Source organism: Cryptomeria japonica, chromosome 8 (genome assembly GCF_030272615.1).
Source record: "Cryptomeria japonica chromosome 8, Sugi_1.0, whole genome shotgun sequence".
Classification (NCBI taxonomy): domain Eukaryota; kingdom Viridiplantae; phylum Streptophyta; class Pinopsida; order Cupressales; family Cupressaceae; genus Cryptomeria; species Cryptomeria japonica.
In genome coordinates, this window is record NC_081412.1 from 668,313,061 (window position 1) to 668,457,239 (window position 144,179).

The window sequence follows — 144,179 nt, forward strand, 5'->3', positions numbered from 1 at the left end:
CAACTTAACCAACTTATACACTCAATATCGGTAAACTAGTTTCTTATGTCGGTAGACAGTTTTATCAGTTAACTACAATACCGGTAAAGATTAATGCATGAAACTAAAAGGAAATAACATCCACAACACATAACACCAATATTTGTATGTGGAAACCCTGTAAGGGGAAAAACCACAGTGGGAAACGTTACCCACAATCAGATGATACTACTGCAGATAGTAAGTGTATACAAATGGGGTTTGCACATAGTAAGTGTATACAAATGGGGTTTGCACATGCAGAAAGGCCAAGCACCTAGAGCTCACTGCTCAAACACAAAATAGGAGTCACACTGACTACAATTGGATGGTTAAATCCAATAAGAATGTACTGCTTAAATTAGCATCTTCTATGTTGGATTCAGTACCAATGTAGTTTTGATTGTCTTCACAAAAACCTTCCTTCAACCTTCAAATAATGTCTGTGTGTATAGCTTTTCTTATTCTCGCATATACCTTCACACAATTTCTTCTTCACATTCCACATCTGATCTTACAAATAGGATCTTACATTTATATCATAACCTAGGACCAATTTTTGTAGGTCAGCTCTAAAGGATATTACAATAAAATTAATTTACAAATAAATTAATGCCTGATGCAATAACCAATTCAACATGTTGGCTTAATGCATTTACAACAATAATAGATCATCTCCATAGCGTGCCATGCTGATCTAGAAAAGATAAGCCTGTCGATGTATAACCTGGACCTATTTGCCAGTAACAACAAATATGCAAATATGAATATGCTAATGAATAAATCTCCAGGACAAAGTGTTTAAACGATGTCTTCAACATAACCAGGTATTTTCCATTCCATTCCAAGTGTCAATGATCATTATATTCTACCGGTGTACCAGATTCCAGTGACTGTGCATGAGTCATTTGCTTGCCGGTGAATGTTGCTGATTCTCCAAAGTGCCAGAGTTGATAAGTGTTAGTAGGTGTTGACATCAATGACAAAACCATACCAAAATACCAACAATCTCCCCCTTTGGCATTGATGGCAGCACAAGATGGAAAAACAATCAAAGTGCCAAAATAGAAATGCCAAATACCAAAAAGGATCATAACCAGGAATCAAAATACAGAGAGTAACAATCTCCCCTAAAATAACAATTTCTCCCCCTAGGAGTAACATGTGTTTCCTTGTGTTTATCCATTACCAATCTCTCCCCCTTTGACATCAAATGCCAAAGTAATATAAAACGCATTTTCAAATAAAAAATACCAACCAATTCAGTATACCAACTACTCCCTCTAAGAAGTAGCTTCCTCATCAAAGCCAGAGTAAAATATTTCTCTGTTAATTATGTCGGTTGATGACAAACATCAACTTTCTAAGTCTCTACCGGTGGGGGTATGACCCCAAGCTGGTCTCTGAGATATTCAAAGGTTTCCTTAGGCAGAGGTTTAGTGAAAATATCTACAATCTATTCTTTAGTATTCACATAAACTAGTTTTATTTCTTTTGCTTCAACATTTTCCCTTAGAAAATTCAATTTTATAGAAACATGTTTGTTTTTAGAATGTAATACCGGGTTCTTAGATATATCAATTGCTGTAGTGTTATCATAATAGATAGTTATAGGTTCCTTGCATTTTACCTTTATGTCTTTCAACATTTGCTTAAGACATAGTACATATGTACAGTTAGTTGTTGCTGCAACATATTCTAATTCTGCTGTTGATAAAGATGTACGACTTTATTTCTTACTCAACCAAGAAACTAGTCTGCTTCCAAGAAAGAATGCTCCACCAGTTGTTCTTTTCCTATCATCCACATCTCCTACCCAATTTGCATATGTGTATGCACATAATTCAAAGTTTTCATCTCTAAGATACCATAATCCAAGATTTGTAGTGCCTTGTAAGTACCAGAAAATCCTTTTTACTGCTGATTCATGATTTTTTCTAGGATTACTTTGAAATCTTGAAACAATACATACTGCATTCATGATATCAGGTCTGGTTTGTTTCAAATACAGTAAACCTCCTATCATATATTTGTACCTAGTTGGATTAATAGGTGTAGATTCATCTCTTAGTGATAATTTGTCCCTTGTAGTCATAGGTGTGCTTACAGGTTTAGAGTTCTCCATCCCAAATTTCTTTAGTAACTCCTTCAAGTACTTGGATTGACTCAAGAATATACCTTTATCAGTTTGTGAAATCTGCAATCCTAAAAAGAATTTTATTTCTCCAATCATAGACATTTCAAATTCTTGTTGCATTTCAATAGAAAAGTCTTCACATAATCCATCTTCTCCTCCAAAGATTATATCATCAACAAAAACTTCTATAACCAAGATGTCATCATTAGTCACTTTATAATATAAGTTGCTATTAACATTACCTTTAGAAAAACCAATCTTCAAAAGATACTTATCTAATCTTGCATACCAGGCTCTTGGATCTTGCTTCAACCCATACAAAAGCTTTCCTTAACCTACAAACCATATCTTTGTTATCTGTCAAGGAAAATCCATTAGGTTGCTCAATGTAAACTTCTTCTTCAAGATCTCCATTCAGAAATGCACATTTTATGTCCATTTGATATACTTTGTAGTTCTTGTGTGCTGCAAAGGCTAAGAATAATCTAACTACCTCAATTCTAGCTACTGGTGCAAAGGTTTCATTATAATCAATTCCTTCTTTTTGAGAATATCCCTTACACACTAGTCTTGCTTTATTTCTGATAACCTTACCATCTTCATTAAGTTTGTTTCTGAATACCCATTTTGTTCCAATCACATTTTTATCTTTAGGCCGGGGAACTAATGTCCAAGTGTTATTCTTCTCAATTTGTTCTAATTCTTCTTCCATAGCTTTAATCCAGTGTTTATCTTCACATGCCTCATTAACTAATGATGGTTCCATTTGAGAAATAAGACATACCTCTTCATTTTCCAGTCTTCCTCTTGTCATAACTCCTTTATACTTATTTCCAATTATCTGATCTTCAGAGTGATTCAATCTTACATACTGAGGTGTCTTTGTTTGTTGTTGTTCATCAGTTACAGTGGAATTTTCAAATGATACTAGTGTAACTGGATCTTCATTCTGTACCGGTGGGTTCAGTATAGGTTCATTTGTCAGTATTTTTGTTGCCAGTTCAGAGTCAGTATACCTTGAAGTTTCTTTGAATTGTTCATCAATCTTTACATTTGTACTCTCAACAATTTTCTGCAATCTTTTGTTAAAACATATATATGCCTTACTCTTAGATGAATAACTAAGAAATATTTCTTCATCACTTCTAGGATCAAATTTGCCAATATTCTCATCTCTTCTAATATAGCATTTACTTCGAAATATTCTGAAATATTTAAGAGTAGGATTAATACCAAACCATAGTTCATGAGGGGTCTTACCAGTTTCACCTTTGATGTGAACTTTGTTGAATGTATGGACTGTTGTACTTACTACTTCTCTCCAATATACATGTGGTAGATTTTCTTGTGATAACATACTTCTGGCTGCATCCAAGATAGTTCTGTTTTTCTTTTCTACAACTCCATTCTGTTGTGGTGTCCGAGGTGTTGATAGTTGTCTTCTGATTCCATTTACTTCACAGAATGCATTAAATTCCTTAGATGAGAATTCTCCTCCTTGATCTGATCTTAGACATTTGATTTTCTTACCAATTTCATTTTCTACCATTGCTTTGAACAATTTGAACTTCCCAAGTGCTTCTGATTTTTCTCGGAGAAAAGTAACCCAACACATTCTAGAATAGTCATCAATGATTAGCATGAAATATCTATCACCTTGTAAAATTTTGGTTCTAGCTAGACCACATAAATCAGTATGAATTAAGTCAAGAGCATTATTAGATTTTTTTGGAATACTTTTAAAAGTAGCTCTAACTTGTTTTCCAAATTGGCATTCCTTACATACCGGATTGTGAGGCTTAACAATCTTAGGTAAATCTCTAACTTCCTTAGTGGTACTGATTTTTACCATGCAATCAAAAATCATATGACAGAGTCTCTTATGCCATAGCCTACTTTCATCAATATGAGCAATCAAGCATGTCTTTTCACTATTATTCAAATGAAAGATATTACCTCTAGTTTGACTATCGGTTGCAATTTCCAAACCAATTCTGTTCATAATTTTGCATTTTCCATTCTTGAATTGTAACTAAAATCCTTTCTCAACTAATTGACCAACACTCAAGAGATTATGCTTTAAACCTTCAACATAGTAAACATTGTCAGTATTATGTTTACCATCAAGAGATATTGTACCTTTACCTTTGATCAAACAATCTTTATCATCACCAAATCTCACTAGACCTCCATTATACTCCTTAAAAGTTAGGAATTTACTTTTATCACCAGTCATATGATGTGAGCATCCTAAATCAATGATCCATTCATCCTTAACTTCAATTTTAGTTGCCAAGGCATGCTCTACCAATTGAATAGTAGGTGTCAGTTGATCTTTTATTATATCAACAAAAACACATCCATTGTTTGCCAGATCCTCATCAGAATCATCAATCACTCCATCAACAAGATAACAAGATTTGTCTTTATTCTTAAATTTTTATCTCTGATATTCAGGGTTAGGCTTGTATGTTATTCTAGCTTCTTCTCTTAGTCTAGCATGTCTATCAGGGCATCTTGAAGCCATATGACCAATATTATTATAGTTAAAACATTTAAAGGGTGCTTTACCTTCATACTTACTTCCAATTGGACCTTTAGGCATTTTTCTTGCAAATAGCGCTTCAAGTTCTTCAAGTTCTTCATTTTCTCTCCTACTTTCTTCAAGTTCTCTTGCATAAAAGGATTTCCAATCAGACTTGTCAGATGATGGTGCAGATGATGTTGATGCTTTGAAGGCTAAATCTGTCTTTACAGTAGCAACAGGACCAAATTCCTCAATTTCAAAGGCTAAAAGTTTTCCAATCAATGTATCTCTAGTTACTGATGTATTAGGCATTGCTCTTAACTCATTTATAGCAGTGACTTTCATTTTATATGCCGGTGGAAATCCTCTTAAAACTTTTGAAACAATTTAATCTTCACTTAAGGTTCCTCCACAACATTTAATACCCAAAACAATTTCATTAACTCTTTCCATAAAAGCAGAAATCCTTTCATCTTCTTCCATTTTTAGATTTTCATACCTGACCCAAAAGCTTTCAAGTTTTGCAATTTTGACTGTGGAAACTCCTTCATTCAGTGTTTCCAAATGATCCCAAATAGCTTTAGCCGTAGACCTATCTGATAATCCCATGATTTGCTGATCTGATAATGCGCTCAAAAGTGCTTCTCTTGCTTTGCAATCATTTTCCTCATCTTTAACCAAGGTAGGTGGATTAGGCTGGCCTTGAGTAGGAGCAATATAGCCATTCTTTGTGATTTCCCAGATGTCCTTACCAATGCAATTCAGATGTGTCTCCATTCTGATCTTCCATATGCCATAGTTGGTTCCATCAAGTTTAGGACTGTCCTTCCTAAAATAGTTAGTAGACATTGGATCTCCTCAAGCTGTTTAAACTTCTACAAAAAGATGACTAGGCTCTGATACCAATTGCTAGGTCCCAGAGACAACTAAGAAGGGGGGGGGGGTGAATCAAATGTCGAATAAATTCAAACCAAAAACAACTTAACCAGCTTATATACTCAATACCGGTAAACCAGTTTCTTATGTCGGTAGATAGTTTTTTAGTTAATTGCAATACCGTTAAAGATTAATGAATGAAACTAAAAGGCAATAACATCCACAACACATAACACCAATATTTGTATGTGGAAACCTTGTAAGGGGAAAAACCATGGTGGGAAACCTTACCCACAATCAGATGATACTACTGTAGATAGTAAGTGTATACAAATGGGGTCTGTACATGCAAAAAGGCCAAGCGCCTAGAGTTCACTGCTCAAACACAAAATAGGAGTCACACTGACTACAATTGGATGGTTAAATCCAATAAGAATGTACTGCTTAAATTAGCATCTTCTATGTTGGATTCAGTACCGGTGTAGTTTTAATTGTCTTCACAAAAACCTTCCTTCAACCTTCAAATGATGTCTATGTGTATAGCTCTGCTTATTCTCACATATACCTTCACACAATTTCTTCTTTGCATTCTACATCTGATCTTACAAATAAGATCTTACATTTATATCATAACCTAGGACCAATTTTAGTAGGTTGGCTCTAAAGGATATTACAATAAAATCAATTTATAAATAAATTAATGCCCGATGCAATAACTGATTCAACATGTCAGCTTATTGCATTTACAACAATAATAGATCATCTCCATAGTGTGCCATGCTGATCTGGAAAAGATAAGCCTATCAGTTTATAACCTGGACCTATTTGCCAGTAACAACAAATATGCAAATACGAATATGCTAATGAACAAATCTTTAGGATAAAGTGTTTAAATGATGTCTTCGACATAACCAGGTATTTTCCATGCCATTCCAAGTGTCGGTGATCATTATATTCTGCCGGTGTACCAGATACCAGTGACTGTGCATGAGTCATTTGCTTGCTGGTGAATGTTGCTGATTCTCCAAAGTGCCAGGGTTGATAAGTGTTAGTAGGTGTTGACATCAATGACAAAACCATACCAAAATACCAACACATTATTTACATCATTTATATTTTATATAAATCTTTATATCTTATCATACTAATATGCTAAATTTTATCTCCAAATTACCCGTTCATGGGTTCTCAAGGGTTAATCCTTCGTGCAGGGAACATAGGTGAAAGGAGGAAGTATGGTTTATCCTGGAGTAGGGGTTGATCAAAATAAATTTTTATGGGGCATCTAGAGGTAACCCTAGCATCTCAGGGGAAATATGTGTTGCTCGAGATGAGGGAGGGATAATTCTTTTCAAGGGAGCATGAAGGTTATATGATGAGACTAATAATGAAGCAGAGGTGTAGGCTGCCTTATTAGTAGTCAAATTGACTACTAATATGAATGTCCTGAATGTGCATTTGGAAGAAGATTCCAAGGTACTGGTGGACACAATTATGAAAGGTGAATCCCTAAGTTGGAAATTAAATAAATTCATAGCATTGATTTGTTCAAAATTAAATAACTTCCAAGACTTTCACATATCTCATATTAGAAGGGGTGTGAATGCAATAGCGGATGTGTTATCAAATGTCGCATGTGATTTGGACCAGTATGTGACGAGGTGGTGGGGAAGAGATGATGCCATAATTAAATGGAAGGTTTAAACAATCTATACCGGCTTGTACTTACGAGGATAGATGAAGTGTGTGAGAAGGATGTTTTTTCTATGCCTGAGACATTAGGCTAGCTTAGCTGATATTGGCAATTAATGTCGAATTTCTCTCTAGTGGCAGTGGAGGCTAGGATGATCCCATTAATAGTAGTAATAGGAATGAGTGTATGTTCAATGCGTCTGGAGGGAGTTTTTTGTGGCCTACGAAAATGGTTTTTTGATAGTGCAATGGAGGCCAACTTCACATTGAAAACCACCAAATTGTTGACGACATTCTTGGGGCTAGTCTTGGAGAGACGCTTGAAGATGATGTTCTGATTGAAGGATCCATTGTGATGAGCTGAAATAATATCTCTTTTTATGTCCATCTTTGTTATTTTTTTCATGACTTAAGTGGTGTAATCGGACAATGTTAAGGGTATAGGATGTGTTAGAGTTTTTTGATCCTATGCATGATGAACATTAACCGAACCCTTCAAACTTTGTATTGTTTTGGCTACATATATATTCCTACAGCTATGTGAATTACTATGATAATTTTATATGTGGATGAATGAATGTTATGGTTGACACAAAATGGATACGTATGTGTTTGTGTTCTTTAACTCTTGATGCAGGAATACTTCGATAGCTGCAGAAGCAGTCAAACCATGCCAGAAAGGAGGATCACGCCATTCAATTCGATTAAAAATTGAGTCAAGGTGGTTGTAATAATTAAAGTAATAAATGAGGTAGTAACCAAACAACTGAGGAATAGCAAAGCAATTCAAGACTTACTTATGGTTGTCTCTAGTAGGCGACAATCTAGTGGGAACCGTTGTGCTATATTCTTGGTTATGAATGATGAATGTCCCACAATCTTTGTGGTTGACTCTTTTGTTGTTGTAATAAAACTTCTGCCTATTCTCTTGAGCATGGTTAGATAGTTAGTAGTTTGTTATATTTTTCTTATAAATAAAGATCTGAACCTCCTCGTGGGGGTTAGACAGAGTTTTCAGAATTAGACAATATTCTCTCTGCTTTCATAGTATGTAACAACTTTTGGAATGATAAATAAAGTGATCATGTTTTTAACATATAAGACTATTTGAGTTCTAGACATGCTCATCCGAGGGGGCCCACTTGGTGAGAAATCTCGTGTCTTTGTTGTGTTAGTTTTATTTTTGTAAGGAAGTTAAGTAGCAGAACAACTTCCTACACTAACCTTGAGAGGAGAGTAATACAACAACTTTTATAGATTGTCGCAACAGTTATAGAAAACAGAAATAGATGTAATAACATTCAAACCATAACACAATGATTTACATGGGGAAAACCCTTTCGAGAAAAAAACCTCACACTCCAAAAGCCACCCAATATATTATTTCACAATAAAAAATAGATTACAATATACTTGCAGAGAAATCTCTTTGCGGGAGTACCAGTAATCAAAGATTCACAGGCAACTCAATAGTTATAAAACTCTTACACACAACCTCTATCTCACACACCTCATATATAAGAGATATAATACAAGAAACCGTCAAACCGTATTACAAAACCATGGGCTAAAAATACCTAATAAGGTGTAGCCAACCTTATCTCCCTTCTATATTCCCTATGACGTGTCCCTCCCTTTTCACAGCTCATTTATGTGTTCGATTTTTTTTATATTTCCTATTTTAGGAGTATAAACTTCTGGAGGCCATAACTTGAGAACCGTGTGTCCTATTGACGAACCGTTTGAAGCGCCAGAAAGCTCACAAAGTTCTCTATTACCTTGTAAGTGGATATTCTATTTATGCCCACTTTTCTGGGAATTTTGGGACCTCTAAAGTCATCAAAATCAAATTTAAACCTTTCATTAGACCCCTCCAAAATAGAAAATTTAATATCTTCAAAACCAGTTGTGATCTTGTGATGTAACTTTACCAGAATGCTTATCTAGCCAACCAAAAACTTTGGGGAGAATTTCACACTATTTTTTTCTCAAATAAAAAATTACTATAAATACTAACCTTATGTAAATGGTATCTTGTCGCTTACTCATCCAAATAATTGCACCATGAATTAAAGTAAACACATAAGCACTAGTGGATCTTTTGCTATCAATATCACCTATCTAGTTTGAATCCACATAACCATGAATATCAATGGAAATCACATCTCCAACTGAATTACCATGATAATACAAAGAATACTCTAAGGTACCCTTCTAATATCTGAAGACTCTTTTGACTGCATCCCAATGAACTCTACCAAGATTAGACATATATCTGGACAAAACTCCCACTACTTGGGCAATGTCTGGTCTAGTACAAACCATAGCATTTATCAAACTTCCAAATGCACTTTGGTAAGGCACTTTTCTCATGTCTTCCATCTCCAATGGGGATGTAGGACAACCTATAGTAGATAATTTTGTTCCAACTGTAAAAGGAAAACACAATGGTCAACAATCCTGCATGTTGAACATCTGTAACACTAAATTCACATACTTACTATGGTTTGGCCATAGCTTTGTGTTCACTCTATCTCTTTTAATTTCCATTCCAAGAATGTGTTTCGCTACACCAAGATCTTTCATTTCAAATTTAGCAACGAGCTGAGACTTTAGTTCTAAAATCATACCTTTCCCTTTACCATTGAATAACATATCATAAACATACAATGCAATGTACATGAAATCATCACCATCAGTTTTATAATAAACACAGTGATCTAATTTAGAATGCTCAAATTTTATACTCAACACAGATGAATAAAAAATTTGGTACCACATCCTAGGACTCTATTTGAGTCCATATAGGGATTTCTTTAATTTATAGACCAAATTACTTTTACCTTTCACCACATAGTGCTCCGCTTGTGTCATATAAATATGCTCCTCCAAATCACCATGAAGGAAAGAATTTTTCACATCCATTTGTTGTTAGGATTCCCACAATACTGAGAGGGGGGGTGAATCAGTATTGTTCCGGTTAGCTATAATTTTTAACTTAAAACATGCAAAACATATTAATACTGTGTACCAGTGAACAGAAAGTAATGCAATAAATAGAGATAACAACAACCACATGAAAAGCACACCATAACACAATATTTTAACAAGCAAACCTGGTGTGGGAAAAACCTTGGTGGAGTTTGTGACCCACAATATTCACTTATTGGCCAATAAGAGAATATTACTGCTACAATTGGGGCCTACACATGCAGGAAGGCCAAGTGCCTAGAGCTCACTGCTTAAATACAAAATAGGAAGTCTCACTGACTTACAAAATGGATTATATAAATCCAATGTCTTGTACTACTTCAAAATAGCATCTACTATGCCAGATCCAGTACCAGTTTTTGCTCTGCTTCTTACATAAACCCTTAACCTATAATTCGCATAATAGGTCTGCCTTATTTTGCCTAATTACATTCCTCTATCCATACTTAATTGTTCTATAATGATCTCTTATATATATGAGTCATTTTACAATTTTCCAAGTCAGCTTACAATGATTTTGCAATAATAAACAAAATAAATTATAAAAAAAATTCTTGTCGGCCTCTGTGCCAGTCTGCTTCCTTTCACTGTCGGTGCCGGTGGGCTAAGTGCTGGTGTAGAGTCTGATCTTGCTAGTGCCGGTGGAATGCCTTGTTAGTGTCATAGGATTATAAGGTTTCCATCAATGACAAAACCTTCAATCACCTACAATGTCTCATTGGAGTGTGCATATGCCAACAATCTCCCCCTTTGGCATTGATGGCAACACTCATGAGAAAATTTCAAAAGTGTATCCAAAATTTGTAATCCAAAACTTGTTTCCAAAAATGTGTACCAAAAATATATGAGCTCCCCCTAAGTAGATAAGTCTTTTGCTGATTATTTTCTCATACTACTACTGCTCCTTTGGCATCAATGACAAAGGTTGTCAAGGTGTCAATAGAGTTGTAGTTTTCTGTCTCAACCATGTAACTGGGTGGTTACCATTTGAAAAAGATCTGCCAAAACCAAATTTATGCTTTCCATAAACTTCTTACTATCTTTTATTGCTGCCTCTATTCTTTGAACTGTACTGGTGAGGTGCTCCATCTACTCTGCCAGTGTTTTCTGTTCTTGTACTAATGCCTCAGATATTTCGTTCCTCAAGGATGCTAGATAGTCCAGTCTTGGACTTAGTCTTAGTCTCAGATTCTTAGCCTTGTTTATTATTCTCTCCTTTTCTCTTTCTAACTTAAGTAATTCTTCCTTAAAACCTGTTATCTTTTGTTCAAAAACTGATAATGTATCAGGTGAGTTAACAAAATTGTTAGCAAGTTTATTGATTTCATCCTGTATCTTGCTCATTTTCTTATCTATGTCAACTGTTAGAAATTTTGTCTTGCAAATGTCTCTGTACAAAGTTTTGAACTCCTTAAGTGTTCTACATAGTTCCAGTAGAAGTGTGTCAAACTGCCTTGTACACTTCTTTATTTGATCCTCAAAGAATTTCTGTTTTTCATTTTCTAACTTCTCTTTGAATGCCTCTTCCTTTATTTACTCAACTGTCACTGTGTTGTCAGTAATGTACTTAGACAAGGTATCGAGTTGGCTCAAAGAATCCTTATTATCTATGTTACATTTTGGAGCTATCATCTTCAAAATTGGGATTGTGTCATCTATAGCTTTATAAGCTTGTGAACTACAATCAGTTATTTTCTTCAAAGAATCTAAGAGAACTTCAGTTACATTGGTTGATTTAAATGTTGTAGAAGAGGAACCAACATACTAAATTCCGCCGGTGGGAGCACTATCCTTTCTAGTAGTGACCTCTGGTAGGTCAATCTGTGTTTCCATTTCATTTACCAGTGGTTTTCCTTGTTCACTAGATGCTGGTGGCACTGATTCTGCATTTGCCTGTTGCTGTTCTGGAGCTTGTTGCTCAACTTGTGTCTCTGTCTGTTGATCTGTTTGTTGCCCTATGTTATCATCTTCTGCTTTTCCTTTAGTGTTATCAATGTTGGCAGTTACCGGTGGCTCACTAGCCATGTCTGTCTTACCGGTTGAGTCCTTATCTACCACAATGTTGACTTTCTGAATATCAACATTAACTGTGTATAGTACCTCAGAATTAGGATTAGTATCCTCTTGTGATACATGCATACTATTATCTGCCAGTTGGTCTTCAGTTGTTGTTATCGGTGGAGTAATCAGAGGCGGTGGGGATAAGTTATCTTTTATTTTGATGCTAGGAGGTCCACCAACCTTTCCTTTACCCTTATCTTTGTCCTTTTGATAGACTTTGATAGGCTTGGAGTTCCTGTACTCTTCCTGCTTTTCCTTCTCCACAAGAAATATATCCCATCCATTTTTTGTTTAGTCTATTACCTCATTTACTCTTCCTACCATTAGTGCAATATGTCAGTGTGCAGTGGAGAATACTAACCGGTTGGCCTTTGCAATTAGATCATCTATCTCCTTTGGTGAGTTTACTAGGTAAACAACAAGTAATTTTTCAATTTTGATTTTCTTATCAAGCTCTACCACAACTTGTCTTCTTGCTTCTAGTCTCTTGAGTAATTCATCTAGTAGTTCATCTACCACTTGCATTAAGAACTTCTTATAGATATCCAAGTGTAAAATGACACTATTTTCAACTTGCTCTTTCTCATCTGCTGATAGTGTATCATATAATTTTTCTATGTTCTTGAGTTTTCCTTCTTCTATGATCTCATCTAACAGTGTGTCAATTGGAGCAATATTTTGTTGAGTTATTTTCTTTGGTGTCAACTTCTTCTTAGGAGTTGTCTTCTTGACCAGGGGCCTCAGTGCCTGTTGTTTTCGCCTAGTTCTTCTAGGTGAAGGTGTGGATACGAGTGAAGGTTTCCTTTTTCTTTCAACTCTTTTAAATGTTGCAGGCATATCACTTTCTGAAGAAGTAGCTATAGGTGAAAGGTGAGTTTCAGGCTGTAGTGTTTCCAACTCACCTTCAGTGATACCGGTTTTCTTGAGTACATCTTCCTTTATAGCTTTAGCCTATCTTGAACCTCTCCTCATAGTTGCTTCTACTTTCTTCACTCTCTTCTTGGATTGAATTTGGTTTTCAATGGTTTCTGCACTGCCAAATACTTCTTCCTCAAGTTCATTGGGTGCTTCCATAAGGGCTTTTGCATAAGTTTCAACGATGTGGTCATCGGTCTCATAACCCATTTCAGTAATCCAAATTGTTCTTGGGATAACTGCTTCCATCCAGATCTCATCCTTTTTTATTACAAAGCATATGTCATCCTTGTATTTGTTAACAATTTTCTGTGACAGTCTGATTCTTTTGTTCATTCTGGCTTTTAGTGCTTGAAAATACTCATTGATATTCTTTTCCTTATTTTCACCCATGTTGTTGAATAGGTTTGATAACTATTTCCCTACCAGTATGTCAAAACCAAGGTTCTTGTTACCTATACCGGGCACCTATTTTGTTATATGTAACATTAAGCATACAAGTAAATTACCAAACCTAAAAGTCCCTTTCTTATCCTTCTTGATTTTTCCTAAATTATCAGTCAACTCATCCTTTAGCCATTCACATACATCAATTTTCACATTATCCTTAACCATATCATGTGCACTTTTTATGCATAAATTGGAAACTGAGTTCATTCTGTTTGCATGAGTTGCTTTGTATCCTAAAATCATGCTAACAAATCTCACATTTATGTCGGTCACATCATTAACCCTTAGAGACCTTCTGTCAGATGTTGCACCAGTTAAGTTCATTACCAGGTCATTGGAGACCTTCTTTGTTTTGTCTGGTCTGTTACCGGTGGAGGGTAACCCTGTTATAGCTTTCACAGCTTCCTTGGTAATTTTATTAACAGAATCTAGCCAAAAGAATTCACCATGTACCTTGCTCAATACTATCCTAATAACTTCCTTCGGAAAATCTGGAATACTGAGGATTTCAGTGAATCCTAGGGTTTCAATGATTTTATGTTCAGGTTTCACATTACCAAAATCATCACATATGATAGTCTTGTACATGTTTTTGATTTTTTCATCACCTAGTTCTTCTATGTGGTAATGGATATACATCCTAGGGTCTTCTGCAAAAACTACTCCTTTGGGAATTTGGGAGAATGCACCAACATTATCATCCTTCTTTGCTATCTCAGGAACTAACTGAAATATGGGCCTAGGGCACTTGATTACTTCCACTACAGTAGGGTTTGCTATGAATTTAGGTATAGAGGAGGATGCCATGATTATAAATACCTTTTTCTGCCTTAGGAATGATTGCTTGATGAGTTTCTTTGCTTCTTTGCTCGAAATGCCTTAGCTCTGGAAATTCACGCTCTTCAAAGATTTGAATGCTCAGTGAAATAAAATGGAGCCAAAAACATTGTTTTATAATGTTGAATTTGCCAACTACCACATTTAATGCTTGCTGGTTAAGTAGTCACTTAACTTTATTTACCAATATAGAAGTAATTTCTACTTCTCTCCATCAACCGAGGGAATAATAGCATATTTCACATTTGATTGCCAAACCCTCAAAGAAATTTTCTTCAATTAGATGAAGAACTTCCTACCGATGCAGTGCTACTCTATCCTTCCGGTAGAGTGTTATTGGGTTCTACTGGTGGAGGAGTATTCCCAACATTATTTAGATCCGACTTCCCAGTCCATTGTCTTGAAAATTCTTGCTTTACTTCTTCAACCTTTTCTTTTCCTTTCAAACTAGAACCTTTGTTGTCTACCGGTGATGCCTTACTTCTGTAGAATTTTGCAATATGTCCAATCTTGTTACAAGCATAACAAGTCACATTATTTTTTTGAATAGCTTTTCCATATCCTATGCTGGTTTGTGTTCTACATTGATTTGATAGATGTCCAAATCTTCCACAAATATAACATCTTACATTCATTATGTAATTTTCAGAGTTATGACCAATTTTGTTGCATTTTGAACATTGACCAGTGGGTGCATTGGTATTCTGATAATCTCTAGATCTATATTGATTTTCTCTATGACCATACTTGTTACAATTAAAGCATTTGCCATTGAATTTATAAGCATTTGGTTGTCTTACCAGTTTGCTATGATCCTGTGTATTTGCAGTACCGGAGCTTTCACCAACTTCAAAGCCTAAACCATTACTGTCACCATTTGGTTTCTGATTCTTTATCATGTCACTAAGTTATTCTAAGCTTTTCTTGATTTTCTCCTTGTGTTGATTTGTAGCAGCCAATTCTCTTTCCAAGATTTGTTTTTGTCTCATGAGTTCATTTGAGTCATTTTGTGTATGCAATAGATCTGTTTTCAACAAGTCATTTTCATAACTAAGTCTTGAATTTGTATTTTCAGCATCATTTAGTCTTCTAGTCATTTCCTCTTCATTCTTCTTCCTATCCTTAATTTCTTTACAAAATCTCATAGTCATATCCTGCATCTCATTCTTTGTTGCCATGTTTTCTTGTTTCAGCTTGCCTATTAGATCACTAACAGTTTCTTTTTCATCATTCTCATTCTGCATCTTTTCACAAAGTTCTCTTCTCTTGTTTCTTGCAATGGTAAGATTTTCTTGAAGTGCTTGAATAATATCCTGAGCTACCTTTAGATCATCTTCAAGTTTGATATTTTTCAATTTTTCTGTATCATAGTCTGAGAGAGCTCCTTCTAGTTGCTTCATCAGGTTTTCCATCTCTACTGGTGTCAAGATCTTCCTCAAGCTGTTAGGATTCTGAAAATAGAGGACTCTGATACCAATTGTTAGGATTCCCACAATATTGAGAGGGGGGGTGAATCAGTATTGTACCGGTTAGCTAGAATTTTTAACTTAAAACATGCAGAACATATTAATACTGTGTACCGGTGAACAGAAAGTAATGCAATAAACAAAGATAATAGCAACCATATGAAAAGCACACCATAACACAATCTTTTAACGAGGAAACCTAGTGTGGGAAAAACCTCAGTGGGATTTGTGACTCACAATATTCACTTACTAGCCAATAAGAGAATATTACTACTACAATAGGGGCCTGCACATGCAGGAAGGCCAAGTGCCTAGAGCTCACTACTCAAATACAAAATAGGAAGTCTCACTGACTTACAAAATGGATTATATAATCCAATTTCTTGTACTACTTCAAAATAGCATCTACTATGCCAGATCCAGTACCGGTTTTTGCTCTGCTTCTTACATAAACCCTTAACCTATAATTCACATAATAGGTCTGCCTTATTTCGCCTAATTATATTCCTCTATCCATACTTAATTGTTCTATAATGATCTCTTATATATATGAGTCATTTTACAATTTGCCAAGTTGGCTTACAATGATTTGGCAATAATAAACAAAATAAATTATAAACAAAATTCTTGTCGACCTTTGTGCCGGTATGCTTCCTTTCACTGCTGGTGTCAGTGGTCTGAGTGTCAGTGTAGAGTCTGATCTTGCTAGTGCCGGTGGAATGCCTTGCTAGTGTCATAGGATTGTAAGGTTGCCATCAATGACAAAACCTTCAATCACCTACAATGTCTTATTGGAGTGTGCATATGCCAACATTTGCTCAATCTCTAAATCATAAGTAGTAGCAATAAAAATAAAAAATCTAATGGATGGCATTTTGGCAACAGGAGAAAATATCTCACCATAATCAACACCCTCAATCTAAGAGTAGATTTTTGCAACCAACCTTGCTCTATACTTCTCAATGCTTCCATACGAACCAATATTTTTCCTGAACACCCATTTGCAATCAACTAACTTTTGTCCTTTAGTGAATGGTACAAGATCCCATGTATCATTCATTTTCAAATCTACCATTTCTTCTTCCATAATAATCTTCCAGGATTCTACATCATTCATACCTAATGTCTCTTCTACAAATTTTGGTTCATCCACATTAGTATTCAAAGAAAAACTACATCTCCAATCATCAAGTGAATACCTTTTAGGTGGTTGTCTGTCTTGTAGACCTTTGAACAAGATGAGTTGGAGGTTCTTCCCCCTCTTCTAAAGATTCAGAACTAGACGAGCTCTCCTCAACTTCTTGCCTATCTAAGGGTCTCGTTTCAAATCTTTCAAGTGTAAAAGGAAATTGAATCACATCTTTCTTTTTAGTCTATTCTGACTGTAATGTAATAGAAGGAGACTTAATTTCTCTAAAAATAATACTTCTACTATGAATTACCTTTTGTGCACTAGGGCCCCAAATCTTGTATCCTTTCACACCATAACTATACCTGATGAAGATACATTTTACAACCTTGGTCTTCAATTTTGTCTACTTCTCCTTTGGCGCATGTGCATATACCTCACAACCAAAAACTCTAAGATGTCTCAATGAAGGCTTGTTACCCGACCAATTTTCCATAGGAATTTTATCAACAAGGGTTGATGTAGGAGACCTATTAATCAGGTAGCAAGCAGTGGAAACAACTTCAGCCCAAAATTTTTGTTCTAGACCAGTACCACTCAACATACTCCTAGCCTTCTCCATCAGTGTCTTGTTCATTCTTTCTACAACTCCATTTTCTTGTGGAGAAAATGGAGTTGTCTTCTATTTGTTAATGCCATAGTCTTTACAGAATCTATCAAAATCATTAGAGCAAAATTCATCACCATTATTAGTCCTCAAACTTTTAATTTTCTTTCTAGTCTGCAACTCAACCATTGCTTTAAATTCTTTAAATGGACTGAAAAACTTTAGATTTACTCTTTATAAAATATACCCATGTCTTTCTGCTAAAATCATCAATAAATAAAACATAATATGTGGATTTTCCAACGGAAGGAACATCTACAGGTCCAAACACATCAAAATGAATAAGATCCAAAACACCACAAGTTTTATGAGATCTCGAATAAAACTGAACGTGGTTTTGTTTTCTATAAATACAATGCTCACAAAATAAAATTCAAGATTACAATCATTCAAACCTTCAACAAGGTTTTTATTTTTCAAGGTCCTTAGTCCCTCTTCTCCAATGTGGCCAAGCCTCTAGTGCCATAACATAGTCTTGTTTGCAAGTAACTTTGCTTTAGAAGAAAGATCACCCTTAGGTACCCAAAAGCCATTTCCATCTGCTAAAGGTGAAACCCTCAAATATTCTATAGATTTACTTTTTATAGAAGTGCTATTACACTCAACAGTGTATAGGTCTAGCTTATACAAAGTGTCAAACCTGACACCTCTAGAAATTACCATAGCACCCTTAATCATCTTACACTTTGCTTCAGAAAAGACTACTTGCCCACCTATTGACGAGTGTTTTGACACACCCACCAATAGTCAGGTAGTTTTATACAAACACTCACCACCTCTCCTAAAAAATTAACGAGTTTGGAAGAACTCACTACCCCAAGGTCTCTTTAGTTGAGTCTCGATGGTGATGGATAGCTCAATGGTTGATGTGGTTATACCTATAGAGGGGCCTACTGGTTAGAGCTAAATCTCGTTGGTTTACGGATAATTGCACTTCCTCTTTTTGTATTTTATGATTTAAGACTCTCTGGGGAAATAAAATGCGAAGCATAAGGGAAACAAGAAAAGACCAATATAATTACAACTTAATGAACTATTCAATTAGTTCCCTGCAATCCAAACAATTATCAAATATTATCCAAGTTAGCATTCAATAACGGACCTCCAGAAAACCTACAAAATCATCAATTTCACAAATCTGTGGACATAAAATCATCAACAATATGGCCTATCATAGTAATTCTCATACACCACTGACGTGTGCAATATGATTCATAATATGATAGACAAAAAGATTACCATGTTGCTAACTCAAAATAATAGACGTTACCCGATTACACGAAACAATTTGGTAGAACATAAATGTAGATCAAGCAATCTACAAGCTGCTTTTCATATTAACCTCCATGAATGTATTACAAAAATAACTCAAACTTCTTAATAATCTGCAAAAATACTCTAAAATCTCTAAGTAGGCCACAAATCATCAATTTGGGACCTCTACAAATGAATCCAACTTCTCAATTTATAGAAGCTCTTCACCCTACTATTTAGGAAATAACTCTACCCTAAATTAAGAACTAAAATCAGGAGTCGTAGTTAACTTGCAAGTTTCTGCCTGGACACTCCACTTAACAACTACAAAATGGACACTGCACGAGAACTACGAAGACTGTGCTGGGTGAGCCACGTTTTCATAATCATGCAGGATTTCTTTCAAAATTGGGACTTGAGTAGGAGGATCAGTTTTAAAACCAAGAAAAAGCTTTGCTATCTTTAGCCATTGTGTGCTTAACCTTTTATTTCTTGGCAAAAGCTTTATAATTTTCAATTATACATGCAACTGCTTGGACTGGAGGATTAGCTACATGTTTAATTCTATATTTATATTTCCTCAAAACCTCATCTGCATGTGCCCCTTGTTCCTCTAACTCCTTCACCATATCCACCACCTCTTGACACTGAGTAATTAGTTGTGTGTATCTATCCATAAGGGTGACATTGAACTAGGCGGCAGGTCCTAGGTTTTGTGCCTCATATGTATCCTATTGATTCAAAACTTGTTGTTGATCCATTATTCCAGTATCAGCTATTCTGAGGCCAAAATGCCCTAGTATATTCATCACAAAATTCTCATATGAAAAAATCTTCATGAGGAGAGGGTCCCGAATGTTAGTCATCTCCTTGATATACTGCTGATACATCTCTATTTTCAGCTCTAAAATGTATATGTAGGACTATAAATTCTCACAACTATCCCCTCCTAAGAGGTCTTCTTTTACTATCAACTCTTCTCCTAGCCGTAGTATCTTTTTTAAAACTTAGAGTTTTTTATTAAAGGTGTTCTCCTTCCACTCCCATTGTGTGGAGCAGGTTTCCAAAGCTCCACCCGTCTATATCACCTTATGGTATATTTCCATTGTATTCTACAAAAACAATCTAATCTTGGCCGTATTTACTTGAGTCCAAGATTTGGCGGCCACAACTACTCGTCTCACCTCTAGTAGTGCCTTTACCTCTCCCTCTAGTAGTGATGAGGTTGAAGGTAGGTCATCCATTCTACAAGAGTCCAAAGGTTTACACATTTCTATCAAGAGCTATTTATACTTCCCAAGCTACACCTTAAGCTCCATATTGAGGTGTGCTCCTTTTCCACATGCCCTTTGACAACGCTTATGGCTAGCTCCAAGGTATCTAGTTCTCCCCACTTGTTTTTCTTACCCAGGTTTATCTATGATATTTGGTATTTGGGAGAAGCTTGTCCCTTGGCCTGTGATGGAACCACCACATCTACAATCACTTCACCAGAACTAGTTTTTGATAGGTGATGAACCATCTTCAACTTCTTAACCTTTGGTGGTTCCTCGGTGATTGTTTGTTGTAGAGTAACCTTGGGGAGCTCTACTTTTCTCTTTTTCTTCCTGAAGGTAAACTCCAGCCATTGTGGTATATCTTCAGCTTTATCACCTTGATGTGATACAATATCTGCAGTTATGACATGAACCTTTGCTTTCTCTTCTGCTTCATCTCTTGCTTCAGCTCCCATTTGCCCAGGATCTTGGAATGATGAAATCTGGTGGGCTAGGTTAGCTTGGAGAGCTTGTTGTTTGTGAAATTCTCCTAGCTTACCACTAACCTCCTCATTGAATTCCATTTCTTCATCACCTACCTCCGTCTCTGCTTGCCTAGCTGTTATATCCTTAAGAAGGTCCTCTTGATCTTAAGGAATTAGAATCAACCTTTCATTGAAGATATCTTCTGCCTCACCCACTTGTTGTTCACTCCCTAGTAGCTATTGTTTCTCGAGATCCTCTTCCTCCTGATCAGAGTTAGACTCGATGTTTCTAATTTTTACTTCTTTAGTGGTAGATGTGAGGCCTTGCCCTGCGGGCTGCCCTGCAAATATATTGACTATTGGTGGTGTAGGAGCAGTGGTACTTGGGACACTTGTTGTAGCTATTGAAGGTGGCTGAATGGGTACCTTCTCAGTGGCTTCTACATTCTCTTCTTGTTCTTGGGTATCCTCTCCTTCAGTGTGGCCTATAGCAGTCCTTGGTGGGAGAACTTTGGCAAGTGGCATTGTGCCTAGCCCAGTAGTCGCCCCTAGGTCTATAGCCTTCTTTAATAGTTCAGACTCCCTCATCTTTTCTTAAAGTTTCTTTAATAAGTCCACAGTGCTTCCTTGGGGCTGGTCCTCCTCACTTGGGTCAGTGGAGGTGTTTTTCCTTGAGGCTGACCTTGTCTTTTGAGCATACTCCCTATGCCCCCTTGACTGAGGAACCCCTGAGGTGGACTCCTTTTGTTTTTCTTTTGATACGCTAGGCCTTACCCTCTGGCTTAACCATTGATTAGTCCTATTGATGACTACTTGGGAGACCTTATCTATATTTGTATCCTTGCTTGCAAACCATTTTACAGGGGAGAGGGGCCTCTTTTCTATCCCTAATTCTCTATAAATTGGATCAAGTAACTCTCCATCATCCCTCAGGTCTATAGGGAGGTTAGTCTCAATACCAAAATCTCTCACCTGCGACATAGACAACCTATTATAGCTCTTCTCCCTGACCTCAAAACTATCCTGCAAGTTGGCCCAAAAGTCTTCCAAGCTGGGCTTATGCCCCTCATATGCCTTAGGCATAGCTTGTTTAAGTTTCCTATAGGGATCATAAAATTCCCTAGCATGTTCGTATTCCTTCAAGTTTAGATCTTGAAGCTCTTGTTCTGCCAACTTTGCCACTTGTATCTTGGAAAAGGCAAAGTACCCAATGGACACCAAGAAATCAATTCCTTCCTTATGCTTTGATGACATCAGTGATTGGAGGCCTACAAGCTACCTTATATATTCTAGCAGGATCACCCTATCATTGCAATAACGAGGCAGCAGCATTGGGTTCCCTATGAATCCACTAACCCTGGTATAAGTGGATCATGGGTTTTGGATAAACCAACATGCCCACTCCCGGATGATGGCGATAGCCTCAGGGCTAATCCGGTATCTTGTATCCCTTGTTAATTTGATGATTATTGGGAAAATAAAGGCATCATTAACCCTATTGAAATGCACCTTAGAATTGGCTAGAGTGAGTTGGGAATAATACTCCCATATCTTCTTCTGTCCTTCCTTCTCTCTTAATTGTCCTTCCACTTGTAGGCTTGGGAATTTTCTAGCTCTGACAGCTACCTAGATGACATATGATGTGAATAATAATTTTTGTGTGTGTTGCACCTCTTTCATCTACTTACAGATATTATCAGAGAGGATCTGCGGCTAGTCAAAGTATTGTTTCCCTATCAAAATGGTGGTCATGAACTGGAACATCCAGGGATGGAAGTGCTTGCAGTTTGGCTTTCCAAAGGCCCTACTGAGCATGATGATTAAATCTTTTTGAGGCTCTTTGAAGTCCACACTTAGGATATCTGTTGCCTTGAGCCATGTCTTTCTTTCTTCTTCTAACTAGTTCGCATTCATATGCCTTTTGCTGGCTGATGTCTTGTCATTCCATGCCTTCAAGGCCTCTTCTTCAGTCAACAGAAATGCTTCCTCTCTGGTTGGAATTCCAAAGATGAAACCAAGCATATCTGGAGACAAGTCTATGACTATCTGTATCTGTGCATCTATGCATTTTCTAGTTTCTGGATTGTAAAATGGTGCAATGGACATTATGAGTTCTGGTGCCTATACTGACTATGGGAAAATAGTGGCTTCAACCAAGCCAAACCTCTTAATTCTTCGGTGGAGGGCCTCTAGAGTAGGTTTATCCAATTGAGCCCTGATATCTTCAATTTCAATGTGGCTGATTTCAGTATTGGTAACCCATCTGATTTGGTCCTCTAGCTTTGAAACATATACCTATCCCTGGTAATGATACTTCATGGTGGCCGGGAGTCTATCAATTTCTTTGCCTCTTCTGCTAGAGGATGAGTCCATCTAACCACTTGAACCTATAGGCAAAAGACAAATCTTCAGTCCTCAATACTAAACATAAATTTTGATTCACTTCGGGACTTTGGGGTCTCAAGGTCCTAGGGTAAGCACAAAGGGGAGAAGGGTCAGAACTCCAAGGATCCAAGGTTCTGAGGTTAGGTCAATACAAACTTCCCAAAACTCCAGAGTTTTAGGGTTCCAAGGTTTCGGGCTCATGGCTTGGGGCGATCTGCAACTCCGAGGAGTTGGGGTTCCAGGGTGGAATGGAAGCGACACCCGGAACTCCAGGGATCCATGGTTCCGGGGATGGAATGGAGGGACACCCGAAACTCTGGGGATCCGGGTTGGAATGGAATGGACACCTAGAACTCTGAGAATTCAGGGTTAAAATGGAGGTCACTCGGAACTCCAGGGATCCGGGTTTCCGAGTGAGAAAACTAGGGCACGCCAAAAACAAATCATGAAAAACAAACAACAAGAAAAAGAAATCTAACCTAGAAAAACATCATGAGGGGAGAAAATTCACCAACCTAGTGAATTGAAGACCCAAAAAAATGCCAAGAGAGAGCTTGGAGGTCCAGAGGTTCACAACTTGGGGCTAGGGAGGAGAAGCTCTGAATGCACAAATGAACTCAAAAAAAATCCCATCATCTCTTATATATAGCCTCCTGAATCCTTCCATATGAAAACCATAAACACGATCTCGGGACTCCGGGGTCCCGGGGTTCCGAGGTCGATAGAAAGCACCAGAACAAAACCACCTCAGGACTTTAGAGTTCCGAGGCCAAAAAGACCCAAGACCTCGAGACTCTGAGACTCTGGAGTTCCGAGGTTGGAACAACAGCAAGAGCTCGGGACTTTGGAGTTCCGAGGTCAGAACAACAAGGGACCTTGGGACTTCGGGAATCCGGAGTTCCAAGGTAAAAACAAAAAGAGAGACCTCGGGATTCTAGGACTCTGGACTTCTGAGGTAAAACCAAAAAGAAGAAAAAGGGGGTCCATACTTTGACTCAAGGAGACTAAATGGGGAAACAGATATGCTAGGCACAACAAATGGCGACTGTCTGGGAAAAATGACTATAAGCAATTTAGAATTTTAGAATCTCTGGTTAACCTGACACTTAAGGCTATTATCATTTAAAAGGATGTATAAGATTAGAAGATGAGTAAGTGATGAACAAACAACCAAGATGAGGAATAGACATGATCAACCCTTAAGTGTGTGCGTATGATTTGTTACTCCATCATTTCAATAATGTAGATAGTAAGAGGAAACTAGGCACAAGCTACATAGGTGAAGTCATTAATCGTGTTTCGTGCAAGGTTATCCTGGGCATAGCTCTACTGCTAGATAGGCATCTATAGCCCTGACAGAGATACCTCTGGCTTCCGTCAAGTAGTGCTCCACTACTAGCCAGGCGTCCATAGCCCTGGTGGAGGTTACTTGAAACACCCATTCGAGTTGCTTAAGAGGATCTTTTTTTTTTTTTTCTTTCTTTTTTTTTTGAAAACATTATAGGATATAGAGAATGACTTCTTTCTTCAATAATCTTTTAAGCAACTTTCAAACGTTGAAGTTCGATAACTAGGTTGGGAGCCATGATGGATAACATGAAACACCTTGACTTCGGATTTTTCACTTGATACCCAGTTTATCTGCTATCTCACAAAACCTTTATGATGTATCTTAATGTGACGTTAGTGCTAAGTTTATCAAGCTAGCGTATTCCAAATTGAAAGTCAAAACTCACATCATATTTAAATGATTATATACCACTTTGAACGAGTATAGACAAAGGTTTCGAAATTAACCAAATGATAATAAAATCATAAATAGAAGAGAGTCAAAGTCTCTCAGAATTTGGCAAGGTGTTATACAAAGGATACCTGCTTCCTTTTAGAAACTTCAAGAACAAAACATATACCCCGACCCAACAAACAAAAGAACAAACAAGAAAAGAAAACAAAAACAAAAGGGAAAACACACGACAAGGCCCCCCCCCAAAAAATGAAGCACAACCAAAAAAACAAACAACTAACTACTATATACAACAGGTCAAGCTTTACTAAGGATTTAATCAAAGTGGTTCTTGAGGAACTGACCATTGACGGGCAATGGTACTAGTTCTCCAGTCAATGAGCTCAACCTAAAAGTGTTCTCACCTAGAATTTCAGCTATTTGGTAAGGACCTAGCCACAACCTTTCAAACTTGTGATGATCACCTTTCTTTTCCTTGGCCTTGTCCCATAACAGGACCAGGTCAGAGATTCAAAAAGCTTTCACCTTGGCTCTTTTATCAAACCATCACTTAACAATGGCTTGATGCTTGGAAAAGTCTTGTAGCGTATTAATTCTTTTTTCATCAAGTCTTAATAAGTTTAAGAGGTGAATCTCTACCTAATCCTCAATGTCAAGTTCTTTCATTAATTGGAGGACTGATATTTGTAAGTTAATTGGGAAAACAAGGGTCTGGCCATAGACAAGGTAGTATGGAGAAGTTCCTAGGGCAGCTTTTATTCTGTTCAATCAGCCCATAGAGCATATCTCAGTTGATTATGCCAATCCCTAGGATTTTTCTCGAGTAGCTTCTTGATGACATCTAGGATGTTCTTGTTTGTGGATTTAGCTACCCCATTACCTTGTGGGTAATAGTTGGATGAAAATTTAAATATAACTTTATATTGGTATGACCATTGCATCAACTATGCAGAAGTAAAAGGACCTTTATCACATACTAGAGTAAATGGCATACCAAACCTGGTGAGGATATGTTCTTCAATAAATTTCATGACTACCTCAGCAGTAGCATTGCGGCATGCAATGGCTTCTGTCCACCAGGTACAATAATATGTTGCTATAAGAATAAACTTATGTCCTATAGATGAATTAGGGTTAATAACACCTATGAAATCTAGAGCCCATTGAGCAAAAGATCTTACCTCAAACACTGGTTGGAGAGGCATAGCAAGATTTCTTTCTTTGGAGGGTATAGTTTGGCACGTATGGAAATGTCAAACGTGTTCATGAGTATCTTTAAATATGCTAGGACAATAATACCCAACCTTCAAAATTTGATGTACAATGGCATCTGCTGACCCATGACAAGAACATATTTCCTGTGAAATTCCTAAAACATATTATGAGCTTCTTGATGATCAAGGCATTGAAGGTAGATACCCTCATAATTTTTTCTGTAGAGTGTTGAATCCTTGATCATATAATTAGCACTCTTGACCCTTAATGCTTGTCTTTGCATAGTTGTCAATCCCTTAGGACACCTATTATTCAACAATACAAATACCAAATCCGTGTACCAAGGGTCCTGAGTGAATGACTTCAATGTATACAGTTGGCACTGGATTTGAGGGATGTCGGTCACCATGGCCTGAGACAATCCTTGGCCTTGAACTAATTTCATTGGATGCATCTCTAAGTCAAATTCTTGCAATATTGCCATCCATTTCCCTCATCGTTCTCCCAGTTCAAACTACATGAGTAGTGACTTTACTGCTTGGTCAGGAATGATCGCATAAATCTTACTCCTCAGGATGTAATGTCTAAACTTCTTGACTGCTCTTACTAATGCAAAGGCCTGTTTTTCAAGGGCAGAATATCTAACCTTAGCACTTTTGAAAGGAGAACTCATAAATGCAATAGGTTTCTCATCTCCTTCTTGCCTCTTGATCAAAATAACTGCTCTTGAGTGTAGTGAAGCAAAAGAATATATGTAAAATGACAATGTGTAATCAGGGCTAGTTAGTACAGGAGCTTTAGCGATGGATTTCTTGATCTGGGCAAAAGCCTCTTTTGCTTCAGTTGTCCACTTGACCTTAGCATCCTTCTTCATCATTTCATTCAAGGGCTTGACTATCTCTGCAAACCCAGTAATGAATTTTCTGACAAAATTGATCTTCCTGAAGAAAGATCTCATCTCTTTTTTACTATCAGGCATTTGTAATTTTAATAATGCTTCTACCCGATCTGGGTCTATAGAGATCCCCCTCTCAGAGATTACGTGGCCAAGTAGCTTTCCTTCAACCACTCCAAACACACATTTCTTGGGATTAAGGGAAATCCCATATCTCTGACACCTCTCTAATACCTTTATGAGGTGGTCTGGGTGCTCTTCTATGATCTTGGAAAATATCATCAAATCATCCATATAAATAATAATGTATTTTCCAATCAGTTCTTTAAATGTTGAATCCATCGCTCGCTAGAAGGTTGCCCCAACATTAATCAATCCAAATGGCATTCTTTTATACACATATATTCCCCACCTCATTGTAAATGTTGTCTTCATATGATCTTCATAATTTACCAACACCTGGTTATATCCTGAATAACCGTCTAAAAATGACATCATTTGTGAACCATTCACAATTTGTAATACTTCATCCAAAGAAGGGAGTGGGTAATTATCTTTCTTAGAGGCTTTGTTGAGATTGTGAAAAATCCACGCAAAGTCATATTTCTCCATTCTTTTTCCACACTGGTACCAAATTAGCAACCCAAGTAGAATGTCATACTGGAAAAATTATCTTAGCGGAAAGTAACTTTTGCACTTCCTTGAAGATCAAGGGTTCTATTAGTGCATTGACCGGATGTTGTTTTTGCGTGAATAGTTTTATGTTAGGTTTTAGAGGAATCACATGGGTGATAATTGTTGTATTGAATGTCTTTAAATCTTCATACCCCCATGCTATTACATCAATGAATTCTTTCAAGATCTGTATCAGTTTTTCTCTTTCATTTTGAGTGCAAATCTTCCCAATATAGACAATTCTCTCTTGTCCTTCCAGACCAATATTATGAGGCTCGTATTTTCCGACATCTGAATCAGTTGTTAATCTCTCTTTTACTCTAGGATCCAAATCAAAAAGTCTCTCCAAGGTGACCATCCCTTTGGGAATAGAATTGGTTGGTAAATCCAAAATATCCACATTACCTTCATTATTAAAATCATCCGATTTGTCTTCCTCATCAATAATTTGATCTTCAAAAGCCCCTGAATTGGCGAGAAAGGATAAGATATGGGAATCATCTTGGAAGACTTGGAAATGTTTGATATTGTCAGGCACAACAGGTGCAGCGATTAATTCCACCGAGAACCTCTTTAAAGGGGACTGGCTTACTAGTTCTAATGTACTGGCAGCTATAGCCAAGGCATCAGGTATTCTGTTTACTTTCCTAGATACCAGTTGAATGTCAAAAGCCTCACAATCTTCAATCAGATCCCACACTCTATTTCGATATGCTGCTAACCTTTTGTCATGGCACGCATATTGGCTTCGCACTTGTTTAACCACCAACTCTGAATCTCCTTGTACCTTCAAACACTTTGCTCCTTTCTTATGAGTGAAAAGTAATTCTCTAATTAAGGCTTTGTACTCTGTCACGTTATTAGTACAAGGAAATTGAAGTTAGTAAGAAGCTAAAAGGGTTTTCCCATTTGGGTTGGTTAACTCTACGCCTACTCCACTGCCTTGTTTGGATCTTGACCCATCAGACTTTAAACACCATATCTCATCTTTTGGCCTCTTCATATTCTTCACCTTTGGGTCAATGTTGAGGTTAGTGTTAAGAGTGGATTATTTCTTCTCAAGCTTGAGACCTTGTGATAATTGAGTTTGTTCAATTTCTAATTGTATAAACATTTCAGTAGTACTTGGAACAACATCTTCTGATTGGGGTTGAAGCTTGGATTGTGTTTCTTCCTTCTTAGGCTCCAGAGAAACATCTCCCTCTTCATTTTTAACAACCTTAACCAGAAGAACCTTGTGGTTGTATTCTTTAGGTAAGGTAATCTTGTCTACAGGCTCGATTGTCTGGGGCTCTAATTTGAAACCTTGAACTTCCTCCATATTGTTGGTATGATCATCCTCTTCGAATGGAACTAGACTCATCAACTTCATAATCTCATTCTGACATGGGATACATGAAACTTCTAAGTGCTCCTCATGGTGTATCCAACACCACTTTGGAAGCAACAACTCTTGTATCTTCATACTGTTTCCCAATAAGAACATTCCTTATTGTACTGTTGTAGTGAACTCTTTGACCCAACTTCTATATGCAGTCTTGTCAGCTTGAAATAATTGAACAAGGGCTAGTGCAGAGAAAGTAAGAATCTCAATACCTTGTAAACCCCTGGGCTGACCTCAGCAAATGCCACTTCATTAAGAGAACCATAATATGTGACCAATTTCTTCAATTTAGGCCCATTATCAATTCGGATCTGGTTACTGACCCCCTTCCAGGGAAGCCATAAGTATGTAAAACAAGTTGAGAAATATCCTCCCAATGTCTTGGACCAATCCCTACTGAGGAGCATCCCATATACTTCTGGAATATCCACCACTTGAATGTCAAGATAGCGAGATATTTGAGGATCAATGCCTAACTAGATGTATACATCTTTCAATTCTCCAATGACATTAACCTCTATTTTGTCTAATTGCACTACCTTACTATTTGCACGTAGTGGTTGAAGTCCAATTTGTTGGCATATAGAGTAGGGCATTATGTTTCCTGAAGCTCTTGAGTCTACCAAACAGCTATGTAAATTCTTCCCACATATCTTCAAACTCAGTAAAAATGGTGGATTTTCTATTGCATCATTATTGATGTTAGCATTGACTTCATTAAAGTCTGCCATCTTAACCTCATTACTCTGTGATTCTAACATTTCCAACTTTCTAAGGAGAGCCCTCTTCTGTTCAGGGCAATATCTCAATACTTCCATTAAGGACATAGTAGTGGCAATCCTTTCCATATCCTTAGTAACATCGAATGATCCTTTTGAAACATAATCTTTCCCCTGAGCTTGTCTAGGGCGTGTTCCTTGGAATTCTTGAGGTGGACGAGGATTGTTGCTCACATTAGCATCCGGAAGTACAAACCCGCTCATCGGGGGAGGTGGCTCTATTAATGGAGCCTTGCCTTGACTCCTAAGATTATAATTGTTCCTGGTCTGGAAGGACTGAGAATCGTATACACATGGTTCACCATCAACTTCGGCCTGAAATTCCTTACACATGAAAGTATCAACCAGCATGGCAGTATTAACCTTATCAGGTTCATCATTAGAACAATCTTTAGGCTGAGAGTCAGCTTGAGCAATTCTTATGATTTTCTTGAACTGTGCACAATTAACCTCAGAATGGGAAGCTGTGTCATGCAACCTACACCAATTTGTTAGTAGATTCATATCAACAAGGTTAACACTTTGTGTGTGGTTTGGGTTATCCTGTGCATCCAGGTGGTCGTGGTTCACCCCACCATTATTCGGACCTGTATTCCACTGCCTATTATAAGGTTTGTTATTGTACCTTTGATTTTGGTTCTGGTTATTGTAGTTTCGCTGATTATTATATGGTTGGGATTGATTATACCCTCCTGGAGGATTCATCTTTAGCTGGCTCAAGTCTGAAGTAACCTGCGAGATCATTTTCTTCAAGGCCTCTACTTCAGCGGATATATGGGATCCTTGATTCTCAAGTGCCATAGTTGGAAGTTGGTTTTCCAAATTCATACTATCAAATTGTTGATTTTCAGCTTGTGGCTAACCAGCATACTATGTTTGAGTGGGGATGGTATTGGCACTATTTTGCCAAGTTAACGCTTGAGCTGCAAACTATTGACTTGCCTGAGGTTGGGGTGCATAAATTGGCACGGGGTTCATCATTGGGGCACCTATAGGTAGAGACGAGGGTACACCTGGGAGTTGATTGTAATTTCCTTGATTCACCCCTATGGGTAAATTATATTCGATCCCTCCTAAGGTTTGATTCAGCTCATGATTCATGCTAATTGCTAATGTGAAGACTTTTGCTAAGGTATCCCTTCGATCTTGAGGAACACTTTTTTTAATGAACATAGCAGTCCAAGGGTCAATAGATTTCGGATATGAATTGATGGCTATGTTAGGCATGACTTGGTAAGGGGATTGCAGCCTCTTGAATGCCCTTTGGAAGCTGGTATTAAAAGTCGTTAATGGCTCATTCGACAATTTGTTAAGAGAAGCAAACTGATGGTATAGTGTCCCAGGGTCTACGTATACTCGGAATTGATCAATGAAGGCCTTCTCCAAGAGATCCCAACCTATGATGGAGTTTGCAGGTAAGGTTAAGTACCAATTGTATTCATTCTCCCCAAGTGAATATGGGAAGAGTCTACATACTACATCTTGGTGTTCAATATGATTACGAACAACCGCATCTTTGAATGCTTCAATATGTTCATCTGTCGTTCGTCCCCCTAGATAGTAAAATTTGCTGCAAAATTTGTCCAGGTTTCTAGGTAGGTCATGTATACCCCCTGGTATGGTTCCTAGTGGTGTGGTGTCTTGGTTGAAGTAGTTGTTAAGTGGAGTGTCCAGACAGAAACTTGCAAGTTAACTGCGACTCCTAATTTTAGTTCTTAATTTAGGGTAGAGTTATTTCCTAAATAATAGGGTGAAGAGCTTCTATAAATTGAGAAGTTGGATTCATTTGTAGAGGTCCCAAATTGATGATTTGTGGCCTACTTAGAGATTTTAGAGTATTTTTGTAGATTGTTAAGAAGTTTGAGTTATTTTTGTTATACATTCATGGAGATTAATATGAAAAGCAGCTTGTAGATTACCTGATCTACATTTATGTTCTACCAAATTGTTATGTGTAATCGGGTAACGTCTATTATTTTGAGTTAGCAATGTGGTAATCTTTTTGTCTATCATATTATGAATCATATTGTGCATGTCAGTGGTGTATGAGAATTAATGTGATAGGCCATATTGTTGATGATTTTATGTCCACAGATTTGTGAAATTGATGATTTTGCAGGTTTTCTGGAGGTCCGTTGTTGAATGCTAACTTGGATAATATTTGATAATTGTTTGGATTGCAGGGAACTAATTGAATAGTTCATTAAGTTGTAATTATATTGGTCTTTTCTTGTTTCCCTTACGCTTTACATTTTATTTCCCCAGAGAGTCTTAAATCATAAAATACAAAAAGAGGAAGTGCAATTATCTATAAACCAGCAAGATTTAGCTCTAACCAGCAGGCCCCTTTATAGGTATAACCACATCAACCATTGAGCTATCCATCACCATTGAGACCCAACTACAAAGACCTTAGGGTAGTGAGTTCTTCCAAACTCGTTACTTTTTAGGAGAGGTGGTGAGTGTTTGTATAAAACTACCTAATTGTTGGTGGGTGTCTCAGAAGCATTATTAAAATTAAAAATTCCTGGTAGTAAAAAAGAGATGAGAACTTTCTTCGAGAAGATCAATTTTGTCAGAAAATTCATTACTGGGTTTGTAGAGATAGTCAAGCCCTTGAATGAAATGATGAAGAAGGATGCTAAGGTAGAGTTGACAACTGAAGCAAAAGAGGCTTTCACCTAGATCAAGAAATCCATCGCCAAAGCTCTTGTACTAACTAGCCCTGATTACACTCTGTCATTTTACATATATTCTTTTGCTTCACTACACTCAGGAGCAGCTATTTTGATGTAGAGGCAAGCAAGAGATGAGAAACCTATTGCATTTATGATTTCTCCTTTCAAAAGTGCTGAGGTTACATATTTTGCTCTTGAAAAATAGGCCTTTACATTAGTAAGAGCAGTCAAGAAGTTTAGACATTACATCCTGAGGAGTAAGATTTATGCGATCATTCCTGACCAAGCAGTAAAGTCACTACTCATGCAGTCTGAACTGGGAGAACGACGAGGGAAATGGATGGAAATATTGCAATAATTTGACTTAGAGATGCATCCAATGAAATTAGTCTGAGGCCAAGGATTGTCTCATGCCATGGCGACCGACATCCCTCAAATCCAGTGTCAATAGTATACATTGAAGTCGTTCACTCAGGACCCTTGGTACATGGATTTGGTATTTGTATTGTTGAATAATAGGTGTCCTGAGGGATTGACAACTATGCAAAGACGAGCATTAAGGCTCAAGAGTGCTAATTATATGATCAAGGATTTGGCACTCTATAGAAAAAATTATGAGGGTATCTACCTTCGGTGCCTTGATCATCAAGAAGCTCATAATATGATTGAGGAATTTCACGGGAAATATGGTACTGGTCATGGGTCAGCAGATGCCACTGCACATCAAATCTTGAAGGTTGGGTATTATTGGCCTAGAGTATTTAAAGATACTCAGGAACATGTCTAACATTGCCATACGTACCAAACTATAGCCTCCAGAGAAAGAAATCCCGCTATGCCTCTCCAACTAGTGTTTGAGGTAAGACCTTTTGCTCAATGGGCTCTGGATTTCATAGGTGTTATTAACCCTAATTCATTTATAGGACATAAGTTTATTCTTACAACAACAAATTATTGTACCCAGTGGACAGAAGCCATTGCACGCCACAATGCTACTACTAAGGTAGTCCTAAAATTTATTGAAGAACATATCATCACCAGGTTTGGTATGTCGTTCGCTCTAGTATGTGATAATGGTCCTGCTTTTACTTCTACACAGTTGATGCAATGGTCATACCAATATAAAGTAATATTGAAATTTTCATCCAACTATTACCCGCAAGGTAATGGGGTAGCTGAATCCACAAACAAGAACATTATAGATGTCATCAAGAAGCTACTCGAGAAAAATCCCAGGGATTGGCATAATCAACTAAGATATGCCCTATGGGCTGATCAAACCAGAATAAAAGCCACCCTAGGAACTTCTCCATACTACCTTGTCTATGGCCAGACCCCTATTTTCCCAATTAACTTACAAATACCAGTCCTCCAATTAATGAAAGAACTTGACATTGAGGATTAGGTAGAGGTTCACCTCTTTAACTTATTAAGACTTGATGAAAAAAGAATTAATATGCTACAACACTTTGCCAAGCATCAAGCCATTTTTAAGCGATGGTTTGATAAAAGAGCCAAGGTGAAAGCTTTTCAGATCTCTGACCTGGTCCTATTATGGCACAAGGCCAAGAAAAAGAAAGGTAATTATCACAAGTTTGAAAGGTTGTGGCTAGGTCCTTACCAAATAGCTGAAATTCTAGGCGAGAACACTTTTAGGTTGAGCTCATTGATTGGAGAACTAGTACCATTGCCCGTCAATGGTCAGTTCCTCAAGCACTACTTCGATTAAATCCTTAGTAAAGCTTAACCTGTTGTATATAGTAGTTAGTTGTTTTCTTTTTGGTTGTGCTTCATTTTTTGGGGGGGGCCTTGTCATGTGTTTTCCCTTTTGTTTTTATTTTCTTTGCTTGTTTGTTCTTTTGTTTGTTGGGTCGGGGTATATGTTTTGTTCTTGAAGTTTCTAAAAGGAAGTAGGTATCCTTTGTATAACACCTTGCCAAATTCTGAGAGACTTTGACTCTCTGCTATGTATGATTTCATTGTCATTTGGTTAATTTTGAAACCTTTGTCTATACTCATTCAAAGTGGTATATAATCATTTAAATATGATGCGAGTTTTGAATTTCAATTTTGAAAAGGATAGCTTGATAAACTCAGCACTAACGTCACATTAAGATACATTAGAAAGGTTTTGTGAGATAGCAGATAAACTGGGTATCAAGTGAAAAATCTGAAGTCAAGGCATTTCATGTTATCCATCGTGGCTCCCAACCCAGTTATCAAACTTCAATGTTTGAAAGTTGCTTAAAAGATTATTGAAGAAAGAAGTCATTCTCTATATCCTATAATGTTTTCAAAAAAAAAAGAAAGAAAAAAAAAGAAAAATGATCCTGTTAAGAAACTCAAATGGGTGTTTCAAGTAACCTCCATCGAGGCTATGGACACCTAGCTGGCAGTGGAGCACTACTTGATGGAAGCCAGAGGTATCTCTGTCAGGGCTATAGACACCTGACTGGTAGTAGAGCTATGCCCAGGATAACCTTGCACGAAACATTATTAATGACTTCACCTATGTAGCTTGCACCTAATTTCCTCAGACTATCTACATTATTGAAATGATGGAGTAACAAATCATACAGACACACTTAAGGGTTGGTAATGTCTATTTCTCGTCTTGGTTGTTTGTTCATCACTTACTCATCTTCTACTCTTATACATCCTTTTGAGTGATAATAGCCTTAAGTGTCGGGTTAACCAGAGATTCTGAAATTCTAAATTGCCTATAGTCATTTTTCCCAGACAGCCGCCATTTGTTATGCCTAGCATATCTGTTTCCCCATTTAGTCTCCTTGATTCAAAGTATGGACCCCCTTTTTCTTCTTTTTGGTTTTACCTCGGAACTCCAGAGTCTTGGAATCCTGAGGTCTCTCTTTTTTTTTTTACCTTAGAACTCCGGATTCTTGGAGTCCCGAGGTCCCTTGTTGTTCTGACCTCAGAACTCCAGAGTCCCGGAGTCCTGAGGTCTTGCTATTGTTCCAACCTTAGAACTTTGGAGTCCTGAAGTGCCGAGGTCTTTGTTGTTCTGACCTCAAAACTCTGGAGTCCCAGAGTCTTGAGGTCTTGGGTCTTTTTGGCCTTGGAACTCTAGAGTCTTGGAGTCTCGAGGTGGTTTTGTTCAGGTGCATTTTTGTCGACCTCGGAACCCCGGGACCGTGGAGTCCCGAGATCGTGTTTATGGTTTTCATACAGAAGGATTCAGGAGGCTATATATAAGAGATGATGGGCTTTTTTTTGAGTTTATTTGTGCATTCAAAGCTTCTCCTCCCTAGCCCCAAGTCACGAACCTCCGAACCTTCGAGCTCTCTCTTGGCATTTTTTTTGGGTCTTCAATTCACCAGGTTGGTGAATTTTCTCCCCTCGTGATGTTTTTCTAGGTTAGATTTCTTTTTCTTGTTGTTTATTTTTCAGGTTTTGTTTTTGGCGTGCCCTAGTTTTCCCACTCGAAACCCCAGATCCTCGGAGTTCTAGGTGACCTCCATTTTCACCCCAGAACCATGGATCTTCGGAGTTCCGGGTGTCTGTTCCATTCCACCCCGGAACCCCGAATCCACAGATTTTCGGGTGTCCCTCCATTCCATCCCCGGAACTCCGTGGATCCAGAGTTCTGAGTGTCACTTCCATTCCACCCCGGAACCTCGAGTCCCCGGAGTTTCGAATCGCCCCAAGCCATGAGCTCGGAACCCCGAAACTCTGGAGTTCTGAGAAGTTTGTATAGACCTAACCTTGGAACCCCAGATCCTTAGAGTTCCAAGCCTTCTCCCCTTTGTGCTTACCCTAGGACTCCAAAGTCTTGAAGTGATTCAAAATTTATGTTTAGTATTGAGGACTGAAGATTTGTGTTTTGCCTACAGGTTCAAGTGGTTAGATGAACTCATCCTCCAGCAAAAGAGGCAAAGAAATTGATAGACTCCTGGCCACCAGGAAGTATCATTACTAGGGACAGGTATATGTTTCAAAGCTAGAGGATCAAATCAGATGGGTTACCGATACTGAAATCGGCCACATCAAAATTGAAGATATCAGGGCTCAATTGGATAAACCTACTCTGGAGGCCCTCCTTCAAAGAATTATAAGGTCTGGCTTAGTTGAAGCCATTGTTTTCCCACAGTCAGTACAGGCACTAGAATTCATAATGTCCATTACACCATTTTACAATCCAGAAACTAGAAAATGCACAGATGCATAGGGAAAGATAGTCATAGACTTGTCTCTAGATATGCTTGGTTTTGTCTTTGGAATTCTAACCATAGAGGAAGCATTTTTGTTGACCAAAGAAGAGGCCTTGAAGACATGGAATGACAAGACATTAGTCAACAAAAGGCATATGAATGTGAACTGGTTAGAAGAAGAAAGAAATACAGGGCTCAAGCCAACAAAGATCCTAAGGGTGGACTTCAAAGAGCCTCAAAAAGATTTAATCATCATGCTCAGTAGGGCCTTTGGCAAGCCAGACTACAAGCACTTCCATCCCTAGACTTTCTAGTTCATGACCACCATTTTGATAGGGAAACAATACTTTGACTTGCCGCAGATCCTCTTTGACAATATCTGTAAGCAGATGAAAGAGGTGTAGCACACACAAAAATTCATCTTCACATCATATGTCATCTGGGTAGCTGCCAGAGCTGGAAAATTCCCAGGCCTAGAAGTGGAAGGACAATTAGGAGAGAAGGAAGGACATAAGAAGATATGGGAGTATTATTCTCAACTCACTCTAGCCAATTCTAAGGTGCATTTCAGGAGGGTTAATGATGCCTTTATTTTCCCAATAATAATCAAATTAACAGGGGATGCAGGATACCAAATTAGCCCCGAGGCTATGGCCATCATCCGAGAGTGGGCATGTTGGTTTATCCAAAACCTACGATCCACTTATATCAAGGTTAGTGGATTCACAGGGAACCCAATGTTGCTGCCTCGTTATTGCAATGATAGGGTGATCTTGCTAGAATATGTAAGGCATCTTGTTGTCCTCCAATCACTATTGTCATCAAATCATAAGGCAAGAATTGATTTCTCGGTGTCCATTGGGTACTTTGCCTGTTCTAAGATACAAGTGGAAAAGTTGGCAGAACAAGAGCTTCAAGATCTAAACTTGAAGGAATACGAGCATGCTAGGGAATTTTATGATCCCTATGGGAAACTTAAACAAGCTATGCCTAAGGCATATGAGGGGCATAAGCCCAGCTTGGAAGACTTTTAGGCCAACTTGCAGGACAGTTTTGAGGTCAGGGAGAAGAGCTACAATAGGTTGTCCGTGCCGCAGGTGAGAGATTTTAGTATTGAGACTAACCTCCCTAAAGACCCGAGGGGTGGTGGAGAGTTACTTGATCCAATTTATAGAGAATTAGGGATAGACAAGAGGCCCCTCTCCCCAGTAAAATGGTCTACAAGTGAGGATACAAATATGGAGAAGGTCTCCCAGGTAGTCATCAATAGGACTAATCAATGGTTAAGCTAGAGGGTAAGGCCTAGTGTATCAAAAGAAAAATAGAAGGAGTCCACCTCAGGGGTTCCTCAGTCAAGGGGGCATAAGGAGTATGATTGAAAGACAAGGTCAGCCTCAAGGCAAAATACCTCCACTGACCCAAGTGAGGAGGACCAGCCCCAAGGAAGCACTGTTGACTTATTAAAGAAACTTCAAGAAAATATGTGGGAGTATAAACTATTAAAGAAGGCTGCAGACCTAGGAGTGACTAATGGGTTGGGCGTGGTGCCACTCGCCAAAGTTCTCCCACCAAGGACCGCTATAGGCCACACTAAAGGAGAGGATACCCAGGAACAAGAAGAGAATGTACAAGCCACTAAGAAGGTACCCGTTCAACCACCTTCAATAGCTACAACAAGTGTCCCAAGTACCACTACTCCTACACCACTAATAGTCAATATATCTGCAGGGCAAGGCCTCACATCTACCACTGAAGAAGTTAAAATTATAGATGTCGAGTTTGACTCTGATTAGGAGGAAGATGATCTTGAGAAACAACAGCTGCTAGGGAGCGAACAAGAAGTGGGTGAGGTAGAAGATATCTTGAATGAAAGGTTGATTCTAACTCCTCAAGATCAAGAGGACCTTCTTAAGGATATAGTAGCTGAGCAAGCAAAGACAAAGCTAGGTGATGAAGAAATGGCATTCAATGAGGAGGTAAGTGGTAAGCTATGAGAATTACACAAACAACAAGCTCTCCAAGCTAACCTAGCTTGCCAGATTTCATCATTCCAAGATCCTAGGCAAATGAGAGCCGAAGCAAGAGATGAAGCCGAAGAGCAGGTAGAGGTTCATGTCATAACTATAGATATTGCATCACATCAGGGTGATAAAGCTGAAGATATACCACAATGGTTGGAGTTTACATTCAGGAAGAAAAAGAGAAAAGCAAAGCTCCTCGATTTTACTCTACAACAAGCAATCACCAAGGAACCACCGAAGGTTAAGAAGTTGAAGATGGTTCATCACCTATCAAAAACTAGTTCTGGTGAAGTGATTGTAGATGTGGCGATTCCATCACAGGCCGAGGGACAAGCTTATCCCAGATACCAAATATCACAGATAAACCTAGGTAAGCAAAACAAGTGGGGAGAACTAGATACCTTGGAGCTAGCCACAAGCATTGTCAGAGGGCGCATGGAAAATGTGCACACCTCAAATATGGAGCTTAAGGCATAGCTTGGGTAGTATAAATAGCTCTTGATAGAAATGTGTAAACCTTTGGACTCTTGTAGAATGGATGACCTACCTTCAACCTCATCACTGCTAGAGGGAGAGGTAAAGGCACTACTGGAGGTGAGAGGAGTAGCTACGGTAGCCAAATCTTGGACTCAGGTAAATGGGGCCAAGATTAGATTGTTTCTATAGAATATAATAGAAATATACCATTAGGTGGTATAGGTGAGTGGAGCTTTGGCAACCTGCTCCACACAATAGGAGCAGAAGGAGAATGCCTTTAATAAACAACTCCAAGTTTTAAAAAAGATACTACTGCTAGGAGAAGAGCTGATAGTAAAAGAAGACCTCTTAGGAGGGGATAGTTGTGAGAATTTACAGTCCTACATATACATTTTGGAGCTGAAAATAGAGATGTATCACCAGTATATCAAGGAGATGACTAACATTCGGGACCCTCTCCTCAGGGAGATTTTGTCATATGATAATTTTGTGACGAATATACTAGGGCCTTTTGGCCTCATAATAGCTGATACTGGAATAATGGATCAGCAACAAGTTTTGATTCAATGGGATGCATATGAGGCACAAAACCTAGGACCTGCCACCGAGTTCGATGTCACTCTTATGGATAGATACACACAGCTGATTACTTAGTGTCAAGATGTGGCGGATATGGTGAAGGAGTTAGAGGAACAAGGGGCACATGCAGATGAGGTTTTGAGGAAATATAAATTCAGAATTAAACATGTAGCTAATCCTCCAGTCCAAGCAGTTGCATGTATAATTGAAAATTATAAAGCTTTTGCCAAGAAATAAAAGGTTAAGCACATAATGGCTAAAGATAGCAAAGCTTTTTCTTGGTTTTAAAACTGCTCCTCTTGCTCAAGTCCCAATTTTGAAAGAAATCCTACATAATTACGAAAATGTGGCTCACCCAACATGGTCTTCATAGTGCTCGTGCAGTGTCCGTTTTGTAGTTTTTAAGTGTGATGGCATATGGACACTCCAATGAGACATTGTGTGTGATTGAAGGTTTTGTCGTTGATGGCAACCTTGCAATCCTATGGCACTAGCAAGACATTCTATTGGCAAAGCATTACACAGGCAACCTTGCAATCCTATCGCACCGACAAGACATTATACCAACAAAACATTATTCAAGCAAGATAGTGCACTAGCATCAGCAAGATCAATCTACACCGACACTGGCACAGAAGAAAATATGTATACCGGCACAGAGGCCGACAGGATTTTTGATATGTAATATTCTGTTTATTATTGTAAGCCGACTTGGCAAATTGTAAAATGACTCTTGTATATAAAAGAGATCATTGTAGACATTTGTAGGATATGGATAGGAAGCAAAAGAAAAAAAGAAAATTATCAGGCAAACCTAATATGTGAATTGTAGGTCAAGGGTATATGTAAAGAACAGAGCAACAACCGGTATTGAATCTGGCATTGAAGATGCTATTGTAAAGCAGTATAGATCATTGGATTTGCATAATCGTTATTGTAAGTTAGTGTGACTTCTTATTGAGTAGTGTGCTCTAGGCAGTTGGCCTTCCTGCATGTGCAAGCCCCTATTGTAAGTAATATTCTCTTATTGGCCAGTAAGTGAATATTGTGGGTCACAAATCCCATCGAGGTTTTTCCCACATCGGGTTTCCTCATTAAACATCTTGTGTTATGGTGTTCCTTTCATGTGGATGTTTTTTATTCTATTATTTACATTAATTCTTGCATACCGGTATATTGTTACTTTATGTTTTGCATATTCTATTTTAAGAAAATTTCATTACTGGTCAGATACAGATTCAGCCCCCCCCCTCTCAGTATCTATGGTAACCCTAACAATTGGTATCAAAGCTTGGTCCTCTATTTTTAGAAGCCTAATAGCTTGAGGAAGATCTTGACATCGGTAAAGATGGAAAATCTAATGAAGCAACTTGAAGGAGCTCTTACTGACTATGATGCAGAAAAATTGAAAAATATCAAATTAGAAGATGATTTAAAAGCAGCTCAGGACATTATTCAGGCACTTTAAGAAAATCTTATTGTTACAAGAAATAAGAGAAGATAACTTTGTGAAAAATTGCAAAATGAGAATGATGAAAAGGAATCACTAAATGATATGATAAGCAAATTGAAACAAGAGATCATGACAACAAAAAATGAAATGTAGGATATGACTATGAGATTTTGCAAAGAGATTGAGGATAGAAAGAAGAATGAAGAAGAATTGACTAGAAGACTAAGTGATGTAGCAAATGAGAACACAAGACTTAGCTATGAAAATGACATGTTGAAGACAGATCTGATGCATACTCAGAATGACTCAAATGAACTAATGAGACAAAAAGAAATCTTGGAAAGGTAATTGGAAACTACAAATCAACTCAAAGAAAAATTCAAGAAAAGCTCAGAAGAACTTGGTACCTTATTGAAGAATCAAAAACCCAAAGGTGACACTTCTGGAATTGGATTTGAAGTTGGAGAAAGCTCCGGTACTGCAAATACCTAGGATCACAGCAAATCGGTAAGACCTTCTAATACTTACAAATTCAATGGAAAATGCTTTAACTACAATAAATATGGTCATAGGGCAAATGAATGTAGATCTAGGAATTATCAGAATATCAATCCTCCCACTGGTCAATGCTCCAAATGCAACAAAATTGGTCATAACTCTGAAAACTGCAGAATGAATGTAAGATGTTATGTATGTGGAAGATTTGGACATTTATCAAATCAATGCAGAACACAAACCGGCATAGGTTATGGGAAAGCTATTCAGAAAAATAATGTAACTTGTTATGCATGTAACAAGATTGGTCATATTGCTAAATTTTGTAGAAGTAAAGATACACCAGTAGACAACAAAAGTACTAGTTTGAAAGGTAATGAAAAGGTTGAAGAGGTTAAGCAAGAATTCTCAAAGCAATGGATTAGAAAAGGTGATCTAAATATTGATACTCCTCCATCGGTAGAACCAACAAATGCTCCACCGGCAGGACAATATGATGCTCCACCGGCAGGACAGAGCAATGCTCCACCGGCAAGATGTTCTTCATCAAATTGAAGAAAATTATCTTGAGGGTTTGGCAATATAATGACACATGTGCTATTATTCTCTCGGTTAGAGAAAAGAAGTTGAAAATCATTCATTACCGGTAAATAAAGTTAAGCTAATACATTACCAGCAAACAATTAATGTGGTAGGTAGCAGAAAAGGCTTTATAAAATAAGGTTTTGGCTCCATTTCACTTCACCAAGCATTCAAACTTTTAGAGAGCGCAAAGATTTCCGAGCTAAGGCATTTTCGAGCAAAGAGGCAAAGAACTTCAGCAATCAATCCATTCAAAGGCAGAAAAAGGTATTTATCATCATGGCATCCTCCTCTACACCTGAATTCATAGCAAACCCTACAGTAGTCGAAGTTATAAAATGACCTAGGCCCATGTTTGAGCTAGTTCCCGAGGTAGCTAAGAAAGATGACAACACAGGTGCTTTTTCAAAAATTCCAAAAGGTGTTGTTTATGCAAAAGGCCCTAGAATGTATATTCATTGCAACCTAGAGGAATTAGGTGATGAAGAAATTAAAAACATGTATAAGTCTATTATATGTGACAACTCCAGAAATGTGAAACCTGAGCATAAAAATTGTTGAAACCCTAGGATTCACTGAAATCCTCTGCATTCCTGAATTTCCCAAGGAAGTGGTTAGGATAGTTCTGAGTAGGGTACATGGTTCATTGTTTTGGCTTGACTCAGTGCATAAAATTACAAAGGAAGCTGTGAAAGTAGTAACAGGGTTACCCTCCACTGGTAGCAGACCCGACAAAACTAAGAAGGTCTCCAATGACTTAGTAACAAACTTAACTGGTGCAACATCCGGCAAGAGATCATTGAGGGTTAATGATGTGACCGATACAAATGTTAGATTTGTTAGTATGATTTTAGGTTACAAAGAAACTCATGCTAATAGGCTTAACTCAGTTTCCAGTTTATGCATAAAGAGTGCTTATGACATGGTTAAGGACAATGTAAAAATTGATATCTATGAATGGTTAAAGGATGAGTTAATTGACAATTTAGCAAATATCAAGAAGGACAAGAAAGGAACCTTTAGATTTGGAAATTTACTTGTATGCTTAATGCTACATATAACCAAATAGGCTCCCAGTATAGGCAACAAGGATTTTGGATTTGACATACCAATAGGAAAACAATTATCTGACTTATTCAACAACATGGGTGAAAACAAAGAAAAGAATATCAATGAGTATTTTCAAGCACTAAAGGTTAGAATGAATAAAAGAATCAAACTATCACAGGAAATTGTCAACAAATATAGGGATGATATATGTTTTGTAATAAAAAAGGATGAGATATGGATGGAAGAAGTCATCCCAAGGACAATCTGGGTAACAGAGATGGGATATGAAATAGATGACCACATAGTGGAAACTTATTCCAAAGCACTTCTGGAAGCCCCCAATGAACCAAAGGAAGAAGTATTTGGTAGTGCTAAGACCATAGAAAGTCAAATTCAATCTAAGAAGAGAGTGAAAAAGGTTGAGGCATTTGTGAGAAAAGGATCCAGACAAGCAAAAGCCATAAAGGAAGATGTATTAAAGAAAATCAACATAATTGAAGATGAGTTGGCAGCCCAACAACCTAAAACTCATCTATCACTGGTAGGTACCTCCTCAGAAGGAGATATGCCAACAACCTTCAAAAGAGTTGTCAGGAAAAGAGACCCCTCACCAGCAACCACTCCTTCACCTAGAAGGACAAGACAGAAGCAACAAGCCGTGAGATCTCTGGTCAAGAAAGTCACATCTAAGAAGAAGCTGACCCCCAAAAAGAAGAAGAAGACAAACATTGACTTGGCCCTTCTTGACATATTACTGAATGACATCACAGAGGAAGGTAAATTGAAAAACATAGAAAAAATATATGACACTTTAACAGATGATGAGAAAGGACAAGTTGAGGATAGTGTTATATTACACATGGACATGTATAAAAAGTTTTTGATGCAAGTCCTAAATGAAATTCCTGATGATCTATACAAAAGACTTGAGGCTAGAAGGCAAGGAATAATTGAGTTGGATAAGAAAATTAAAGTAGAAAAATTACTTGCAGTATACCCGGTTAACTCACCTAAGGAAATTGATGATCTAATAGCTCAGGCCAACCGAACAGTTTTTTCCACTGCACACGAGCAAATTTCACTAATGGCAGGTAGAGTTACAGAAGTTGCAAAAGACACAGAAAATGGTTGGGATATATTCTTGGTTGAAAAAGAAAAACAAGAAGAATATAGGAATCCCAAGCCCATTCTGGTATATCAGAAGGATAAGGACAAAGGGAAAGGTAAAATTGGTGGACCACCAAGTATCAAGATTAGAGACAATTTACCCCCACCTCCTTTAAATACTCCATCGGTAAAAACAACAACAACAGATACAGAGAAAAAGATGGAATCTGGAACACAAACAGAGAAACCAACAGAGCTAAAGGCTTCAGAACAGATGCCACCGGTAAGAAATAAAGCAGGAAAACTAGTGCTTAAAGAGATGGAGACACAAACAGACCTACTAGAGGTCAATACTAGCATGGTCACTTCCACCGCCACTCAGTTTGTTGGGTGACCATCAAATGTGACTGAGGTATTACTTGAATCTATCAAGAAAATAACTGATTATAGCTCACAAGCTTATAAAGCGATAGATGATTCAATTCCATTTTTGAAATCAATAGCTCCTAATTGTAATATAGACAATAAAGAATCTTTAGGCCAGTTGGATACACTTTGTAAATATATTTTTGGAAATTTTGAACAAACAAAGGTAGAATCTGTAAAGGAAATTGTAGAAAAAGAGAAATAGAAATTCTTTGAGGAAGGAATAAAGAAGTGTAATAGGGAATTTGACACACTTCTACCGGAACTGTGTAATTTATTGAAAGAGTACAAAACTCTATACAAAGACGCCTATAAGATAAACTTTTTGACCATAGATGTAGACAAAAAGATGAGCAAGGTATAGGAAGAGATCAATAAACTAGCAGATAATTTTGTTAACTCATCCGATACATTATCAGTTTTTGAGGAAAAGATAACAAATTTTGAGGAAGAATTGCTCAAATTAGAAAGAGAGAAAGAGAAAATAATAAACAAGGCAAAATTCTTGAGATCTAAACTAAGTCCAAGATTGGACTATTTAGCATCTCTGTGGAAGGAAATCTCAGAGGCACTAACATAGGGAAGCAAAACACTGGCAAAGCACTTGCAGCATCTCATCGGTATAGTATACAGAATTGAGATAGCAATAAAAGATAGTAAGAAGTTTATGGATGGTATAAACTTAATTTTGGGAGATATTCTTTAGATAATAACTACCCAAATACAAGGTTGAGGTTATGGATTGGTACAACTACAAAATCTACTAACCTTTGTCATTGATGCCAAAGGGGGAGTAGTTGGATGAGAAAATTCAAAACACAGGGATCACATGCTCAGGGGGAGCTCTCACATTTTTGGTAACATTTTTGGTCTACACATTTTTGGATATCTTTTTGAAATTTCTCATGAGTGTTGCCATCAATGCCAAAGGGGGAGATTGTTGGCATATGGACACTCCAATGAGACATTGTGTGTGATTCAAGGTTTTGTCATTGATGGAGACATTGCAATCCTATGGCACCGACAAGACATTATACCGGCAAAGCATTACATAGGCAACCTTGCAATCCTATGGCACCGGCAAGACATTATACCAGCAAAACATTATTCAAGCAAGACAGTGCACCGACATTAGCAAGATCAATCTATACCGGCACCGGCATAGAAGATGTACACCGACACAGAAGAAAATATGTATACCGGCACAGAGGCCGACAGGATTTTTGATATGTAATATTATGTTTATTATTGTAAGCCGACTTGGCAAATTGTAAAATGACTCTTGTATATAAAAGAGATCATTGTAGACATTTGTAGGATATGGATAGGAAGCAAAAGAAAAAAAGAAAATTATAAGGCAGACCTAATATGCGAATTGTAGGTCAAGGGTATATGTAAAGAATAGAGCAAGAACTGGTACTGAATCTGGCATTGAAGATGCTATTGTAAAGTAGTACAGATCATTGGATTTGCATAATCCTCATTGTAAGTCAGTGTGACTTCTTATTGAGCAGTGTGCTCTAGGCAGTTGGCCTTCCTGCATGTGCAGGCCCCTATTGTAAGTAATATTCTCTTATTGGCCAGTAAGTGAATATTGTGGGTCACAAATCCCACCGAGGTTTTTCCCACACCAGGTTTCCTCGTTAAACATCTTGTGTTATGGTGTTCCTTTCATGTGGATGTTTTTGATTCTATTATTTACATTAATTCTTGCATACCGGTATACTGTTACTTTATGTTCTGCATATTCTATTTTAAGAAAATTTCATTACCGGCCAGATACTGATTCACCCCCCCCTCTCAGTATCTATGGGAACCCTAACAAAGTGGAGTGTCCAAGCAGAAACTTGCAAGTTAGCTACGACTCCTAATTTTAGTTCTTAATTTAGGGTAGAGTTATTTGCTAAATAATAGGGTGAAGAGCTTCTATAAATTGAGAAGTTGGATTCATTTGTAGAGGTCCCAAATTGATGATTTGTGGCCTACTTAGACATTTAGAGTATTTTTGCAGACTGTTAAGAAGTTTGAGTTATTTTTGTTATACATTCATGGAGGTTAATATGAAAAGCAGCTTGTAGATTGCCTGATCTACATTTATGCTCTACCAAATTGTTCCATGTAATCGGGTAACGTCTATTATTTTGATTTAGCAATGTGGTAATCTTTTTGTCTATCATATTATGAATCATATTGTGCATGTCAGTGGTGTATGAGAATTACTGTGATAGGCCATATTGTTGATGATTTTATGTCCATAGATTTGTGAAATTGATGATTTTGTAGGTTTTCTGGAGGTCTGTTGTTGAATGCTAACTTGGATAATATTTGATAATTGTTCAGATTGCAGGGAACTAATTGAATAGTTTATTAAGTTGTAATTATATTGGTCTTTTCTTATTTCCCTTATGCTTTGCATTTTATTTCCCTAGAGAGTCTTAAATCATAAAATACAAAAAGAGGAAGTGTAATTATCCATAAACTAGTGAGATTTAGCTCTAACCAGCAAGCCCCTTTATAGGTATAACCACATCAACCATTGAGCTATCCATCACCATCGAGAGCCGACTACAAAGACCTTGGGGTAGTGAGTTCTTCCAAACTCGTTACTTTTCAGGAGAGGTGGTGAGTGTTTGTATAAAACTACCTGACTGTTGGTGGGTGTGTCAAAACACTCGTCAATAGAAACTAGCGCTAGAAGGAGGGCCTATACTAATCCCCTCATAGGTGAACCACATATGCTACTTCCAAGAGATGGATTGATGCCCTTTACCCAACCTAACCTCAACAACCAGCAAGATGACATTCTTATTCAACTATACAACTTTTCTTAGGACAGTACAAGAAATTACAACCATTGGTTACAAGTACGACAAGTCTTAGATAAGGAGAGACAAAAGGCTATACGTATAGAAGTAGAGGCACAAAGACAACTCAATCCTCAGGTGAACCCATGAGAAAATCTACAACCACCTCCTCAACCAGAAAATAGAGGTACTAAGTTGGATCGTATATCATCTTTTTCACTCGAGAGATTCCACTGAGTCCTTAGGAGTGGTTCTTCACCATCTGACTTAGTTGAATTAGGGCCTACCACCAGGAGGGAGAATAACAAAGCTAAGAAACAACCCTCAACATCCTCACCAGTACAGTCATCCATACCCAATGTAAGAGATCAACTGATCCCTAGTCCTCAGCCTATTACTGCACCTTTTGTGACTCAATGTTCACCATCACTACCTTTGATGGCCTACATCAACCATTGAGCTATCCATCACCATCGAGAGCCAACTACAGAGACCTTGGGGTAGTGAGTTCTTCCAAACTCATTACTTTTCAAGAGAGGTGGTGAGTGTTTGTATAAAACTACCTGACTGTTGGTGGGTGTGTCAAAACACTTGTCAACACCACCTGCATCTATCAATTTACTCACAAATAATAAATTTCATTTTAAACCTAGGATATGCAGCACACCATTAATCCTTTTTATTCTACCATCAGAAAACCTGATTCTAACTTTACCTTGATCAATAATCTCTAAATGTGAATCATCATCCAAGTACACCTTCCCTCCATTAAATTCTTCATATTCTAAAAACTAATCTCTATTGACAATCATATGAAAAGATACACCTGAGTCAAATAACTAGGCATCATTACCTGCATGAGTCGAGACAAAAATGTAATAAATGTATCACCATCTTCCTTCTCAAACTCAAGATCAAAATCAGAATCAATCTTCTAATTTTTATTTTTATTCTTTGCGGTCCTTATGGATGTGACATGGTTTACCACAATTCCAGCAAATGACTTTGGATTTTTTAAGATATTTTGATCTCCCTCTTGATTTGGACTTATCATGCTTCTCATTCTTCTTTCCTTTCTCCTTAGGTCTTCTACAAATAGTTAGGGCTTCCTTCAAACTTTGGGATACCTTCCTTTGCATCTCTTCACCAAGTAGGGCACCACCACATCTTCAGACTTAAAAATAGCAGAAGTACTACCGATAGACATAATAAGAGAATCCCACAAATCAAGCCAAGAACAAAGCAAGATATGGCATTTCTCCTCTTCGTTCATCTTAACACCAACAGATACTAACTGAGCCACCAACATATTGAATGCTTCCATGTGGTCTGCAACTCGTCCACCCTCTTCCATGTTCATACAATTTCTTCCTCAATAAAATCTTATTTAATAAAGATTTCACTTGATAAATTTGATCAAGCTTAGTCTATAGCTTCTTTACAGTGTTTTCTTCCTGGACATTGATCATAACAGAGTCTGTTAGGTACAATCTGATTAGACCCTTGGCTTTTCGGTCCATAATATCATATTGAGATGCCACAGTAGGATCTAAGGGCCTTTGGACATTTGCATCAACAACATCCCATAGATCTTGATCTATTAGCAGATCTTCCATCTTCAGCTTCCACATCTTAAAAAAAATTCCATTAAATTTCTCCACCTCTATTTTCTCTAACGAACTTGCAATCTGAAAATTCCCATAACAAGATCAAAAAGTGTCTTCTACAAAAGCTCCCACTCAAATCTAGATTAGTTAAAAAAACCCAACAAACCCACAACTAAAACCAAAGGTGATCAAGCTCTGATATCACTTGTAAGGAAGTTAAGTAGTGGAATAACTTCCTACACTAACCTTGAGTGGAGAGTAATGCAAATTTTTTTACAGATCATCATAACAGTTGTAGAAAATAGAAATATATATAATAACATTCAAACCATAACACACTGATTTACATGGGGAAAACCCTTTCGTGAGAAAAACCCTACACTCCAAAATCCGCCCAATATATTATTCTACAATAAAAACTAGATTAAAATATACTTTCATAGAAATCTCTTCACATGAGTACCACTAATCAGAGATTCAGAGGTAACTCAATAGTTATAAGACTCTTATAGAACCTCTATCTCACACACCTCATATATAAGAGATACAATATAAGAAACCGTCAAACGGTATTAAAAAACCATGGGCTAAAACCACCTAATAAGGTGTAGCTGACCTTATCTCCCTTATAGATGCCCTATGACATGCCCCTCCCTTTTTACAGGTCATTTATGTGTCCGATGTATTTTATATTTCCTATTTCAGGAGTACAAACTTTCTGATGCCATAACTTGAGAACCATGTGTCCTATTGACAAACCGTTTGAAGCGTCATATAGCTGGCAAAGTGCTCTATTACCTTGTAAATGGATATGTCATTTATGAACACTTTTAAGGATGTTTCAGGGATTCTAAATTCCTCAGAATCAAATTTAAACCTTTCATTGGATCCCTCCAAAACAAAAAAATTAATATCTTCAAAACTAATTGTGATCTTGCGATGTAAGTTTACCAGAATTCTTATCTAGCCAACCAGAAGTTTTGGGGAAAATTTAGCACCATTTTGTTCTCAAATAAAAACTTACTATAAATAATAACCTTATGTAAATGCAAGGTTGAGACACTATTTTCCCAACAATTTTCCTATAGTTGTTGTTCTAGCATTTGACGATTCCTATAGCCACTAGAACCAGAACCTATGACTGTTCTTGCAGCCAAAGGTGAACAAAGTAGTTCATGTTTGTCAGCATTAGAATATCAATGGTAGTTAGTTGTTTGAATACCCTTCAACATTAAGGTTTCCTCTAGAATTTTATTCATTACATTTATGTGTGTTAATTTCAGTAATTTCCTTTGCTGCAGTAGAATAGAATGGCTTTTGTTGGAACTTAGTGCACAAACTATGCTAGACCATTTCAAGTAATACATCCCTAGTTGACATTTAAATGAAACCTCCACCATAGAATGATAACTATTTAGGATAGATATCTAATTCCTGAGTTTAGTTTTTAAGCCAAGTTATTGTTCCAATTGGGAAGACAAACTTTTTTGGCGCCGTTGTCGGGGATGGTGCCAAACTAAGAACCTGTCATAGCCATGAGCTTTTAGTTTTTAGTAATTTACTATTTTAGTAGTTTAAGATAAGTTGTTAAATTATTTTTCTAAATATGCATGCATAGAAGAAGAAGAGATGTCCATAGTAGATTTCATCCTAATCACCCTAATAATAGAAGCCTTAATCTTGATGAAGCACCAGATATAAATCCTTTTGCTGCACTTTATCAAGCCCTAGATAATTTAGACTATCCTACATTTGAACTTCCAAAAAATTGCCTTCATTTTCTTTTTGGACTACCTGAAGAGGATCACCACCCTTTATTTGTTAACCAAGGACCAATGGCAGGACATGGAGGTGGAGCTAATCCACTAAGAGATGGGGGTAATCCTCCACCTCTAGGAGGCGGCAATCCACATGTTAACCCAACATTTGAATTTCCCATTTCTGATCTGCATGATAATGCTAACCTCAAAAACATTTTGGCTTCTTCTTTGCCTAAGTTCTATGGGATAGTTACAGAAGACCTAGACACTTTCCTATTTGAATTTGATGTCCTTTGTAGGAGCTATGATTACACTATAGATGCTCATAGACTTAAAATATTCCTAGCCACTTTGAAAGAATCTGCCCTGAGATCGTTTATGAGCTTAAGGAGTAACTCAATAGACACATGGGAGGAGATGTAATGATTATTTCTTGAGAAATATAAGGATTATTGTAGGGGAACTGACCGCCATGGAGATGATATCTTTAGGATGACACAGAAGGAGGATGAGAGTCTAGAAGACTATCTTGAGAGATTTCTATTTTGTGTCAAGAAGTCTAAACACAGCACTTTAAATGATCTCTCAAGTTGATATTTCTGAGGGGTATTAGTGAAGAATACACAAATGCTCTAGACCTTATGGGAGGTGGAGATATAACTCAATCATCATGGAATGAAATCAGCCAAATTTGTCAAAAGTATTCTAGGGCCACTACCAAGAAGAATAGGCATTATAAGCCTATAATGTCCTCTTCGACAACAAGCTATGGAGTTTCCTGAATAGAGTTAAGCCATCTTCTGAAGGATTTTAAGGAAGATATTATAAACAATATGGCCACTCCATTAGACACACTTCAATCCAAGAAGAAGCATGAAGAAGTTGAAGCAATGCTTGTAGAATTTTGTCCATACTGTAGGAAAAAGAAGAAGGATTGCAGAAGTAAGTTAGTTGCTAATCTTGATAATCATCATGTTCTTGAGTTTAAGCTAGTACATGGAGATGATGAACAACTCTTCTATTTTTCTCAAAGAAGGCCATAGGCCCCAAGACAAGAAATACCTCTCGATCCATTATCTTTTGTTGGTTCTTATGGGAATTCTTATGCACAAAATAATTAGTGGCAACCTCCATATGCTCAAAACTTTGGAAATTTTCCACCTCAATCTTGGTATAACCCCCAAAGTTTGTGGTCAAATTATTCCAATCCTTCATCCCAATGGTAGCAACCACAAGGAAACTAGTCTCAACCTCAAGGGTCATGGCAACTTCCACAAGGAAATTGGATACCAAATTCTCAATGGAGAGGGGGGAAGAAATGGTCAAATCAACCTTCTACTTATTTATAGCCACCTCAACAACCACAATAGCTTGCTATAATGCCACCCCTTGCTCGTAATGCCACTCCACCTAAATCTACTCAATTTCCATCTTAGCCTGTACCAAATACAAATAGTAAGACCCAACCACAAAAACAAGTATATTCTGTTGATCCTAAATAGTATCCTATATATTCTCTTAATATAAGTAATATTCATCTTAGGTCAGGGACTACTTTGTCTAATCCATCTTCTCTAGTCATTATTGAAGTACCATCAGAGAAATTCGTATTAGATAACCCTTTAGATCAGCCATCTCAATCTACCCAATCCTAGTAGCCTAGAAGTTCACCTCTAGTGACCAGAATACCTCTATTTCCTTAGAGGTTACAAGCTAAGGAGACTGAGCAAATTGAAGATGTAAATTTTGTTCTCATTGATCAGTTGAAACACATATGTATTAAGATTCCATTGCTTCAAGCTTTCAAGGATGTTCCCATCTATAGTAAGGTCATTAAGGAAGCATGTTTGAAGAAACTTGGTAGGAAAAAGAAGGATCTACAAATAGTCCACGTGATGGGACAACTAGCTGATATTATGTTGGGAAAGGCTACAATACCTAAGTACTCTAACCCAGGTAGCCCTATTGTGGGAATAGTCATTAATGGTACTAAAATTAAGAATGCTCTAATAGATCTAGGAACTACTATTAATGTCATGACTAAGGACATTGGCAACAACTTAACATCACCAGTTTTAGACCTACTCCCATGGTCCTGTAGCTTGTTGATAACTATACTGCCTGATCTGATGGTATGCTAAAATATGTTGTAGTTAGTTTGGATTCCTAGGAATATCCGATACATTTGATGATATTGTCTCTAAGGCCACATTGGGAGGATATCCAGTCATCTTAGGAAGGCCTTGGCTAGCTATAGCTAATGCATACATTGGATGTTGGTCAAGAGATATGACTATTTCAGATGGGAATTCCACTAAGAAATTAGCTCTTTATTCACATGTACAACCTTAGCTTAATCAAGAATAGGTCATGTGGCCTAATGTAGGGGAAGAGATAGAAGAATAAGTTAACTCTATTCATCACCTCATGATGATAAATAGAGAGCCATTCATACAGCTTCAAGGTGAAGATCAAGTGCTTTCCAATATTATAGAAAATCATTATGGCTTAGAACACCAGCTGCAAGAGTTAACTTCGTGTCTTGCACTCAATTTTCTTGCCTTCCTCCTCATCTGAACTTCCTGCAATCACAAATATATTGCACACCTTATTACCATAGGAGGTCCACACTTCTTCTCTCACTGAAGTAACTTAGATCAACCTAACCACCAAGGTAGAAGTTGCTTCGAACAAGTATTTAAATATTAATAATCAGCTCCCGGAGGCACAAAATAAAGCCTTGGTTGATCTACTTCAGTGTCATAAGTAGGCTTTTGCATGGGACTACTAAGACATGAGGGGGTTAGATCCTAAAGTGTGTACCCATAGGATATTATCAAGGAAGAATGCAGACTAGTTAGACAGCCACAAAGGAGGATTAATCCAACCTTAAGAGAAATAGTGAAGGAGGAATTGCAAAAACTGTTAAATTTTGGATTTATTTATCCTATATTAGATAGCCAGTGGGTGTCACCTCTAGTTATAGTTCTAAGAAGGGAGGTAAATGGCAAGTTTGTGTTGATTATAGGGAACTTAACTTAGAAACAATGAAGGATCATTTTCCATTACCCTTTGTAGATCAAGTGTTAGATTCCTTGGTAGGAAAGAAGTACTTTTCATTCTTGGATAGATTCAGTGGTTACAATCAAATTAGAATAGCTCCAAAGATTAGGAAAAGACCAAATTCACATGCCCTTGGGGAAGATATGCTTACTTTGTTCTTCCCTTTGGGTTATGCAATGCTCCAGCTACTTTCCAAAGAGTTGTCATTAGCATATTCTCAGACATTTCAAATGACTGCATGGAGATATACATGGATTATTTTACTACTTATGGTTCATAATTTGATGAAGAATTGGAGAATATACTACAGAGATGTGAAGATTAAAATATGTCCATGTATAGTCAGAAATGTTTCATGATGATGCAAGAAGGAATAGTCTTGGGACATCATATTTCTAAGGTTGGTATCCAAGTTGATCTAGCAAAGATAGGGGTCATTCCTAACCTTCCTATTCCAACCAAGCAAAAGGATGTAAGAAGTTTTCTTGGACATGTTGGGTATTATAGAAGGTTTATTAAAGACTTTAGTAAAATAGTAGGGCCTTTGTATTATCTCTCATCTAAAGATGCTGAATTTGATTGGACCCCAGAATGTGATGAAGGAAGCTTAAAAAAGCATTGACTTAGGCACCAGTCCTCAAGGGCCCAAATTGGTCATTTCCCTTCCATATTCACATGGATGCATCTAAATATGCTATAAGTGCAGTTCTAGGATAGAAAGAAAGAAATTTGGAAAGTGCAATTTATTTCATCAGCAAGAACTTACAAGGACCAGAATTCAACTACATTGTTACACAAAAAGAGATGTTGTTGGTAATATATGTAATTAATAAATGTAGGAATTATATAACAGGACATCAAATATTTGTTCACACAGATCATAAACCAATACGATATCTCATGAACAAGTCTTCCATCACAGGAATTTTGGCCAGATGGTTGTTGTTGATGTAGGAGTTTGATATCACAGTTGTTGATAAACCACAAAAAGCCAATGTGGTAGCAGATTATTTTTCTAGGCTTCAACTACAAGAAATTCCCGTAGCAATAGATGATTCCTTCCCAAATGAACACTTATTCTTGATAAATGTATAGACTCCCTGGTATGCAGATATAGCAAATCATATGGCTGCTAACAGGATTCCTTATCACTTTTCTTCAAAAGAGAAAAGACTATTAGTTGAGAAAAAACTTCATTTTTTCTTGGATTACAGAATGTCTATTTTACATAGGACCAGATCAGATCCTAAGAAGATGTGTTAGAGGATGAAACCTTTGATATTATTCATGCTTGCCATGATGAGCCATGTGGAGGAAATTTTTTTTCCAAGAGGACAGCAATCAAAATTCTTAATGAAGGGTACTATTGGCCAAATTTACATAAAGATGCAGCCAAATACACTAGAAAATGTGACAGGTGTCAGAGGATGGGGAGGCCTACTAAATCTGATGAGATGCCATTGCATCCACAAGTGGTGGTTACACCAATTGACAAATGAGGATTAGATTTTATTGGACCAATTGATCCTCCTTCCAATGGAAGATCCTATATCCTAGTATGCAATGATTATATCAAAAAATGGGTGGAAGCAAAAGCAATGAAGCGTGCTATAAATAACAAGGTAGTTGAATTCCTTTATGAAGAGATCTTTACAAGATATGGAGTTCTTAGAGAACTTGTTATAGATCAAGGGCCACAATTTACCTCCACCTTAATCACAACTTTGGTCAATGAGTATAATATCAACCATAGGAAGTCTACCCCATACTATCCTTAAGTGAATGATCGGGTAGAAGTCACCAATAGCACGTTGGAAGCTATTTTAACAAAGACAATATCTCTCCATAAGAAAGAATGGTCAAGAAGACTAGCAGAAGTTATTTGGGAATATAGAACTACATGGAAAACAAGTATTGGTTTTACTCCTTTTGAAATGGTATATGAGAAACTAGCAATAATGCCCATTGATTTTGAGCATAAAACTCTTAGGACAGCTCTGTAGCTGAATATGAATCTATTTGAGGCACAAAGAGCTCAAATCATGTTGTTGAATACTATTGATGAAGTGAGAAAAATGGCTCTCCAGCACATGGAAGTTGTTTAGAATTAGCGTACAAGATGGCATGACAAATACATTACAGAAAGAAAATTCAAATATGGAGACTGGGCACTTTTATATGACTCTAGGTATAAAGATTCTCTAGACAAGTTGTAGACACGTTGGCTGGGTCCATATGAAGTTGTTGAAGTTTTTTAGAATGGAGTCGTACAATTAGAACCTATAGATCTTTTTAAGTTTAAACTTCTAGTCAACGGCCATAGACTACACTTGTATCACAAACTTGTCACTAAAGAGGAATTCCTACAACAGTTTGACATGCAACCACATGTCATTATTCCTAAAGCTTATGCAAGGGGACTCTTTGTCCCACAATCTTAAACCTCTTTCTATGCAACCATAATAAATATTTCCGCAACTCATGGGAATACCTTTCTCCACAATAAATCATCCATCATCATGTCATCTCATATCCTTTCTTTGTCATTTCATTCCATTCCACTTCACTCCACCACACTTTATGATTAAGTGACCATTCGATTACTGCATTAATTCACATGATTTTAGGTACACATATTATCTATTTTTCTTAAATGATGTATTTATTTATCCATAATAATTATTATCATGAGTGATTTGCATCATACTTTTGCCAAATCAAGGTCCTTTTCCACATGTATCATCTTAGGTTGACGGTGAGTTATTAGTGAATTTGTAGTTTTTAATGATTGCATGTCTTCTCCATGCCATGTAAGCCTATCACTCGAGTTTATGATGTGAATTTTAAACTTTTTGAAATCATTTTGAAGAGAGAATAGGATTGATATGATGACTTATAGAAAGTGCAAGTATAGTATAGGATTGATGTGATGACTTATAGAAAGTGCAAGTATACTTCTCTTGTTGCCATTCTCTTTATGCGATACTATGGGATAAGCTACAATAAATGATAACCTGCAATAAAGTTGTTAATGAATAATAGAGAGGCCACAAAATATAGTTCCTAGTTCATTTTTTGTGCAGTTTTTTTTAGTTTCACAAAACTCCAACATTATGTCTATGTTGTACCATTTTAGTAGAAACTTTATTTGCTTGAGTAGCCATGGGAGGTGTGCCTATACTCTATGAACCTATTATTCATGATTCTCTGATGAATGATCAATTGTGTGAACCTTATTTTTGGATTTATGGATGGATAGATTATTTCTTGAAGTTAATGGATTTTAATGAAGAAATTGTGCAAGAGTTCACACAGGCATTCAGTAATGGTGAAGCTATAGTTAAGGGGCTATGAGTTGTGGCCAAGGAAGAGAGAATATCAGAGGTTTCAAGGTTTCCAAGAGAAGGGGAATTGTTTCCTGAAACTAAATATGTCTAAAGGCTCACGCAGGATTTACTCGCCCAGAGGATGGACCTCTCAGTATGGATAAGCAAGGGGCAAGGAGAACATCTCTTCTAGAGACATGACAACTATCAACACTGTATTTGATGAAATATCTAACATGTGAAAGTAGGTATTCCAATTTGCACTCCATTCATTTAAGTTGTTGATCCATTTACAACATGGGCAGAGAATGAATGTGCCAAATATTTTGTACAACCTTCTTTCCATCAATGCTAAAGAAACATGGAGAGGTAGCTCATAGTTTGTAAATCATCATGGCTTGATTAAATTTTTGGTTGAATGCTCTCTAAGGGATGTTTCTCAAATGACCTAGGGAGAATTTGAGGATATTAGAAGATTTGGGGAAAGTGATGTCCTTGTTACAAGAGAAATTCTAGCTCAAGAAGGTGTCATTGAGGTATCCTCTGTTAGATAGCTCAGATAATTGGTCAACAACTCAGAGGAGGGGTGAATCAGTTGTTAACAAATTAAAGAAATTTAAGCATTAGAACCTTATTACCAGAATACATAAACCAAATAATGAAATAGTAGATATAATAGTTAAGCACAAATATAAACCACAAAACATTTACCAACCATCCATAAAATATAACACCAAGATGTGTAAGTGGAAAACCCGGTAAAGGGAAAAACCATGGTGGGAAGCCTACCCATAGTCAGATAATACTTTTACAATAAGTATATGATTACATAAAGAGGGGCCTACATGTACAGGAAGGCCAATATCCTAGAGTGTACTGCTCATCATAAAAGGAGCCTCACTGACTACAAAATAAATCCAAACTATAATCCAGAAAGAACAGTGAACGGCAAGAATAGCATCTCCTATGCTTGAATATAGTTCCAATTAAGCTCAATACTAGAGGTCTTAAACCTCTTTCACAAACCCAATTCGATCACCTATGATCAGCCAAAATCTCTACATATGATTACAACCTTATTCGCACACAGATAATCCCATATCCCCAAAACCAATGAATATACTCATGATCTACAAAGAGATCCTACATCATTATTATACCGACCCAGGACCTAAACAATTAGGTTGGCCACCTAAAAGATAATACAATAAATTAATAACATAAACCCACAATCCAATGATCAACCAAGTCAGCCTAAGACCAAAATAATATAATCCAATCAATAGATCCAACCGGAAATGCATCGGGATCATCCACCAACATGTTACATAAACCGATCCATAACCTAGCTGAAAAAGATAGCATTAGGTTCAAACCCAAATCCAACACCACTGATCAATAGGAACACAAAAAAGATAACCAACAATATTGTGAAAGCCATCTAGAAGCTATGCCAACACCACTTATCACATGCATCAAAATATCTTCAACAAAGTTGTGTCAATAGAACCCTTACTAGTGACCAAAAGACTTACTAGAATAAATGATAGCTCCTAAGTCATCAAATACTGGGCCAACTAATCATGATACACATCTGAATAGCATGAATGATAGATCCAAACCAATTCCACAAACTAAAACATACCAGATCAATATCATAATCCAACCGCTCTATCAGAAAATGGTAAACAACCAAAACAGTTGGTGTTGCCATCAATGCAACACATAATCAAATCCTCTAATGTGCCAACAATCTCTCCCTTTAGCATTGATGGCAACACTAGATGTGAAAAACATCCAAGTACCAAGAAATGCCAAACAAGTCTCCCCCAAAGGAAGACAACCAACAATCTCCCATAAGATGATATTACAATGAATTTAACAAACTCTCCTTGTGAATGATATCCCTGTTAAGCTTTGTTTTTCGCATATATCTCTCCCCCTTTCACATCAATGCTAAAAATATGACATAAATATCAAAGAAAAATCATAAATCCACTTAACCATATATCTGACTACTCCCCCTGAGTAGTAGCACCAACACATCAATCCAGATTGAATAGTAGCTCTATAAATGCATACCAGACTAATGCCAATCAACATCACTCGGGTCTCTACCAGAGGGGCAGAAACCCCAAATATGTCTCTGAAGTACTCAAATGATTCCATAGGAAAAGGTTTAGTGAAGGTAATTGCAATCTGCTCTTTAGTGTTCACATAAACTAGTCTGACTTCATTTGCTTCCACCTTCTCCTTCAAAAAGTTGTACTTGATAGATATGTGCTTTGTCTTAGAATGAAATATCAGATATTTTGATATGTCAATAGCAAAAAAGTTATCATAGTGAATAACGATCGGTTCATTACAATCCACCCTTATATCCTTCAACATTTGCTTCATCCATAGAACTTGTGTATAGTTAGTAGCAACAACAACATACTCGGCTTCAACAATAGATAAAGAGGTACATGATTGCTTCTTGTTGATCCATGAAACAAGTTTGTTTCCAAGAAAGAAAGATCCACCGGATTTGCTCTTCTAGTCATCAACATCTCCAGCCCAATCTGCATCTATATATGCACATAGTGTAAAATCATCATTTTTAAGATACCACAAACTATATTCAGTTGTTCCTTGAAAATACCTGAAAATCCTTTTCACTACATTCTCATGATTATCTAGGATCACTCTGATACCTTGATACAATACAAACTGAATTCATTATATTCGATCTAGTCTGAGTTAGATATAACAAACCTCCAATCATAGACTTGTACCTTGTAGGATTTACTGGTGTTGATGCATCTATCTTAGTAAATTTCTCACTTGCAACCATAGGAGTACCAATCAGTTTAGAATTTTCTATACCAAATTTCTTCAACAACTCCCTAGCATACTTAGTTTGACATATGAAAATACCTTTATCAGTCTAAAAGAAAGTAATTTGCAAACCTAAGAAAAATTTCATCTCCCCAATCATATACATCTCAAATTCATTCTTCATATTATCAGAAAATTCCATACATAAGTTATCCTCACCTCCAAAAATGATATCATCAACAAAGACTTCAACAATAAATATGTCATCATCAATGATCTTATAATATAAATTACCATTAGCATTACCCTTAGTAAAACCAAGCTTCAAAAGATATTTATCCAATCTTGCATACCAAGCTCTAGGGGCTTGTTTCAAACCATATAAATCTTTCCTTAACCTGAAAACCATGTTTTTATCATCTGAAAGTGAAAATACATAGGCTTCTCAATGTAAACTTCCTCTTCAAGATCTCCATTCAGAAATGCACACTTAACATCCATCTGAGAAACCTTGTAGTTCTTATGGGCAACATAAGCAAGAAATAATCTCATAGCTTCAATCCTAGAGACTGGAGCAAAATTCTCATCATAATCAATTCCTTCCTTCTGAGAATATCCTTTACAAACCAATCTAGTCTTATTCCTCACAACTTGTCCATCTTCATTCAATTTATTCCTAAAAACCCATTTACTCCCAATAACATTCTTATTTTTAGGCCGAGGAACTAAAGTCCATGTATTATTCTTTTCTATCTGATCTAATTCCTCTTCCATAGCTTTTATACAACATTCATCTTTACCATTTGACAAATTAAACATACCTCATTAGTTGCCAATCTTCTTCTTGTCATCACTCCTTTATTCTTGTCTCCAATAATCTGATCTTCTGAATGATTTAACCTAACATACTTAGGAGTCTTCAAATTTTTTGTTCCTTTGCTATGATCTTCAGTTACTGTTGAATTTTTTGACACTGCTAGAGTAACTAGTTCAACATTCTATTTCGGTGTAGGTGCTACCAATTTTGTTATGATTATTTCCACTATCAGTTCTCTCTCATAAGTTTTGATTTGACTTCTGTTCAACTCATCCACCTTGACATTAGTGCTCTCCACAATTCTCTGCAATCTTTTGTTATAAAATCTATATGCTTTTCTTTCATTAGAATAACCAAGAAATATCCATTCATCACATCTTGTTGGCAATTGACACTCATTGGATTCATATGTTGTCATTGATGGCAACAAGATTCCATTAGAGACATATACTAGCAGACACCGGCATTAGAAGCATATACTGATAGATACTAGCATTAGAGTTATTAGGGTCATCACCGGCATTGACACCAACAGTGGCAATGACATCCAACACTTTAGTGAAGGTGACATCGGTTTGGGATCTGAAAGGCTTTATTTGTAAAATCATTTTGTAATTATTGTATAGGGCCGACATTGAATATCTTTTGTAATGCATTGTAAGCTGACATAAGGCATATTGTTTGTAAACGATATATAAGTCAGTTTGTTAGGACATTTTGAGATGAGATATATGACATGGTAGTGGACAACACTGAAGAATATTATGATGCGAAGGATATGTATGTAGGTTATTTGTATGCAAAAGTTATAACAATTAATAATCAGTAGATGGTTTGTAAAGAATTCTTGGAGGAAAGGAGATACCGATAAAAGGGTTTGAGGTTTATGAACCGGTACAGAACAGAGCTATAACCGGAACTCTTTTTGGCATTACAGATGCATTTTGTGAGTTCATTGTTACTATTTTATCTCAGCAGAAGGTTGTAGTCAGTGAGACTCTTTTGTGTTGAGTAGTGTGCTCTAGGAAGTGTGCCTTCCTGCATGTGCAAGCCCCCCATGCTATGCAATATCTTTCATATGGCCAATGAGTTGATATTATGGATCACAAATCCCACCATGGTTTTTCCTCTTTGAGGTTTTCCACGTATAAATTCTATGTGTTATGGTGTTTATCATGTGGTTGGTTTATTTACTTCATGTTATGTGTTTCTTCATTTACTAGTTTATATGTGTATGTTGCAATAAGATAAAATCTTATATTACCGGTAGAACACCAATTCACCCCCCCCCCCCTCCTAATGTTCCTGGGTTCATTGTATTCCAACAATTGGTATCAAAGCTTGGTGCCTCGGTGGAAGTTTAACAGCTTGAGGAAGATCCTGAAACCGGAATCATTGAACATGGCTATGGAGAAGCAACTTGAGATGGCACTTGAGGATTATGATGCTGAAAGGTTGAAGAACTTAAAGCTGGAAGATGAATTGAATTCTACTAATGAATTCATTCTTATTCTACAAGAAAGGTTATCATCAACATAAGCTAGGAGAAAGGAACTTTTGCAAAACCAGGATGATGAGGAGAAAAATACACTTAAGGAACAATGTCAGAAGCTAAGTCAACAAAACATGCTCATGAAGAATAAAGACCTGGAGCAGCTGAAAACAGTTGGGGCAACCTATGATGAGCTGGTGACAAAGGTAGAGGATCTGCTAAAGAAAATTACTATGTAGTGTCTCCTTGGTTTCTTTGCTATTTTTTGTTGTTTAGCTATTCTTTCTGTTCGCTGGTCTTTTGACCAGTCGCTCTGTATGTGGACTCTTATTTTCTCATCTTCCTTTCTAACTATGTTGTAATGGTTTTGGGTCCTTAAAACCTATTTTTCAATCAATCAGAACATGCTCATGAAGAATGAAATGAAAGACCTGGCTATGAGGATGTCTAAAGAAATTGAGGACAGAAAGAAGAAGGAAGACAATATTGCTGTATCTCTGAAAAACAAATTTGAAGAATGTGGCAGATTGACTCATGAGAATGATATGTTGAGAAATGAGTTGGTACAATCTCAGAATAATGAACAAGAGGTGGAGAGACAAATAATAACTCTGAGAGATGATCTGACTACTACAAGTGAGTATAAAGAAAAATTCAGGATTAGTGTTGCACAGTTGGATGACTTATTGAAAAGACAAAGGCATATTGAAGATTCTAGAGGACTTGGATTTATACAAGGTGAAAGCTCTGGTACTACAAATGAAGATTAGACAACCGGTATGCAAAACTCATCAGACCAGAGGAAACTGGTAAGGCAATCTAATGCTTACAAATTCAATGGTAGATGCTTTATGTGTAATAAATTTGGGCATATGGCTAGATAATGTAGAAATAGAGAAAATCAAAATTATCATTCAGTTCCTGGTCAATGCACAAATTGCAAGAAATATGGTCATAAATTTGAAGATTGCAAAATGAATGTTAAGTGTCATGCATGTGGAAAATTTGGACATTTGGCTAATCAATGTAGGTCAAAAAATAACATAGGATATGACAAAGTAATTCAAAAGAACAATTTTACATATTATGCATGCAATAAAATAGGTCATATTGCTAATTATTGCAGAAGAAAAACTAAACTAGCTAACAATGATAACGAAAATGAGAAAGGAAAGAAGAAGGTAGATGAATTAAAATAGGATCACACCAAGAGATGGGTTAGAAAGTCTAAAGAACCAAGTGGAGATGCTACTACATTGGTAATTGCACCAGTTACTCCATCTGTAAAATAGAGCATTCCTACACCGACAGGTAATTCAAATGATAACTGAGGCATACATCTTAGGGGTTGGAAAATTCATTGCAAATCTTGCTTATTCCCTGGAAGAGATCTAGAGATTTGTATTAATCATTGATGGAAGTTTATTTGGTATAAACTGTGAAACCAACATCTGGTAGGGCACATCACTAAGAATTTATGAAAGTGAAGGATTAGGGTTTACTTGCTAATAAAAAGGGGAAATGAACTCATTTTCACTCACCCAACACTCAAGAAAACTAGAGTGAAGCAAAGACGAATCATAGGTGATCAAGAGCGAGCAAAGACATTCTAAAAGATTTCCAGCAGTTATTTGAGAAGTGATCAAGATCTTTCATCCGACAACTATTATTCAGGTATTTATTTGAAATGGCATCTAGATCATCATCTTCTCCTACTTTCATTATGAATCCTGCTATTGTTAAGGTTAATAATAGGCTCAGACTTGTTTTCAAGGAAGTTTCTCAAATTGCAATGAAGGAAGATTCTACTGGCGCATTTTCAAGTGTTCGTGGTGGCGTAGTTTATGTAGAAGATGTCATGGCTTACATTCACTACACCTTGGAGGATTTAGGCATTGAGGAAATCAAGGGAATGTATCGATCTATGATACTTGTCAGCTCTGGAATAATCAAGCTGGAATATCAAATCATTGATGACCTAGGGTTAACTGGAATCATGTACATACCAGAATTCAAGGATGAAGTGATCAGATATGTTATGAGTAGGGTTCATAATGAATTCATCTAGTTGGACCAGCCTCACATGATCACCAAAGAAGCAATTTAGGTGGTCAGTGGATTACCCAAAGTTGGATAGGAACCAGGGAAGAAGATCTCCAACACCAAGGTTGAAAATCTCACCGGCGCAACTCATGATGGAAGGTCTATGAGGGTCAGCACCATTAATGATACTGATGTGAAATTTTCCAGCATGATCATTGGCTATGAGGTAACATAATATAGTCGATTGAACTCTCTTTCCAATTCCTGTATCCATGTTGCATATCAGATGTTAAAGAATAATGGGAAGTATGATTTGTGTGAATGGATAAGAAGTGAATTAATGATAAATCTTGTGAAAATCAAAGGTGTTAATAAAGGAACATTTCAGTTTGGAAACCTTATTGTCTATTTGATGTTGTACTTCATGAATGAGATATAGGGTTTGGGAAAGAAACATTTGGCTCATGACATACTGGTAGGAATGCAGATAAAAAATGCAATCAACGGTCCTGGCAGTAACAAATATTGCACCAAGTGGCAAAGCCACCAGTGCAAAAGAGGCTGAGATAAGGGATACACCAGGAGAGGGTAAGCAGAAGAAATATAAGGAACAGGAGTCTATTAAAACACCCAGTACTGAATCAACAATTGATTCATTAGCAAAAGTTTTGGCAATTGACACTTCTCAGGTTGAGAAGAAATCGGTCACAGAGATGAGTCCCACAAAGCTAATGATGATGGCTACTCAAAAGCTAATAACAGAGGGATCTGTAGACAAAGGAATAATAGATCAATCAATAACTATTTTACATAGACTAATTCCAGACTATATAATTGAGAATGAAGCAAGCCCTTTGACAAGCTTAAGGCATTGACAAAGTACATATCTAAAAAATTTCAATCATTACAACAAATTTCCAATTGGAAAGCACTTGAAAGTTTTACTTTGGCTAAGAGAGCCATTTTTTACCAGATTATTGAGACAGAGAAGAGGAAGATTGAAGGGAAATTGATACTAATTGAAAATTCTTTGAAACAGTGTACTAACATCTACAAGGTTTTTTGTAACATAGGAACTCTTACAACAAATGTAGATCAGATGATAAAGGAGTTACAAGAAAAGATGGCTAATATTTCTAACTCTTTTGATGGGCTAACTTCACGTACTACATCCATTGATGGACAAATTTTGACATTGGAGAACTAAATTTTTTCTTTCGAAAAGGAAAGAGACAAGATCATTTTGAGAGCAAGGAGTCTCAAAGGTTTGGTGAGTCCAAGATTGGATTCACTTGGTGTACACAAGAGGGAATGCATGGATATGCTTGCGAAGCCTACATCGGCAGAAGTCACTAAGAAAGAAAAAATTGCACATTTACTAAGTGGACTTGTATCCATATACGAAACATTCAAAAGCGGCTGGGATACCTATATATAGCTTCTGGAGAAAGCTTATCCAAAAATTTTGAAATTGTCAAGCTCCAGTAAAGTAATCTGTAATTATTCTTTCAATTCTTTCACTGGCCTTTGGAATTGATGCCAAACGGGGAGTGTTTTTATGTGAAAAATATAATCCTAGGGGGAGGATATCAGAAAAAGAGTATATTGCTCAAGGGGAGCATATTTTAGTTTCAGTTGAACCAGTAGGAAAGCCATTTTTCACATGAGTGTTGCCATTAATGCCAAAGGGGGAGATTGTTGGCAATTGATACTCATTGGATTCATATGTTGTCATTGATGGAAACAAGATTTCGTTAGAGGCATATATTGGAAAACACCAGCATTAGAAGAATATACCAACAGATACCAGCATTGGACTTATCAGGGTCATCACTGAAACCGACACTGACACCACCACCGGCACTAGCATCCAACACTTCAGTGAAGATGACATCAATTTGGGGTCCGAAAGGATTTATTTGTACAATAATTTTGTAGTATAGGACCAACATTGAATATCTTTTGTAATGCATTGTAAGCTGACATAACGCATATTGTTTGTAAAGGGTATGTAAGTTAGTTTGTTAGGACATTTTGAGATAAGATATATGGCATGGTAGCAGACAAGGCAAAAGAATATTATGTTGCAAAGGATATGTATGTAGGTCATTTGTATGTGAAATTTATATCATGCAATAATCAGTAGATGGTTTGTAAAGCATTCTTGGAGGAAAGGAGATACCGGTAAAGGGTTTGAGGTTTATGAACTGGTATAGAATAGAGCTATAACCAGAACTCTTTTTGGCATTGTAGATGCATTTTGTGAGTTCATTGTTACCGTTTTATCTCAGCAAAAGCTTGTAGTTAGTGAGACTCTTTTGTGTTGAGCAGTGTGCTCTAGGAAGTGTGCCTTCCTGCATGTGTAGGCCCCCCATGCTATGTAATATCTTTCATATGGCCAGTGAATTCATATTGTGGGTCACAAATCCCATCATGGTTTTTCCTCTTTGAGGTTTTCCATGTATAAATTTTGTGTGTTATGGTGTTTATTCATGTGGCTAGTTTATTTACTTCATGTTATATGTTTCTTCATTTAGCGGTTTATATGTGTATGTTGCAATAAGGTAAAATCTTATATTACCAGTAGATCACTGATTCACCCCCCCTCTTAGTGTGTTGGTATTTTGGATATGTTGTATCAATTTTGTCATTGATGTCAACACTTATCAACAATTATCCTTCTAGAGATCTTTGGTTATGTTCACTGGCAAGTTCAATGACTTATGCACAATCACCGGTATTTGGTTCACCGGTAGGTTATATCATTCACCGGCACTGAGGATGACTTGGTATCATGTGGAGATCACTTGGTTATGTTGAAGACATGGTTTGAACACTTGTTTTTGGAGATTTGGTTATTGGTCTAATCAGGTTGACATATTTGTTGTTACCAGCAAATTGGTCTAGGTTATGGACCAACAAGCGTTATTTATTCCAGATCAGCAAAACACGTTATAGAGATGGTTTAATCAATTAATATTATTGTTGAGACAACATGATGCATCACATCTTGACTTGTTGTAATTGATTTTATTGTAATATTCTTAGTGAACCGACCTACACATTTGGTCTTAGGTTTTGGTATATATGTAAGATCTCAATTATGAGATTAATATGGTATGATATGTAATAAGGTATTGTAATACTATGATATTTAGTATATGAGAATATAAGTAGAGCTACTCATGCAGACATCATTTAAAGATTCAAGGAAGGTTTGAAGAAGACAATTAGAGCTTAACCGGTACTGAATCCAACATAGAAGATGGTACTTTGAGCAATACATTATCATTGGATTTAATCATCCAATTGTAGTCAGTGTGACTCCCATCTTGTGATTGAGCAGTGAGCTCTAGACAGCTGGCCTTTCTGCATGTGTAGACACCATTTGTATACACATACTATCTACAGTAGCATCATTTGATTATGGGTAAGGTTTCCCACCATGGTTTTTCCCCTTACAGGGTTTCCATGTACAAATCTGTGTGTTATGTGTTGTGGATATTGTTTCTCTTTTTGTTTCATGCATTAAGTTTTACCGGTACTGATATTAACTATTAATCTGTTTACTGGCATTAAGTTTGGTTTACCGGTATTAAGTATAAAGTTTGGTTAAGTTATATTTGGGATGAAATTATTAGACAATGGATTCACCCCCCCTCACAGTTGCCTCTGGGTCCTAACACAGTGTTCTTGGGTTCATTGTATTCCAACACATCTAGGATAAAACTTTCCAATGGAATCATCTCTTTTGATATAGAATTTACTACCAAAGATTCTGAAATACTTAAATGTAGGTGTATGACCAAACCATAACTCATAAGGTGTATTATCGATGTCTCCTTTGATATGAACTCTGTTGGATGTGTATATCTCATCGTGCCCACAACTTCTCTCTAGTAGATATGAGGTAGATTAGCTTCCATCACCATAGTTCTAGCCACATCCAAGATAGTTTTGTTCTTCCTTTCCACAACTCCATTCTGCCGAGGTGTACGGGGTGTAGATAACTATCTCCTTATCCCATTCTTTTCACAATAACTGTTAAATTCACCGGATGTGAATTCTCTGCACTGATCAAGCCTTAAACATTTAATCTTCAATCCTGTCTTTGTCTCAACTTTAGGTTTAAATATTTCAAACTTTTTGAATGCTTCATATTTCTCCCTTAGAAAAGTAACACACAACATTCTAGAATAAACATCAATGACTAGCATAAAATATCTATCACCTTGAATTCTCTTAATTCTAGTAGGACCACACAAATTAGCATGAATAAGATCAAAAACATCATTAGATTTATCTTGTATACTCTAAAAAGTAGTTCTGACTGTTAGGATAACCGGTGAACAACTAAGAGGGGGGCGGTGAATCAGCTGTTAACAAATTATAACTTTTAATCCACAATACAACCTTAAACAAATCAAGTACCGGTAAAGTACAAACAGATGCTAGTAGGAACAGATATTGGTAAACAATACAACTAAATAATTAACCAGAAAATCAATGAAAAGAAACCATACCACATAACACCATGATTTGTATGTGGAAAACCCAGAAAGGGAAAAACCACGATGGGAAGCCTACCCACAGTTAGATGATACTTCTGCAGAAAGTATGTGTTACAATGAGGGGTCGGCACTTGTAGGAAGGTACATTGCCTAGAGCATAATGCTCATTACAAAAGAGTCTCACTAACTACAGAGAGGCTACAACCTTCTCAAGATAAATGGACAATAATCTAATAGAATGAACTGCTAGAAATAACTGCCTGATTATAGTCCCAGTTAAGCTCAATGTTGGAGGACTAAATCCTCTTCTAAATCCAATTTGATCACTAATGATCAATCAACTCCTCTGTGTGAATGATATTACAATATTTGCATATTACATTTCTTGACCATGACCTTTCCAATAACCATGATACTTTACAAAGAGTTTCTACCTCTTATTTATACAAACCCTAAGGCCTAAATGGATTAGGTTAGCCACCTAAATAATTACAATAAGATCATTACATAATTCCTCATTACAATGATATGCCATGTTGGCTTAAGAACAAAACAATAATAACAAATCCATAAATCATCTCGAATCATCCCGGTAATGTGTAGAGTACACACTAGCATGATACCGGTCCATAACCTAGATAGGTACTAGACCTATTCTGGGTCCACCGCGCCAAAGCAATGTCTTCAATAAATTGAAGCACAATCAACAAACATCTTCAGCATCTTGAAATCCTCGAAGAAGCTACACCAACACCAATTATGCATCCTGTCATGATTCCTCAATGAAAGCTTTGTCGGTAAAGCCTTAAACCAGTATCAGTAAGGGTTTACTAGAGTGTATGATAACATCCAATTACCAAGAAAATACAAACTGACTAAAACATGCTCATGGAGCATATAACACATGAAATCCAATATACTTCACTGATCCACACATGTTGGAAGTGTTAACAGATAATCTCTTTTGCTAGTAACACTAGATCTTCTATCGTAACCTGAACTTGTCTGCAATAACCATCCATATTAGCTAGTGTTGTCATTAATGACAAAACATCAATTTAACACATAATCAATTCATCCATAATTCCAACACTAAGTTTCTTTCCCATTTGACACTCCTTACATGCCAGATTATAGGGCTTCACAATCTTAGGTATATCTCTAACTCCCTTAGTAGAACTGATCTTTACAATGCAATCAAAATTCACATGACATAATGTCTTTTCACTATAGTTCAAGTGAAAGATGTTACCTTTAGTCTGAGTACTGGTTGCAATCTCCAATCCAGATCTCTTGATAATCTTGAATTTTTTGTCTTTGAACTGTAACTAAAATCTCTTATCTGCCAACTCTCCTAGACTCAAAATATTATGCCTTAAACCTTCACTGTATCATTCTTACCATCATATGATATAGTTCCTCTTCCCTTGATCATGCATGCTTTGCAATCTCCAAATCTAACCAGATCACCATCAAATTCTTGCAAAGATAGAAACTTCCTTTTATCTCTAGTCATATGATGTGAACATCCATTGTCTATCACCCATTAATCCTTGTCTTCAACTTTAGTAGCAAGGGCCTTTCTTCAGGTACCAGATCATCTTCCATAATAGCCAAGAATACCCATTCCTTTCAATTGCCGGATCCACTAGCTGAATCTTGTGTCGATTCATCATCAGAATTAGTCACACCTTCCTCATCCGCATAGTAGCATGATTTGTCTTTGTTCCTCTTGTACTTATGCTTGTTCTGATAATCATTGTTAGGCCTAAAATATCCTCTAGATCTTTCCTCAAATCTTGAATTCCTTTTAGGACATCTAGATGCAAAATGACCTATCTTATAGCATGCAAAACATTTAAAAGGTGATTTTCCTTCATACTTACTTCCTATCAGACCTTTAGGTACTCTTCTAGAAAATAGGGCTTCACATTACTCAAAATCTTCATCTTATTTATTCATTTTTTCCAGTTCCTTAGCATATAAGGCTTACCAATCACTCTTGTTGGTAGATGATGTAGATGCATGAAAAGAAAGTTCAAATTTCACAACTCCAAAAGAACCAAAGTCCTCAAGCTCAAAAATAGATAACTTCCCAACCAAGGTATCTCTATTAACAGAGTTGTTTTCCATTGTTCTCAACTCATTAATTATAGTAGCCTTCATCTTATAAGTCGATGGTAAAGCTCTCAATACTTTAGAAACTATTTCATCTTCGCTTAGAGATCCACCACAACACTGAATTCCCAGAACAATTTCATTAACTCTCTCCATAAAAGTAGTAATCCTTTCATCTTCTTCCATCTTCAAGTTGTCATATCTCACTCGGTAACCATCAATTTTAGCAATTTTAATAGTAGGGTCACATTCATTCAAAATCTCTAATTTATCCCATATAGCCTTTGCAGTTGATTTGTTGATTAGTCCCATAACTTGCTGATCAAAAGGTGCACACAAAAGAGCTTCTCTAGCTTTACAATCATTTGCAATGTCCTTATCCAAGCCTATTGGAGGAGGATTTCTAGATGTTGGATTATGAGCTATATATCCTTTCTTAGTGATCTCCCAAATCTCCTTACCAAGACATCTCAGATGAGTCTCCATCTGAATCTTCCATACTTTGTAATTTGTTCCATCAAGCCTAGGAATTTCTCTCTGGAAAATAGTTGTAGATGAACTTGATGAACTTGAACTACTAGATGCCATAGGATCTTCCTCAAGTGGTTAAGCTTCTGTAGAGAGGAATAGGCTCTAATACCAATTGTTAGACAACTTAGATAACCGGTAAACAACTGAGAGGGGGGGTGAATTAGTTATTAACATATTATAGAACTTTAAGCATGAAAACCTTATTATCAGAATACATAAACAAAATATCAGAAAAATAGATATAATAGTTAAGCACAAATATAAACCAAAAAACATTTACCAACCATCCACAAAAGATAACACCAAGATTTATACATGGAAAATCTGGTAAAGGGAAAAACCATGGTGGGAAGCCTACCCATAGTCAAATAATACTTCTACAGTAAGTATGTGATTACATAAAGAGGGGTCTACACATGTAGGAAGGCCAACATCCTAGAGCACACTGCTCATCACAAAAGGAGCCTCACTAACTACAAAATAAATCCAGACTACAATCTGAAAAGAAGAGTGAACTACAAGAATAGCATCTCCTATGCCTGAATATAGTTCTGGTTAAGTTCACTACTAGAGGTCTTAAACCTCTTTCACAAACCTCTGCATATGATTACAACCTTATTCGTACACACATATTCCTATATCCCAAAAACCCATGAATATTCCCATGATCTACATAAGAGACCTTACATCATATTTATAGTAACCTAGGACTTAAACAATTAGGTCAGCCACCTAAAAGATAATACAATAAATTCATAACATAAACCCACAATCCAATGATCAACCAAGTTGGCCTAAGACTAAAACAACATAATCCAATCAATAGATCCAATCGAAAATGCATCAGGATCATCCACCAATATGTTATATAAAATGGTGCACAACCTAGCCGAATAAGATAGCATTAGGTCCGGACCCAAATCCAACACCACCGATCAATAGGAACACAAACAAGATAACCACTAGTACCCCAAAATCCATCTAAAAGCCATGCAAACACCACTTATCATGTGCATCAAAATACCTTCAACAAAGCTCTATCAGTAGAACCCTTAGCGGTGACCAAAAGGCTTACTAGAACAAATAATAGATTATGTGTCATCAAATCCTGAACCAACTGATCATGATACACATCTGAATAGCATGAATTATAGATCCAAACCAATTCCACAAACCAAAGCATAGCAGATCAATATCATAATCCAACCGCTCTACCAGAACCTATCGGAAACTGGTAAACAACCAAAACAGTCATTGTTTCCATCAATGACAAAACATCAATGCAACACATAATCAATTCCTACAATTTTCCAACGACCTCATCATCTAGAGCTTCTACAACTACAGACCCTCCTGCTACCAAAGACATTCCACCAATTGTTGGCGAAGCCTCGGCTAAACCAAGTTTTGAGCCCTCATCAACCCCAATTCAAACTAGGGCTACTGTCCGTAAAAAGAAGGGAAAAGAGGAAAACTATAGTGGGAGAAATTTTCGAGCAACCAAATGTTGTGCAAGTTGCTCCTGTAGCCAAGAAGAGGAAAATAGAGAAAGATAAATCACCTACAGCTGACTCTCTTGCAGTTGATGCTCCTATAGCCACACAAGAACTATCATTCTGGAGAAGTCATAGGGTTAGACAAAGGTTACTAGCGAAGAAGAGTATAGAGGAGGCTATTTTTGTTGAGCCAACTAAGCGAGAACATGGTGGCCCATAGGAAACTTAGCCACAGAGGAGTGAAGGTGTTGAAGGATTGACAAACCTAGCCAGAATTGCAGAACAATTAACAGAGACAAGCGATAAGGTTATGAAACCCTAGGTAATTGTTAATCTTAGAGAATTCGGTTAATACTTAGAGGGAGGGTTGAATCAGTATTAACAACACTTTGAAAAATTGAAACTTAAACTTATCAAATATTCACCAAATTAAACATAAACCAATAACAAATCCATTTACTGATACCGATATCTGTTGATAATTATCTGTTAAACTAATATATGAGTGTTTCTCACTTCGTATTCACTAACCATGCATAAACTAAAAGTAAATCATAACATCACATCAAAACATTCACCATATGAGCACCATAATTTTCACATGGTAACCCAAAATAGGGAAAAACCACAGTGGGAATTGGTACCCACAAGAATTGTGCACTCTTTCAAAATGTGCCCTATTAGGAGCCTAGCCTGGTTAGGAGCTTACAAAGATGCCCTATTAGGAGAAGACCCTGTTAGGAGTCACCCGATTAAGGTATTTAGATGATGAGCCTTGTTAGGAGCTTTGACCTGTTAGGATCAACATCGCAAGCGAATTTAGAACTCAAATGTTGAGTCACCCTATTAGGGGATTTACAATATAAGGCCTATTAGGACCTACCTAGTTAAGGGATTTTATCTGTTGTAACTGTTAGGGAACAATAGTGAATGATCTAGGTATAGCTTGCTTGATCAGATCCAATTATGCTCTAAGTTTGCAACACTCTAGCAGATCTTCTCACACCCTAGTTTGGCTACACACTCTTCTCAAGACCACCAACTGACCCAAACAAACATCAACAATACCAACATAAATAATTTTACAACTAGGTCGACAACTAAAATTCTAGATACATCAAGATTTTACAATACAAATCATATCAGATCATCAAAAAAATCATTACAAGATTTTTCAAGACAATATCAACTGTTGAGTGATTGTAACTCATCACAACAACTCGATCTGATATAAAGTCAAACCCTTAGAACACTCTTCTAAGCATTTTGTTGTTTCCCAAGAAATTCCATCGTCAAACGCGCCAAAACAATAATTCAATAATTTACGTAGGATATCCCATGTTACCTCCAATATTTGAACTTGATGTAGATCATCACCAAATTAAAAATCATCACCGGTTAAGAGAATTATTTACCGGTCCTTAAACCCTAGCAAAAGCTCAACAAAAATTATAAACATAACTTTCGGTTGTCACAACATGATGCGGTTCCAGACAGATACATGTTACTATGATACAAACTGACATTCCAAACCATAATGCCTTAATCATCATAAATCATCAAATACAATCAAAATATTTTCTCGTTAACCAGTTAAGGTCTTAATTCCCATTTTCTTGATTCTTTATTGGTAAGCCCTCTCTGGTAGACCAAAATGACTTAGATAAAAAAATACGACATAAATAAACATCAAAAGTCATGAATAAACATCAATTACCATCAATAACAACACAAATAACTGATCAAAGCCATCCAATCATGCAAGCTCAATCTCTTCATCATAATATCATCAACCGTCTTTTATCGGTTCAGTCATCATTATCAATCTGCATCAGTTATACCAACATTCTCCCCCTTTGGCATTGATGGCAACACTAAACATCAACATAATCAACTTAAATAGCCCTGCTCTATTTTGGACCTTCTCTGCAACTCTTCTCTTCAAAAACCCAAAGGTGACACTTCTGGAGTTGGATTTGAAGTTGGAGAAAGCTTCGATACTGCAAATACCCAGGATCAAAGCAAACCGGTAAGGCCCTCTAATACTTACAAATTCAATGGAAAATGCTTTAACTATAATAAATATGGTCATAGGGCGAATGAATGTAGATCTAGGAATTATCAAAACATCAATCCTCCCACCGGTCAATGTACCAAATGCAACAAAATTGGTCATAACTCTAAAAATTGCAAAATGAATGTAAGATGTTATGTTTGTGGAAGATTTGGTCATTTATCAAATAAATGCAGAACACAAACCGGCATAGGTTATGGGAAAGCTATTTAGAAAAATAATGTAACTTGTTATGCATGTAACAAGATTGGTCATATTGCTAAATTCTGTAGAAGTAAAGGTACACTGGTAGATAACAAAAGTACTAGCTTGAAAGGTAAAGAAAAGGTTGAAGAGGTTAAGCAAGAATTTTCAAATCAATGGATTAGAAAAGGTGATCTAAATATTGGGGTTACTCCTCCACCAGTAGAACCAACAAATGCTTCACCGGTAGGACAATATGATGCTCCACCGGTAGGATAGAGCAATGCTCCACCGACAGGATGTTCTTCATCAAATTGAAGAAAATTATCTTGAGGGTTTGGCAATCAAATGACACATGTGCTATTACTCCCTCGGTTAGAGAAAAGAAGTTGAAAATCCTTCATTACTGGCAAATAAAGTTAAGCTAATACATTGCCAACAAGCAATTAATGTCGTAGGTAGCAGAAAAGACTTTATAAATTAAGATTTTTGGCTCCATTTCATTTCACCGTGAATTCAAGCCTTCAGAGAGCGCGAAGATTTCTGAGCTAAGGCATTCCGAGCAAAGAGGCAAAGCACTTCAGCAATCAATCTGTCCAAAGGTAGAAAAAGGTATTTATCATCATGGCATCCTCCTCTGCACCTGAATTCTTAGAAAACCCTACAGTAGTCGAGGTTATAAAATGACCTAGGCCCATGTTTCAGCTAGTTCCTGAGGTAGCTAAGAAAGATGACAACACATGTGCTTTTTCCCAAATTCCAAAGGGTGTTGTTTATGTAGAAGACCCTAGAATGTATATTCATTGCAACATAGAGGAATTAGGTGATGAGGAAATCAAAAACATGTATAAATCTGTTATATGTGATAATGCCGGAAATGTGAAACCTGAACATAAAATTGTTGAAACCCTAGAATTCACTGAAATCCTCTGCATTCCTGAATTTAGCAAGGAAGTGGTTAGGATAGTTCTTAGCAGGGTACATGGCTCATTCTTTTGGCTTGACTCAGTGCATAAAATTACAAAGGTAGTTGTGAAAGCAGTAATAGGGTTACCTTCCACCGGTACTAGACCTGACAAAACCAAGAAGGTCTCCAATGACCTAGTAATGAAATTAACTAGTGCAACATTTGACAAAAGATCATTGAGGGTTAATGATGTGACCGATACAAATGTGAGATTCATTAGCATGATTCTAGGTTACAAAGCAACTCATGCTAATAGGCTTAACTCTGTTTCTAGTTTATGTATAAAAAGTGCTTATGACATGGTTAAGGACAATGTGAAAATTGATATCTGTGAATGGTTAAAAGATGAGTTAATTGACAATTTGGCAAAAATCAAGAAGGATAAGAAAGGAACCTTTAGATTTGGAAATTTGCTTGTATGCTTAATGTTACATATAACCAAATAGGCTCCCGGTATAGGCTATAAGGATTTTGGATTTGACATACCGGTAGGAAGACAATTGTCTGACTTATTCAACAACATGGGTGAAAACAGAGAAAAGAATATCAATGAGTATTTTCAAGCACTAAAGGTCAGAATGAATAAAAGAATCAGACTATCACAAGAAATTGTCAACAAATACAAGGATGACATATGTTTTGTAATCAAAAAGGATGAGATCTGGATGGAAGCAGTCATCCCAAGAACAATCTAGGTTACAGAGATGGGGTATGAAATAGATGACCACATAGTGGAAACTTATGCCAAAGCACTTCTGGAAGCCCCCAATGAACCAAAGGAAGAAGTATTTGGTAGTGCTGAGACCATCGAAAGTAAAATTCAATCTAAAAAGAGAGTAAAGAAAGTTGAGGCATTTGTGAGGAAAGGAACTAGGCAAGCAAAAGCCATAAAAGAAGATGTATTAAAGAAAACTGGCATAACAGAAGAAGAGTTGGCAGCCCAACAGCCTGAAACTCATCTATCACCGGTAGATACCTCCTTAGAAGGAGATATGCCAGCAACTTTCAAAAAAGTTGTTAGGAAAAGAGACCCCTCACTAGTATCCACTCCTTCACCTAGAAGGACAACACAGAAGCAACAAGTTGTGAGGTCTTCGGTCAAGAAAGCCACACCTAAGAAAAAGCTGACCCCCAAAAAGAAGAAGAAGACAAACACTGACTTGGCCCCTTTTGACATATTACTAAATGAGATCATAGAGGAAGGTAAATTGAAAAATATAGGGAAAATCTATGACACCCTATCAGATGATGAGAAAGGACAAGTCGAGGAAAATGTTATATTACACATGGACATGTATAAAAAGTTTTTGATGCAAGTCCTAAATGAAATTCCTAATGAATCATATAGAAAAGAAAATTACACATGGACATATATAAAAGAAAATTACACATGGAATAGTTGAGTTGGATAAGAAAATTAAAATAGAAAAATTACTTGCAGTATACCCAGTCAACTCACCTAAGGAAATTGATGATTTGATAGCTCAGGCAACCAGACAGTTTTTTCCACTGCACACTAGCAAATATCACTAATGGTAGGTAGAATAACTGAAGTTTCAAATGAAACAGAAGATGGTTGGGATACATTCTTGGTTGAAAAATAAAAGCAAGAAGAATATAGGAATCCTAAGCCCATTTTGGTATATCAAAAGGACAAAGGGAAAGGTAAAGTTGGTGGGCCACCAAGTATCAAAATTAGAGACAACTTACCCCCACCTCCTTTAAATACTCCACCGGTAAAAACAACAACTATAGAAGATCAACCGGCAGCTGAGAGCATGGACATAGAGGATAATAATCCTAATCCTGAAGTCCTATATACTGTGAATGTTGATACTCAAAAAATCAACATAGTAGTAGATAAGGATACCACAGATAAATCTGATAACAAAGAGCAACTGACAACAGGAAACAAAGAGCAACTGGCAACAGGAAACAAAGAGCAACTGGCAGCAGATTCAGAGAAAAAGATGGAATCTAGAACACAAACAGAGCAACCAACAGAGCTAAAGGCTCCAGAACAGATGCCACCGGTAAGAAATGATGCAAGAAAAACTATGCTTACAGAGATGGAGACACAAATAGACCTACCAGAGGTCAATACCAGCATGGTCACTTCCACCGACACTCAATTTATTGGGTCACCATCAAATATAATAGAGGTATTGCTCGAATCTATCAAGAAAATAACTGATTATAGCTCACAAGCCTATAAAGCGATAGATGATTCAATTCTAGTTTTGAAATCAATAGCTCCCAATTGTAATATAGCCAACAAAGATTCTTTAGGCCAGTTGGATACACTTTGTAAATATATTTCTGGAAATTTTGAGCAAACAAAGGTAGAAACTGTAAAGGAAAGTGTAGAAAAAGAGAAATAGAAATTCTTTGAGGAAGGAATAAAGAAGTGTAACAGGGAATTTGACACACTTCTATCGGAACTGTGCAATTTATTGAAAGAGTACAAAACTCTGTACAAAGACACCTGTAAGATAAACTTTTTGACCATGGATGTAGACAAAAAGATGAGCAAGGTACAGGAAGAGATCAATAAACTTGCTGATAATTTTGTCAACTCACCTGATACATTATCAGTTTTTGAGGAAAAGATAACAAATTTTGAGGAAGAATTGCTCAAATTAGAAAGAGAGAGAAAAAATAATAAACAAGGCAAAATTCTTGAGATCTAAACTAAGTCTAAGATTGGACTATTTAGCATCTCTGTGAAAGGAAATCTCAGAGGCACTAACATAGGGTAGCAAAACACCGACAGAGCACTTGCAGCATCTCACCGGTATAGTATACAGAACTGAGATAGCAATAAAGGAGAGCAAGAAGTTTATGGATGGCATAAACTTAATTTTGGGAGATATTCTTTAGATAATAACCACCCAACTACAAGGTTGAGGTTATGAATCTATACAACTACAAAATCCACTAACCTTTGTCATTGATGCCAAAGGGGGAGTAGTAGATGAGAAAATTCAAAACATAGGGATCACATGCTCAGGGGGAGCTCTCACATTTTTGGTAACATTTTTGGTCTACACATTTTTGGATATCTTTTTGAAATTTCTCATGAGTGTTGCCATCAATGCCAAAGGGGGAGATTGTTGGCATATGGACACTCCAATGAGACATTGTGTGTGATTGAAGGTTTTGTCATTCATGGTAACCTTGCAATCCTATGGCACTGGCAAAGCATTACTCAGGCAACCTTGCAATCCTATGACACCGGCAAGACATTATACCGGCAAAGCATTACTCAGGAAACCTTGCAATCCTATGACACTGGCAAGACATTATACTGGCAAAGCATTACTCAGACAAGACAGTGCACTGGCATCAACAAAATCAATCTACACCGGCACCGACACAGAAGATGTACAATGGCACAGAAGGAAATATGTATACCGACACAGAGGCCGACAGGATTTTTGATATGTAATATTTTGTTTATCATTATAAGCTGACTTATTAAATTGTAAAATGACTCTTGTATATAAAAGAGATCATTGTAGGCATTTGTAGGATATGGATAAAAAGCAAAAATAAATTATAAGGCAGACCTAATGTATGAATTGTAGGTCAAGGGTATATGTAAAGAATAGAGCAAGAATCGGTACTGAATCTAGTATTGAAGATGCTATTGTAAAGCAGTACAGAATATTGGATTTGTGTAAATCCTCATTGTAAGTCAGTGTGACTTCTTATTGAGCAGTGAGCTCTAGGCAGTTGGCCTTCCTGCATGTGTAGGCCCCTATTGTAAGTAATATTCTCTTATTGGCCAGTAAGTGATCATTGTGGGTCACAAATCCCACTGAGGTTTTTCCCACACCGGGTTTCCTCATTAAACATCTTGTGTTATGGTGTTCTTTTCATGTGGATGCTTTTGATTCTATTATTTGCATTAATTCTTGCATACCAGTATACTATTACTTTATATTCTGCATATTCAGTTTTAAGAAAATTTCGTTACCGGTCAGATACTGATTCACCCCCCCTCTTAGTATCTGTAGAAACCCTAACACTCCCATGTATGATAGTTTTCTTCTCCCCCTTTTTGATAGTTTCCTTTTCCTCCTTAAGCTAGTATAAGTATATTTTTTCTCCCCCTTTGACAACAATGCCAAAGGTGCATACGTATCACTAGTCATCAAATCTACTATTGTTTCTTCCATCATCATCTCTATTAACCATATCTAAGTTGCTCCCCTTGTGGATTAGCCTATTTGATAGCTCAGATAACCAGAGGACAACTAAGAGGGGGGGGGAGGTGAATCAGTTGTCACCGAATTACATTACTTTAAGCATTTAAATCCTTATTACTGGAACACATAAACTCAATACCAGAATGCATAAACCAAATACTGAAATAGCAGATGTAGCAATTAAACATAAACATAAATCACAGAATAGTTACCATCCATCCATAACACATGACACCAAGATGTGTACGTGAAAAACCCGGTAAAGGGAAAAACCATCGTGGGAAGCCTACCCACAGTCAGATAATACTTCTAGAGTAAGTATGTGATTACAATATGAAGGGGCCTACACATGCAGGAAGGCCAATAACCTAGAGTGCACTGCTCATCACAAAAGGAGCCTCATTAACTACATAAAACATTCAACTACAATCTGGAATGAAGATTGAATTGCAAGTATAGCATCTCCTATGCCTAAGTACAGTTTCGGTTAAGCTCAATACTAGAGGCCTTAAACCTCTCTTACAAATCCAATTTGATCACCTATGATTGACTAAAACCTCTTCATATAATTACAACATTATTCACACACAGATAATCCTATAACCCACATACCATGCATACACATGATCTACAAAGAGATCTTACATCATATTTATACCAACCTGGGACCTAAACAATTAGGTTGGCCACCTAAAAGATAATTAAATAAATTCATAACATAAACTCACAATCCAATGATCAACCAAGTTGGCTCAGGCCAAAAATAATGTAAACAAGTCATTAAATCTCAATTAGGAACATCCTCCAACACGTTACATAAACTGGTCCATAACCTAGATAACACTAGACCCAAAATAGGTTGCCATAAACCAAATCCAACATCATCAATCAATAGGAACATGAACAAGATAACCAAAAACATCCTGATAGCCATCTAGAAGCCACACCAACACCACTTATCATGTGCATCAAAAGATCTTCAACAAATCTTTGCCGGTAAAACCCTTATCGGTGACCAAAAGGCTTACTAGAACAAATGATAGCACTAAGTCATCAAATCCCAAACCAACTAATCATGATACAAATCTGAATAGCATGAATGACAAATAAAAATGAACTCCATAAACCAAAGCATACTGGATCAATACCATAAACCAACCACTCTACCAAAACCAAACGGAAACCGGTAAACAACCAAAATTGTCGGTGTTGCCATCAATGACAAAACACAAATGCAATACATAATCAATTCCTCCAAATTTCCAACAATCTCCCCCTTTGGCATTGATGGCAACACTAGATGTGAAAAATATACAAGTTCCAAGAAATGCCAAACAAGTCTCCCCCAAAGGAAGACAACCAACAATCTCCCATAGGATGATATTACAATGAAGCTCTAAACCAAACTCTCCCTTTGACTAATATTATGTTAAGCTCTATTTTTCACATATATTTCTCCCCTTTTACATCAATGCAAAAGATCTAGCATAAATATCAAACAAAGATCATAAATCCACTGAACTACACAGCTGACTACTTCCCCTGAGTAATAGCACCACCACATCAATCCCAAATGAATATTAGCTCTATAAATGCATGCCGAACTAATTCCAATCAACATCATTTAGGTCTCTATTGGAGGGGAAAAAACCCCCAATATATCTCTGAAGTACTCAAATGATTCTTTAGGCAAAGGTTTAGTAAAAATATCTTCAATCTACTCTTTAGTGTTCACATAAACTAGTTTGACTTCATTTGCTTCCACCTTTTCCTTGAAAAAGTTATACTTGATAGATATGTGCTTTGTCTTAGAATGAAATACAAGATTCTTTGATATATCAATAGCAATAGAGTTTCATAGTGAATAGCTACCGGTTCATTACAATCCACCTTTATATCCTTCAACATTTGCTTCATCCATAGAACTTGTGTACAGTTAGTAGCAGTAGCAACGTGCTCAACTTCAGTAGTAGATAAAGATGTACATGATTGCTTTTTGCTGATCCATGAAACAAGTTTCTTTCCAAGAAATAAATCTCCACCAGATGTTCTCTTTCGGTCATCAACATCTCCAGCCCAATCTACATTTGTATATGCACTTAATGTAAAGTCATTATTTTTAGGATACCACAAACCATATTCAGTTGTTCCCTACAAATACCTGAAAATCCTTTTCACCGCACTCACATGATTTTCTCTAAGATCACTCTGATATCTTGATACAATACAAACTACATTCATTATATTCGGTCTAGTCTAAGTCAGATATAACAAACCTCCAATCATAGACTTGTACCTTTTAGGATTTATCGGTGTAGATCCATCATTTTTTGTCAATTTCTCACTTGTAACCATAGGTGTACCAACTGGTTTAGAATTTTACAAACCAAATTTCTTCAACAACTGTCTAGCATACTTAGTTTGACAGATGAAAATACCTTTATCAGTTTGAGTAATCTGCAAACCTAAGAAAAATATCATCTCCCCAATCATAGACATCTCAAATTTATTATTCATATTGTTAGATAATTCCATACACAACTTATCTTCACCTCCAAAAATGATATCATCAACAAAGACTTCAATAATCAATATGTTATCATTAGTGATCTTATGATATAAATTACTGTCAGCATTACCTTTAGTAAAACCAAGCTTCAAAAGATATTTATCTAGTGTTGCATACAAAGCTCTAGGGGCTTGTTTCAATCCATATAAAGCTTTCTTTAACCTACAAACCATGTTTTTATCACCTGAAAGTAAAAATCCATCAAGTTTATCAATATAAACTTCCTCTTCAAGATCTCCATTCAGAAATCCACACTTGACATCCATCTAATAAGCCTTCTAGTTCTTATGTGCTGCATAAGCAAGATATACTCTCATAACTTTAATCCTATCTACAGGTGCAAAGGTTTCATCATAATCAATTCCTTCCTTCCGAGAATATCCTTTACAAACCAATCTAGCTTTATTCCTCACCACTTGACCATCTTCATTCAGTTTATTCCTAAAAACCCATTTAGTTCCAATAACATTCTTATTTTTTGGTCGGAGAACTAAAATCCATGTGTTATTCTTTTCTATCTCATCTAATTCTTCTTCCATGGCTTCCATCCAACATTCATCTTTACAAGCTTCAATTAATGATGCCGATTCAACTTGAGAAATTAAACATACCTCATTAGCTGCCAACCTTCTTCTTGTCATCACTCCTTTATTTTTGTCTCCAATGATCTGATCTTCTAAATGATTCAACCTTACATACCTAGGAGTCTTCTGACTTTATGTTCCTCTATATTGATCTTCAGTTACTATTGAATTTTTTGATACTGTTGGCATAACTGGTTCAACATTTTTTTCTAGTGCAGGTGCTACCGATTCAATTACAATCATTTCCATTGCCGGTTCCTTCTCATAAGTTTTGATTTGACTTTTGTTTTTCTCATCGACCTTGACATTTGTACTCTCCACAATTCTCTGCAATATTTTGTTATAACATCTATATGCTTTACTTTCATTAGAATACCTAAGAAATATTCCTTCATCACATCTAGGATCAAATTTTCCAATGGAATCATCTCTTTTGATATAGCATTTATTACCAAAGATTTTGAAATACTTAACTATCGGTGTATGACCAAACCATAACTCATAAGGTGTCTTACCGATGTCTCCTTTGATATGAACTTTTTTGAAAGTGTATACCATCGTGCTTACAACTTCTCTACAGTAGACATGAGGTAGATTAGCTTCCATCATCATAGTTCTAGCTGCATCCAAGATAAAATTGTTCTTCCATTCCACAACTCCATTCTGCTGAGGTGCTCAGGGTGCATAGAACTGTCTCCTTATCCTATTCTTCTCATAATAGTTGTTAAATTCACCAGATGTGAATTCTCCACCCTAATCTAATGTTAAGCATTTAATCTTAAATCATGTCTCTGTCTCAACCTTAGCTTTAAATATTTTAAACTTTTCAAATGCTTCAAACTTCTCCCTTAGAAAAGTAACCCACATCATTCTTGAATAGTCATCAATGATTAACATGAAATATCTACCACCTTGAAAACTTTTGATTCTAGCAGGATCACACAAATCAATATGAATGAGATCAAGAACATCATTAGATTTATCTTGTATACTTTTAAAAGTATTTCGGAATTGTTTTCCCATTTGACATTCCTTACATACTGGATTATAGGGCTTTACAATCTTAGGTATATCTCTAACTGCCTTAGAAGAACTAATCTTCACAATGCAATCAAAATTCACATGACACAACCTCTTATGCCATAGCCAAATCTCATCAATTTGTGCAATCAAACATGTCTTCTCACTGGAGTTTAAATGAAAGATATTAACTTTAGTTTGTGTACCGGTTGCTATCTCCAATCTAGATCTATTGATAATCTTGCATTTTCCATCCTTGAACTGTAACTAAAATCCCCTATCCACCAACTTTCCTACACTCAAAAGATTATGTCTTAAACCTTCAACATTATAAACATTATTAGTGTTATGCTTACTATTCAATAATAGTATTCCTTTTCCCTTGATCATACATGCTTTGTCATCTTGAAATATAATCAGACCACCATGAAATTCTTCCAAAGATAAGAACTTCCTTTTATCTCCAGTCATATGATGTGAACATCCACTATCAATTACCCATTCATCTTTGTCTTCAATTTTAGCAGCAAGGGCCTTCTCTTCAGGTATGGGATCATTTTATTTGATAGCCAAAAATACCCATTCCTTTCCATTGCCAGATCCACTAGCTGAATCTCATGCTAGTTCATCATCAGAATCAGTCATACCTTCCTCATTAGCATAGTAGCATGATTTGTCTTTGTTTCTCCTATACTTATGCTTATTTTGATAATCATGGTTAGGCCTAAAATATATTCTAGCTCTTTCCTCAAATCTTGAATTTCTTTCAAGACATCTAGATGCAAAATGACCTATCTTATTACATGCAAAGAATTTAAAAGGTGTTTGTCCTTCATTCGTACTTCCTGCTGGTCCTTTAGTTACTCTTATAGAAAATAAAGCTTCAATTTGCTCAAAATCTTCATCTTCTTTCTTCATATCCTCTAGTTCCTTCACATATAAAGCTTTCCAATCCCTCTTGCCAGTAGATGATGTAGATGCATGAAAAGCAGGTTCAGATTTGATAGCTCCAGATGGTCCAAATTCCTCAAGCTCAAAAGTAGATAACTTCCCAACCAAGGTATCCTTATTAGCACAAGTTTTTTCCATAGTTATAAATTCATTAATTGTAGTAGCCTTCATGTTATAAGTCAGTGGAAAAGTTATCAGTACTTTAGAAACTATTTCACCTTCACTCAGAGTTCCACCACAACATTGAATTCCTAGAACAATCTCATTAACTCTCTCCATAAAAGCAGTAATCCTTTCATCTTCTTCCATATTCAGGTTCTCATACCTCACCCAATAACCATCAAGTTTAGCAATTTTAATAGTAGGGTCACCTTCATTCAAAGTCTCCAATTTGACCCATATAGCCTTTGTAGTTAATTTGTCAGTTAGTCCCATTATTTATTGATCAGAGAATGCACACAAAAGGGCTTCTATAGCTCTACAATCATTATCAAGCTCTTTATCCAAACCTACCAGAGGAGGATTGTCAGATGGCAGATTAAAAAGTCTAACACCATTCTCAATGACCTCCCAAATATCTTTTCCAAGACATCTCAGATGAGTCTCCATCTGAATCTTCCATACCCTGTAATTTGTTCCATCAAGCCTAGGAATTTCTCTCTGAAAAATAGTTGTAGATGAACTTGATGAACTTGCACTACTAGATGCCATAGGATCTCCTTCAAGTGGTTAAGCTTCTACAGAGAGGACAAAGCTTTGATACCAATTGTTAGACAACTTAGATAACCAGAGGACAACTAAGAGGGGGGGGATGAATTAGTTGTTACCTGATTACAAAAATTTAAGCATTTAAATCCTTATTATCGGAACATATAAACTCAATACCAGAATGCATAAACCAAATACCGGAATAGCAGATGTAGAAATTAAACATAAACATAAATCATGTAATAGTTACCATCCATCCATAAGACATGACACCAATATTTGTACATGGAAAACCCGGTAAAGGGAAAAACCATGATGGGAAGCCTACCCATAGTTAGATAATACTTCTACAGTAAGTATGTGATTACAATATGAAGGGCCCTGCACATATAGGAAGGCCAACAACCTAGAGTGCACTTCTCATCACAAAAGGAGCCTCACTGACTGCATAAAACATCAAACTACAATCCGGAATGAAGATTGAACTGCAAGTATAGCATCTCCTATGCCTAAATATAGTTCTGGTTAAGCTCAATACCATAGGCCTTAAACCTCCCCTACAAACCCAATTCGATCACCTATGATTGACCAAAACCTCAGCATATGATTACAACATTATTTACACCTACATAATCCTATAACCCACATACTATACATACACATGATCTACTAAGAGATCTTACATCATATTTATAGCAACCCGAGACCTAAACAATTAGGTCGACCACCTAAAAGGTAATATAGTAAATTAATAACATAAACCCATAATCCAATGATCAACCAAGTTGGCTCAGGCTGGAAACAATTTAAACCAATCATTAAATCTCATTGGTAACACATCAGGAACATCCTCCAACATGTTATATAAACCGGTCCATAACCTAAATAACATTAGACCAAAAATAGGTCACCATAAACCAAATCCAACACTGCCAATCAACAGGAACATAGACAAGATAACCAACAACATCCTGATAGCTATCTAGAAGCCACACCAATACCACTTATCATGTGCATCAAAAAATCTTCAACAAAGCTCTTCCTGCAAAATCCTTATCGATGACCAAAAGGCTTACTAGAACAAATGATAGCTCCAAGTCATCAAATCTTGAACCAACTAATCATGATACACATCTGAATAGCATGAATGATAGATCCAAACCAAATCCACAAACCAAAGCATACTGAAGCATACCGGATCAATACCATAAACCAACCACTCTACCCGAACCAACTGAAAATTGGTAAACAACCAAAATTGTCGGTGTTTCCATCAATGACAAAACATCAATGGAACACACAATCAATTCCTCCAAATTGCAACATAACCTGTATCTCATTAATCCATAGTGAAAAATAGTTATTAAGCCTGCTTGATTGATGCACCTCCTGCATTGTAGTTTTTCTTGTGTAGGGGTCTGACCCCTAATTTACCTCTGAGGTATTCAAAGGTTGTCTTTGGCATTGGTTTTTTGAAAATGTCTACTAGTTGTTGTTTTCTTGTTACATACTCCTGATGAACTTATAAGGCACTGAGAGGGGGGGGTGAATAAGTGATAGTAAAAACAATAGAAATTTGAATATCAATTTCACCAACTTAAAACTCAATAGACATGTAAGAAATAACACCAAGCTGTATGAAATCACCACACAAACAATAAACCACATGAAACAAGAGTTTATACATGGAAAACCCAAATGGGAAAAACCACAGTGGGAGTTAGTACCCGCAAGATCCACTATATGTAGTATAGAGATCTGACTGTTTAAGGTCTACAACACTTAGTTAGGGGCACACCCTGTTAGAAGTCTCTAAGCCCGGTTAAGAGCTATACAATAAGGCATGTGAGGACCATCCCTGTTAGGAGCTACCCAAGCTACTAGGATTTGCAAACACAAGTTAATGTGTCACCTAGTAAGAGAATTTAACGATCATAACTATTAGGATCTGACTACACCCTATTAGGTGTGACCTTGTAAGAGGATTTTCTTGTTGCAACTGTTAGGGAGTTAAAAAGTACAAATGATCTCAGTATAACACCTTCTATGTGTTGGTATTTTGGATATGTTGATATGGTTTTGTCGTTGATTTCAACACTTATCAACTCTAGCACTTGGAGAATTGGCAATGTTCAGTGGCAAGCAAGTGACTTATGCACAATCACCGGTATCTGATTCACCCGCAGGATATATTGTTCACCAACACTTGGAATGATATAGAAAATACTTGGCTATGTTGAAGAAATTGTTTGGACACTCTGTCTTGAAGATTTGTTTATTGGTATTGTAGCGTAGAAATTAGGAATCATCAAAATAAGTAGATCAATCAAAAACACAAGACATGATAACATAATCAAAGAAATACTCATGAAATGAACCTAATTCCAAAGCACATTCAATAGAGGTATGGAAACAAAGCATTCAAAAGTAAAATTATGCAAACCATATGCTTCTTCCATGCGGCTCCATTGTTGTTCTTTCCTCTTCAATAGTTTTGTGGATCTCACCTACGAGTGCTCACACAATTGAAAGCAAAAAGGCTCAAGAGTACTAGAAACGAAGGTTCGGTAAAAATTCGAGATTCATGAAGGATTTGATTGAAGAAAACATCCAATTTATAGAAGAATTGGATAAATGAGCAAATTAGTATGAAAGAGATTTGAATAGAAATTCAAATCAATAATAGCAAAATTATGACATATCCATGACAAATTGCTATGCAAGGCTTATGACAATTCATGACAAATTTCTATGTCAAGAATTTATGACATTTTATGACAAATTCATGACAAATTCTATGACACATTTCTATGTCAAGAATTTTATGACAATTTATGACATTTTATGACAAATTTCTATGTCATTGCCATAAATTTAGGAAAGAAATAGGAGAAAATTGAATTTAAGAATTAAGAAATTAGAAAAATTAGAAAAAAGAGGAATTAAGAAATTAGAAATTAGGAAATTGATGAAAATTAGAAATTAGGTAAATTAATTAATAATTTGTCATTTATTAATTAATTTACAAGGAGGAATAATTAGCCAATTAAATGAACATTTAATTGTAATGAGAAAACTTAGGATAAATAAGTAATTTATTAATCCTAAAGGAAGAAATGACGCACAAGGTTAAATGATTAAATCATGAAACCCTAGAAGACAAATTAGAAATGCGAAAATGACAATTAGGTCTTGATTGAAGATAATTAATGTCATGATTTTGAATTGATAAATGACCAATGCGACAAAATGATTTGATTGAGAAAATGCGCCAATTGACGAGGAACAATGACAAATTGATCCAAATTGACACAATTGAGACAGATAACAATCGATTGCGAAATGATTGCAAAATGACAAAATTGATAAGAGGACAACGATCGATGACAGAATATATTGCAAAATGACAGGATTGAAAATGACCACGATCGATGATAAATCGATCGCAAATGACAAGATCGAACATGACAACGATCGATGACAAATCGATCGTAAAACGACAAGATTGATAAACCGATCGCTAGATGATAAGATTGAAAAGAGGACAACGATCGATGACAAAATTGATCGCAAGATTGACAGGATTGAAAAGAGGACAAAACCCTAATTAGGATTGATGATGTCCAAAATGATGACAAATAAGCATGCACATTGATGCAATAGGATAAGATCGATTAAAATGATGACTGGATAGATGTTGTCGACAAGACCAAATTCGAGGACGAGATGATTGAAGAATGTAGAAGAATGACTCGATGTTCGCAAATGATAAAGACCAAGTGCGTGACATAGGAGAAATGTTAATGCGACGCAAAAACCTAAAATGAGGCAATGCGCAAATGTTAAAGTATGACTTTGCAAGCGTTGACCATTTTTGGGTGTCTACAGGTATATTCGTATTTGCATATTTACTATTATCGGCAAATAGGGCCAGGATAAGCACTGGAAATCTTATCTATTCCAGATCAGCATGACATGCTATGGAGATGATTTACTAATGTTGTAAATGCATTAAACTGACATGTTGAATTGGATATTGCATCAGTTATTGTTTTACTTGTAAATTGTTTTATTTAATATCTTTTGTAAATCCGACCTATACATTTTGGTCCTAGGCTTCGGTATATATGTAAGATCTTATTTGATCAAAGAAAAAAAGTAAGGAATGCAATGAAATAAGGTATATGCAAGAATAAGAAGAGCTATACACGCAGACATCATTTGAAGGTAGAAGGAAGGTTTTGTGAAGACATATGAGAATTGAACCGGTACTGAATCTAGCATATGAAGATGCTATTTTGACCAGTACATCATTATTGGATTTAACCATCGAATTGTAGTCAGTGTGACTCCTATTTGTGTTTGAGCAGTGAGCTCTAGGCGCTTGGCCTTTTTGCATGTGTAGACCCCCTATTGTATACGCATACTATCTACAGTAGTATCATCTGATTGTGGGTAAGGTTTCCCACCATGGTTTTTCCCCTTATAGGGTTTCCACGTACAAATACTGGTGTTATGTGTTGTGGATGTTATTGTCTTTCTATTTCATGCATTAATCTTTACTAATACTGCAATTAACTGATAAAGTGTCTACCAGCATTAAGTTTGGTTTACCGCTATTAAGAATTAAGTGTGGTTAAGTTGTTTTTGGTTTGAATTTATTAGACAACTAATTCACCCCCCCCTCTCAGTTGTCTCTGGGACCTAAAACTGTGTCTGATAAGATCTTCTTCAGAACATTACAACATTATAAATACTTCATCTCTCAACTTCTCTAATCTTTGCACTATCTGAAATACATAATTTTCTCATCACATATCATACTATCAATCTCATTTATAAATATCTTTTCATACCTCATCACACAATTAAAATTATCATAAGGTCGACTTAGAACCTTATTACAATTTCCTAGGTTCAATGCATCTAGACAATCTTGCATTGTATGCTTTAGTTATGTCGGCCTCTGACATAACAAATCTAATTCTGTGTCATTTTACCGATTTGAGTGACTTTCATCACTACCGGTTAAATCACCATCCACTAATCTATTATGTCAAACAAATCTCATTCACTTGATCAATTCAGTACGTGCGGTCACAAACACAACTTCATCTGATAGTCTTCAATGCTGCTGCAAAACTACATCATCTCAATCTTCATGATTTTCATGTACCAGTTGTCGGAATGTAATAATGTCTATCATTTATCGGTTGAAGTCCTAATTACCGATTCTAATAAAAATTGTTTCCTCTTTACCTGTTAAATCTAGCCAGTTGAACTGTAGGACTTAGATGACTTAAAGAAACATAGTTTCCATCAATGATAACATACCAAATATTCATCATACATAAATATAATCACTATGCACAACAGACATATACCATTTGCATTAAGAAAACACACATTACCGATATAGTACAAATGATCAAATGTCAACAATCTCCCCCTTTGGCATTGATGGAAACACTTAGGAAGATTTTGTCAACCAAGTGTGCAACAAAAATTGACTTCATGACATACACTCCCCCTTAGCTATTACGTGCCATTACAAAAATGAAATCATTACTCCCCCTTAACAATACATACAAAATTTTGACTCAACTATTTCTACTCCCCCTTTGACAACAATGCCAAATAAAGAAGTAAAATACATACATTACATCAAAATTTGTCAACAAAAACTCCATGTATATATAGAAATAAAAGTATTAAAGTCTTTACAATGTAATTCTCAAGAAAACATCACTGTAATGAAACTTCAACTTCTTAAGATCAGTGTCTTGGTAATCTCAACATGTGTCAAGATCTGAGCTGCAAAATCTTCCATAGCATCAATTGTACTCATCTCAGGAGTAGCCAAAATTGCCTCTTGACTCCTTGAATTCTCTCTGAAGAATATCAACTTTTGGAAGTAGTTGAATCTAGAGTTCTTTCAGTGAGCTGGTCCACTTCACCTGTTCATGTTCACAAAGTTCTAACTGGTGTTGCAGATCAACACCCCTTTTACAAAAAGTAATCACTGAGTCCTATACGGGTATGAAAATTTCACTAAACTTTTGTATTTCCTTCTTAGTATCAACTCTCTTCCTTATCAAGTCTGCACAAAATAGTGAAAATTGGGAAATATTCGCCAAAATCTTATAGTCAATTTCCAATCCAGTCTTTAGCAAGTATTTATTCACCATTAGGGATACTTTGCCTTTATCTATCTCAGCCATTAACTGTTCTCCCCTTTTCTTCTTGTAATCCTTTGCAACATAATTTATGCATCTTCTTCAAGGGATTTAAGTTGATCACTAACACTAACAACTAACTATCCAAGTTTGGCAATAGGAGTAGGCAAATGTTCTATGTCAATCTCTAGTAGGACACTTGACAAAATATCAGCAAAAGTTCATATAGTCTCTACTTCCTTTTGTTGTTCTCTTAATCTTTTCTTTTGTGCCCAAGATTGCATTGCAGTTGCAATCTCCATTAACTCAGATGCACTCAAATTATCCATGTCTATTGAACTTTTTGTACTGATTGAGTCATCATCATCATCATCATCATCATCAACCATTGTTTTCTTCTTCTTCTCTTGATCCTTATTATCTATCTTCTCCTTTTTCTCTATCTTTTCTTCCTCTGTTTTCTTCTCTTTCTCCTTTTCTTTTTGTCTCTTCTCCCTTAGTGGTGTCTTTTACCGGTTGTGGATTTTCAATAGCTTGTTCCTTTACTGGTACTTTGTCTACCTTCTTTTCTTCACCCTTATCATTCTTACTATCATCATTAGTGACACTACTATTTACATCTGCATTAATAGTTACCAATTCAATTTGAGTAACAGTAGACTATGCATACACCAGTTGCTCAGTTGAGAGTTTGTCTAGTTCTTTCTCTTCACCTTTGTTCTCAACCTATTCCTATTGAGTATCCATCATTTGTACATCAACTTCAAAAAATTCTACATTATCAGTAGTGTTAGCAACATTGTCTGCATCACCCGTATCATCATCTATTATATCTACCAGTTTTGTATCAATAGGATCATCTTGCAAATACTTGTTGTCCTATTCAAAGTCTTTGATCTTTACACCTTCAAGAAGTTCTTCCAACTTTAATATATTAGGAGTAATATCCTCAGTTACTTCATCTTTTTCCTCTTCTTCATTGGGAATGAGACCTAAAGCCTTCTTCACCAAAATCTTAGTTTCCTTTTGAACTGATTCGGTCTCACCAACAAGCATTATTGTTAATCTCTTGTTAGATCTGAACAATTCTTTTGTGTTCATCTTTATTTGTTCAATTTCCTCTTCAGTTGCTTGTGGTTATAGGTGCTTAAGTGTATAATCAATAAATTCTTTATCAAGCTTAATTACTCCTTGCCACCTAACATTAATCAAATTATATAAGGAATCTATAATTTTCCCTAGTAATTAAAGGAGGGGTCTACTAAACTTGTTCATACTGAATATTACTGCATCTTCAATCTCCATTTGTTGACTTTTAGATAGGTGAGTAAATAGGATGTTTAAACCTTTGTAAATACCATACTCCTTAATAATTCTAATCATTCTAGTGAAAGAATTTTCAATTGTCAATATTTTTGTAGCTGCTTTACCTTTTCGGGTAGTCTTTTGCTTCTTAGCACTTGCCCTTAGTGCTCTCTTATCTTCTTCTGATTTTGTTTCCTCAATATCAGTCACTGGTTTGTGAGCTTTCTCCTTCTTTCTTTTTCCGGTTTGGGCGGGAACAATAGGAGGTTCAACAATTTTACCTTTGCTTCGGAATTGTATTTTTGAGGGTTTATGTTGGAATTCTACACTCTTATGAGAATAGTTGATGTTGTCATTGATGGAAACCAACTGGTAGATGTTGGCACCAGCAATAGATTTCTACATACACCGGCAGACACCAACACCGATAGGAACTTCACCGGCATTGGCAACAATGCATACCGGCACTCAGGCCGACTTGGAATAAACTTTTGTTTACTATATTTTAATGTAAATATCTTTTGTAAGCTGACATGGTACATTGTAATAGACTCATATATGTATGAGATCTTATAGGTCATTTTATATGATATGGCATATGATAGATAGAGAAGAGCGAGATATGATGTTGTAAAGCGGAAAAATCAAACCCTAGTTGTTCTCCCCCCCCAACTCCAAGGAGAGAGAAGGGAGGTCACTAGGGTTGATGGTTTTCACTTAGGAGAGACTTTACATTCAAAAGAGGGGTTGAAACCCACAAGATCCAATCCCACACAATGCAAGACTGGATTCTAAATGAGTTTCAAGGGTTAAGACATCAAGGATACCCTCTTTTGTAAAGAATGTAGATAGAATGATTGAACTAGGAATGCATGTAAAGTAAGAAAGATTCGCTTATAAATAGAGATAGGGATATGGGATGAAGCTACAAACTTGGAATTAGCAGTAAAATGTTGAGACGATGCTACTCTGCAAATTTGAGCGAAAGTTGACGGGACGATGGCCCCCGGAGTGCACACGGTCCTCCAAAAAATCCGCGAAACGAAGGGGGATCTGTTCGTCTCTGCACAAGGATTCCAGATCTTCAATTACAGCCGCATACCTGCAACCTACACACAGAAAAGAGAGGAAAATTGGGGGGTTAGGGATTAGGGGTTTGCCTTTAGGTCAAACCCCAGTTTTGGAATTAACCAAGAAATGAGAATGTTGTAAATGTAAATGTTTGTAATGTAAACAAGTACGGATACCTTGTTGTAAGAATGTTTGTATTCTTACATTCAAAGGTGTAATGTATGTTGTATGTTGTATGTTGTATGTGATCTCCTCTTCAATGGTTGAATCCTTGTCTTGAATGCAACACCTAGCCTTGAATGGAGACTTAGAATGCTCAATTGCTTGAAGGAATGCTTGAATGCTTGAATGTTTGAACATTTGAATATCGCTTCCGCCTCTTGCACACATATGTTTTTTTCTCCCTTTTTTTGGAAGAGGAAATGTAGTTTATATACTTGTCAATTAGGGTTGAGAGACTGATTTTCCCGACCTTAGGCCGACCTAGAAACAATATTTTCCAATTTGCAAACTTCAAGACCCGATGCCCAACAAGAGACCGGGCCCAAAATAGGGCCAGGGACCAGGGCGCTGGGCGCCATGGTCCTGGGGGACCAGGGCACTGGGCGCCCTCATCCTGAAGGACCAGGGTGTTGGGTGCCATGGTCCAACCTCCCGAGACAGCAGGGTACAAGGAGGGATCAGGCCAAGGTGCAAAAAGATGCAGTTTTTGGTGTCGTAAACAGGTTTCGGGGTCTCCATTCAGGTTCAACGTTGCGCCGCCATCGTGAAGACCCAAATGCAGTCGAAATTGCAAGTGTCACAATTTTAGGATGCTACATTTAGCCCCCACTTTAGCGGGAGTATAAGCGTATGCCCATACTTTCGGTAAAGTACAAGGAAACAACATTGAAAGACTTTTACCACGTCAAGGAGGCAGGATACCCCAAGCCCCCAGTGGACTAAGGATCTTACGACTTCGATTGACAAAGTAAAAGGGAAGATCACGAGGGAGAACCATGACTGTCAATAGTAAGGTTCCCTCAGTATAAGTCATGCAAGAAAGATATCAAAAATTTTCAAGGCAAAGCTAAATTTGTCAAGAAATTTTCAAGTATCTTGGAGAGATATGAACGGGGTGTATGCCCCCCTACATTAAAGTGATCGCACACGTGTCATCGGGGGTGATTTCTTTAAGGTAGTGATACATATAAGAAATGAGAAGGGAAAGGAGCACGTTATCACAAGGATTTAGCCCCCAAGTGTGAGATAAGCCCAAGGATAATAGACACAAAACACAAAGCACGAGGTGACTTCGCTTTCCTCGGGGTCAGTATGTTGTATGATAATTGATGTATATCATATCTATGTATGCATATTTGTTCTTCATTCCCCAATCAAGGAAGGTCACCTAGAAGAAGGGAACACATGTGTCTTTTGAGTCAACATGAGAGAGAGCAAAAGAGATCTCAATGCTTTGCATCGTCCTCAAGTAGACAACACTAAGGACAATAAATAGAAGAATGAGAATAACACATAGAAGAAGTAACAAAAGATATCAAGAGAAGAGGAGAGAGTTTGCTATGCTAATGTTACTAGTCTAGCACGTCATCTACCCCCCGATCTTGCTGATCAATATTTCAAGAAGGCAGGAAACACGCTAGAGGAGGAACATCCAACACAACAGATGGAGCTATCACAAGATCCAAACAAGGGCTATGTTCATGTTCCAAGCCATGTTGTTCTTGTCTAGGAGCTAGGATAAGTGCTTTAGAAACTTCGTTAGATAAATGGTTATCAACATCAACATATTCATATTCACTATCAGAATGAACAAAAGTAACATTTTCATCATGAATAACATTTTCATCTATATCATCATCAAGATTTATAAAAATAGGATCTTTAACTCACATAGGATCAAGACCATCATGCACCTTATGTTTAGGAGATTTTGGCTCAATTTTCGGTTGAGGAGAAAATGGAATAATACTAGCTGAAGGTGTTTTTGGGGATTGCAAAGTTTGAGAAGCAACTACCTGAGCTCTAAGACAATGTTTTCGTCAGCATTCACGTGCAGAACGATTTCATCTAGTCTTAGTAGGAAGTTGAGAAGATTGAGGAGGAATGTTCTCATCCTTATCACTTGGGTGTTTATGTTGTAGTCTCTTAGGTTGAATAATAGGAGAAGAGGAAGGTCTCTTTTCTCCATAAGAGGAAGGAGGAGGAACTGCTCCATATAAAGGAGGAATATTTGGTTTAGGAAGGAGACCAAGCCCATCATGACGAGGAGGTATAGGTCTACTTTTAGGAAGTTTATTAGTCATAGGCATAGTCACATTCATAGGGATGGGTTGGGAATCTTCTTGAGGAAATACATTAGTTTTATCTTTCAAAGGAAGAAATTCCTTCTCAAGAATGATAGGAATATCAAGTTTGGGTGTTCTAGGTTCACTTAGAGATAGGATCATATCTTTTTTCCACTTTTGATAAGATTTGAAAAGATGATCACTCCGCGGTGGAAGAGATTGGAATTGTTTAGGCCAAAAATAATCAATAGGAACGCTAGAAGTTCTTTCAGCTGGTTTAAAGAGACTATGATTGACAGTAACAACTTCACCATTATGGGGAAATTTCAAACACTTGTGAATAGGAGAAGCAATAGCTTTCATGGAAGATAGCCAAGGATAGCCTAGCATCACACGAAATTGTTCGGACGATGGAATAATAGCAAAGTCCACATCAAGGGATTTGTTATGGACCTCAATAGGTAATGTAATAGAACCAATTGCAGGAGAAGAAAATGCATCAAATAATTTCACAACCACATTTGTTTCATCATAGATCACTTGATTCAATTGCAAAGTAAAAAGAAATTCTTCAGTAATGACATTAACCATACAAGAAGGATCAATAAGCACTCCACGGCAAGGTGTATTCTTGACTTTTGCAACTATATATAAAGGACCATCAGGTGCCCTGATAGTTTCACTGGAATCAAATGTGATGGAAGGTTCCTTAGGGATTTTCTATTGCTCCACAAAGTTAATCACATTCGGAGTTATAGACACAAGACTATCAGGTGAGAAAGAGGAATCGTTAGTCTCAACCACATTAGAGGTATGAGAAGGTAATGGATCAGTAAAAATCTTAAGATTTTGGTTAGGAGGAGCTACAGATGTGTTGCCTTTATCATTCACACCAGAAATAGAGATAGTATTATTATCAATCAAATCTTGAATTTTACCCTTTAAAGAAAAACATTTTTCAGTATCATGCCCAGGTTGACGATGAAATTGACAAAAAGATTTGTTATCAAAATAGGGTGAGTTAATCTTTGCAGGATCTATTTGCTTTATAGGAAGAAGAGTCAGCACATTTTGTTCCAATAACTTATTCATAATACTATGCAATGATTCATTCAAAGGAGTAAACTTTCTTTCTTTCTTGAAAAACTTAGAAATAGGAGGCACACCTGATGCTGCATTCACATTGTTGTTGATGATGTTTTCATTGAACTTAATTGACTCTCTGTTCGGTTTAAACTTCCCAAATGGTTGTTGACTACTATTACCCTTATCACTCAGAGCCATAGGATTTGCTTGTTCCATTTGACTCACAGTCAGTTGATAATTGTGAAGAGTTGCGCACAACTGTTGGAAAGAAGTAAACTCAGAAAATAGAAGTTTTTCTCTAATATCTTTTTGTAAATTAGAAATAAAGATTCTTTGAATATCATTGTCAGGTACTGGAAAAGGAATTCGAGCATACAAATGCTTATATCTACCAATGAAATCAGTCACTTTTTCTTTAACACCTTGTTTACAATGCATTAAATCAATCAAAGTAACTTTAGGACTTATATTGTTTTGAAATTGTTGAATAAAAGCATTTGCAAGTTGTTCGAAAGAAGTAATAGAATAAGAAGGCAACGAGCAATACCATTGTAGGGCTTTATCTCTTAATGTTCTAGTAAACAGTTTTGCAAGCAACCTTTGGTCATAAGCAAAATCAGTACATATTGTTTGAAAGGTCTTAACATGTGTTAGAGGATCACCTTTACCATTATAAAGCTCCAATTGTGGGATTTCAACATGTTTAGGGGGGATAGCTCGAACAATGTCAAGAGAAAGTGGGCTCGCAACATCAAATGTGGGCACACTAGACTTAGATTGATTCATAGAGGCAATTTGTTGTTGTAAAGAAGAGACAGTTTGTGCAAGATTGTTAATGGTCGCTTCAGTCGAAGAGTTCATATTAGACGTGATAGATTGTGATGGAGGTATTATGTTATTGAAAGAAGGTATTGATTGAGAGTAAGGTGGCGGGACACTATGATAGTTAGTCATAGGAGATGATTGGAAAGCAGGAACACTACAAGGAGGAATGGAATGATTAAACGAATTGCCCCCTTGCGTCATGTTCATTTGTGGAGATATAATAGGAACACTCATTGAAGGAATGAATGAAGAAGTTGGATTGAATGAAGGAAGAGGGTTGATTGAAGAAGAAGGATTGCCCCCATGACTTGTGATCATAGGTGGAATGTCTTGTATTGAAGTAGTCATTATGTTTGATGTAAAAGTAGGTATACTAGCAATAGGAGTTGTCAAAGGAATAGAATGATTAACTTGAGTAGGAGGTTGTGTATAACCCAAAGTTTTGGCACAACTCTTCATAGGCATCACATTTGAATCCACAATGTGTGCAATACCACACAAAATATCAATTCCATTCTTATCACTTTGAACCATACGTTTTAGACCCTCAATTAATGAAAGAGCTTGACTATCGGGGTATTCTTGAGACATCCATTGTCGAAAATCATCAAATTGGTTATCCAATTTTGAAAGTTGTTCTACAGAAACCTCATGGAGAGCTTCTTCATCATTAAGAGGATTAGAGGAATTACCCATGTCCTCGTTAAAAAAGCCATTCAAATTAGGTTCCATCTCCTCAGTAATTAAACCTTGTAAAGACTTAATTCTAAGGCTTCATCTAACGGGAATAGTGTAAGTAGGGCTTATTGTTGTAAAACTCATGCACTAAAGAGAGAGAGAAGATTTTGAATTTTATAGGTAGCAAATTTCAATAAAATCAGCCAATCTCCTAGATTTAAGCTGTTAAATACAATCAGGACAATCTCACGAAATTTCAGAAAAAATGTCAGGGACCGTGGCGAACGGAGTGCACACAGTCCTCGCAACTTTTTTCGAAATTTTCAGGGATGAAAGTTATGATGATTTTAAAGCTAATCTGAAAAAATTGAGTGATTTTACGATCTGTAGATAGGCCAAATTAAAGTTGCAATCTCAAAATTGAACCCTACCAAGATTGTTGAAAAATGCAAAATTTGAATTTTGAAAAAGAGAGGGAAACTGAAATTTTGAATTTTATGATTTTAGAGGGAATACTGAAAGCAATGCAGGCTTTGAAATTTAAAAGTTGACCCAATTTCATGCAAAATTCAAATTTGAAAGCGGAAATCAATGTTGCCGCAATTAAACACTTAATTTCAAAAGTCACAAATTGTAAAAATTTGAATAAAGCACTGAAATTTCGAATGAATGCCAACACACTTTTCAGATTTAGGACAGTAAGGAACACAATTTTGATATGAATTTTAATTTCAACAATTTTTGAATGATTAGAAGCCTTAATCCAAGCAATCACTAGACCAACTTTGACTTTAATTTTGAAAGTGTTAGAATTGATAAAATCAGCCAAAATTCTGGATTTTAGCAGAAAAACACAGTAAGATCTAGCTCCCGAAATTTCGGAAAAAATGTCAGGGACGATGCCGCTCGGGGTGCACACGGTCCTCGCAACTTTTTTCCAAATTTTCAGGGATGAAAGATATTGTGATTTTGTTGCAGAATCCAAAGTTACAGCCGATTTGGAGGTGTTTTGATCAGTGAAATCATCAGTCAAAGGCTGAATCAAGAGGGTTTGACACTTAACCACTTAATTTTCAGAGTTAAAGCAGAAATAAGAATTAACAATTTGCAATAGAAGGGTAGATCTGAAACAAGCATTAGCAATTAAACATTTCACAAGCTTAATTACTAAAAAGAAAATTTTAGGGTTTTTATGCAATTAACCTCTAAAATTTGCAAAAGATCAAACATGAAAAATGTAATTAAGGAAGCAAATTTTTTCAGATCTAACCATGAATAATTAGAATTAGGATGTTCACGTCAGGTTCACCAAAATGTAAAGCGGAAAAATCGAACCCTAGTTGTTCTCCCCCCCCAACTCCAAGGAGAGAGAAGGGAGGTCACTAGGGTTGATGGTTTTCACTTAGGAGAGACTTTACATTCAAAAGAGGGGTTGAAACCCACAAGATCTAATCCCACACAATGCAAGACTGGATTCTAAATGAGTTTCAAGGGTTAAGACATCAAGGATACCCTCTTTTGTAAAGAATGTAGATAGAATGATTGAACTAGGAATGCATGTAAAGTAAGAAAGATTCGCTTATAAATAGAGATAGGGATACGGGATGAAGCTGCGGACCTGGAATTAGAAGTAAAATGTCGAGACGATGCTACTCTGCAAATTTGAGCGAAAGTTGATGGGACGATGGCACCCGGAGTGCACACGGTCCTCCAAAAAATCCGTGAAACGAAGGGGGATCTGTTCATCTCTACACAAGGATTCCAGATCTTCAATTACAGCCGCGTACCTGCAACCTACACACAGAAAAGAGAGGATGATTGGGGGGTTAGGGATTAGGGGTTTGCCTTTAGGTCAAACCCCAGTTTTGGAATTAACCAAGAAATGAGAATGCTGTAAATGTAAATGTTTGTAATGTAAACAAGTACTGATACCTTGTTGTAAGAATGTTTGTATTCTTACATGTGAAGGTGTAATGTATGTTGTATGTTGTATGTTGTATGTGATCTCCTCTTCAATGGTTGAATCCTTGTCTTGAATGCAATACCTAGCCTTGAATGGAGACTTAGAATGCTCAATTGCTTGAAGGAATGCTTGAATGCTTGAATGTTTGAATGTTTGAATATCGCTTCCGCCTCTTGCACACATATGTTTTTTTCTCCCTTTTTTTGGAAGAGGAAATATAGTTTATATACTTGTCAATTAGGGTTGAGAGACTGATTTTCCTGACCTTAGGTCGACCTAGAAACAATATTTTCCAATTTGCAAACTTCAAGACCCGATGCCCAACAAGAGACCGGGCCCAAAATAGGGCCAGGGACCAGGGCGTTGGGTGCCCTCGTCCTGAAGGACCAGGGTGCTGGGCGCCATGGTCCCACCTCCCGAGATAGCAGGGTGCAAGGAGGGATCAGGCCAAGGTGCAAAAAGATGCAGTTTTTGGTGTCGTAAACAGGTTTCGGGGTCTCCATTCAGGTTCAACGTTGCGCCACCATCGTAAAGACCCAAATGCAGTCGAAATTGCAAGTGTCACAATTTTAGGATGCTACAGATGTATAATTTTGTATAAGGTGATATAGTTGGCAGTGAAGGTTTTGATTATTGACTAAGCTTAAACTAGTACTGAACCTGGCATGAGAGATGTTTTTTTGAAGCAATACATTGTATTGGATTTTGATAATCTATTTTCTAGTCAGTCTGACTCTTATTGAGCAGTGAGCTCTAGGTAGTTGGCCTCCCTGCATGTGCAGGCCCCTGATTGTAAGTAGTATTTATTCATTGGCCAGTGAGTAAATATTGTGGGTCACAAATCCCACCAAGGTTTTTCTCACATCGGGTTTCCTTGTTTAATATCTTGTGTTATGGTGTGTTTCTATGTTGTCTCTATTATTTCTATTTATTGCAATAATTCTTATTTACCAATACATTGTTTTGGGATGCAAAGTTATTAATAAGTTTTAATATTCTGCTAACCGATTAGACACTAATTTACCCCCCCCCTCTCAGTGTCTTTAGGACTGTCGTTGAATCTAAAAATTGGTATCAGAGCCTGGTCCTCTATTTTCAAAAGCCTAATAGCTTGAGGAAGATTCAGACACTGGTATAGATGGAGAACTTAAGAAAACAGTTGGAAGGAGCTCTTGAAGATTTTGATGCAAAAAAATTGAAGAATATCAAACTTGAAGATGATCTGAGGATTGCACAGGAATTCATTAAAGGACTACAGGAGAACCTGGTTAAAGCATGAAATAAAAGAAAAGAAATTCATGAGAAGATGCAAGATGATGATGATGAAAAATAAACTCTTAGAGACATTGCAGACAAGTTGAGACAAGAAAACAATAATATGAAGAATGAAATGCAAGATATGACTATGAGGTTATGTAAAGATATTGAAGATAGGAAGAATAATGAACAAGACTTGACTAGGAGACTTAATGATGTTGGAAATGAAAATCTGAGACTTAGTCATGAAAATGATATGTTAAAAATAGACTTGATCACATGCAACATGATAAAGTTGAGCTTATGAGACAAGATGAAATTCTGGAAAATGAGTTGGCTACTGCAAATAAAAATAAAGAAAAATTCAAGAAAAGTTTAGAAGAACTTGATGACATGCTAAAGAAACAAAAACCTAATGGAGATACTAATGCACTTGGATTTGAACATGGAGAAAGTTCTGGTACTGAAAACAATCAAGATCATAACAAACCGGTAAGACAACCAAATGCTTACAAATTTAATGGGAAATGTTTCAATTGCAACAAATATGGTCATAGAGCGAATCAGTGTAGATTTAGAAATAATTAGAATACAAACTCACCCATCAATCAATGTTCCAAATGCAACAAAGTTTGTCATAATTCAAAAAATTGCAGAATGAATGTAAAATGCTATGTTTGTGGAAGATTTGGATATTTATCTAATCAATGTAGATCACAAACTGATCAAGGATATGGAAAGGCTATCCAGAGGAATAATGTAACTTGTTATACTTGTAACAAGATTGGACATATTGCTAAATTTTGTAGAAGTAAGAATGCACTGACAAACAACAAAGGATCTAGTTTGAAAGGCAAAGAAAAGGTAGATTAAGTTAAGAAAGAATTTTCAAAACAATGGATCAGGAAGAGTGATCAGAGAACTGATGAAACTATATCTTCACCGGTAGAACTGAGTAATCCTCCACCAGCAGGATACTCTTCGTCTAACTAAGGAACAATCCTTAGGGGGTATTGTAGCAAGTTGAAGATCATGCATTCTACCCTTGGTTGATGGTGAGAAGATACATTTCTTCTTTACCGATAGGTGTGTTAAGTTTTCACTTAATCAATGAGCATTTAATGATGTTTTAAGGAAATTTTTGGCTATAAAGCACTGGGAAACCCTCATTTCAAACTCACCAAGCATTCAAACTTTCTGTGAGCGCGAAATCGAACAAAGGAATTCAAGGCAAATCTGAGAAGTGTTCTTCAATAATTCAGCAAACATCTGGATAAGAGGTATTTTTCATAATGGCTGCTTCATTTTCTATTCCTGAATTTATTCCAAACCCTACAATTATGGAGAATGTGAAATGCCCTAGCTCGTATTCAAAATAATTCTTGAGAATGTGAAGCAAGATGACTCCGTAGGAGATTTTTTAAAAATACCCAAGGGTGTAGCATTTGCAAAAGACCCTAGGATTTACATACATTGCAATATAGAAGATCTAGGATTTGAAGAGTTAATTTGAAAATGTTTAATAAGGTCATTTGTGATGAACATGGAATTGTTAAACCTGAACATAAGATTGTGGAAACTTCAAGTTTTGTGGATATACTGAATATCCTTCAATTTCCAGAGGAAGTGGTAAAGATTGTATTGAGTACAACACATGGAGAATTCTTATGGTTAGATTTTGTTTGTAAGATAACCTGACAAGAAATTAGGGCAGTTATTGGTTTACTTTCAACTAGTAGTAGACCTGATAAGACAAAGAAGATTCCCAACAAAATGGTAACAAGCCTAACCGAAGCAACATTTGACAATAGATCACTTAGAGTAAATGACATTAAGGACATTAATGTGAGATATATAAGTATGGTTCTTAGATACAAAGCCACACATGCTAACAAACTCAATTCTATTTCCAATCTTTTTATTTACAGTGCTTATGAAATGATAAACAACAATGGTAAGAGAGATGTGTGTGAATGGTTAAAAGATGAGTTTATTGACAACCTGAAAAAGATTAAGGGAGATGAGAAAGGTACTTTCCACTTTGGAAACCTTTTGGTATGTTTGATGTTATATTTCACCAAAGAGATCCCTAGTACATGACCCAAAGACTTTGGTTATGATATACTAGTAGGAAAAAAACTACAGGAAGCTTTTACCAACATGGGAACTGATAGAGATAATAACATAATAGATTACTTTAAAACTTTCCAATCTAAGATGAGAGCTAGGGAAAGGATTCCTCAGAGCATAGTTGAGAAATATGACAAAAAATCTATTTTGTCATTAAAGGAGATGAAACCTAGATGGAAGCAGTAAGCTCTAGAACTATTTGGGTTATTGAAATGGGTTATGAGGTTGATTTAAATGTTTTGGAAACATATGAAAAAGCACTCCTTGAAGCACCAAGAGAACCATCTGAGGAAATATTTGGAAGTGCTAAAACTATAGCTAGTAAAGTATCAATGGAGAAAAATAAGAAGAGAAGAAACAAATTCATTAGGGATGCATCCAAGAAAGCACAAGAAATCAAAGAAAATGTCATGAACCTTAGTGGCATATCGGTTAGTGAGCTTAAAGGACCTCAACTGGAGGCACATATTTCATCGGTTGACACATCTTCTAACAGTGATAGTGGGAAGGTTGCTGAGTTCAAAAGAGTGGAAAGGAAAAGGAAAGCCTCACTAGTACCTTCTCCTACCCCAAAGAAGAGAATATTAAGGCATAAACAACAAGCAATTAGGGAACCTAAGAAAAAGCTTACTCCAAAGAGAAAATAGACACTGGTTACCCCTTCACTAAATGATCTACTTAATGAGGTTACACATGAAGGAAATCTATCAAATGTGAACAAGTTATATCATTTTTTCAATGAAATTTATAGGGAAACTATTGAAGAAAGCATTGTTCTTCACTTAGACATTTATAAGAAAGTTTTGATTGAAGTTATTGATGAGCTACCAAATGATCTCTACATGAGACTAGAATCTAAAAGGCTATCTGTGATGGAATTGGATAAGAAATTGAAAGTTGAAGCACTCTTGGTTGTTCACCTGGTTAACTCCAAAGAAGAAATAGATAAACTTCTGAGGCTAACTGATCAGTATTTGCTAGTGGACACTGACAAGTGAGCCTGATGGATGGAAGAGTGAAGGAAATTGTAGAAGAAACAACGGATAATTGGGATATATTCTTTATGGAGAAAGAAAAACAAGAGGAAATGAATAGACCTAAGAAGACATTTAAGGTTTACCAAAAGGATAAGGGTAAAGGAAAAATTGGTGGAGTTCCAAACATTAAGATTACTAAGAATCTTCCACCGCCACCTTTGGATACTGCATTGGTACACTCAGAAGATCTACTGGTTATTGACACTGAAGGAATAAGACATGATGATACTAATCTTGAGTCAGAGATAATTTTTACAATGAATGTGGATACTCAAGAGGTAAAAATTGTTGTGGATAAGGAAACCTCTATAATTAAGTCAAACAATGTTGACAATAGGAACATAGCAGAGAAACCGGTACAAACTATTGAAACTATGACATCAACACAAACAAAGAAACTGGCACAGACTGAAAAAACCTATTGAAGCTAAAATTACTAGCACAAGGCCACTAGAGATAGAGGAACTAGCAGAGAAACAAACTGAGGCAGAGGTACAGACAGAGTCAGAGAAATTGATAGTTATGGAGTCTGAGAAAACTTTAAAAGTTGAGATGCAAACATAGACTGATCTGAGTCATGATTCAACTTTACATACCTAAGAATGATCTTATTTGTTTCCTCTTACTTTTCTTATTCATCCTCATCTTCATCAACATCAGTATCTATCAGTGTAGGAGCACTGTTATTGGTGCTGGGCTATTTTGCAACCGGTTCCCAAAAGGTTACTACTGGTTGATCTCCTACTTTCTCACTGCCGGTTTCCTTAGATTTCTTAGAGGTTTCATCAACTCTAACATTGATGCTTTGAACAATTCTCTGAGTCCTGTTGTTGAAACATTTTAGAGCTTTGCTCTTTGTGGAATACCCTAGGAATATTCCCTCATCACATTTAGCATCAAACTTGCTCTGATGTTAACTCCTCTTGATATACCATTTGCTACCAAACACTCTAAAGTAGCTTACCACTGGTGTCTTACCAGTCCAATACTCATAAGGTGTTTTATCCTTACCCTTTTTGATGAGTACCCAGTTCATTGTGTAGATTGCAGTGCTCACAGCTTCTCTCCAAAAGGTGTGAGCAACCTTCCCTTGGATCAACATAGTTCTAGTTGCTTCAACCACAATCTAGTTGTTCCTCTCTGCTAGGCCATTTTGTTGTGGAGTCCAGGGGGCAGACAGTTTCCTCTTGATGTCATTCTCTTCACAGTAGTTGTTGAATTCACTGGAAGTGAATTCTCCTCCTTGATCAGTCCTTAAGCACTTAATCCTCTTACCGCTTTCTTTTTCAACCATTGGTCTGAAGGCTTTGAACTTTCCAAAAGCTTCAGATTTGTCCTTCAAGAATGTGACCCATGTCATTCTTGAGAAATCATCAGTAAGAATCATAAAATACCTATCTCCCTGCACACTCCTAGTTTTCATAGGACCACACAAATCAGTATGCACAAGATCAAGTAAATTGTCTGTAGTGAAATATTTACCTTTGAAGCTTGAGGAAGACATTTTCCCCAGTTGACACTCTCTGCACAAAGGATTTTTTGGTTTTCTCAGCATAGGAAATCCTCTAACTACCTTGATCTTACTGGCCTTCACAATGTTATCAAAGTTTACAAGACAGAGTCTCCTATGCCATATCCAGCTATCATCAAACTTAGCCATTAGACATGTACTGACATTAGCATTCAGCTGAAATAGGTTACCTTTGGTCTACATACCAGTGGCCATTAGTTCACCACTCTTACCTTTTATTTTACACACTCCATCTCTAAATTCCAGAGTGATTCCATTATCATTCAGTTGGGCAACACTCAAAAGGTTGTGTTTGAGACCTTCTACCCAATACACATTGTCACCACTGCTTTTTCCATTCAGAGAGATGGACCCTCTGCCTTTTACCATACATGATGCATCATTACCAAAATGAACCACACCACCATCATACTCTTCCAGAGATAGAAACTTGCTCCAGTCACCAGTCATATGGTGAGAACAACCACTGTCAATAATCCACTCATTGGAATTATCAAAGTGGGAGACAAGAGCCTTCTTATCTGACACATCTTCCTTGATTTCTACAAACACAATATATTCATCTTCTGATTCCTCATCAGTGACACCTTCATCAACTACTACAAAATAGTTTCTCCAGTTTCCTCCTTTGAACTTCTTGAACTTTTCTAGTTTGTCCTTGTTATCACCATTAGGACAGTTTACAAAAATGTGTCCTATCCTATTGCAAGAAAAGCATTTCAAGGGGAGCTTACCTTTGTATTTACTGGTTCCCTTAGGAAGTATCTTAGCAAGAAGAGCTTCAAATTCCATCAGGATCTCCTCATCATCCATTTCTCTGCTTTGCCTTGGTTCACCACTAGTATGGGCTTCTTTGCCCTTTCTAGATGGTGCAACAGATGCTCTGAAGGCTGATTTAGTCTTCTGAATACTGCCATCATAATTATTTATCTCATAAGATGTTAAATTTGCAATGATGGAGTCCAGGGATACCTTTGTCTTGTCTACAGATCTCAACTCCTGAATAGCAACAACCCTTATTGCATAGACCGGTAATAAGGATCTCAAAACTTTGCTAACAATAGTGGAATCTTCCATTTTACCACTTGCACTCTTGATATCTCCAACAATAGTTTTGATTCTTATTCCATATTGTTGAATGGTCTGTCCTTCAACCATCTGCATGTCTTAAAACTTTACCCTAAGGCTTTCTTCCTTAGCTTGTTTCACAAGCTCATCACCGCCATAGATATTCTCAAGGGAATCCCATACTTTGGGATTCTCTTTATCCTGAACATCAATAAACTCAATGTTAGATAAACTGCTGATTAGGGCTTCCATGACCTGCCCATTCTCCTGAATCTCTCTCTTTTGATCATCAGTGAGAGTATAGGTAGGGATAACATAAGCATTCTCAACATAGCTCCAGTGTTGAGCACCCAAGCTTCTGATGTATATCTTCATTCTGTCCTTCCATATTTTAAAGTTATCTCTGTTTAACTTTAGACCTTCCCTCTTCATCATTAGAGTAGGATATTTACCTCAAGCAGTTAAGCTTACAACACAGAGGACCTAGAAGATTCTCTGATACCAATTGATGAATAAATGATGAATAGTTAGTACCAAACCGGTACTAAGAGGGGGGGTGAATCAGTACAGGCAAATACACTTTTCCTTAAACCAGTTTGACTGAAAAACTCTGCACTTGACTGGCAAGCAATAACACCGGTCTAAACCAGATTACTGTTGGTTAAACACAGTAAGGATGTGAAAGACATAAACCGGTAACTCTTAGCTTTCCACACAATCTAACATCTTATTTCCACTTCACCCATATGCATACACTAGTGATACATCAACTAAAATGTAAAGACTTACTGGTTCAACATGCTTTACTGCTTGATAAAAAATAACAAAGCATCACATGAAAAAGCATCACACATAACACATATTTTTTCACGTGGAAACCCAACTGGGAAAAACCATGGTGGGGATGAATACCCACAAGTTGTTCTTTGAACCCTTTTGAAGTCCACTCTATTAGGAGCCTAGTTTGGTTAGAGACTTTTACAATAGGTTCTGTTAGGAACCGATCCTACTAGGGATCACCCGGTTAAGGGATGGCTAAAATACCCGGTTAAGGGTTAAACCCTGTTAAAGGTTACCTTGTTAGAGGATTTCAAGAACTGAAAGATTTTGAGTCACCCTATTAAAGGATTTATAGCAAGCCAGTTAAAGCTACCCTGCTAAGGGATTTTTGAACTGTTGAAGTGGTTAGAGGTCAATAGGTATTACAATGATATGGTAACAACACTTCAATGCCAATGCATATTTGCTTTAGTTCCTTCCTTTTGCAATCACACTCTGCGAGTATCTATTCTCTTATCTGGTCTAGCAAGAATCATGTATCTCTGCACTTAGATACACACACAACATTTTCCAACAACCTCAACATGAAAAACAACATTGACCTTATAGGAAACAGATAGGTTGGTAGCATAAACCCTAAACCCTAAACCCTAAACATTTAGGTTAAGCAATTCAATCGGTTCAATCCTAACCATTGAACATATTGCATTGATTACAACAGTCTTGAACAGATCTCAAGACGTTCTTCATCATTTGTTCTTCACTGCTTCTTGGAGGCTAATAACCCATCACGTGTTCTCCACCATTTACAGAGACTAGGCACACAATAATGCTTGTTAGATAGGATCAATCTCCTTCATGCAAGATCCTTCATGTGCACAAGGATGACATAGCAACACAATCTGTTCTTCATTACAATGCTAACTCATCACATGATGTCATCGGTTGAGTTACATAGGCTTGGAACACTTCAATCGGAAACCCTGAAGCTAAGACTACCAATTGGTAGTCATACCATATGAAACCTTGATACAAAATATTCCATATAGTGGTTCACATTCCAACATACTGGTTCACTTGGACAGACATACCACTTCACTTTTTCACATATACCAGTTCATTACATCATACTAGTTCTTTTACAAGTTTCTTACTTCAATATATCGATTCACTCTTCAGCATATTGACATCAATGACAACATACAATATCATCATGACATCACACTCTGCACATATGCCAACACTACAGGTGAATTCAGACCTACCAATGTTACAAAGGTACTTTTGGATTCAATTAAGAAGATAACCGATTGCAATGCATTGGCCTACAAGGAAAATGATAACACATTACCTATTATTAAGTTGATTGGGCCAAATTGTAAAATAGATCACATTATTGATTCTTTGGGTAAATTGGACACATTGTCCAAATTTATTGTTGATAATGTAATAACTATTGATAAGGTGAATGAGGACACAATTAAGGAGAGAGTTGAAAAATAGAAAAACACATTCTTTGAAGACACTATAAAGAAGTGTATAGACCACTTAAATACATTATTACCGATACTTAACTCTACAATTTTGGAGTACAAGAAGCTATATAGGGAAACATACAAACCTCACCTTTTGACAGAGGATATAGATGAGGAGATCAGAAAAATACATAAAGAAATTGATGATATAGAAGATAATATAATTGGTTCATTCAGACATATATCAATTTTTGAGTAGGAAATAGTAGTTTTTGAGGAGAAGTTAGAGAAACTTGAGAAAGAGAAGGCAAGGATAAGGTCAAATACATGGGAACTTAAAAATAAACTTGGTCCTAAGTTTTAAAATCTTATCACTCAGAGTATTGAAATATATAAGGCATTAGTTCAAGGAGAGCGTTCACCAGAAGAACACATGCATTACCTCACCGACATGATCCAACAGACTGAGGCAACTTTGAATGATAGAAAAAGGTTTATGCAAAGTTTGAATTTAGTTTTGGCAGATATTTTTGAGAATGTAACCAACCGATTATAGACTTTGAGGTAAAATTTTTGCTCTCGTTTTGATTATTTTTGACAACCTTTTTAATTGATGTCAAAGGGGGAGTAGTGGAGAGAAAAATGCTTGTACAGGGGAGATCACTTGCTCAGGGGGAGCACATCTTTTTGGAATTTTTTTGGACTTCAGTTTTTGGAAACAGTTTTTGGATTTTTCTCATGAGTGTTACCATCAATGCCAAAGGGGAAGATTGTTGGAATTATACACTCTTATGAGAATAGTTGATGTTGTCATTGATGACAACCATCTAACAACCAACTAAAAGATACCGACACTGACAATAGATTTCTACATACACCGGTAGATACCAGCACTGACAGGCACTTCACCGGCATCGGTAACAATGCATACCAACACTCAGGCCAACATGGAATAAACTTTTGTTTATTGTATTTTAATGTAAATATCTTTTGTAAGCTGACATGGACATTGTAATAGACTCATATATGTATGAGATATTAGAGGTCATTTTATATGATATGGCATATGATAGATAGAGAAGAGCGAGATATGATGTATAATTTTATATAAGGTGATATAGTTGGCAGCGAAGGTTTTGGTTATTGACTGAGCTTAAACCAATACTGAACCTGGCATGAGAGATGTTGTTTTGAAGCAATACATTGTATTGGATTTTGATAATCCATTTTGTAGTTAGTGTGACTCTTATTGAGCAGTGAGCTATAGGTAGTTGGCCTCCCTGCATGTGCAGGCCCCTCATTGTAAGTAGTATTTATTCATTGGCCAATGAGTAAATATTGTGGGTCACAAATCCCACTAAGGTTTTTCCCACACCGGGTTTCCTCATTAAATATCTTATGTTATGGTGTGTTTCTATGTTGTCTCTATTATTTTTGTTTATTGCAATAATTCTTATTTACCGGTACACTGTTTTGGGATGCAAAGTTATTAATAAGTTTAAATATTCTGCTAACCCGTTAGACACTGATTCACCCCCCCTCTCAGTTTCTTTGGGACTGTCATTGAATCTAAGAGTTTCCCTCTTTGAGATTCAGTAGGCTTCACCTTAGGTTCTTCTACTTTCTTCTTCTCATCTAATTTGGATTTTGTTGTCTTACCGGTGGGGGTACCGGTTGGTACACTGGAGGTTTCACCTTGTTGAGCCTCAAATTTAGCTCTTGTTGTATCTATCTATTCTTTTGTGAATCCTTCCTATTCAGCAAAGGTGTGTACCTCTTTTCTGACTTTCTTTGCGATCACTGGTTTCTATAATTCAGAATGCACTTTCAAAAGTTTCTCCTTGTAGGTTCCAAACCTCTCAGCAGTGGTATCGATCCGTTGAGCTAACAAATGATCAGCATAAGTAACAATTATATCTTTATCCATCGACATTACCCATGTGGTCCTAGGAATAACAACTTCCATCAAGCATGTACAGTGTCAACCATAAAACAGATAGAATCCTCATACCGATTGACTACGTCTATCGATATGCGTTCCCTTTCATGCATTTCCTTCTAAAATTTCTTAAAATATCCCCATAAAATATCATCAAAATTTGTTTTCAACATCCTAATGTTTTTCTTCATCTGCAATAGGGTACGTGTCCTAGTTATCCATTGTACATCACCAATACCGAGCAAAAATTTTTGGAGATAAAAGAATAAGCCCATGATAAGCTATCCAAACTTAAATCTCAACCTTTTGTCCTTCTTGATTGCTTCCAAATTTTCCACTAATTGACTCCTTAGAGCTTCAGTCATGTCATAGTCCATATTTTCTTTAATCATTTAGTATGCAGAGTGAATATATGTTCCTGGTATACTGTTCATTCTGCTTGAATAGAAAATTCTATAGCCAATCACCATAGATTCAAATTTCACAGTGGGATCATTAATATCATTCATGGTCATGGCTCTTTTATCCCATCTAGATCCAGCTAACTTCTCAACATCATTCTTAGGTATAGATCTAAGCAATGGTACTTCACCGATTGAGCAGAAGCTGGTTAGAGCATAAATTGCTTCCTTAGTGGTTTTGTGAGGTTTGTCCAACCACATGAACTAATCATGAATGAGGCTCAAAACAAATCTCACCAACTCATCATCAAAATCATCAATAAAATTGATCACATGATGAAAACCTTTATCAGCTAGGCTTCTAAACTGCTCTTTTAATCTACCCTGTTCATTGCACAGAGATCTATATTGCTCATAAATAATTGAAACTCCCAGATCTTCAAGTTTGCAATGATAAAATAATCTTACATCCTCTACATGCAAAACACCATTCAGTACACCGGATAGGGCACCGACAGGGTCAATTTCCTCTGATTTGTATGGATGTCGTTTGTATTCAAGTCTTGCTCTCTCAATCACATCAACTATATGTGGAGTATCCATACTACAATATGAAAAACTTTAAAGAAAAGAGTAAGAATCACTAATAAATACCTCTTCTTCTTAGGTGCTAGGTTTTCCAATCGTCAAAAACTTTCAATTCACGATCGCTTAATCAAACTTCACTTTGATCACCTCAGATGCTGCTAAATGATCTGAATGCTACTTGCACAAATTTATCTCTTCTCTGCTCACTTCACCAAGAGTTCTCAAGATGCAAAGTGATAAATAAAATTCAAAAAGTTCTATTTATTTGCATTCTAACTACTGCAATAAATGCATTTACCAACAAAACCCTAAAATGCCTTAACAAACTCTAAAGCATATTACCGATAGCAAAAAATCAAATATATTTACCGATTTTGATCCAGAAGCACATCAAAACATCCAAATGCATCAGAATATGCAAATTCAACTTACAGTACATCATCCAAGGGTTCAACTCAAGATTTGACAATATGCTCACCCCAAGTTGTAGAAACAACTTAGTTTGTCAGAGATGGATTCTCCACATTAGGTGAAGAATCTGATTCTTCAAATGGTTTGTCATCACTCTTCTTCTTCTAGATATTATTCATCTCAGCTTTGGTTTCTTCAATATCAACCTTATGCTTTCCTTTACAGTCTGCAGAGTGATTCACCAGTTGGTTCTTCTATGTTCTACAAAACTTGGTAATGTGTCTCAGTTTGTTGCATTGATAACATGCCATTCTAGATGCTCTCCAAGGTCCTACGTTGCCTCCACCTATTCTTCTTATGTAGTTCAATGCCACATGTCAAAAATTATTGCAGACTGAACAAATCACATTGACTCTCTTTTCATCTCATAAGGACTAGACCAGTTAACATAAGGTCTTTTCCAATTTGTGATCCTTCGGTCAGTAAAATTCCTTCTCCAGTCACCAATAGGTCTTGGGATCATGTGAGGTGCTAGATTTTTTGCTCCATATCTACATTCAATTGAACTATGCCCATACATGTTGCATGTATAACAATAACCTTGAAATCTCTTAGTCACATATCTAGTAATATGTTTATAACCAGTATTAGCATCAAATCTGCTTTTACAAACATTAGCAGTATGTCCTGGTTTAAGACAGTTAAAGCAAGAAGGTTTGTAAACTTTCTTACCCATAGGCTTCTAAGCCTTATGAAAATTTTTACCTTCATGCATATTTCTCTTGGTGTTGGCAGGTTCTCCCTTCTCAGATGTATTGTATCCTAACCCAAATGTATCACCTTTCATCCTCTGAGATCAAATCTATTCATCCAGCATAGAGGAGATCTTGTTGAATTTATCAAGCTTCTTATTGGCCTTAGCAAGTTCCTTTGTAAGATCTTCATTTGTTTTCATGAGAGTCTCTCTAAGAGACATTTCCATTTCAAGATCTGACTATAAAGTTTCTTTTTCTTCTTTCTTCTCATGCCAATGTTCATACAAAGTTGCATTCCCCTGCTTGATCTTAAAGATTTCATGCTCTTTATCTTGGATCTGATCTTCAGCCTTTCTTCTACCTTCAAGTTCCTCACTCATCTAGATTATAAGTGCTTGAAGTTCTCTCCTTAGGTTAGTCTTTTCACCTTTCAACTTCTCCACTTCTTCAACTAGTGCATCAATGTTCGCTTCATCTGAGGAGTTGTTGTCAGAGATCTCCAACAATTGTTCGGTCAATTCCTTCCTTTTAGCTATTGATGTCTTATACTTGCCTCTTAGGGTTTCTAGCTCATCCTTGGTTTCAACAAGTTCTTTAGCCATCTCTCTATATCTCATTCCTTCACCCATATTTTCCTTAGGATTAGAGAACCCTTCCAAGTGGTTAAGCCTTAAGGAAGTTAAGTTTTGATACCAATTGATGAACTTATAAGGAAGTCAGAGGGGGGGGTGAATCAGTGATAGTAAAAATAATAGAAATCTAAATATCAATTTCACTAACTTAAAACTCAATAGACATGTAAGAAATAACACCAATTATGCAATCACCAAACAAAGCATAAACCACACGACACAAGAGTTTATACGTGGAAAACCCAAATGGGAAAAACCATGGTGGGAGTTAGTACCCACAAGATCAACTATCTGTAGTATAGAGATCTGACCGGTTAAGGTCTACAACACCTGGTTAGGGGCACACCCTATTAGAAGTGTCTAAGTCTGGTTAAGAGCTATACAATAAGGCCTGTGAGTACCAACCCTATTAGGAGCTACCCAAGTTACTAGGATTTGCAAAAATAAGTTAATGTGTAACCTGGTAAGAGGATTTCATGATCAGAACTATTAGGATCTGACTACACCCTATTAGGAATGACCCTGTAAGAGGATTTTCTTGTTGGAATAGTTAGGGAGTCAACAAGTACAAATGATGTCAGTATAAAACCTTTTGTGTCTAATAAGATCCACTTCCTAACATTACAAAATTACAAAGACTTCATCTCTCAACTTCTCTAATCTTCGCACTATCTGAACTACACAATTCGCTCATCACATATCACACTATCAAGCTCATGTATAAATATCTTTTCATACCTCATCACACAATTAAAATTATCATAAGGTCGGCTTAGAACCTTATTACAATTTCCTAGGTTCAATGCATCTAGAAAATCTTGCTTTGTACGCTTAATTAGTTATGTCAGCCTCCGATATAACAAATCCAATTTTGTGTCATTTTATCGATCTGAGTGATTTTCATCACTCCTGGTTAAGTCACCATCCACAAATCTATTGTGTCAAACAAATCTCATTCACCTAATTGATTCAGTATGTGCGGTCACAAATATAACTTCATCTGATAGTCTTCAATTCTTCTGCAAAACCACATCATCTCAATCTTTATGATTTTCATGTACCAGTTGTTAGAATGTAACATTGTCTACCATTTACCAGTTAAAGTCCTAATTACCGGTTGTGATAAAAACTATTTCTGGTTAACCTGTTATGTCTATCTGGTTAAAATGTAGGACTTATATGACTTAAAGAAACATAGTTGCCATTAATGACAACATACAAAATAGTCATCATACATAAATCTAATAACTATGCACAACAAACTCATTGATGCTACAACATACTCTGCCTCTACAGTTGAATGAGAAACATAATTTTTCTTCTTAATTGTCCAAGCAACGAATCTGCCTCTAAGAAGAAAATCTCCACCAGTAGTTCTTTTCTGATCATCAACATTGCTTGCCCAATCTACATTAGTAAACACATTCAAAGAGAAATCACCTTTATAAGGATACCATAAACCATAATCTATTGTGCCTTTTAAGTACCGGAATATCATTTTCACTGCTACCAAGTGAGTCTCCTTGGGATCTTTTTGAAATCTAGCAACCAATCCAACAACATGTGCAATATCAGGCTTACTATGAACAACATAATGCAACTTACCAATCATGGATTTGTATTCTTTCTCATCAATATATGGTGAATCATCTTGTTTAGATAACTTGCATCCTGTCACCATCAGAGTGCCAACTGGTTTACAATCCTCCATGCCAAATATTTTCAACACCTCTTTAACATACTTACTCTGATAGATAAATATTACACCATCCAATTGTTGGACCTGCAACCCAATGAAAAATTTAATCTCACCAATAAGAGACATTTCAAATTATTTCTTCATCTCCTTAGAAAAATCCATACATAAATCAGCATCGCCACCAAAAATTATATCATCTACAAATGCTTCAGCTATCAATATTTTGTCTCCATCAGTCTTAAGATATATGTTTCTATCCTCACTTTATGCTAGAATCCTATCTTGATCAGATGTGCATGCAATCTTTCATACCATTCTCTTGGTTCCTGCTTCAATCCATACAGTACTTTATATAATCTGCAAACTATATCTTTATCCTCAGACAAAGAAAATCCATCAAGTTGTTCTATTTACACTTCTTCCTCAAGGATTCCATTAAGAAAAGTTGATTTAACACCCATCCGATAGACTTAAATCCTTTATAAGAAGCATAAACAAGTAAAATTCCTACTCCTTCTAATCTCACCACCAGTGCAGAGGTTTCACCATAATCTTCTCCCTCTTCTTGTACATAGCCTTTTCATACCAACCTTGCTTTATTCCTCATAACCTTGCCTTCTTCATTTAACTTGTTTCTAAATATCCATTTAGTGCCAATCACATTATTATCTTCCGGTCTAGGAACAAGTGACCAAGTCTTGTTTTTCTCTATTTGATCTAATTCCTCATTCATTGCATTAATCCAGTCATCATCCTTTAATGCCTCTCTCACTATTTTAGGCTCAAAAGTTGGAATCAGATAGGAATTTTCTTTGATTTTCCTCCTTTTTTGTACACCAGCATTTTTTTCTCCAATTATTTGGTCTTTTGAATGATTCAGTCTAGCATATCTTGGTATTACTAGTTCCAGTGTTGTGCCTTCTACTTCATGTTCTTCATCATTTTCTTCATTTATCGGTTGAGAACCTATTTCTGCATTTTCTTGCTCAACTTTCTTTTGCACTTCCGATTCTATAAACACATTCTTTTCTTCATTATTATCAGGTTCAGATCTGTTGGTCTCACAAAATTTCTCAGAGAGTTCATCTACCTTCACTTTTGCACTCTTAATGATCTTCTTAGTTCTCTTGTTATAACATTAAAATGCCTTACTCTTTGTAGAGTAACCAATAAAAATACCTGCATCACACTTTTCATCAAACTTTCTAGTGAAATCATCATGTTTAATAAAACATCTACTCCCAAAGATTTTGAAATAACTTACATTAGCCGTCTTTCCATGCCTTAATTCATAATGTGTTTTGTTGTTACCTTTCTTCACAAGTACCTCTAGTTTAAAGTATATACAACAGTGCTAACTGATTCTCTCCAAAACATCTTCAGTACTTCACCTTGAATCATAACTATTCTATTCATTCTCTCTGTTATCCCATTCTACTGTGGATTTCTAGGAGCTGGCATTTGCCTTTTAATTCCATGTTCATCATAGAACTTCAAAAACTCATCAGAAGTAAATTCACCTCCCCGGTCAAATATCAAACATTTTAGATTCTTCCCGGTATCTTTCTCAACTAAAGCTTTAAATTCTTTAAATTTACTGAATTCTTCTGACTATTCTCTCAGAAAAGTCACCCACATCATTTTGGAAAAATCATTAGTAAATATCATAAAGTACTTATCACAAAAATAACTCTTAGTCCTCATAGGACCACAAAGATTAGTATGAACCAAATCAAGAATATTCTCTGAAGAGAAAGACTTACTCTTAAAAAATATAGAATTCATCTTACCCATGTGACAGTCCTTGCATAACACATTATCCGGTTTAACAAGCTGGGGCAAACCTCTCACAATACTTTATTTACTAACCTTTATCAAATTGTCAAAATTCACATGACAAAAGCTCTTGTGCCACAACTAGTTGTCTTCAATTTTTGCCACCAAACAATTATTCACATTAGTATTCAGATGAAAAAGGTTACCTCTTGTCTACTTTCCAGTGGCAATTAGTTCACCATTGTTTCCAAGAATCCTGCACACTCCACTTTTGAATTCAACCAAATATCCTTTATCATTTAATTGACCAACACTTAAGAGGTTATTGTTTAATCCATCAAACCAAAATACATCATTAGAATTACTCTTCCCATTTCATGACATTGATCCTCTACCTTTAACCATGTAGGGAGAGTTGTTACCAAACCTTACAAAACCTCCATCAAACTCTTCAAGGGATAAGAACTTACTTTTGTCACCAGTCATGTTGTGTGAGAAACCACTCTCTATTATCCATTCATCACTGCTATCCATGTGAGACACCAATGTCTTCTCATCAATTAGATCTTCCTTTACAACAACAAACACTATATCTTCATTGTCATCTTCTTCTAATTCTTCATTAGTGACTCATTCATCAACTGCAACATAACAATGTTTCTTGCCTTTTCCTTTAAATTTATTGAACTTCTCTTTCTTATCAGTGTTAGGGAATTTAGCAGCTATGTGTCCAATTTTACTACAAGAGAAACACGTAAAGGGTAATTTACATTTATATTTACATGTTCCTCTAGGGAATCTTTTAGCCAAAAATGCCTCAAGTTCTAGCAGATGATATTCTTCATCACCATCACCTCTGCTACCGCCATGACTAGACCTGTAGTCATGATTATGAAAAATATCATTTCCTTTCCTCATTGATGTACAAGTTACAGAAGCCTTAAAAGAAGATTTAGAAGGTCTAGAAATACTATTATCAAAACTGTTTAGCTCAAATATAGTCAACTTCCCAATAAGAGAATCAACAGTGACTTTATCTTTAGAAATAGATCTCAGTTCTTGAATTGCATAAACTTTGATAGAATATTGTGGTAATAGAGTTCTAAGCATCTTTCTAATTATAGTATCTTTATCAATCTTATCTCTAGCACTCTTTATACCACCTACCACTTCCTTAATCCTTTGACCATATTGTGCTATGTTCTCACCATCTACCATTTTTATATCATCAAATTTTCCACTTAAACTTTCTTCATTTTCCCTTTCTACATATTCATCTCCTCCATAAATTAATTTTAATTTCTCCCATACCTCATTTGCAGTCTCTAATCCATGAACATCAATATATTCTGAATCAGAAAAAGTACTTACAATTGCTTCAAGGGCCTGAATGTTTTCTTGTTGTTCTTTAAGTTCATCCAGTGTCAAGGGGCTGGTAGTAGGAGAAACATACTTGGTTACCACATGATTCCAATACTGAGAACTCATTCCTTCAATGTAGATCTTCATCTAATCATTCCATATCTAGTAGTTATCCTTGGTAAACTTGGGACCCTCCTTCTTCATCATTTTTCACAAGATCTTTCCCTCAAGCTGTTAGGCTTTCTGCACATAGAGAACCAATGCTCTGATACCAATTGTTAATCTTAGAGGATCCGGTTAATACTGAGAGGAGGGGGGGGGGTGAATCAATATCAAGAGCACTTTGAAAAACTCAAACTTAAACTTATCAAATATTCACCAAATAAAACATAAACCAATAACAAATCCATTTACCAGTACCGGTTGTATACACATAAAAATGGCTATGAGCAATTAAATAAATATTTTATATTTGTTTAATAATTATTCTTTTATTAAATAGTTAATTTAAAAAGATTAATTTATTTAATTCATTTCATGTCCTTCTATTAATTAATTAATTTATCCTTTTCTTCTAATCAATTAATTAAATATCTAATAGTTAATTATTCCTCTAATCAATTAATTAAATATCAATATTTAATTATTCCTCTAATCAATCAATTAAATATCTAATATTTAATGGTTATTCTTCTATCCTATAGTCTCATTAATTAAATAATTTCTTAATTATTTAATTCATTTCCATCTCATCTTTCCTTCTCCACTTCATCTTTCCTTTGCCAACTCATCCATCACGTGGCTAAATTAATTCAACAAAACTAATTAAATAAAACATTTATTAGCCACTTATCTTCAACTTCCAAAATAAATGAAATATTATGTACATACACATTTCCTAACCTTCTTCTATATTCTCTCCAACATCCCTACATATTAGAAAGGACTTGATTCCACTTGTCCTCTCATGCCTAAATCTTCTCCAACCATCCCTAGATTCCCTCAATCAGCAACCCAGTCAAGGTGAGATGAGTGACACTTGTCTTTGTTGGAATACAATGAACCCAAGAACACTGAGAGAGGGGGGGGGGGGTGGTGAATGAGTGTTCTGTCGGTAATATAATATTTTACCTTATTACAACATAAGGATATAAACCAATAAATGAAGAAACATAGAACATGAAGTAAATAAACCAGCCACATGAATGAACACCATAACACACATAATTTATACATGGAAAACCTCAATGAGGAAAAACCACAGTGGGATTTGTGACCCACAATATCAATTCACTGGCCATATGAAAGATATTACATAGCATGGGGGCTTGCACATGTAGGAAGGCACACTACCTACAACACACTGCTCAACACAAAAGAGTCTCACTGACTACAAGCTTCTGCTGAAGTAAAACAATAACAATGAACTCAGAAATGCATCTACAATGCCAAAAAGAGTTCTAGTTAAAGCTTTGTTCTGTACCGGTTCATAAACCCTCTTGTCGGTATCTCCTTTCCTCCAAGAATTCCTTACAAATTATTTAGAGATCATTGCATGATATAAATTTCACATAAAGATGATCTACATACATATCCTTCGCATCATAATATTCCTTTGTCTCTTTTTCTCATGTATATCAAAATGACCTAATCAAACTAAATTATATACCCTTACAAACAATATGTCTTATGTCGGCTTACAATGTATTATAAAAGATATTCAATTCCGAACCTATACAATAATTATAAAATGATTTTACAAATAAAGCCTGATGTCGGCTTCACCATAGTCCTGGATGTCGGTGCTAGTGTCAGTGATGACCTTGATATTTCCAATGCTAGTACCTATCGGTATAAGCTTCTAAGTGTCAATATATGCCTCCTAGAGAATCTTGTTTCCATCAATGACAACATATCGGTCCAATTGAAATATGCTCCCCTTGAGAAATACACTCTTTGTGCCTCTTTGTCTGATATTCTCCCCCTAGGATCATGATTTTTCACATATATACACTCCCCCTTTGGCATCAATGCTAAAGACTGGTGAAAGAATGAAAAAATTGAAAGAATTGTTCTAGATTACTTTACCGGAGTTTAACCAATTTCAAAATTTTCAAATAAGATTTCACCAAAAGTTGTATGTATGTATCCCAGCCAGTTCTAAAAGTATCAGATATAGATACAAGTCCACTTAGTAAGTGTGAGAATGTTTCTTTCTCAGTGACTTCTGTCGGAGTGGGCTTAGCAAGTATATCCATGCATTCACTCTTGTGCACACCAAGTGAATCCAATCGTGGACTCACCAAACCCCTGAGATTCCTTGTTGTCTGAATGATCTTGTCTCTCTCTTCCTTAAAACCAAAAATTTGGTTCTCCAATGTCAAAATTTGTCCATAAATGGATGTGGTCAGTGAAGTAAGTCCATCAAAATAATTAGCAATGTTAGCCATCTTATCTTGTAACTCTTTTATTTTCTGATCTACATTTGCTGTAAGAATCTCTATGTTACAATAGACCCTGTAGATGTTAGTACACTACTTCAAACAATTTTTAGTAAGTATCAGTTTCTCCTCAATCTTCCTCTTTTATGTTTTAATAATCTGATCAAAAGTGGCCTTCTTAGCCAAGGTAAACCTTTCAAGTTCCTTCTGGTTAGAAATCTGCTGAAGTGATTGAAATTTTTTGGATATATGCTCTATCAGTGCCTTAAGTTTTCCAGAGGGGCTCACTTCATTCTCAATCACACAATCAGGAGTAAGTCTGTGTAAAATAGTTATTGAATGATCTATTATTCCTTTGTCTGTCGATCTTTCCTTTATTAACTTCTGAGTAGACATCATCATAAGTTTTGTGGGACTCATCTCAGTGATTGATTTCTTCTCAACTTGAGAAGTGTCAATTACCAAAACTGTTGCAGATGAATCAACTGTCGGTTTAGTACCCTGTCCCTTATCTTCTTTCTGCCTAACCTCTTCTAGTGTAACTCTTATCTCTTCTTCTATTACATTGGTGGCTTCGCCACTTGGTGCAGTAGCTGTCATTGCCGGTGGAATATTATCCACAATATTATTTGTAACCTGTACAAAAGTTGCCTCTATCGGTTTATTCTGTACACTCTCATCAACTTTTCCTACCGGTTCACTCAAAATTTGAATTGAACTACCCAAAATTCCTTTCCCTTTAGATTTATCTAGAATGGTGGGAGTAGTTGCCTTAGAAAATTCTTCCTGAGAAAGAAGAAAATCAGGATTCTTTTGAAAGAATTTAGTCCAACCATCTCTGGTCTCATTCACTACTTCATTTACTCTACCCATCATTAGACTTATTTTCTGGTTCTTACTATTAAAGACTGTTCTATTAGCCATTTCTATATACCTCTTCATTTCTTCATTATTTATAGATCCACACATACCTAGAAGTTCAACTTCTTTTATTTCTTTGTCCCTTCTAATCGCATCTAATCTTCTTGTATCTAACTTGTTATATAGTGATAAAGGGATTTCCTTCAAAATTTCTACTAAAGCCTTCTTATATATATCTATATGTAACAAAATTGCTTCCTCTATTTTATTTTGTTCATTTTCTTCTAACTGCTCATAAAATTTTAATACATTCTTCAAAATACCATCCTTTGTTACCTCATCAATCAACTCTACACATGTCATGTTATCAGATTCAGTCACTTCATCACTCTTTTTATTTTTCTCACTGGGGGTTGCATGAGTGGATGGAGAAGGCTTCCTCTTCTGAGTAGGTTTCCTTGCCAAAGGAGTGGGAGCAATTGGTTCTTTGACTGCCACTTTCCTCACTAGTTTCCTCCTAGGTTCCACCTTCTTCTCCTCTACCGAAGCCTTGTCTACTTTCTTCCTTGGAACCCTTCTGAATGCAAGAGGTTGGTTATCCTCTGTATCAAAATTAGGAGTTTTGATTGTTGCTATCTATAGACATATAAAAATGACCATATTCCTAAATGAATATTTTATGTTCATTTCTCTATTTAATTAAATCCAATTTAATTAAATTATCCACGTTCCTCTATTTAATTAAGTAAATTACTCAATTAAATTCACTATACCCATTTAATGAATAAATCATTTTATTCAATTAAATCCCCCCTATCCACTTTTAATTAAATTCAAATTTAATTAAATAGTTATCCTAAATTAAATAAATCTAATTGCAACCAAATTGAATGAAATTCATTAAATTCAATTAAATCCTATCATCCCTCCATCCACTTGCATTTTCCTACATCTCCCACTTGCATTCTAAAACCTATTTCTAATCCCTTCTAGACTCTTCTAATCACTTCTAATTAGCCTAACCCATCTTCTAAACTTTGTCACATCCCTAAGCAAGGGGAGGTCACTTCTCAAACCCTTAAAGTCTTTGATAACCATTAAAGGCTTCAAGTCTTCAACCACTTAATTTTCCAAAGTCTCCCAAACCATTAATGGTTAATTCAACCCTCTTACATGGTTAGAGACTTTTTGCCTAACTTAACCTTCATCCAACCCAAGGGTCTCATCAAGCCTTTAATGCTTTGACCATGATTATCTCTTAATAATTTGCACAAGGGTTTATCCTTGGATTAACTCTTAATCCAATGGGTAAGCCTAACTTAAGCTTAACCTTTATCTCTAGATAACCATAAGGTCTTCTCAGGTATTTAATGTCTCCAACCCCTTCTCTCAACCCAACTCTATGTTGACATTTGTCACCATTTCATTGGTGCAAATTGCAAACATAGATTCCCAACTTTCAAACTCAACCCTTGATCAACTCTTTCAATCCTGACCATCCATTGCCCTATTTTTGCTATAAATAGAGCTCTCATTCCTCCATTTTTAGAGATCAATCCAAGTTTGTAGTATCATACTTATGCTCAAATACATTCAAGCTTTCATATCATTTTTATGCTCATCATTTTAGCCTCTTTTAATTAGAAATTAGTCTAAATATGCATGTTTAGAATACTTTCTTTATCATTTAGCTCAATCATAGACTAAATATATCATGTTAGGATAGTATTCATACTAACCTTGTCATCTTATAGTTAGTTTATTGCATTTATAGCATCATGCATAGCTTAGGATGCATCTCATATTAAATCAACAAAAAGCGTCCCTCGTCCTTGCATTTGCCATCCCTAAACCATTTTGCTCAGTGATCTAAGAGCAAAAATGTTGGTTTAAGGGACATTGTAAGATAGAGAACCATGGGACCAACCTTGGGAAGCTAAGTGATTCTTCATTACTCCATAGCCTGCACCAAGAAGTCTTGTGTGTGTGTGAGCAAGGCTCCATAGAGCTCCGTTTTTCACATATTGAGTTCTATCGACCCGCTTTTCCCGCATACATTTCTGGCACCCACCGTGGGGCTCGACCCCATATATCAAATCATTTTTTGAAATTAATCACTTTTGCAGGTCCGCGAGAAATGGAATCAGCACGTGGGAAACATTCCCTGGTGCATCCGGTTAACAGTCTAGCATATCTCGCTTATTGTTTAGCGCGTGGGGTCTATACTCTAGCACTTGAAGTCCTTTCTTTCGCACATGTCTCCCACTAATCTTTTCCTGTAGGTATCAATGGGAGAAAAATAGAGTAGCGCATTTGAAAAACAGTTTGGTGCATCGTGTCTCTTAGATAGCGCATCCGGCTCACTGTTTAGCGCATGCAATCTATTTTATGGCGCTTAAAGTCTTTTCCTTAGCGCATCATATTTCTAACAATTTTTTGTAGGTATCAACGCAAGAGAAAAATAGAGCAGTGCTTTCGGTGCACAGAGTAACGCATCCCGAAGACAGTATAACGCACCCTGGGTTTCTTTTAGTGCATCACTATGATTTTTTAGCACGTACAGTTTGTTCTATAGTGCATCACAAACTGAAAACAAAAAAAAATTGTAACTGAAAGTTAAAAATTAGACTTGTGGAAGTCCACGAAATCATCTAACGTTTTTCCTCTGGTTTTCTTGCAGAATTCTAACAAATTTGTTACAAAAAGGAGCTTAATCTTAGAATATTTAGATAGTTAGGATTTTCACTAACTTAGTTAAGTTAGTTTAAATTTTTAAAATGTCTTTTATTCTTAAAATTGAACTCACTTATTTCTTTTGGGCTATAAAAAGAACCACTATCGAAAATTTTCTTGCTTTTATAGGAGAAAAACTTTATTTTAGGCTCTAAAACGAACAATACAAACTTTCCTTTTTTGCAAAAGTAGAAATAAAAGGAACCTCACCATCCTTTGGTGTATAAAAGAATTCATTTTCAAATTTTGCAAAGGAAAGAACCTCACTTACGAAGTTTTGTTACAATCAAAAGAGGGAAGTTATTCCCCTTTTTCGATTTTCTTTTGTTGACCATATCGAAAATTTTGCTTTGTCGACCAAGTTCCTTCACTAGATTAAATAATCATTACTTTGAGGAACTAAAAAGAACACAATGCTTTTTTTGGAGCAACATCTCCAAGTAGAGATTAACAAATCACTGAATTGAAGGCTTAAAAAGAACTTTGATTGCCTTGTCTCGAAAGTGGAAGGTATATGCTCTCCCCTTAACTGGGTGATCAAAAAGCCAAACCACTCTTAAGCTTTTTGTATTTCAAGCATAAAACCTTTAGCAGGCCTGCCTTCCCGAGGAGTTGGAATCAACTCTTAAAGCCGTTTATGGCTGGTGTGAAGGGAACAACCTAAGTGGGGAACGGCTTTGATGCCAAGAATTCCAACCCACTATAATCAAATGTGGAAAGTGACGAAAGTCCTTTTCAACAGTTGCGCGCAGTGATTAGCCTTCCCCCAGTATCCTCGAGATACGTAAAGCCTTTGTTCTAAAGGTTGGGAAGCCTCTTGAGGGAGTTTATCACTGACGGCCGAATAGGAAGCCTGATTACGAACCATAGAAATAGAAGCTTTGAACCGAGTCAGTAACCAGACATTTATAACATCATAGTGCAAGGGTGGGGAAGAATCCACCCCCAAGATTACTCACCATATATCTCCCAAGATAACTACTCAACTGTGAAGCGATTCACTTTGAGTTAATTTCTGGCAAAAGGCAAAAAAACCAGCGCCCCCTAGGGGGTGACACGGCTATTTGAGCTGACGGAGTATCAAGACTAGTGGGCTATGATGTTATTTATGACCTTTGAATAAAGAGTCTTTCTAAAATGTATTATTCATATCCAAACCTGTTAAAACATTGGGGATTTGAACACATCCTCAAAAAACATACACTTTTTGTTAGATTAGGCAAAATCGTTGTACTTTTTGTGCCGTGCTTGCATTTACTACTTCAGAAAATCATCCATCAAACTTGAAAAATTCACAACAAAAATCCAAAATTTACCAAAAACCAATCAAAGGAAAAATCAGGGCAGTTTAGCACATAAGAGCAACTTCTTAGCGCGTGAGGTACTTTTGTTAGCACATCCAACCATCAAGTTAGCGCGTCTGTTCCAAACAATAGCGTTTTATCCCAAAATCAAACCAGTGTTGAAGCATTTAGCGCATCAAAGAAACAGTCTAGCACGTGGAAGCATTAGCTTAGTGCATGGAAACCAAACATTAGCACATCAAGTTCAAAATATAGCGCATTACAGGCCTAGGCTAGCGCATGACTTTTTAAACAGATAGAAAACAATTTTTGAACAGTCAAAACTTTAGCGCGTGTCTGGGGGCAGCCTAGCGCGTGTGGTCATTATTTTAGTGCGTGGAGTAATTTCTATAGCACATTTAGTCTCTATTTTAGCGCATGATCAAAAACATATAGACAGAGGACAAAACAGTGAGGAATTTTAAAAATTTTGAAAACATTTTCAAAAACCTCTCATTATCAACAATATCTTTCATCAAAGTAGAGTAGCGAAAACAAACCGTTAAAACTATTTCTTGAGCAAAATTTGTGTCAAAAAAAACGTTGTAAAAATCCTAAACTGATCGCACGATAAAACATGTCTATCTTATCATAATTCGGAAACCTCATCATCAGTATCAACATAATCCTTTACCATCTTATAGATTTCATCTCAAAAACACTTGTTTGAAATTTTCAAGTTGTCAAATCAAGTCTCCATATCGGGAGACTTTTATCCATATCATTTGACACGCTTTGTCATGAAGGGGCATCTAAACCTTCACTTTGATGGAGTAAGATTTGAAATTTTCCAAACAAGATCAACTGAATCCAAACAAATCAAAAGAAATCGTTGATCACTCATGCATGACTAATCCCCATATTCTAAGAAGAAAGAACCTTTATCATAACATCACGTTGAAGAAACAACAACCTAGTTTTTCCAAGTTCATCAAGAGAAATAAGTTTTTATACATCAATCGTCAACTCTTCAAATCTCATCGGGTATTCCTTCATCACGTCAAACGTTATATCCAAAACAAATCCAACGAATTTGACAAAGAACCCTTAAAAACAAGAGCCTACTGTCAAAAGTCTTCTTTTAATCAAATCATAAACCGTGGAGGAAAGATCAATCCAGCATTCTTGCCCGACGAGTGTATCACTTATAACACATCTCGACCAAAACCACCAACCCCTGAGCAACATATCAACGAGGATTTTGTCCCCTTCATCACTGAAAGTTTTTACTAAAATGCCTGTTACTCACTCTCAAAGAAATCAACAAAGCGAGACACATGCAGAGTCTAGTATGAATCGAAGGTTGTCAAATCCTTTTGAAGTTCCACACTTGGAAGAGACTGAAATTTTTGAAGCGCTTCTTCAGGAATGTCAGGAAAACCCTTCATTCCAAAAGCTTGTAGAAAGGCTTATGGAAAATGACAAAGAAAAGTATCTACTCATGCTCACAAGTAAAGGCATTAAACTTCTTAAAGATTTAGACACAAACATCTTTAGAACCGGATCTCGACAATATGCATATCAAGAACAACAAAGAGAAGAAGAAACTCGTAACCTTGAACAACACATACTTGAGCAACACATTCTAGAACAATGCATACCAGAAATGCGTATACCCGAGCTAGAAACTCCAAAGCAAAATATACCATTTAACACACCTTTTCAGCTGAGAACTAATACAAGGGAAGAACTCTTCCCTCGACAAGACAATATACCTTTGGCTGCTCTTACTCAATAAATGCAAATGTTACAATGACAAATACATGACATGCAACAAGGGACAACAATGAGGTACTCTTTAAACGAAATCTGTCCTTATCCATTTGACAGAAGATTGAACATGGTGCCTTTTCCTCCAAACTCAGATGTTCCCAAATTTGATAAATATGATGGGAAAAGTGATCCCCGAGATCATGTTCGAGAATTTTGCACAATGAGCCTTGAATTTGCTCATGATGACACCTATCTGATGAGGTTATTCCCAAGAACCCTGGGAGGGCACACAATGGAATGGTTATCCAAAATTACACCACCTGTTAGATCATTTGATGAATTGGTTAACAAATTCATAACCCAATATTCCTATAACATCCAACACGCCATAACCATGCTAGATGTCTGCAACACCAAACAAAAGAACAATGAAACATTTATGATATTCCTTCAATGTTGGTGACGTATGGTATCACGATATCCTCGAGATATTCCCAAAAAGGAAAAAATGAAAATCTTCATCGACAACTTGAATGGTGAAATGAGTTATAGGCTAAAACTTCAATGCATACCATCTTTCGCTAAATTGATTGAAAATGGCATTCAAGTAGAGGAAGCATGTGTCAAAAAGGGAACACTTAAATTCTTCAAGGAAGGAACAAACTCATCAAACTACAATAACCAGAACAACACCAACCTCAACAAATCTTGATTTTGGACTCGAAACAAAAACAAAGGCAACAATGAATCACATGATCCAAAATCTAAGCAACCAGTGCTCGCATTATCCGGAAATTCTTAGGCTACGAAAAATCCTAAAAGTGCTAATCTAAATGCTAACACATATGCACCAAACGCTGATCAAGGACAACTCAACACAAACAACACCAATGATACTCAAAGCAAAAACATGAATCCAGGACCTAACAACAATTCACACAACAACACGAACAATTTCCAAAAGCGTATCTTCACACCACTGGGGCAATCACTAGAATCAGCATTCACTAGAATCAGCATTCAGAGAACTTTTGGCAAACAAGATTCTTTCTTTACCTCCAATCAGCAACTATGAACCCCAAATCAAACCACCTTGGTGGAATGATTCACACTATTGTGATTACCATCGTAACAAGGGTCATCAAACTAATGATTGCATGAGATTGAAACACATGGTACAAGATATGATTGATCGAGGTGACTTAACGGTAGATGGTGTCAAAACAAATGGTGATCATGAAGCCTTTAAAAATCCTCTTCCAAATTATAACAAAGAAGGAGCTTCAACCTCGAATGATACACACGGAGCTCGTATCAACCATATCTACAACAACACCATAAATAACATATCAGCTAAAGATCATCAGGTAAACGTCATCACCATCCGAGATCAGCATGATCATGAATCTGTCAATGTGACCACCCGAACTCAGAAATATGTCTTGAAAGGACATACGTCATCTACAACTACCACACCAAAAATCCAATATGACTTGGTTAGCCAACTACGTAAAACTCCAGCTCAGATATCTATACTAGAATTGCTGAAACTATCACCAAAGCACAAAGACATATTGGAACAAGCACTATTGGAAACCAATGTACCTCAAAATCTGGATACAGATAGATTTCAAGCCATGGTCGCCCATATGACTGGACCTCATAACCTCACCTTCTCAGAGCATGACAATGCTTCCTTAAGCCATCCGCATAACATTCCTCTCCATATCAAAGTCATTGTTTGCAAACACCGAGTAAAAAGAGTCTTAATAGATGGAGGAGCTGGACTTAATATATGTACTTTAAAGCTTATCCATGCATTAGGCTTCTTAGAAGAGTCTATTGATCCCTGCAAGAAGATTACCATCAAGGCATATGATGATGAGGAAAGGTACTCTAAAGGAACTGTGATGTTACCCATTCAAGTAGGACCAGTGCAAAAAGATACTATGTGTCAGGTCTTAGACATAGATCTCACCTACAATATTTTATTAGGGCGACCCTGGATACATGAAATGCAAGCAGTACCTTCTACGTATCACCAGTGTGTCAAATTTCCTTACGACGGATAAGAAATCTCCATATCTGCTGATCACAATCCATTTCAACATTGCAACGCAATGGGGGCAGCCCAAGATAGTTTGGTTCCTCATAATAGAGAAAAGCAGGGATCTTCAACATCAGATCTCCAAACAGCGAAGCCCAACTCCTTATTTGGAGATTTCAAATAGAAAATGCAAATCAAAGACCAAGGCATGGGAGAATACTCTTTGGAGCCCTTATGTTTGGCCAAATTGCCAAAATCACCTAGATCTCATGGATTGCCTACTACATCAACACATCTGGTCACTCAGCCCATCACCAAATTTGATGGTACCTTCATCCAATTGGGCACACTAGCACATGAATCAGAAGACAAGGATGTTCTTAGTTGGTTATACAAAGATGAGGAAGAAGATAATAGAGCAGCTGCTCTAGACATTGTTCTACCAACACACCTGTATGGTAAAGGATACTTAATCATGTAGCAAATGGGATATGATGGTAAAGGACCTATTGGGAAACGCAGAGGAGTCACTGAACCCATAGATCTTCCTTCGCAACCTAGTAGAAACAAAACAGGATTGGGTTGTGAGCTCACTTTCATATTAAAAAGGCTGCCCAACATAACTACAAAACCTCAATGGAAAGTAAAGAAGAAGTACAAAGAAGAATCCTAGCAGGAAGCACTCTTTGAATCAACAGAAACAATCCGCAAAGCACGGGAACATCAAGATCAGAAGTTACATCAGGAAAAGCTTCTAAGCCACAAAAGGGCCATATCTACAGCAGTAGCTCATGTTTAGAATCCACTATTTCAAGAACCAATAAAATCATCTCCCGATACCTTTATTTCTCCCCAAGGAGGCACAGTCTATGAACAAATCCAGAAAGTAGAAGCCGGATCTGACATAGAATCAACAAAAACTATCAAAATGGTATCCATCATCAAATATTTGTTTTCACCATACAACATACCAGTTTATAGCATTGATAGAATCTGGGATGAGGCCTTTGAGACTAATTCCAATGAATATGAATGGGGTACCTGCTCCAATGCTACTACAGATATCCCTGATGATACTGATTCCATATCCTTTTCTCAAGAAGAACATAACGCAGAAGATAGACCTCTTGAATTTGGACCACAAAATATCTATGATGCCAAGGAAAGCGAACAGAAACATTATGAACAAGTCTATACGGAAGATAATACTATCGAAGACCTTGATGAAATCCTGGACTTCTTTAAAACCAAGAACAATCATGATGAAAACTCTGTCCTAACACTTACAGTAGAAGAACTTGATCCACCTAACGATTCCTTACCACTTGTCTTTCCTGACCTCATCGACTGGGATGAACCTGAAATCCATGATATACCAATTTTTCCAGATGATGAATCTATTATCCATTACCTATGTACCGTAAATCCAGAAACAGGCTCTACTAGTGAACAAAGTAACGATGTCTGCAAACCAGGGAGTGTCAAGTCTCTCAGTCACAAAAATAAACCAAATGAAGGATCTAATGCTGAAAACCAGACAATGGCAGTTCTAGATCACAAAAAAGTAAAAATAAAGGACGCATCTAAGGGTGAAAACCTTTTTAAGGCACCTAACGATGGGAGACTTGACACTCTTCCTAAACACTTTCATGAGCGATCACCCATATTGATTGAGCCCACTCAATCAATCAACATTGGTACCATAGAAGCAGTCAAAAACCTACACCTTGCAGAATCTCTGACAGAGGAAGAAAGATCAGCATTCATCATTTTCTTTAAAGAACAACAAATTAACTTTGCTTGGTCATATGCTGATATGCCTGGAGTCGATCCACACTTGATCATGCATCACTTGTCCATCTCTTTAGGAGTTAAACCAATCAAGCAAAAGCTATGAAAGATGAATCCACAGGTGGCACTCATGGTCAAAACTGAACTAAAGAAACTATTAGATGTCAGATTCATCTGACCCATTGACTATGCATAATGGATTTCCAACATTGTTCTAGTATCAAAACCAGATGGTAGTATCAGAATATGCACTGACTTTAGAGATGTCAACAAAGCTTGTCCAAAAGACTACTTTCCTCTGCCTAGTATCGACATAATTGTAGATCTCACAGCAGGCCATGCAATGCTCTCATTAATGGATGGTTTCTTAGGCTATAATCAAATCAAAATAGCCCCAAAAGATCAAGATAAAACCGCGTTCACTTGTCCTTGGGGAACGTACTGTTGGAATGTTATGCCTTTTGGCTTAAAGAATGTAGGGGCCACTTATCAAAGAGCAATGATAACAATCTTTCATGACATGATGCACACCTTCATTGAAGACTATGTGGATGATTTGCTAGCTAAATCCTTCACCTGAGTAGAACATCTCAGCATCCTAACAAAGATCTTTGATCGATTAGAGAAATTCCAAGTCAGGCTCAACCCTAAGAAGTGTGTCTTCGGGGTTACATCAGGCAAATTGCTAGGCTATATAGTCTCAGCTAAAGGTATTGAAGTAGATCTAGCAAAGGTACAAACCATTATGGACATGCCACCACCAAAGAATATTAGTCAACTCAGATCTCTACAAGGACGACTTCAATCAATCAGGCAGTTTATCGCTCCGCTAGCAGATAAAAGTCTACCATTTAACCATTTACTACACAAAAATGTACCATTTAGATGGGAGACCAAGTGTGCAGAATCTTTTTACCAAATCAAACAGTACCTAATGAATCCACCAGTTCTAATACCACTAGTCGTAGGAAAGCCACTTACCCTATATATCTCAACAACAGATATATCATTGGGGGCACTATTGGCACAAGAAGATCAACAAGGGAAAGAACGAGCCATATACTATATCAGTAGGACATTGAATGGCTATGAACTCAACTATACATTCATTGAAAAGGATTGCCTAATAGTGGTCTTTGCATCTCAGAAGTTCTGACATTATATGCTAGCACACACCATTAAGCTAGTCGCAAAAATTGATCCTCTCAAATATCTACTCAGTAAGGTAGCTCTTACAGGCCGACTGGCTAAATGGGTCATGATTCTCAGTGAATTCAACATCCAATACACAGAAAGATGAGCTATCAAAGGACAAGCAATTGCAGATCAGCTGGTTGAAGCATTGCTACCAAGAAAACAAACCATGGAGATTGAATTTCCAGATAGGGATGTTCTTGCTCTTTCTACCAAACAATGGACCCTATACTTTGACGGATCCTACACACAACATGGTTCAGGTGCTGGCATTCTATTCATCACTCCTGAAGGACACACTATACCAAGATCATATAGGCTTATGTTTCCATGCACAAATAATGTGGCTGAATATGAGGCATTGGTTATAGGCATCAAAATGGCTATAGAAAGGAAAATCACAGAGTTAAAGGTCTATGGAGACTCACAACTAGTCGTCCATCAAATCAACAATGACTATCAGACAAAAGATGACAAACTACTACCCTACAAGCGAATGGTGGATGATTTCAAACAGTATTTTGTACACATCACCTTTGAACAAATACCAAGGTTGAACAACAAAGCAACTGATGCAATGGCTACAATCGCTTCACTACTACAAATTCCAGAGCAACAGAGTCGTTACGAGTTCCTGGTAGAGCAACTATTCTCCCCGGCCTATGACCACTCTGAATCCCATGTTATCTATGCCTTGACTGGTTCAGATTCTCCGTTATATGGACCAATATACGACTACCTCAAGAACAATATCTTAACCCATTGACCAATCTCATAACCAAAAACATAACTTTATCCGGCAAGCTGCCCGTTATACCCTTACTGCTGATACCTTGTATCGTCGAGGTCTAGATGGTACTCTTCTTCGTTGCCTTGATCGTAATGATTCTGATTCCATTTTACACGAGCTTCATGAAGGTATTTGTGGAACACATTCAAGTGGTACTACTCTTGCTAAAAAGCTTCTAAGAATGGGATACTACTGGCCTACAATGGAGAAAGACTCATATCACATGGCCAAGAAATGCCCTAAATGCCAGATCCATGGTAATCTGATACATGCACTAGCATAGGAACTACAGCCATTTACAACATCCTGGCCCTTTTGTCAGTGGGGACTAGACTTAGTTGGCAAAATTCATCCTTCATCTTCAAATGGACACAAGTTTATTATCACAGCAACAGAATACTTTACCAAATGGATAGAAGCAGTTCCCATGACCACAGTGACTGGGAAACAAATTGCCTCTTTTATCCTCAATTATCTAATTTGCAGATATGGTATTCCAAGTTCAATCATCACAAATAATGGATGACCTTTTAAAAACCAAGGTGTACAAGAACTATGTGAAAAATTCAAAATCCAACATCGATTCTCTACACCATACTACCCACAGGGAAATGGTCAAGCAGAAGCATCTAACAAGACAATACTGAAAATCCTAAAAAAAATAGTGAATGATGCTGGCAAAGAATGGCACATCCAACTCAATCTAGAACTTTGGGCATACAGAATCAGTATCCGCACACCTACAGGAGGAACACCATACTCATTGGTATATGGATCAGAAGCCATTTTACCTCTGGAAGTAGAAATCCCATCTCTCAGAGTCTCTTTGAAAGGTTTAATCCCAGATGAAGAGTATCGAGTTAACCGACTGCAAGAACTTGAACTATTAGATGAAAGACATCAGCATGCTTACACTCATCTCAAAGCATATCAGCAATGCATGTGTAGGAGCTACAATCACAAGGTCATCCCTTGCCACTTCAAAGTGGGTGACCTAGTCCTCAAAGAAAATCCAAGAAATTAGGAAGATCGAGAAAAGAAAGGGAAATTTGAACCTAATTGGTTGGGTCCCTATGTCATCATATCAGTCTATGGATCAGGTGCCTATCAACTAACAACTTTAGAAGGAGATGTGCTCGACGAACCAACTAACAACATCCATTTGAAGAAGTACTACACTTAAGTAACCTAGTGCACGAAAAAAGCAAAAAAAAGAAGTACAGTAAAAACAAATGGTGAAAACCTGGTAAACAGGCGCTCTTGTGAAGGAACAGCTCCTCTATCTATCTACATACCATTTTATCTGTATCCTTAAAAATACTATTAGCCATCGCCCGACACTTAGCACACATACATTCAGGACATACTTAGCGTAGTCACTATCTTGGTTTATCCATATATGTCCTCTTACCACATTCCACCATGGCTTGGAAATCACTGTACATATTCACATCAAGAGGCGCACTCAGCTAGGGGCATTAAAATCGTCAAAAACTTGCAAACATTCAAGACATCAAAACTATTTACAAAACTCAGAAGCATGGCATCCAACAACCAAAACTACACTTCATCGCAAAACAAAACAATTCACAGAAATAACAAGGATGGATGATTTTCTAAAGTACTAAATGTTGCATTATCGCATAAAAATCTTGACTATTTTTGCATTTTGAACTTTTTAATTATTGTATTCTCTTCCTTTTCTCACTAAATGCTTCAAAGCTAGAGATCATGGGGAACTTCCAATATTTCCTTAGTCTTTTGTCTAGGAGGCGATCACTTGTCCTGTGTGAATACTTGCCTCGAGACGTGATACATCGAATATCACTGAAGGCATGATTCCACTTCATGCATACAAATGATTTAATCTTGTCTATTTACGCAATACGCACTCAGGTTGTCCTGGTTCAATTATACCTTGACGCTTGTGCTATCTTGCAAAATCAAAACATCATGTAAATTTTTCTCAGGTCATCATGGTTTAATTATACCATTATGCTTGTATAAATTTTCAACATATCCTCAACAAATCAATGCTCAATGATGATACCTACAAAGAAAGCAAATAACATATGGTTGTAATAGGATGATAAATGCAAAATGAGGATGCTCCAAAAACATAGTTGCATATCATTTTAACATAGTTGCATATCATTTTAACATAGTTGCATATCATTTTACAATTAGTTACATATCATTTTAACATAGTTGCATATCATTTTTTACTTCGTTACATATCATTATCATACACAGATACATAGCATTAGTTGCATATCATTTTAACATAGTTGCATATCATTTTACAATTAGTTACATATCATTTTAACATAGTTGCATATCATTTTTTACTTCGTTACATATCATTATCATACACAGATACATTTCACAGCATATAAAATCATATATCTCATTTTCAAGATACATCTCACAAACATATTAAAAGCATACATCCTACATCATATAGTATATCATATATTTTAGCATTACATCATCATCACATAAAGAAATCACCCACATAACATGCATCTATATCAGCACACCACATGATCAAAGAAAATGGTGCCGTATATATATATATATATATATATATATATATATATATATATATATATATATATATATATATATATATATATATATATATATATATATATATATATATATATATATATATATCTCAAAATGATCAAAATGTACAAAATCTATCATCACTGTGTCCAGTACAAAGAATACAATGATCAAAAATACAACAAAGACCACATCTCTCAAGTATGGCTATCCCCTGATGGAGATGGTCTGGCTCCAGATGTGCCCACCCCTGGATCTCCAGGAGGGTCCTGTCTCGGTGGCCCTGTCACACCTCAGCTCTCAAACCACGACCCAGTATCTCGAGATCGACTGGATCTCGACTGTGTGAAGCTCTATACTCGATGATCCCTGGGTACCGCAGCCTCATAATGCCGCCGGTAGTACTCCACCTCCTGAGCTCTCAATGATAGCTCTCTCAAGGTGTCTCTCATCGGACCACCCGCTGCTGCTCTCTGCACACTGGCTGCAAGCTCCTTCGCTCACCCCCTCCTCTCTATCTCTATATCCCACTCAGTGGTCAACTGCGCAATCTGTCGCTGATATGTCAAAACCTGTGCCTATAGCTACTGTACATTCACCTGCAGGGTCCGAATCTGAGCATCCTCAATATGAGTAGGGACCCGAACCCGTAGCAGTACTTGTGCAGGGACATCCCCTCTACCTTTGCCTGTCCTCGGTGCTGGAGGTGGGAGCACATCCATCCTCCTCCTCTATGCTAGTCACCTTGCCTCATCAGTACCCCCCACTATAGCTAGCACCTCTCCCACTCTCCCCTCTCCACCGGCTCTAATAGCTAATCTGCCTCTCCCCCTGTCTATCACCGCCTGTCTAACTGCTCTCTCCACACCTCTATCTCCTCTCCTCCCTCTATCTCCCCTCCTCCCTCTCACTCCTCTCCCTCATCATCCTCCTCTGTCATCTCCATCATCCTCATCATCTCCCTCTCCCTCCTCATCATCATCATCTAATGTCAGTCGCATCTCCTCGGGATCAGATATCCTGGCCACCGCCCGCCCAGCAAACAATCTCGCAAACTCATCGAGCATGCCCGCATCCAAAATCTCTGGGGCATAATCCCATATCTGACTCGCCAAACTGATAAACTCTTCCACTGCCACCGTGCTATCAATGGTCATGCCCCAATAAGCTACATCCTACCTCCGTCATGCATATAAGCAAGCTCCCTGAGGTATACCCTGTTGTTGACCAAATTGTCTCAAAACTCTAGTCACCACAAACCTCTCAATGACAAATGGGGTCCTCCCAATCAAGTATCTCGTCATGAACACATAGGGCATCTCCAGCCCATCCTCCACCCACACCTCACATCCTGTATATGGTCGCCATGTGACCATATCGATGTCATCCAAAAATCTCCTCTAGTGCTCTAGTTTGCCCAGCTTTCACTAGACAACTAGAGCCCTGTATCCATAAGCATATGTGCCTCCAATGGGCCTATCTCTATCTGCTAATGGCCTCGCAACTGGAATGTGCTCCCAGCACCATACCTGTAAGAGCATCACGCCAGTTGATAAACTATTGTAACCGAGGTGTACCACCTCATGCAGGTCCCTGTACAGATGGGCTAGCATAGTCGATCCCCATGCAAATCTGTGACCCTATGTGACCATCTCCTCTAAAACCAGCCCCCATCCCATAGAGAATCCCTTTGACCTGTGATCAGGACAAAGGAATCCACCAATAAAACCTGCCAGTACTGATGGTAGTGGTGCATAATCCAGGTCTAGGAACTCCTGCCACGGGATCTCATATCCATAGACTGTCTCATCATGAAAAATGCAGCGAAGTGCCTCTGTACCACCCTCCTCTGACTGCTCATATGGTAGTAGTGCACCTACTACTGGTATGCACAGGATCCTATAACAGTCCTCTGGTGTGACTATCATCTCACCTGTGGCAAAATGAAAGGTGTTCGTGTCGCTATGCCACCTCTCTGTAAGTTCTGTAAGTAGCCCCCAGTTCATAAAGAACCAAGGCATATCCAATAGGGATGTCAACCCACATCTCTCAATGATATCCAATTCGGCCTGAGTCAACTACGGTATCAATGTCCACGGCCTCAAAAATCACTCCCGCAACTGAACCACACCCAATCACTCCTGTCAACAAGCAAAACAAATCCAATATCAGTTTCCACATCAAAACAAAGATATCAAAATCAAACTCACATCAACAACATGAAACAATTTGCTCATCTACATCAAGTTCAACATCCTATCATTTCATATCAACTTGTAACACAACTCAAGTTATCAAAAACCATATCAAAACTTGTAACACAAATCAAGTCTCCAAATCACATAAACTTGTAAAACAACTCAAGTTTCCCACCCATATCAGCTTGTAAAACAACTCAAGTTTCCAACCCATATCAGCTTGTAACACAAATCAGGCTTCACACATTGAACTTGAAACCAAGTGCAAAAACAAATCATATTTTGATCAAAACAACACATTGATATCTATACATAACTTGACATATCACAAATCAAACAAGTTATATCGACACTCCTATTGGAAAAATCCCTAAAAATCATAATAGCACGACACAACAATTTCACAAATCAACTCATCTCACAAATTTTTTTTGTATGTGCTAAAACAGGTTCTCGCTGTGCTAAAATCCACCCACGCGCTAGGCTATTTTTCCTACGCGATAATCTATTTACCCCATGCGCTAGACTAACTCTACGCGCTAATCTTTTCCCCCCATGCGCCACCTAACCCACCCTATGTGCTAGAACCTATCCACGCGCTAACCTATACCTCGCTGGCGCTACCTATTTGACCCTATGTGCTAGGTCAACCTTATGCGCTAAAACCCCTTACCCATGCGAACCCCTGTGACCCCTATACGCTAGGTCTACCCTACGCGCTACCCTGTTGACCTGACGCACTACCCTACATTCTGCATGCGCTATTTTCACTCCCTGCGCTAACCTAGACTTTCTATGCGCTATGCTATTTTATTTCGGACGCAGCCCTAATATTCAGCTTCATGCGCTACCTAAATTTTCATATGTGCTACTTTGCGACTTTGAGGCGCTAAAACGCTAAAACCGAATTTCAAAAATCAAAAAATGACCAAAAATGACCAAATCATAAATCAAAAAAGGGTCAAAAGTGTTCACTTACTAGTGGTCCATATGCGGCAGGTCTCTGGTACCTCTGAATGCGCTCAAAACGATGCTTGGAATACGGAATAGGCATTTTGACTTCAGACCAAATTCTCTTTCTCCAAAGTCAACAATGCACAAATGAATCAAATCAAAGCACTTTTCCCCTTTTATAGGAGGAAAAAGAAATTAGGGTTAGCAAACCGGACATGTAATGTGGTCGCGGTCTCCCTTATACCCTAAAATCTATAAATTATCGGGAGATGAATCAATTTTAACATTTCACATAGACAAAATCATACATACCCCACACAAATCATCAAATCCAATCAAAATTTTCAAAATATAGATTCATCTCCCGAGGGGGCATCACACATCAAATCAAATCTGGGGCACAACATGAAAAATAAGAGCAAACAAATATTCCATTTGATCATAAATCACGATAACACATCATTTTCTTTGAAATAACATGTGCACACACGTCACTTCAAAGAGGGGCAAAATGAAGACATGTAAAAATGACCATATTCCTAAATGAATATTTTATGTTCATTTATCTATTTAATTAAATTATCCACATTCCTCTATTTAATTAAGTAAATTACTCAATTAAATTCACTATACCCATTTAATGAATAAATCATTTTATTCAATTAAATCCCCCCTATCCACTTTTAATTAAATTCAAATTTAATTAAATAGTTATCCTAAATTAAATAAATCTAATTGCAACCAAATTGAATGAAATTCATTAAATTCAATTAAATCCTATTATCCCTCCATCCACTTGCATTTTCCTACATCTCCCACTTGCATTCTAAAACCTATTTCTAATCCCTTCTAGACTCTTCTAATCACTTCTAATTAGCCTAACCCATCTTCTAAACTTTGTCACATCCCTAAGCAAGGGGAGGTCACTTCTCAAACCCTTAAAGTCTTTGATAACCATTAAAGGCTTCAAGTCTTCAACCACTTAATTTTCTAAAGTCTCCCAAACCATTAATGGTTAATTCAACCCTCTTACATGGTTAGAGACTTTTTGCCTAACTTAACCTTCATCCAACCCAAGGGTCTCATCAAGCCTTTAATGCTTTGACCATGATTATCTCTTAATCATTTGCACAAGGGTTTATCCTTGGATTAACTCCTAATCCAATGGGTAAGCCTAACTTAAGCTTAACCCTTATCTCTAGATAACCATAAGGTCTCCTCAGGCATTTAATGTCTCCAACCCCTTCTCTCAACCCAACCCTATGTTTACATTTGTCACCATTTCATTGGTGCAAATTGCAAACATAGATTCCCAACTTTCAAACTCAACCCTTGATCAACTCTTTCCATCCTGACCATCCATTGCCCTATTTTTGCTATAAATAGAGCTCTCATTCCTCCATTTTTAGAGATCAATCCAAGTTTGTAGTATCATACTTATGCTCAAATACATTCAAGCTTTCATATCATTTTTATGCTCATCATTTTAGCCTCTTTTAATTAGAAATTAGTCTAAATATGCATGTTTAGAATACTTTCTTTATCATTTAGCTCAATCATAGACTAAATATATCATGTTAGGATAGTATTCATACTAACCTTGTCATCTTATAGTTAGTTTATTGCATTTATAGTATCATGCATAGCTTAGGATGCATCTCATATTAAATCAACAAAAAGCATCCCTCATTCTTGCATTTGCCATCCCTAAACCATTTTGCTCAGTGATCTGAGAGCAAAAATGTTGGTTTGAGGGACATTGTAAGATAGAGAACCATGGGACCAACCTTGGGAAGCTGAGTGATTCTTCATTACTCCATAGCTTGCACCAAGAAGTCATGTGTGTGTGTGAGCAAGGCTCCATAGAGCTCCGTTTTTCACATATTGAATTCTATCGACCCACTTTTCCCGCATACAAGAGGTTGGTTATCCTCTACCGAAGCCTTGTCTACTTTCTTCCTTGGAAACCTTCTGAATGCAAGAGGTTGGTTATCCTCTGTATCAAAATTAGGAGTTTTGATTGTTGCTATCCTCTCCACCTTAGGAGCACTATCTGCTACCGGTTGTTCTACCAATTTAGATCCAGAACCTAGTTCTGTATCAATCTGGTGTATTACATTCTGAACAAATGCAGACATTTTATCAATTTTCTTTTCTCTCCTCTTCTTATTGAAACTAATTTTCACTTCTAAAGCCTTCTCCCCTACAGTACCAAAATGTTAAACTTTGTCATCCAATGGTGCATCAATTAACATCTTTTCATAACGTTCCAAAATACTATCATCAACTTCATATCCCAACTCGGTGACCCAAATAGTTCTTGGTTCCATCACCTCCATAAGTGTTTCATCAGTTTTAACCATAAAACAAATTTCAGTGGAATATTTCTCCACAATGTGTTTAGATATTCTCTCCCTCTGTTGCATGTTCTCCTGAAATGTTTTGAAATATCCCCACAATTTGTTTTCCCTAATACTACCAAGACCGGTGATTGCATTTTTTATTTGCATACCTACTGGTATGTCATGAGCCCAACACTTCTTTCCCACACCTAGTACCTCACTCATGAAATATAGCATCAAACAGACAATAAGGTTGCCAAACCAAAATGTACCTTTCTTAACTCCTTTAATTTTGACAAGATTAATCATTAACACACTTCTCAACCATTCACAGAGATCATACTTTTCATTATTTCTCAACATCTGATATACAACATGGATGCAGGAACTAGAAATAGAGTTCAATCCACTAGATTGAGTTACCTTGTATCCAATGATCGT